Source organism: Aotus nancymaae, unplaced genomic scaffold (genome assembly GCF_030222135.1).
Source record: "Aotus nancymaae isolate 86718 unplaced genomic scaffold, 86718_ANA_hifiasm-v0.15.2.pri h1tg000016l, whole genome shotgun sequence".
In the NCBI taxonomy this organism is placed as follows: domain Eukaryota; kingdom Metazoa; phylum Chordata; class Mammalia; order Primates; family Aotidae; genus Aotus; species Aotus nancymaae.
In genome coordinates this window covers 7,151,711-7,273,606 of record NW_026988428.1, presented here as the reverse complement: position 1 = coordinate 7,273,606, position 121,896 = coordinate 7,151,711, and the positions used below count along the sequence as shown (strand labels likewise).

Here is a 121,896-nt window from a genome sequence, read left to right as displayed (position 1 = left end):
GGCATGGTGGTGCGCGCCTGTAACACTAGCTATTTAGGAGGCTGAGGTGGGAGGATCCCTCGAGCCCAGGAGGTAGAGGCTGCAGTGAGCCGTGATGACGCCACTGCACTCAAGCCTGGGCGGCAGAGTGATACTGTCTCAAAAAAAGAAAATGCTCGTCACTTTCTAAGGATGTGTTTGGGGCAGTGATTTTGTTTTCTGGGCACCTTGTTAACGTTGCAGCCACGCTGCCACAACTAAAGGCAAGAGTCCATGGCGACCATCCCCGCCTTCCCCAGCTGCTTTCCCGCAGAGACTACATTTCCCAGAATACGCAGCGGGCCGGGAGGGCGCGCGCGGCGCTGTCTCGTAGGACCCGGCTTGAAACAAGATGGCGGGCTCGTGGTGAGAAGCTGTGAAGGTAACTGCTGCTTTCTCCTCCTCCTGTCGAGGACTCCCTCGAAGCTGCGCAGGGCCACAGTGCTTGTTGGCAGGTGTCGAGGTCTTCCGCCTGTCGTTCCCGGCAGGGCTAGGCTGCCTGCATTCCCAGCCTTTGTCCTTTCTGTCCTTTCGGCAGAAGGGCCGGCATGTGGTTGCACGCTTCCTATAGCGCCCGCCTCATTCCCTGGCGGACGTCTACGGGGAGCTGATGCAGCTGTGGCTCTAGGGACTCCTCTAGGTCGAAGTCTTTTGGATCTCTCCCTGTGGTCCTGGTAGCCTGCTCCTCAAACTTCGGACCCTCAGAGGCTCTGTAGCTTTTGCTTTGGGGTTGAATTCCGGGCCAAGGGACTTGACCTCTGAAATGATCTTTCTGGGGTGAATAATCTGACTCCCAGCAGGGTGTGCTTGCCTCTGGGCTCCGGACAGAGGGGACCTAATTTCCCCCAAGGTGTTTTGTTCGTGGTCAAGGTCAAGGGTTTACGTCCCACGTATGTCATCTATTAAGCAGCGATATACTGGGCAAGTAATCAGTTGACCTCTCTGAGCCTTTGTTCTTAATTTGTGAAATGAAAATGCCTGCTTCACAGACATGTGAAAGTCAAAGCACACATAATGTATATGAAAGTGGGTTGTAAACTAAACACACCTATGAGCTCAGGGTTAGCGGTGTTAATGTGCTAGCAGTGCAAGGTATCAGTGTGCATGGTTTAGTCTAGCAAATAAGAGGGCCTGTGTCCTAATTCCCCTTTATCACCATTGGAGGAAGGGCAGGGCTAGTCATTGAGGACTTTTTTTTTTTTTTTTTGAGACGGAGTTTTACTCTTGTTTCCTAGGCTGGAGTGCAGTGGTGCGATGTGGGCTCACCGTAATCTCCGCCTCCTAGGTTCAAGCGATTCTCCTGCCTCAACCTCCTAAGTAGCTGGGGTTACAGGCATGCGCCACCACGTTCGGCTAATTTTTTAAGTTTTATTAGAGACGGGGGTTTCTCCATGTTGATCAGGCTAATCTCGAGCTCCCGATCTCAGATGATCCTCCTGCCTCGGTCTCCCAGAGTGCTGAGAATACAGGCGTGAGCCACCGCGCCCGGCCCATTGAGGACTATTAAAAACAAGGTTTAACAATGGTTATTTGTCATTTATTCACAACGGCCCATGAATACTGTGGTTGTTTTCTCCATCTTGCCATTGAGAAACTGAGGATCCTTTAGTTAATGATTTGTTCAGAGTTTCCCAGTTTGGCAGTGACTGACACTAAAGTCCTTGGAAGCAAGACGTTTAAGTTTTGTACTTTAGTTTCTTTACATATCAGAAGAAAGATACCTAACATGATTAATACTAGAGCAAAATGAAATGGTGGTGAAAGCACCTTGGAAAGTTAAAGACCTTATATACATATAAGATGGTGACATTTTATCTGGGATTTTAGGGCATTTATATGAGTTCCTCCAAATAAGTATTTAATATGCTAAGGATAGGGCTTCTTGTTTGATATTTATTTATTATTATTATTATTAATGGCTCATGTCAGAGAGAAATATTTTCATTTAATCGGAAACAGGATAGTACTCTAATAGATGTATTATCTTGTGTATGGAACCTGGGAGGTTGTACACAGACACACTAGCATTATGAGAATGAACACTCTGTACCATTTCTGAGTGACTGTTTCAAGAGTAATTACACATTTACTGAGCATTAAGTGGAAGGAGCTGCACTGGGTGCAGAGAAGTTTGCATCTAAGAGAAATAGTGATGGATATAGTTCCAGAGGTTCTGAGCTTATATTTTGACCATATTGCTCTTTGTCCTGTTATATGTGGAATTGCAAAGTTGTTTAAAAGCATTGCTTCAGTTGACTTCAAGGGAGTGATTCTTACCTTATTCTTGTGGTGTTTTAATATAACTTAAGTTTACCATAGTTAGCACTGATTTTTCTTTATCTCTTCAGCAGGAGTAGAAATTAGTATGCCTAGAAGCAGATTTTAAAAGCAGTTTCTCTTCAGAACATCTTTTTTCATAACACTTGATAAGCATCTTGAAACACCATGGCTGTAGCTGCAGTAAAATGGGTGATGTCAAAGAAAACTATCTTGAAACGTTTATTTCCAGTCCAAAGTAAGTGAAATTTTTTTAATGTTTAAGAAGTTTTAAACTTTTAAGAATATAGACAATTTAAAGTGTTTAGTCATTGTATATGCCTGTAATTTGCAACAGTATTTGCAATAATGGAAAATGGCAGAAAACCTAAATGTCAGTCAAAAGGGGAATGGATAGGCCAGATGTGGTGCTCATACCTGTAATCCCAGCACTTTGGGAGGCTGAGGTGGGAGGATTGCTTGAGGCCAGGAATTTGAGACCAGCCTAGGCAATATAGCAAGACCCTATCACTAAAAACAAAGTGTGGGTTGGGCAGGGGAATGGATAAGTTATGGTATATCTTAACTGTGACTATCATGCAGCTGTTACTGACATGGAAAGATCTCCAAATAAAAACAAAGCATGTCAGAACCATATCTATATATATATCTATCATATGATCTTGTTTGTATGTTTAAAAGATGATCTATCATATGCATATGTGCATATGCATAAATGCAGAGGTAAAAGGTCTGGAACAAACAGTTGTTATCTGTGTAGACCGCTCTTGGGATTTGGCTAAGGGCAGGAGTGAGGGACTGGTTAAGGGTAATTTTCTCTTGTTTGGTTGCATGTATTACTTTTTTAGTAGTTCTTAAAATGTGCAAATAAAGGGTAAATTCACAGTCCCATCTTCTAAAGATAATCATTGTCAATATTTTGGTGGATTCTCATTGTGTTTTCTTAACGTACCTAGCCATTTTTAAAAATAGCCTGGGACTGTAGAATCCTTTACAGTTTTTGAAAGCTTGTTAAACCATTTGATCCTTATAACAGCTTTGATGTTGGTGACCCAGGTAGCATTATCCTCTTGATGAAGGTAAAGAAAGGAGTTCTCTGGCCCTCATAAATTTACCCAAGGTCACATATTCGGTAAAAGAGAACTGTGACAAAAATCTGGATCTCCCCACCTTACTTGGTCCAGTATGCTTTGTACTGTACCTCCTTTTCTGTAGCAAGGTAAAATACTGAGCATTTGAAGATGGGACAACTTTTAGCTTTCATAGCTCTTATCAAAATGCAATTAAACATATATATGTAACAAGAATAACCCATAAATTACAGAAATGATTGTTAATTGAAATTCCTTTGGCACATTGAGTTGCTTTGGCTTGACTGGTGTTAACTTTGACATTGGTCCTAATTTAGAGCTTCTGCTACTTCTATATCTGGAATTACTTCTGTTGGTAAAATGTCAGGTAATGAGTTTTTCTTTTCTTTTCTTTTCTTTTTGAGATGAGGTCTCACTCTTTTGCCCAGGCTGGAGTGCAGTGGCACAGTCTTGGCTCACTGCGGTCTTGACCTCCTTGGGCTCAGGTGATCCTCCTATCCCAGTCTCCCTAGTAAGCGAGACAGATGTGCACCACCATGTATGTATTTACTTTTTTTTTTTTTTTGAGATGGAGTTTCACTCTTGTTTCCCAAGCTGGAGTGCAGTGGTGCACTTTTGGCTCACTGCAACCTCCACCTCCCAAGTTTAAGTGATCCTCCTGCCTCAGCCTCCCAAGTAGCTGGAATTACAAGCATGTACCACCATGCCCAGCTAATTTTTTTTTTTTTTGAGACGGAGTCTCACTCTGTTACCAGGCTGGAGTACAATGGCATGATCTTGGCTCACTGCAACCTCTGCCTCCCGGGTTCAAGCGATTCCCTGCTTCAGCCTCCCAAGTAGCTGGGACTACAGGTGCGCACCACCATGCCAGCTAATTTTTCTATTTTTAGTAGAGACAGGGTTTCACCATGTTGGTCAGGCTGGTCTTAATCTCCTGACCTCAGGTGATCCACCTGCCTTGGCTTCCCAAAATGCTGGGATTACAGGCATGAGCCACCACCCCTGGCCTATTTTTTGTATTTTTTTGTAGAGATGGGTTTTGCCATGTTACCTAGGCTGGTCTTGAACTTCTGGGCTCAAGTATCCACCTGCCTGAGCCTCCCAAAGTCCTGGTATTACAGGTGTGAGCCACTGTGCTCAGTCCTTATGAATTTTTCAAGTATCGTTTATGCAGAAACATTTGAAAGGCAGTTCGGCAATCACTTTTTAATGTGTAGGCACTATGGTGGACACAGTAGTGAACAAGGTACAGTTCCTGACCTTAAGGAATTTATTTAGACTTGTAAGTGAAACAGACATCTAGCAAAATTAGGAATGCCCAGAATGTCAGACAGAATGTGATAAGGGTGTCATGAGGGCACAAACAAATATCTGTGTAAACACAGAGCAGAAATTTTACTGAGTTTCTTGTTAACTAAAATATTGTCGTCTTGAGTTTTCTTTTCTGTATATTTCAGAACACTTAATTCTGCCTCCCAGTCATGTTTCTTGCAGTGAAAATGTGTATCATCTAGCTGGTTTATATTCAGAGATACAAACTTGTGTTTTCTTAATTTATATTTTTTATTATTAATTTTTTTTTAAATAGAGATGGGTTCTCACTATATGGCCCAACTATGTTGCCCAGGCTGGTCTTGAACTTCTGGGTCAAGCAATCCTTCTGCCTCAGCTATGCAAAGTGCTGAGAGATTACAGGAGTGAGCCACAGCCCCCCATCAATTTTAATTTTTTTTTAACTTTTAAAAATTTTTTAATTTTTTATTTTTATTATATATATATATATTTTTATTGCACTTTAGGTTCTGGGGTACATATGAAGAACATGCAGGATTGTACATACGTGGCAATGTGGTTTGCTGACTTCATCCCCATCACTATATCTGGCATTTCTCTCCATGTTATCCCTCCCCAACTCCCTACCCTCCACTGTCCCTCCCCTAGTCCCCCCTGACAGACCTCAGTGTGTGATGTTCCCCTCCCTGTGTCCATGTGTTCTCATTGTTCAACACCTGCCTATGAGTGAGAACATGCGGTGTTTGGTTTTCTGTTCTTGTGTCAGTTTGCTGAGAATGATGGTTTCCAGGTTCATCCATGTCCCAACAAAGGACACGAACTTACCATTTTTTATGGCTGCATAGTATTCCATGGTGTATATGTGTCACATTTTCCCTGTCCAGTCTATTATCGGTGGGCATTTGGGTTGGTTCCAAGTCTTTGCTATTGTAAATAGTGCTGCAGTGAACATACGTGTGCATGTGTCTTTATAAAAGAACGATTTATAATCCTTTGGATATATACCCAGTAATGAGATTACTGGGTCAAATGGGATTTCTATTTCTAGGTCCTTCAGGAATTGCCACACTGTCTTCCACAATGGTTGAACTAATTTACACTCCCACCAACAGTGTAAAAATGTTCCTATTTCTCCACATCCTGTCCAGCATCTGTTGTGTCCAGATTTTTTTAATGATTGCCATTCTAACTGACATGAGATTGGTATCTCAATATAGTTTTGATTTGCATTTCTCTAATGACCAGTGATGATGAGCATTTTTTCATATGTTTGTTGGCCTCATATATGTCTTTGAAAAGTGTCCATATCCTTCTCCCACTTTTGAATGGGTTTCTTTGTTTTTTTTCTTGTAAATCTGTTTTAGTTCTTTGTAGATTCTGGATATAAGTCTTCTGTCAGATGGGTAGATTTCAAAAATTTTTTCCCATTCTGTTGGTTGCCAGTTCACTCTAATAATTGTTTCAGTTGCTGTGCAGAAGCTCTGGAGTTTAATTAGATCCCATTTGTCTGTTTTGGCTTTTGTTGCCAATGCTTTTGGTGTTTTGGTCATGAAGTCCTTGCCTATGCCTATGTCCTGAATGGTTTTGCCTGGGTTTTTCTTCTAGGGTTTTTATGATGTTAGGTCTTATGTTTAAGTCTTTAATCCATCTGAAGTTAATTTTAGTGTAAGGTGTGAGGAAGGGGTCCATTCTCTGCTTTCTGCACATGGCTAGCCAGTTTTCCCAACACCATTTATTAAATAGGGAATCCTTTCCCCATTGCTTGTTTTTGTCAGGTTGGTCAAAGATCAGATGGTTGTAGATATGTGGCGTTGCCTCTGAGGCCTCTGTTCTCTTCCATTGGTCTATATCTCTGTTTTGGTACCAGTACCATGCTGTTTTGATTACTGTAGCCTTGTATAGTTTGAAGTCAGGTAGCATGATGCCTCCAGCTTTGTTCCTTTTGCTTAGAATTGACTTGGCTATGCGGGCTCTCTTTTGATTCCATATGAAGTTTAAGGTGGTTTTTTTCAGTTCTGTGAAGAGGGTCCTAGGTAGCTTGATGGGGATAGCATTGAATCTATAAATTACTTTGGGCAATATGGCCATTTTCACAATATTGATTCTTCATAACCATGAGCATGGAATGTTTTTCCGTCTGTTTGTGTCCTCTCTTATTTCCTTGAGAAGCGGTTTGTATTTCTTCTCGAAGAGGTCCTTTACATCCTTTGTTAGTTGTATTCCTAGGTATTTTATTCTCTTTGTAGCAATTGTGAATGGCAGTTCGTTCTTGATTTCACTCTCTTGTAGTCTGTTACTGATGTATAGGAATGCTTGTGATTGATTTTGTATCCTGAGACTTTGCTGAAGTTGCTTATCAGTTTGAGATTTTGCGCTGAGATGATGGGGTCTTGTAAATATACAGTCATGTCGTCTGCAGATAGAGACAATTTGACTTCCTCGTTTCCTAATTGAATACCCTTTATTTCTTTTTCTTGCCTGATTACTCTGGCTAGAACTTCCAATACTATATTGAATAGGAATGGTTAGAGAGGGCATCCTTTTCTAGTGCCAGATTTCAAAGGGAATGCTTCCAGTTTTTGCTCATTCCGTATGATATTGGCTGTGGGTTTGTCATAAATAGCTTTTATTATTTTGAGATACATTCCATCAATACCTAGTTTATGGAGAGTTTTTAGCATAAAGGGCTGTTGAATTTTATCGAAGGCCTTCTCTGCATCTATTATAGAGATAATCATGTGGTTTTTGTCTTTGGTTCTGTTTATGTGGTGAATTACATTTATAGACTTGCGTATGTTGAACCAGCCTTGCATCCCCAGGATGAAACCTACTTGATAATGGATAAGCTTTTTGATGTGCTGTTGCAATCAGTTTGCCAGTATTTTATTAAATATTTTTGCATCTGTATTTCTCATGGATATTGGCCTGAAGTTTTCTTTTCTTGTTGAGTCTCTGCCGGGTTTTAGTATCAGGATGATGTTGGTCTCATAAAATGATTTGGGAAGGATTCCCTCTTTTTCGATTGTTTGGAATAGTTTCAGAAGGAATGGTTCCAGCTCCTCTTTGTATGTCTGGTAGAATTCGGCTGTGAACCCATCTGGACCTGGGCTTTTTTGATTGGTAGGCTATTAATTGCTGCCTCAACTTCAGCCCTTGTTATTGGTCTATTCAGGGTTTCAACTTCTTCCTGGTTTAGGCTTGGGAGGGTGCAAGTGTCCAGGAATTTATCCATTTCTTCCAGGTTTACTGGTTTATGTGCAAAGAGTTGTTTGTAGTAATCTCTGATGGTGGTTTGTATTTCTGTGGAATCTGTGGTGATATCCCCTTTCTCGTTTTTTATTGCATCTATTTGATTATTCTCTTTTCTTTTTTATTAATCTGGCTAGTAGTCTATTTTGTTGATCTTTTCAAAAAAGTAGCTCCTGGATTTATTGATTTTTTTTTTTTTTTGAAGGGTTTTTTTGTGTCTCTGTCTCTTTCAGTTCTGCTCTGATTTTAGTTATTTCTTGTCTTCTGCTAGCTTTTGAGTTTCTTTGATCTTGCTCCTCTAGCTCTTTCAATTTTGATAATAGGGTGTTGATTTTAGATCTTTCCTTGCTTCTCATGTGGACATTTATTGCTATAAATTTTCCTCTAGAAACTACTTTACATGTGTCCTGGATATTCTGGTACATTGTGTCTTCATTCTTGTTGGTTTCGAAGAACATCTTAATTTCTGCCTTCATTTCATTGTTTATCCAGTCAACATTCAAGAGCCAGTTGTTCAGTTTCCACGAAGTTGTGTGGTTCTGAGTTAGTTTCTTAATTCTGAGTTCTAATTTGATTGCACTGTAGTCTGAGAGACTGTTTGTTATGATTTCTGTTCTTTTGCATTTGCTGAGGAGTGATTTACTTCCAATTATGTGGTCAATTTTAGAGTAGCTGTGATGTGGTGCTGAGGAGAATGTATATTCTGTGGATTTGGGGTGAAGAGTTCTGTAAATGTCTATTAGGTTTGCTTGGTCCAGGTCTGAGTTCAAGTCTTGGGTATCCTTGTTAATTTTCTGTCTTGTTGATCTAATATTGACAGTGGAGTGTTAAAGTCTCCATTATTATTGTGTGGGAGTCTAAGTCTCTTTGTAGGTCATTGAGAACTTGCTTTATGTATCTGGGTGCTCCTGTATTGGGTGCGTGTATATTTAGGATTGTTAGCTCTTCTTGTTGCATTGATCCTTTTACCATTATGTAATGCCCTTCTTTGTCTCTTTTGATCTTTGTTGGTTTAAAGTCTATTTTATCAGAGACTAGGGTTGCCACTCCTGCTTTTTTTTGCTCTCCATTTGCTTGGTAAATCTTCCATCCCTTTATTTTGAGTCTGTGTGTATCCTTGCATGTAGTTGGGTTTCCTGGATACAGCACACTGATGGGCTTTGACTTTTTATCCAATTTGCCAGTCTGTGTCTTTTGATTGGAGCATTTAGCCCATTTACATTTAAGGTTAATATTGTTATATGTGAATTTGATCCTGCCATTTTGATGCTAGCTGGTTGTTTTGCTCACTAGTTGATGCAGTTTCTTCATTGTGTCGATGCTCTTTACCATTGGATACGTTTTTGGAGTGGCTGGTACTGGTTGTTCCTTTCTATGTTTAGTGCTTCTTTCAGGAGCTCTTGTAAAGCAGGCCTGGTGGTGATGAATCTCTCAGCAATTGCTTGTTTGTAAAGGATTTTATTTCTCCTTTTCTTATGAAGCTTAGTTTAGCTGGATATGAAATTCTAGGTTGAAAGTTCTTTTCTTTAAGGATGTTGAATATTGGCCCTCACTCTCTTCTGGCTTGTAGGGTTTCTGCTGAGAGATCCGCTGTGAGTCTGATGGGCTTCCCTTTGTGGGTAACTCAACCTTTCTCTCTGGCTGCCCTTAACATTTTCTCCTTCATTTCAACCCTGGTGAATCTGACGATTATGTGCTTTGGGATTGCTCTTCTTGAGGAATATCTTTGTAGCGTTCTCTGTGTTTCCTGGACTTGAATATTGGCCTGCCTTGCTAGGTTGGGGAAGTTCTCCTGGATAACATCTTGAAGAGTGTTTTCCAACTTGGATTCATTCTCTCTGTCACATTCAGGTACGCCTATCAAACATACATTAGGTCTTTTCACATAATCTCATATTTCTTGGAGGCTTTGTTCATTTATTTTTACTCTTTTTTTTCTCTATCTTGCTTTCTTGTTTTATTTCATTGAGTTGATCTTCAATCTCTGATATCCTTTTTTCTGCTTGGTCGATTTGACTGTTGAAACTTGTGTATGCTTCGCAAAGTTCTCGTGTTGTGTTTTTCAGCTCCATCAATTCATTTGTATTCCTCTCTAAGCTGTTTATTCCCATTAGCATTTCATCAAACCTTTTATCAAGGTTCTTAGTTTCTTTGCATTGAGTTAGAACATGTTCTTTTAGCTCAGAGAAGTTTCTGGTTACCCAGCTTCTGAAGCCTGATTCTGTCAATTCATCAGACTCATTCTCCATCCAGCCTTGTTCCCTTGCTGGTGAGGAGTTGTGATCCCTTCGAGGAGGAGCATTGTTCTGGTTTTGGGTATTTTCATCCTTTTTGTGCTGGTTTCTTCCCATCTTTGTGGATTTATCTACCTGTGGTCTTTGTAGTTGGTGACTTTCAGATGGGGTCTCTGAGTGGACATCCTGTTTGTTGATGATGAAGTTATTTCTTTCTGTTTCTTAGTTTTCCTTCTAACACTCAGGCCCCTCTGCTCTAGGACTGCTGAGGTTCACTCCAGACCCTGCTTGCCTGGGGATCACCTGCAGTGGCTGCAGAACAGTAAGGGTTGTTGCCAGTTTCTTCTTCTGTTATCTTTGTCCCAGAAGGACACCCGCCAGATATCAGCCTGAGCTTTCCTTTATGAGGTGTCTCTTTGGATATATGGGGGTTGGGGGAACTGCTTGAGGAGACAGCCTGTCCCTTATAGGAGCTCAGGTGCTGAGCTATGAGCTCTGTTTTTCCACTCAGAGCTGCTGGGCAAGTACGTTTAAGTCTGCTGCGATGGAACTCATAACCATCTTTTTTTCCCCAGGTGCTCTGTCCCGGGAGGGTGGGGCTTTATTTATAAGTTCCTGATGAGCTGCTGCCTTTTTTCAGAGATGCCCTGCCCAGAGAGGAGGTAGCCTAGTCACAGTCTGCCAGCAGAGGCATTGCTGAGCTGCCGTGGGCTCTGCCCAGCTGCTGTGTGAACTTCCTTGCAGTTTTGTTTATAGAGGTATAGTTAGAATTGCCTCAGTAATGGCGGACTGTCTGTGTAATGGCAGACTGCCTCGGTAATGGCAGATGCCCTTTCTCCCACAGACCTGGACCATCCTGGGTCCAGCTGTGCTTGCTGTGAAACTCTCATTCCAGAGCATTTCAGATTGCTGGTCTTTGTGGGGTGGGACTGGCTGAGCCAGATCACCTGGCTCCTGTTTCAGCCCCCTTTTTTTCAGTTGAACAGGTGACTCTGTCTCCCAGGCATTCCAGTCACCAGTTGAAACGGTGCCTGGATTTGTGTGAGTTTTTGTGCGGAGACCTGCTGCGCTGGTTGAAACAGCCGTGCTGGAGACTCGTGGCGCTTTTCTGCCCAGGAATCTTCTGGTCTGTGGGCAGTAAAAATTCATTTGGAAATGCGGTGATCACTCACCCTCTGCGTTTTCGCTGGGAACTGCAATCCAGAGCTGTTCCTATTTGTCCATCTTGGATCCCCCTGACCAATTTTAATTTTTTTAGAAATAGGGTCTTGCTGTGTTGTCCAGGCTAGAATGCAGTGGCACAATCATAATTCACTGCACCCTCAATCTCCTAGGTTTAAGTGATCCTTCAGCTTCAGACCCTTGAAAAGCTGGGATTATAGGTGCATGCCACCATGCCCAGCTAATTTTTCAAAATGTTTTTTAAAGATAATATCTCACTGTGTTGCCCAGGCTGGTCTCAAACTCCTGGCCTCAAACAATGTTGGCCTCCCAAAATTTTGAGATTGCAGGCATGAGTCACTGTGCATAGCCTTGCAAACTTCTTTTAATATTAACCTAATCCAGGCATAATTAGGAAAGTCCTCAGTGATGTCAAACAAGAAAATAAAATATGGCTGGGCGAGGTAGCTCACACTGGTAATCCTAGCACTTTGGGAGGCCAAGGCAGGCTGATCACCTGAGGTCAGGAGTTCAAGACCAGCCTGGCCAATATGGTGAAACCCCATCTCTACTGAAAATACAAAAATTAGCTGGAAGTGGTGGTGGGCGCCTGTAATCTCAGCTACTCAAGGGGCTGAAGTAGGAGAATTGCTTGAACCTGGGAGGCAAAGATTGCAGTGATCTGAGATCGTGCCACTACACTCTAGCCTGGGTGACAGAGCGAGAGTGTCTCAAAAAATAAAAAAAAAAAAATAGTATACATGATTTGTCTCTAATTTGTCTTACTGAATGTCCCTGTGTATATGAGCACACATAATTGAGAATCTTTTCAGAGCTGAAATTAAGTTTTGAATTCTTTGTATTTTATATCAGAATTTTGAGCCTCTCATTTTGCCAAATAGTCTTTTTTTTAAATGATAATTATGGATTTAATAGCAGCTTAACCTCTTTAGGGTAAAAAAATGATGAATTTAGTTAAGGGACTTTTTATACCTCACGGTAAGAATTTATATTTAGAGCATATGTATATGCAATCCTTGGGGAGAGGAGTTGTGTACAAAGATGGAAAACACAGACACATGTAAATAACAAATGCAGAACAAAAAATAAGGACTACAAAGAAGGTATAGCAATGTCATATGAAGCACTGATTATGGGACATGTAAAATAGACAACTCTTTCTTCTGTGATGGAACTTGGGGGCAGGGATTTTATGGAAGAAGAGTGTTTGACTGTTTTTTTTTTTTTTTGGAGATGAAGTCTCACCCTGTCGCCCAGGCTGGGGTGCAGTGGCACGATCTTGGTTCACTTTGACTTCTGCCTCCTGGGTTCAAGCAATTCTCCTGTCTCAACCTCCCGAGTAGCTGGGATTACAGGTATGCACCACCATGCCCAGCTAATTTTTTGTATTTTTGGTAGAGGGGGGTTTCACCATGTTGGCCAGGCTGGTCTGAAATTCCTGGACCTCAGGTGATCCATCTGCCTTGACCTCCCAAAGTGCTGTTATTACAGGCGTGAGCCACTGCAGCCGGCAAGTATTTGACTTTTAAGGATGAAGGGTATTTGAACAAAATGAGGGTGGAATTCCATACTGAGGACATGATAAAGACATAGAGATGGGAAAGGCAGGATAGGTTGCAGTCCCATATCACAGGAACAAGAGGCTCTGTTGAGAGTTTAATTCTTAGTATTAACCAATATGCATTCAAAACTTGCTTTTAACTATATTGAACTTCTTTAAAATTTTTTTTTTATATTAAAAGAATATCCTTTTTTTGAACATAGGAGAACCTTTCACAAGCTTTTACAAAAGCAGTTATGGCTCTTGATTTTGGAGGTATTCTTGAAAAGTATGCTTTGAAATGTAAGCATTTTGATTAAGAAAAGTTAATTTTGAACAAATTATTTCATATTTAATCACTTCACCACCCCCTCCCTTATAAACTATGCACCTTGGAATACCCAAATACTTTATTTTTATTTATTTATTGTTTTGAGACAGAGTTTTACTCTTGTTGCTTAGGCTGGAGTGCAATGGCATGATCTTGACTCACTGCAACCTCCACCTCCCGGGTTCAAGCAATTCTTCTGCCTCAGCCTCCCGAGTAGCTGACCACACCTGGCTAATTTTGTATTTTTAGTATAGATGAGGTTTCACCATGTTGGTCAGGCTGGTCTCAAACTCCTGACCTCAGGTGATCCGCCTGCCTTGGCCTCCCAAAGTGTTGGGATTATAGGTGTGAGCCACTGTGCCTGGCCCCAAATAAATTCTTTTGGAAAGGCTGGAGTACCCAGACACTTCTATTTTTTATCTTACCTTGAGTCCTTGCATCTGTTATTCCATCTGCTAGAAACATTGTTTTCATTTTCTCATTCTTCAGAGCACCTTAGACATCATCTCTACTGAAAAGGCCTTCTTGAACCTGCATAGTTTGTTTGGTAGCCTTTCTGTGTGGCCCATCTTTGCCAATATTTGCTTATCCCAACAGTGCTTATCCTCTGTGTGTAATCGTTTATTTGTCTGTCTCTCTCATAAGCAGACGATACCCTCTTGAGGGTAGGGACTGAGTATTGTTTATTGCTGAATCCCTAGCCCCTAGCACAGTCCTGTTTCGTAGTAAACAGTAAATGTTGCTTGCATGAGTGAAATTAGCTTTAAATTTATGGAGAAAATATGTTCAAATTAACTAAATCTGTTTTTCTGTTTGGGATTTTTGCAGACGGAGCTTTATGTTGGGTTTGTCATAAATCTACATATTCTCCTCTACCAGATGACTATAATTGGTATGTATTGAAATTCAATTGAAAAAATAATAGTCTTAACTATTCTGAAATGATTTAATTTTATTTCTTGTTTTGATGTCTTCTGCTTTCTTTTCTCATTATTCTTTCCTTAATTTTGTTTTTAAAAATTATTTTAATGATTTTATTTACCCAGTATCTGGGCTTATAAACATTTTAAATAAAAATCATTATCATTGTGTTTCATTGAATACTTAATTTGTTGTAAGACAGACATGCTGTTTAGAACTGCTCTCTTTTCTTCCTGAAGCATGCTTTAGCTTTTTGGAAAAGTTAATTAGTTTTTATTTTTTTATTTTTATTTTTTTTTGAGCTGGAGTTTCGCTCTTGTTACCCAGGCTGGAGTGCAATGGCGCGATCTCGGCTCACCGCAACCTCCACCTCCTGGGTTCAGGCAATTCTCCTGCCTCAGCCTCCTGAGTAGCTGGGATTACAGGCACGCGCCACCATGCCCAGCTAATTTTTTGTATTTTTAGTAGAGACGGGGTTTCACCATGTTGACCAGGATGGTTTCGATCTCTTGACCTCATGATCCACCTGCCTCGGCCTCCCAAAGTGCTGGGATTACAGGCTTGAGCCACCGCGCCCGGCCAGTTAATTAGTTTTTATAGGGTTCATATCTATTAGCTTAAGCCATTATTTATCTTTTCTTTTGTTTGATATTGAATAATCATAAATTACACATACTTAATTTAACCACTGTTTATTTAGTACTCATTCAATTCAGTCACTGTAAGAACTAGGAATAACATATAACATTGTCTTTTTTTTCCTCTGCAGCAGAGTCTGATGTGCAGAAACTGCAGCATTTTATTAAGCTATGTTATTTTTATCACAAATTATAATAAAAACATTTTCTTCTCTCTTGACACTAGTTTTATTTTTATTTTGTTTTCGAGATGGAGTCTTGTTCTGTCACCCAGGCTGGAGTGCAGTGGTTTGATCTTGACTCACTGCAACCTCTGCCTCCCATGTTGAGGTTATTTTCCTGCCTCAGCCTCCTGAGTAGCTGGGACTACAGGCTCATGGCACCGTGCCTGGCTCATTTTTGTATTTTTAGTACAGATAGGGTTTTGACATGTTAGCCAGGCTGGTCTCAAACTCCTGACCTCAGATAATCTGCCCACCTGGGCCTCCCAAAATGCTGGAATTACAGGCATGATGTACCGCACTCAGCCTTTTATTTTTATTTTTGAGACAGGGTCTCACTTTGTCATCCAGGCTGAAGTGCAGTGGCGCAATCTCAGCTCACTGCAGCCTCAACTTCCAAGGTTAAAGTAATCCTTCTACCTCAGTCCCCCAAGTAACAGGGACTAAAGGCTTGTGCCACCATATCCGGCTAATTCTGTATTTTTTGTAGAGACGGGGTTTTGCTATGTTGCCCAGGCTGGTCTTAAACTCCTGAGCTCAAGCAATCTGCCTCCCTCGGCCTCCCAACGTGCAAGGATTACAGATGTGAGCCATCATGGTCGGCTTTTTATTTTTATTTTGGAGACAGGGTCTCACTTTGTTGCCCAGACTGGAGTGCAGTGGCACTATGTCAGCTCATTGCAGCCTCAACCTCCTGGATTCAAGCCATCCTCCTGCTTCAGCACCCCCCCCCCGCCCCTGCAAGTACTTGGGACTACAGGTATGTGCCACCACACCTGGCTAATTTTTTGTATTTTCGTAGAGACAGGATTTCACCATGTTGCCCGGATTGGTCTCAAACTCCTGAGCTCAAGTGATCCTCCTGCCTTGGCCTCCCAAAGTGTAGGGATTACAGGCGTGAGCTGTGATGCCTGGCCTTGACACTAGTTTTTTTTTTTTGAAAACATGGGGTTTCTCCATGTTTCAGGCTGGTCTCTATCTTCCGACCTCAGGTGATCCGCCCACCTTGGCCTCCCAAAGTGCTGAAATTACAGGTGTGAGCCACGGCACCCAGCCGACACTAGTGTTAATTGTACATCTAGTGAGTACTATGATAGTGATGAAATTGGAGTAGCTAACATTTTTTAACCTGGAAAGATTGAGTTGTATTAGTGTTTTGCATTAGATAAAACTATCTTTTCATGAAGAAATCATTTGACAGATTAAATGTTCATTGTAGCCATGTTATGGTATTCAGTCTTGAAACCATGGTGAAACAATCTAATGCCTATTCTCTGTTAGCTACAAATGTATTTTGTTGTGGTATTTAAGCTGACATATTCTGTGGGATGGTCTTCAGTTGTCTCCTATGTTATGGGTACCAGGTTTGCCAATCCAGTGATGTAGTATCTTCTCTTTAGCAATTTGTGATTAATTAATTTTAGCTTTTTTTTTTTTTGAGACGGAGTCTTGTTCTGTTGTCCAGGCTAGAGTGCAATGGTGTGATCTTGGCTCACTGCAGCCTATGCCTCCTGGGTTCAAGCAGTTCTCCTGCCTCGGACTCCTGAGTAGCTGGGACTACACGTGTGCATTACCACACCTGGCTATTTGTATTTTTAGTAGAGATGGGGTTTTGCCAAGCTGGTCTTGTACTCCTGACCTCAAGCAGTCTACCCGCCTTGGCCTTACAAAGTGCTGGGATTACAGGCCTGAGCCACCATGCCAGGCCCAGAATGATTATTCTTAAAGCTAAAATTAGATGGGGCACTAATTTTAGCTTTAAGCTGGAGTGCGCACTGCACTCCAGCCTGGGTGACATAGCGAGACTCCATCTCAAAAAATAAAAATAAAAATAAAAAAGAGTAATCATTTGCCTTGCATAAAGGATAACTTTATTCTAAAACATTCTTTTTTAGCAAAGTAGAGCTTGCTCTGACTTCTGATGGCAGGACAATAGTATGCTACCACCCTTCTGTGGACATTCCATATGAACACACAAAAGTATGTATGAGAAACTTTCTTGTAGTTTTTAATTTGCTGTTAGAAATGTTTACACTTTTTTATAGTATCCAAAGAGAAGCAAGTTGTCTGATTTTCTTTGGTTTAGATTTACTTTTGGCTTTTTAATTTTGCTATTTTGATTTTTCTCTTACTTATTTTTCATCTGCTTTCTTTACAGTCTTTTTTCCAGAATACAAAATGAACCATTTAAATACAATTATGGCATCAGTTTTCTGGTCTAAAAAATTTGGTAGATTTCTGGTTAAAGATTAAATACATCTAGTATAAAATTATAAAATGCATTGTCCTATACTACCTCATATCATAATCTAGACAATTGTGAAAAAGTTGTATTTTAGAGTGCTGTTTTGTAACTTTTTTACTGTTGATGGTTCTGAAAATCTTTTTAAGGTTTGGTGAATTTCTTTTTATTTATTTATTTATTTTTAATGGGCCAACAGGGGTATATATTCTGAATGGCATAGGTAGGTTTCTTTTCCCTTATTTTTTTCTTTATTTTCCCCCGAGACAGAGTCTCGCTCCGTCACCCAGGCTGGAGTACAGTGGCACGATCTCAGTTCACTGCATCCTCCGCCTTCCAGGTTCAAGCAGTTCTGCCTCACACTCCCTGAGTAGCTGGGATTACAGGCGCCCACCACCACACCCGGCTAATTTTTGTATTTTTAGTACGGACAATGTTTCATCATATTGGCCAAGCTGGTTTCGAACTCCTGACCTCGTGATCCACCTACCTTAACCTCCTAAAGTGCTCAGACAGGTGTAAGCCCTCGCACCCCGCCCCCTATTTTTTTTTTAAGCCAAGTACTAGATAGAAGAGGACTTTGTATTGTTTTTAATATAATTTATTTTTAGTTTAACCCAAATCTTTTTATTTTTTTATATTTGAAATGCTTTCTCCTATTTCTTTAAGCCTCCTTCTACTAGGAAATGTTTGATTTGCTCTATTTTTTTTTCCTGGTTTTGAGACAGGGTCTCACTCTATCGCCCAGGCAGGAGTGCAGTGGCACGATCGGGCTCACTGCAACCTCCTCCACCTCCTGGGATCAAGTGATTCTCCTCCCTCAGCCTCCTGAGTAGGTAGAACTATAGGCACCTGCCACCACGCCCAGCTGATTTTTGGATTTTTAGTAGAGACAAGGTTTCACTATGTTGCCCAGGCTGGTCTGGAACTCCTGAGCTTGGGTGATCTGCCCGCCTCAGCCTCCCAAAGTGCTGGGATTACAGCGGTGAACCACCGCACCTGGCATTGATTTGCTTTTTGAGGAGGAAATAATAAATAGATGGTTTAAGTCATCACAGTGTTGGTTGATTTGACAAATAATTTCTATATTCCTTTTTAAACTCACCATTTTGTCTCCCAGCTTTGTTAGGAAACAAAAGCCAGGTATCAGAGGCACTAATTAAGTGCCTCGTTTGTTTCATTTATTTGGGCAATGTTAGGGAAAATAGGCCTATATCACTGAGTTTTGACCTGTAAACCCTCCAGGTCACACTATGTTGTGCCTTTGTCCATTGTTATCTTGTTGCATATATTCAGTTTATTTACTCTGTTTTAGCAGTTATACTAGGAATGCCAGGTCGTTTTTCAGCATCCAGACTCATCCTTATATGGCTCTTTATATCTCCGAATCTGACCCTCCTCAACTTTCAAAACTTTTCCATTGTACTTGTAGAACTTACCACCCTTAGCAAAATCTCTTACAAGCTTAACCTATTACAGAATGTTGCCTTCACCTTCTGACTCTAATAAAAACCTGGCTGTACCCTGGAGACATTACTTCCCCAGCCATCCCTTTAAGTACATGCTGTTTTCTCTCCCATACCCTTTTATCACTGGGCTTAAAGATAACCCTGTAGCTCCTTATTGTCAATCTAGATCATTTCTCTTTCTTCCTAACAATTTCTAGCTTTGTAGTTTGTATCATCAAACTACATCATTTACTATCTTTCTTTATTGCTGTCACCTACCAACTGCCAGGTTATTTCTCCTCCCTCACCACTGTGCAGTTCCTTGACTATTGTAAGCTTGCTGTCACACTTTCTCCAGTACTGTTTTACGCTCATTCTTCATTACTTTAGTATCCATGTAGATGACCTAATACCGTGGTGTCTCACTTCATAATCTTCTCTCCCTACCTCAGCTACCCACTTCCATGGGTGGATTCCCTATGATTCCCTAGAGATATTCTAATTACCAATAATTGCTATTCCTCTTTCCCAATTTAAATTTTAAGAATTCCAGTAGTTTACTCCCAGTCCCTCTTGGGTCTCCCAGCTCCAAGAATTATTCATTCCTTCTTTGTAACCTGCATCCCTTGATCCATCCACTTTTTCACAGTCCCTCATGTATCTCCCACATTCTCACTCCCTCCTTACCCAGCACAGATTCATACCATGGTTTATCATTATCATCATTCCTCTGCATACCTGCCTACCTTCCCTGCATCTCTTTCCTTGTGTTTCCTTTGTTTTGACAATTATCTTCTCTCCCACATCATCAATATTCCTCTCTCTAGGTAATCACTCCTACAAGTTTTCAAGTAATCACTCCACTGCCACCATCCTGACCACAACCCCAACTGTTCTTCAACTATATTAGGCAAGCTTCTCCCTCAGAGATTTTTTTTTTTTTGAGACAGAATCTTTCTTCTCTCTCAGTTGCCAGGCTGGAGTGCAGTGGCGCAATCTCAGCTCATTGCAGCCTCCATCTTCCAGATTTAAGTGATTGTCCTGTCTCAGCCTCCTGAGTAGCTGGGATTACAGGCTCATGCCACCACTCCCAGCTAATTTTTGTATAATGGGGTTTCATCATGTTGGCCAGGATGGTCTTAATCTCCTGACCTCACCATGATCCGCCCACCTCAGCCTCCAAAAGTGCTGGGATTACAGGCATGAGCCACCACGCCCAGCCCAGAGCTTTTGTATTTCCTGCTTCCTTTGCCTGGAATGTCTTTACCTCATAGTTTACTCCCTATCCTTAAGGTCTTTTTCCTTATTTGTTATCTTGTGTGACCCTCTTCGGCTACTGTATTTAAAGTTGTACCTATGCTCCTGCACTTCTTGTTCTTTGATTGACTTTTCTCAGTAGCATTTATCATTCCTAGCATACTGGATGTTTTCTGGCTATCACCCACCACTAAAATGTAAGCTTCATGAGGATGGGGCCTTGTGTGTTTTTTCCCCTCCTCTGTCTTCAGCACCTGGAATAACACTTTGAACCTAGTAGGTGTACAATAAATATTTTTCTATTAAATGAATAAAGTTCTTTCTCCCTCTTCATGCTTAAGGGCTTTTTTTGTTTTAGGGCTAAGAGACATTCACATGAGACAGCATGACTTTTTTGTTTGTTTGTCAAGCAATAAATTGTAGATTAAGTTCCAAAGTAAGTAACATTCTTGAGAACATGTTGTTAGAGTAAGATAGGTTATTTTTGCAGAAGCACAGTGGCGAGTCTCAGCTACTTGGGAGAGTGAGGCAGGAGGATTGCTTGAGTCTAGAAGTTCTGGGCTGTAGGTGTTAAACTCCTGCATTCACTGAAAGGAAACAGGTAACAACCCAGAATAAATGACTGCGTAGAAATAATGGTGCTATATGCCAATTGGGAGTCCACACTAAGTTGAGCATCAATATGGTGACCTCCCAGGAGCGGGTACCACCAGATTGCCTAAGCAAGGGTGAACTGACAAGGTCAGAAACAGAGCAGGTCAAAACTTCTGGGCTGATCGGTAGTGGGATTTTACCTGTGAATAGGCCCTGCACTCCAGCCTGGGCAATGTGGTGAGACCCCATTTCTTAAAAAAAGAAAAGAAAAGAAAAGAAATGTTTTTTTGAATCCAGAATTACAAGTCTCATGTAGAGCATATATAACAGTACACAAATATTCTCAAACATGACTTAAAATTCAGACTTGATTTTCTTGTTTTCTCAAGAGATAGGGCTGCAGATCCAGTGGACCTGATGGTTCTTTGAGCCATGGAAAGATCCTTTGGTCATGTGTTGAAATATTAACTGAGATTGGCTTTAAGAAAGTTAAGATGATTGCATTTTGGATTTTCTGGTGATTCACTCATTGAATCTAAAACATGTTGCTTATTTTTCCTAGATACAAGTAAAAAGATTCTTTTTTCCCACTTCTGCCAGTTATATATTTTGTTAAAATATTAATATTCTGAAAATGTTTTTCTGGAACTTAAGATTTCTAGTTAGAGGAAATAAAGGTATAACCTCTTTATTATTTGTTCTTGCATATGTTCCTTATGATGTTTGTTATCCCTCATAGGAAACATTCTGCTTTTTTAAAAATTAAATTTAATATTTATTTATTTTTATTTTTTTTATTTTGAGATGGAGTTTTGCTCTTATTGCCCAGGCTGGAGTGTAGTGGCGCGATCACAGCTCACTGCAGCCTCGACCTCCTGGGCTCAAGCAATCCTCCCACTTTAGCCTCCTGGGTAGCTGAGACTACAGGCACACACAACCATGTCCAGCTAATTTTTAAAATTTTTGTAGAGACAGGGTCTCACTATGTTGCCCAGGTTGATCTCGAGCTCCTGGACTCAAGCAATCCTCTCACCTTGGCCTTCCAAAGTGCTGGGTTTATAGGCATGAGCCACTGTACCTTGCCCAATCTGTTTTTTTTTTTTTTTTTGAGACAGTCTCGCTCTGTCAACCAGGCTAGAGTGCAGGGGTGTGATCTTGTTTGCAACCTCCATCCCTCAGGTTCAAGCGATTCTCATGCCTCAGCTACCCAAATACCTGGGATTACAGGCACTCGTGACCATGCCTGGCTATTTTTTGTATTTGCAGTGGAGATGGGGTTTTGCCATGTTGGCCAGTCTGGTCTCTAACTCCTGGCCTCAAGTGATCTGCCTGCCTTGGCCACCCAAGGTGCTGGGATTACAAGCATGAGCCAGCACGCCCGGCCCCGTTCTGGTCTTTGTGACAAGGCTCTGACTTGGCTCCCTTTCTGCTTTTCACTGATACCTTTGTTACCTTTGCATTTCTGTAGTACAGTCATGCATTGCTTACCGATGGGGATATGTTCTGAGAAGTGCATCATTGGCAATTTCATTGTTATGTGAACATCATAGAGTGTTACTTATGCAAACCTAGATGGTGTAGCCTACACACCCAGACTTTATGGTATAGCCTATTGCTCCCAGTCTACAAATGTATACAACATATTACTGTAGTGAATAGGCAGTTGTAACACATTGGTAAATATTTATGTATCTAAACATTTAAACATGGAAAAGGTACAGTAAAAATGTGGTATAAAAGATAACATATAAATAGGGCACTTACCATAAATGGAGCTTACAGGACTGGAAGTTGCCCTGGGTGAGTCAGTGAGTGTGTGGTGAGTGAATGTAAAGGCCTAGGACATTACTGTACACTACTGTATACTTTATAAACAAACACTGTATACTTAGGCTACACTCAATTTTTTTTTTTTGAGATAGAGTTTTGCTCTTGTTGCTCAGGCTGGAGTGCAATGGCACAATCTATATAAAAATACATGCTATAATATTTAATACAGTGGTAGAATGTAGTTGTCACTAATAGTGTATGAATGTAAAGAAAACATCTATGTTTGAATTGTTTCTTATCTGGTTGTAAATTCAGATTTTGATCTTATTATAATACATAGATATTGTTATTTTAAAGCAAGGCAGTGTTACTATCTTGTTACATATTATTGAATATGTTACTTTCATCATAGCTTTATGTAGTATTGAATGTTACGATCTTTGTTACATACCTTAATATCATTTAATATTTAAAATATAAGTAACTTGACCCTCCAAGATAGTGATTCCTTTTGTTTTGATTTGAGACAGGGTCTAACTCTGTTGCCCAGGCTGGAGTGTACTGTGCAGTCATGCCTCACTGTAGCCTTGCACTCCTGGGCTCAAGGGATCATCCTGCCTCAGACTCCAAATAGCTGGGACTGCAGCCATGTGCTACCATGCCCAGTTAATTCATTTTTTGTTTTTTAATTTTTTGTAGACATTAGGTCTCACTACGTTTCCTAGGCTGGTCTCAAACTCCTGGGCTGAAGTGGTCCTCCCACTTCAGCCTCCGAAAGTGCTGCAATTACAAATGTGAGCCAACATGGCTGGCCATGACAGCGATTCTTAAAATCTTTAGTGAGCCACTACTACTGATGGAATATGTTGTATATCATTCATGTGTGTTGAGGAAATGAGATTTTTAGTAATTATTAACTTTGGGGAAAAGCTTTTTAAATTACAACAAAGCACTATTTAGTGGCAATTTAGTCACCTGAAATGAAAATGTTGAAAATTTTCTGCTTCCATTGGACATAAGAAATGTCATTTTCAATGAAAAGTTTTTCATTGTTTCTCACCTTAATGATATATAAAATAGATGGTAAACTTTCGAGTTAAATAATAGGCATAATTTATACCTTTGAGAAACAGAAACTAAAGTAATAAGTACTTTATTATTGGGGAAAACAAGAAAGTTAAATAAGACCTTCATTTAAAAAAAATTATTTTTTAGTAGAGACGAGGTCTAGCTGTGTTGCCCAGGCTGATCTTGAACTCTTGAACTGAAGTGACCTCCCACCTTGGCCTCCCAAAGTGTTGGGATTACAGGCATGAGCAACCACACCAGCCTGCCTTGCCTTTCTTTTCTTTCCTTCTTTCCCCCTCCCCTCCCCTCCCCTTTTCTTCCCTTTTCTTTCTTTCTTTTTTTTTGAGACAGGGTCTCATTCTGTCACTGAGGCTGGAGCACATAGTGTGATCACAGGTAGCTTCAACCTCCTGGTCTCAAGTGATCCTACCACTTCAGCGTCTTGAGTAACTTGGGACTACAGGTGCATGCCATCAGGCCTAGATTATTAAATTTTTTTTTTGTCTTACCATTTTGCCCAGGCTGATCTTGTGCTTTCGAACTCCTGGGCTCAAGCGATTCTCCTGCCTCGGTTTCCCAAAGTGCTGGAATTACGGGCGTGAGCCACTCACTGCATCTGGCTTAAATAAGAACTTTATTGTTAGAAAAGAAACCTAAAATTTGGTGTGAGAAGAAAAATATTTCTGACTAATGAATAATGCCATTAAATGAAACTTTGTTTTGATAACTTATTTGCCCACCCTGAAGTACTATAGTGAATTACTGAGTATTGTAATTGTTTTATTGTAACCTCAAATAAATGCTGGCTAACATTCCTACATCTTCATGGTGTTTGTTACTGATTATTTTGTAGCCTATCCCTCGGCCAGATCCTGTGCATAATAATGAAGAAACACATGATCAAATCCTGAAAACCAGATTGGAAGAAAAAGTTGAACCCCTTGAGCAAGGACCTATGGTAGAACAACTTAGCAAAATGTTCTTTACTACTAAGCACCGCTGGTATCCTTACGGACGGTAAGTTTTCTTTTCTTTTCTTCAATTCCTACTAGACACACTAAAGGAATACATAGATTTTCTTTCATAAACAAACTTCTGAAGTGATATTTTGCATGAGGAAATGAACCCCAAGTATAATCACCTACTATTTTTTACTTTTTTTTTTTTCTTTTCTGAGACAGGGTCTCATTCTGTCACCCAGGCTGGAGTGCAGTGGCACAATCTCAGCTCACTGTAGCCTCAACCTCTGGGGCTCAATTGATCCTCCTCCCCACCTTTTTTTTTTTTTGTCAGTACAGACATCCCAACAACAGCACATGGCAGGCCATTGCTGAGGGCATAGGGATATGCAAGGGGCTCTGCCCAGGCCACAATCCAAATGGGAAGAGACCAGTCAGTCACAGAATCATGCGAGCGCCACACAAGCCTGGCTGTAGGTCCAGGAACCTTAGCCTTCCGAGTAGCTAGGACTACAGGTGTGTGCCACCACACCCAGCTAATTTTGTTCATTCTTTTTTTTTTTGTGGAAGTAAGGTTTCACTCAGTGTGTTGCCCAGGCTGGTCTTAAACTCCTAGACTCAAGCGATCCTCCTGCCTCAGCTGGGATTATAAGCATGAGCCACTGCCACTGTACTTTTAAATTTACATATAATTTAACTAAAATGAAATAGTACTTCTTTTTTTTTCTTCATTTTAATGGGGGAATTTAACTAGAGTTTTCAGTGAAGTTGTAAGAGTTCTTGAAAATTTTTCCATTCTATGATGTAGTCTTTAATGTGTTATTTTTGTTCATCTTCCTGTTAAGTGATTGTGTCTTTAGCCCTTTATCAATTTCTTTATCAGATTTTGAGTTATTGCAAAAAACATTGGGGTACAGCAAAATACTGGGCAGTGTATGTTGTTCTCAGTTCCCTTAGAAACTATCATTGCTCTGTTGTTCACAAATACATTTTCCATTGATTCTTCCCTGCTATTTCCCTCTGGCATTAATTTGATTTTTGTTTGTTTTTGTTTTTGAGATAGAGTCTCACTCTGATACCAGGCTGGAGTGCAGTAGCTCAATCTCGGCTCACTGCAACCTCTGCCTCCTGGATTCAAGTGATTCTCCTGCCTCAGCCTCTTGAATAGCTGGGACTGCAGGCACACACCACCATGCCTGGCTAATTTTTTTCTTGTTGTTGCTTGTTTTGAGATAGAATCTCGCGCTGTTGCCTGGGCTAGAGTACAGTGGCACGATCTTGGCTCACTGCAGCCTCCGCCTCCCAGATTCCAGCGATTCTCCTGCCTCAGCCTCCTGAATAGCTGAGACTACAGGTGCCTGCCACCATGCCTGGCTAATTTTTTGTATTTTTAGTAGAGACAGGGTTTTGTTATGTTGGCCAGGCTGGTCTCAAACACCTGACCTCATGATCCACCCATCTTGGCCTCCCAAAGTGCTGGGTATTACAGGCGTGAGCCACCGCACCTGGCCCTGTTTTTGTATTTTTATTAGAGACAGGGTTTCACCATGTTGGCCTGGATGGTCTTGATTTCCTCACCTTGTGATCCGCCCACCTCAGCCTCCAAAAGTGCTGTTATTACAGGAGTGAGCCACTGCGCCCAGCCGATTTTTTTTCTTTTATATCTGTCTCCTTTCATACTAAACTATAAGATGTTTTTGTTGTTTATATTTTTCTTTTTGAGAAGGGGGTTCTCACTATGTTACCCAGGCTGATCTTGAACTCCTGGGCTCAAGCAATCCTCCTTCCTCAGCCTCCTGAGTAGCTGGGATTACAGGCACACTCCTCCACATCCAGCTTGTTTAAGCTTTGTTCTTACTTGTTTAACTCAGTAACCAGCACTGGGCTGGCATATTTATGGCAGGGTACATTTACAAAATTAATGAATATACATTCATCGAGCTGCTATAAGTGCTGGTTAATCCAAAACATAATCCCTGTTTACAAATTGCTTATAGTCAAGGAGGGAAGATAGTGGAGTAGATAAACAGTTAAATCAAGTGTGATTGAGCCTTTAAGGAGCATTAGGAATCAACCCATAGAGAATGAGAGGAAAACTTCACAGGCAGAAGAAAAAGCATTTTTAGATGAAGTATGTGGGGGAAATTACTAGTAGGTCAGATTTTGGCACCCAGAATATTAATTTACTATAACAAAACATAGCCCATGGTTTCCTGTCTTAAGAAGCCCCTTTCTTAATAATCTCTATAATGAAAGTGATATTTTTATATCATTTTCCCAAGAAAAAAAATTGATTTTTGTTTTTTACCAACATGGTCTTTCAATTCTTGCTTCTCTTTTTTATCTCCTCCTTTGAGTTTTCCTTCTTATTTGTTTGTTTTTTGAGACAGAGTCTTGCTCTGTTACCCAGGCTGGAATACAGTGGTATGATCTTGGCTCACTGCCTCCCCATCCTGGGTGCAAGTGATTCTCCTGCCTCAGCCTCCGGAGTAGCTTGGACTAAAATTAGCCAGGTATGGTGTCACATGCTACTCAGCTCCCGAGTAGCAGGTGCCACCATAGCTGGCTAATGTTTTGTACTTTTAGTAGAGATGGGGTTTCACCATGTTGGCCAGTCCGGTCTTGATTGAACTCCTCACCTCAGGTGATCTGCCCACCTTGGTCTCCCAAAGTGCTGGGACTACAGGTGTGAGCCACCACTCCCAGCCTTCCTTCTTATTTAATACCCGCTTTGTTTATGCATGCTATCTGGATTTTTCACTATATTTTTAATTTTAAGCTTAGGATATGGGCATACAAGGAAACTATCTCATAGCCCTGTGTCTTAAATCATTAAATTTCATTATATTCTGAGAATTCTTTTTATGATTCTTAATATCTCTCATGTTTATTTTTGATTTGTATCATGTTATCCAGGTATTTGAGTTCATACCTTGTTTGAACTTCTTCTGTAATGGCTTTCAGTAATTGTTTCTTTCCTGCATGTTCCATATTGCTACAATCTGTTGTAAGCATTCATAATCAGTTCATCACTCTAAAGGTATATAACTTCACAGAGACAAGACTGAAGACAGGGAGACTAATTAGGAGTCTTAAAACTGAGCATATTATTTTTAGACATTAGTGTTTAGTACCCTACCTATGTGTAATCTTATTTACTTAATCTTACTGCTAATCAGCTTTTGACTGCTAGTTAATCTCCTGGTATGTTTTTCCCATTGAAATTACTAGGCACTTTTGATTGTAAATTGATTTTAATTAGGTGGAATTGATTGTCCTAATAGCTATCCTAATAAAGAGCTTGGCAGAACAAACCCAGAGACTAGTTTATGTATATAAAGAGAAATTTTATCTATAGGCATTGTCCTTGTAGATGTGTCATTTTGCTGAATTTTAAATAAGCCTATGTATAATCACTTATTCAACACATATTTATTTGATATCTACATATATATATTTTAGATTAATGTGAGTCATTTTCAAATGTTGGTTTCTGGAATCTATCTATCTATCTCTGACCATTACTTTCTTTTTTTTCTATCTCTCCATCCATCCATTGATTCATTCATTCATTCTTGGCTTGTTTTCCCTAGTCAGACCATTTCTTTTTAAACCTCAGTTAATATATAGAAGGATAATTTACTAAATATTTCACAGTTCTTAAGTCACAGCAGTCAAAAGAATGGGACTCTATGAATTTAATAGCTGGGGCTATATAACCTCTTTTTAAAGATTTTATTGAAAGATATAAAACACACACATTTTATTTTTATTTTTATTTTTATTTTTTTGAGACGGAGTTTTGGTCTTTGCCCAGGCCGGAGTGCAATGATGCAGTCTTGGGTCACTGAAACCTCCATCTCCCAGGTTCAAGCGATTCTCATGCCTCGACCTCCCAGGTAGCTGGGACTACAGGCGCACACTACCACACCTGGCTAATTTTTGTTATTTTTGGTAGAGATGGGATTTCACTATGATGGCCAGGCTGGTCTCGAACTCTTGACCTCAAGTGATACACCTGCCTCAGCCTCCCAAAGTGCTGGGATTATAGGCTTGAGCCACTGTGCCTGCCAAAACACACATTTAAAGAAAAGTATTTTTAAACTATGCAGAAGTATTTAAAATAGAAAATAGAAATGTTCTCTATTTCTATGTTCTCCATAAGGAATTGGGTATAATATGAGGTAGGGCTATTCACAGAGGTAGAGGCTAACCTACCTGAGTGTCGAACATCTTTTCATGTTCTTATTGGCCATTCATATGTTGGGTTTTGGTTTTTGTTTGTTTTCAGTTAAGTATCTGTAGAAATATTTTGCCTATTTTTAAAAAGCAAATTGGTTGTCTTATTAAGGTATAAAACTTAAAGATAAAAGTGCTATATGAGCTATATACTCTGTAAATATTCTTCTATCTAAGCTTGCCTTTTCACTATGTATATATGTATGTACGTATTTATTTTTGAGACTGTGTCTGGCTCTGTCACTCAGGCTGGAGTGCAGTGGTATGATCTCGGCTCACTGCAACCTCCTCCTCCTGAATTCAAGTGATTCTCCTGCCTCAGCCTCCTGAGTAGCTGAGATTACAGGCGTGTACCACAATGCCCAGCTAATATTTGTATTTTTTGTAGAGACAGGGTTTCACCATGTTGGCCAGGCTGGTCTCAAACTCCTGACCTCAGGTGATCCACAGTGCTGGGATTACAGGTGTGACCCTTTCCACTTTTTAAATAGTGTCTTTTAAAGAGCAAAAGTTTTTAAATTTTGATAAAGTTTAACTTGTAAATTTTTCCTTTTGTGATTCAGGCATTTTGTGTTCTACATTTTCTTTGAGAAGTTTTTTGGTTTTTTCAGACAGGGTCTTACTTTATCACACAGGCTGGAGTGCAGTGGTACAATTAACACTCACTGCAGCCTCGACCTTCCAGGCTCAGGTGATTTTCCCACTTCAGCCTCCCTAGTAGCTGAGACTATAGGCACATGCTGCCATGCCCGGCTAATTTTTGTGTATTTCTTGTAGAGATGGGGTTTTGCCACACTGCTCAGGTCTTGAACTCCTGGCCTCAAGTAATCTGCCTGCCTCCACCTCTCAAAGTGTTGGGATTACAGGCATAAGCCACCATGCCTGGCCTCTAGAATTTTTATAATTTAAAAACTCTGATACTTAAAAATGCCACATTTAGGTCTGTAACCTACTTTGAGTTGATTTTTATATATGGTGTGAGGCATAGATTGAGATTTATTTTGCATTTGCATATACAGTTGTTTCAACACTACTAGTTGAAAATATTATCTTTTTTTCATTGAATTGATCTAGAACCTCTGTTGAAAATCAATTGATCATGTATGTGTATCCTTGGACCTGACTTTTTTTTCCATTAATATACGTTTCAATCTTTATAGTACCTCACTGTTTTGGCTACTCTCGCTTTAAATAAGCCTTAAAGTCAGGTAGAGTAAATCCTCTAACTTTGTTATTTTTTTCAGAGTTATCTTTTGCATTTTCATATACATTTTAGAATCAGCTCATTGATTTCTATAAAAATGCTACTGGGATTTTGAAAGGAATTGTATTTAGTTTATAGATCAGTTTTAGGATAATTTTTTTTTAACAAAATTGAATCTTTCACTCTTGAAAATGGTACATTTAACTATGTTTTATAGTTTATCGTATATGAACATTGTATTTTTTTGTTAAATTTATCACAAATATTTTATATTTTTATGCTGTTGTAAATGATACTGAGTTTTAATTAATTATTATTTTTTTGAGATGGAGTCTTGCTCTGTTGTCCAGGCTAGAGTGCAGTGGCACGGTTTCGGCTCACTGCAACCTCTGCCTCCAGGGTTCAAACAATTCTGCCTCAGTCCCCCGAGTAGCTGGGATTACAGGTGCCTGCCACCATGCCCAGCTAATTTTTGTAATTTTTTTTTTTTGGTAGAGACAGGGTTTCACCATCTTGGCCAGGCTAGTCTTGAACTCCGGACCTTGTGATCCACCTGCCTCAGCCTCCCAAAGTGCTGGGATTACAGACTTGAGCCACCCCGCCTGGCCTAATTTTTATTTTTTAAAAACAGGGACAGGGTTTTTCTCTGTTGCCCAGACTGGTCTCAAACTCCTGGCCTCAGGTGATCCTCCTTTCTCGTCCTCCCAAAGTGCTGGGATTGCAGGTGTAGCCACCATGCCCGGCAATGGTATTGGGTTTTCAATTTTAATTTTTAATTTTTTTTATTTGTATGTAGAAATACAGTTGATTTTTGTTTCTCGACCTTTTATACTGTGACCTTTAGACAGTTCTAGTAACTTTTTTATATATTAGGTTTCTCAAAATAGATGATCATAGCACCTATGAATAAAAACAAGTTTACTTCTTTTATAGTCTGTATGGTTGTTTTTCTTAGTCTTTTAATATGGTGAATTATATTACATGATTTTAAATGTTAAACCAACCTTTCACTAAACTCTACTTAGACTAAACTCTACTTAGTCATGATGTGTTGTTCTTTTATATATTGTTAGGTTCAATTTGCTAAACTTTAGTGTACAATTTTTACCTCTGTTTATTAGGGATATTGGTCTGTAGTTCTGTAATATCTGTCTGTTTTTGGTATCAGGGATAATGCTTGCATCATGGAATGGGTTTAGTAGTATTCTCTTCAGTTCTGTGGAAGGATATATATATGGAATAGGTATTCTGTCTTTCTTTTTTTTTAAATTTGGGATCTTTCCTGAGTCATAGTTACTTCTTTCTCAAATGTTTGGTAGAATTCACCAGTGAAGCCATCAGGTTCTGGAGTTTTCTTTGTGGAAAAGTTTTTATTTACACATTTGATTACTAGACATGTAGGACTCTATGGTTGTTCTGTTTTCTATTTCATTGGTTTTTACTCATTGTTATTTCCTTCCTTCTGCTTATTATGGGTTCAATTTGCCCTTTTTCCAGTTTCTTAAGGCTTATAATTTGGAAACCTATTTGCTTTTTTTAATTTAAGCATTCTAATGCTATAATTTTCCCTCTCAAAAACATACTTTGTATGATTTGAGTCTTTTTACGTTAATTGAGACTTGTTTTATGGCCCAGATTATGGTCTGTCTTGATAAATGTGTCATGTGCATTTCAAAAGAAAGTGTTTTTTCTGCCGTTGTTGGGTGTGGTGTTCTAAAAATATCCATTAGCTCTAGTGGTTGATAATGTTGTTTTCTTTAACCTTACTCATTTCATATTTATTTAACTAATTATTATGAGAGGAATATTAAAATCTACAACTATAATTTGGACTTTTTTGTTTCTCTCTTTTTTTTTTTTTTTTTGAAACAGAATCTTACTCTGTTGCCCAGGCTGGAGTACAGTGGCATGATCTCGGCTCACTGTAACCTCCAGCTTCCAGGTTCAAGTGATTCTCATACCTTAGCCTCCCAAGTAGCTCGGATTACAGGTGTGTGCCATCACACCCTGCTAATTTTTGTTATTTGTAGTGGAATCAGGGTTTCACATGTTGGCCAGGCTGGTCTTGAACTGGCCACAAGTGACCCACCCACCTTGGCCTCCCAAAGTGCTGGGATTACAGATGTGAGCCACCATGCCTAGCCCCAGCCTTCTTTTGATTAGCATTTGCATGACATATGTTTTTCTATTCTTTTACTTTTTTTTTTTTTGGCTGTAGCTGTTTTTAATAGATGCTGTCTTAGATTTTGTTTCCTAGAAGACCCTAAGATAAGAATTTGTTTTTTGTTTTATTTCAGTTTTTAGATTAGGGGGTACCCAAAGGGTATATTGTGTGATGCTGAGGTTTGGAGTATGATTGAACCCATCACCCAGGCAGTGATCATAGTGCCCAATAGCTAATTCTTCAACCTTCTCCCACCTCTTCCCCTCCTGCCTATTCTAGTGTTTTTTATTTTCCATCTTTATGTCCATGTGTATCCAGTTTTTGGCTCCCACTTGTAAGTGAGAACATGTGATATTTGGTTTTCCGTTTCTGCATCAATTTGCTTAGGATAATGGCTTCGAGCTGCATATGTGCTGCTGCAAAGGATGTGCTTTTGTTCTTTTTTATTTCTGTATAGTATTCTATGGTGTATATGCAGCACATTTTCTTTATCTAGTTCACCATTGACAGGCACCTAGGTTGATTCCATGTCTTTGCTGTTGTAAGTAGTGCGACAGTGAACATAGAATTACATGTGTCTTTTTGGTGGAACAGTTTCTCTTCCTTTGGGTATTTACCTCGTAACGGGATTGCTGGGTCGAATGGCAGTTCTCTTTTTAGTTCTTTCAGAAATTTCCAAATTGCTTTCCACAGTGGTTGAACTAATTTACATTCCCACCAACAGTATGTAAGCATTTGCTTTTCTTTGCAGCCTTGCCAACATTTGTTATTTTTTTCTGTTTTTAATAGCCATTCTGAATAGTGTCAGCTGGTATCACACTGATTTTTATTTGCATTTCTCTGATGATTAGTGATGTTGAGCATTTTTTCATGTTTGTTGGCTGCTCGTATGTCTTCTTTTGAGAAGTATCTGTTCATTTCCCTTGCTCACTTTTTAACGGAGTTGTTTTTTGCTTGTTGATTTAGGTTTCTTACAGATTCCACATAGTAGACCTTTGTTGGATGCATAGTTTGTGAATATCTTCTATTCTGTAGGTTGTCTGTTTACTCTGTTGATAGTTTCTTTTGCTGTGCAGAAGCTCTTTAATTAGGTCCCACTTGTCAAATTTTGTTTTTGTTGTAATCGCTTTTGAGTACTTGGTTATAAATTCTTTACCAAGGCCAATGTCCATAGTGGTATTTCTTTGGATGTAGCTTTTGTTTCTTTCTTTGAAAGAAAAAAATGTAAGCAGAATTATATTTCCTAGGTTTTTTTCTAGGATTTTTGTAGCTTGAGGTCTTATATTTAAGTCTTTAATCTGTCTTCAGTTTTTATATATGGTGGTAGGTCAGGGTTCAGTTTCATTCTTCTGCATACAGTTAGCCAGTTATCCTATACCATTTGTCAAGGATCACTTGGTTGTAGCTGTATGACTTAATTTTGGGGTTTATTATTTTGTTCCATTTGTCTCTGTGTCTCTCATTTTTTTTTTCCTTTTTTTTTTTTTGAGACAGAATTTTGCTCTTGTCTCCCAGGATGGAGTGCAATGGTACGGTCTCTGCTCACTGGAACCTCTGCCTCCCGGTTCAAGTGATTCTCCTGCCTCAGCCTCCCGAGTACCTGGGATTACAGGCATGCACCACCACACCCGGCTAATTTTGTATTTTTAGTAGAGACGGGGTTTCTCCATGTTGGTCAGGTTGGTCTCAAACTCCCAACTTCAGATGATCCGCCTACCTTGGCCTCCCAAAATGTTGGGATTACAGGAGTGAGCCACTGTGCCTGGCCATCTTTTTTTGTGTCACTACCATGCTGTTTCAATTATTGTGGCCTTGTAGTATAGTCTGAAGGTAATATGATGCCTCTGGCTGCTTTTTGCTTAGAATTGCTTTGGCTATTTGGACTCTTATTTGGTTTTATATGAATTTTACAATAGTTTTTTTCCCTTTTTTTGGAGATGGAATTTTGCTCTTGTCACCCAGGTTGGAGTGCAATGGCATGATCTCAGCTCATTGCAACCTCCACCTCCTGGGTTCAAGTAATTCTCCTGCCTCAGCCTCCTGAGTAGCTGGGATTACAGGTATGCACCATCATGCCCAGCTATTATTAGTAGAGACAGGGTTTCACCATGTTGGCTAGGCTGGTCTTGAACTCCTGACCTCAGGTGATCCACCCGTCTCAGCCTCCCAAAGTACTGGGATTACAGGTGTGAACCACAGTGCCCAGGCTAGAATAGTTTTTTCTAACTATGTGAAATGATGTTGGTAGTCTGATAGGAATAGCGTTGAATCTGTAGATGGCTTTGAGCAGTATAAACATTTTAACAGTATTGATTCTTCTAACCCATGAGCATGGAATATTTCTCCATTTGTTTGTGTCATCTGTGATTTCTTTCAGCAGTGCTTTGTAGTTGAGCCTTTCACCTCCTTCGTTGGATGTATTCCTAGGCATTTTACATTTTCTTGTGGTTATTGTAAATGGGATTGATAGCATTGTTTGTTTTCTTTATCCTTACTCATTTTCTATTTAATCAATTTTTATGAGAGGAATGTTGAAATCTGCAACTATAATTGTGGACTTCAGGCTCTCAGTTTGAACATTATTGGTATACAGAAAAGTTACTGATTTTTGTACATTGATTTTGTATCCTGAAACTTTACTGAAGTTGTTTATCAGGTCTGGGAGCTTTTTGGCTGAATCTTTAGGGTTTTCTAGTTGTAGAATCATATTGTCAGTGAAGAGAGATTATTGACGTTTTCTTTTCCTAATTAGATGCCTTTATTTTTTTCTCTTGCCTGATTGCTCTGGCTAGAACTTCCATGGGACTATATTGAATAGGAGTGGTGAGAGTGGGCATTCTTACTTCGTTCCAGTTCTTAAAGGAAATGCTCTCAGCTTTTGCTTGTTCAGCATGTTGGCTGTGGAAATGCTCTCAGCTTTTGCTCATTTAGTAGGTTGGCCATTTGTCATAATGGCTGTTACTATTTTGAAGTATGTTCCTTCAATCCCTAGTTTGTTGAGGATTTTTATCATGAAGGGATGTTGGATTTTATTGAAGATTTTTTTCCATGTTTATTGAAATAATCATGTATTTTTTGTTTTTAATTCTGTCTATATGATGAATCACATTTATTTATTTGCATATGTTGAGTCAGCCTCAAATCCCAGGCAGAAAGCCTGCTTGATCGTGGTGAGTTAATAATTTGACTTGCTGCTAGATTTGGTTTGCTTGTATTTTGTTGAGGATTTTAGGGTCCACATTTGTTGGGGATATTGGCCTACAGTTTTATTTTTTTTCTTATGTCTCTGCCAAATTTGGGTATCAGGATGATGTCGTTTTTGTAGAATGAGTTGGGGAGGAGTCCTTCGTCCTCCATTTTTTTTTTTTTTTGTGGGTGGGGGGGAATAGTTTCAGTAGGATTGGTACTGGCTCTTTGTACATCTGGTAGAATTCAGCTGTGAATCCATCTGGTCCAGGCATTTTTTTGGTTGGTAGGTTTTTTAATTACTGATTCTGTTTCAGAGCTCATTATTCTTCTGTTCAGGGTTTCAGTTTCTTCCCGATTGAATCATGGGAGGTTGTATGTTTTCAAGAATGTATCCATTGCCTCTAGATTTTCTAGTTTGTGTGTATGGAAGTGTTTGTAATAATAGTCTCTGAGGAGTTGCTTGAAGCCGGGAGGCCAAGGTTGCATTGAGCCTAGATCGATTCCATTGCACTCCAGCCTGGAGGACAAGAGCGAAACTCCATCCCCCCCAAAAAATAATCGTCTCTGAGCATCTGTTGTATTTCTCTGGGATTGGTTGTAATGTCACCTTTGTCATCTCTGCATTACTTTCAACCTGCTTATCTTTGTTTTTAAAGTGGATTTCTTTTTTTTCTATTTTCTTTTTTTCTTTTTTAAAGTGGATTTCTTATAGGCAGCATATAGTTGGAACTTGCCTTTTTTTTTTTTTTTTTTTTTTTTTTAACCTAATCTGACATCAGTGCCCCATCTCATTTCAACATCAAGCTATTTAAAATACTTTATCCCTCAGTTTTCAGGACTTTTACTCTTCCTCTGCTGTTTGTTCTTAGCCTGCTTACTTCATTTTATTTTTTTATATTCATTTTGAATGTCTACTGTCCCTGTTAGCACAACTATATATAATTATAGTTTATTAGGTATCTGTTAATATTATATTTATATTTTTAGGTGACTTTTTTGGTTAAATATTCTTCTCTGGATTATTTTCTCTTTGTCGAGGATGTGGCCAGGTGCAGTGGCTCATGCCCGTAACCTCAGCACTTTGGGAGGCTGAGGCTGGTGGATGACTTGAGGTCAGGAGTTTGAGACCAGCCTGGCCAACATGGCGAAACCCTGTCTCTACTACAAATACAAAAATTAGCTGGGCGTGGTGGTGGACACTTGTAATCCTAGCTACTCTGGAGGCTGAGGCAGGAGAATTGCTTGAATCCAGGAGGTAGAGGCTGCAGTGAGCTGAGGTTGTGCCACGGGACTCCAGCCTGGATGACAGAGCAAGACTCTGTGTCAAAAAAAAAAAAAAAGCATCTTCTGGCCGGGCGCGGTGGCGCACGCCTGTAATCCCAGCACTTTGGGAGGCCGAGGTGGGTGGATCACGAGGTCAAGAGATTGAGACCATCCTGGTCAACATGGTGAAAACCCGTCTCTACTGAAAATACAAAAAATTAGCTGGGCATGGTGGCGCGTGCCTGTAATCCCAGCTACTCAGGAGGCTGAGGCAGGAAGAATTGCCTGAACCCAGGAGGCGGAGGTTGCGGTGAGCCGAGATCGTGCCATTGCACTCCAGCCTGGGTAACAAGAGCGAAACTCTGTCTCAAAAAAAAAAAAAAAGCATCTTCTGTTTTGTAATTTTCCACAAGAATTCTAACACAGTATCCTTAATACAATGTATGGTTACTGAATTAGTGTCTGATGGAATACTATCTCACCTAATTGTCTTTACAGCTTCTTTAAGGTGTTCAGTTCCTCTTTGAAATGGTACTTTATGGTAGTTTTGAGGATGTTCCACTGGTAAATTTCCCAGTGATTCTTGGAAGTTTTATTTCCAGAGTACCAGGTTATATGGGTTTATCCAGTTCCAGTTTATCCAGGTAGATCACAAGTGGGTTAAGGTGTTTCTCATTATCAGATTCTTAATCAAGGTCAGCAAATCCTTAATGATCCAGAGGTGTTGCCCCACTTCATTCAGTCTTGAAATCACCTGTATCTAATTATTGGCCTCACCCAAGGTGGGTGAACTGGGTGTGTAGGTTGTACGTCTGTAAAGAATTGATGCTGAATAGGCCAGTGGCTAATAAGTATTGTTGATCAGATTATCTCATGTCTGAAAATCAGAAGTGTTTACTATTAAATCTGTGGACCAGGATTACATACTTGTAATCCCAGCACTTTGGGAGGCTGAGGTGGACAGATTGCTTGAGCTCAGGCATTGGAGACCACCATGGGCAACATGGCAAACCCCATCTCTCCGAAAAATACAAACAACAACAAAAAAATCAGTCAGGTATGGTAGTACGCTTCTGTAGTCCCAGCTACTTAGGAGGCTGAGTTGGGAGGATCACTTGGGCCTGGGAGGAGGAGGTTGCAGTAAACTGAGATTGTGCCACTACACTCCAGTCCAGACAACAGAGTGAAACCCTGCCTCAAAAAATAATAAATAAGCATACGTTTGTGAGCTGTATTTTGCCTTTTCTTATTCCGGTGATTCTGTTTATTTTAGGATGTGAATTCAAAGAGTCTTCTTAGATTTGGGCTTCATACCACAATTGAGTACTGGAACTGTGTGATTTCTTAGCGTGGGGGATGGGTGATGAGGAAACCCAAGATGTTGGGTTTGGGGTTAATTTGAGGTTTTAAGTTAAAACCTTTGCTTTTGTCTGGATGACTATTTTTATATTTAATTGTGCAAAGGTTAATTTTTTTCTAAAAATAGCATATATAACCACGAAGCTTCTGCTGCTTCCCGTGTAATATTACAGGTGATGAAAACAAATTAAACTAGCTTAGTCATTATATTTTGTTTACCTGAAGTCATGGGGCTTCAAACATATTCTTTGGAAGGTGCTTCTTCTGCAAACCCATTTATTCTGTATTCCCTAAAGGAATTTACACTCAGTAGTGGCTCTGTAAATAATTGTTGAGGCCACAGTTCTGAATTGTATTGTCTTCCAACAGCCACCCCTGAGGTATGCCCTTCTGGCCTTTTGTGTTGCCATTATTCAGGAAGCATGTCAGTGCCCTCAGTTGCCAGCATCTCTGTGCAAGCTCTTCTTCCTTTCTTTAGTCTTCCTTAGTTGGCACGAAAAACATCAAGTCATGAAGTATTCCTTCTAATCTTCCTAGAACACATCATTTGAGCAATATTATTGTTATAGGACTTTTTCCTTAGGTCAGCTAAAGACACACAACCACGAAGAATTAGGTTCCCAGACAATTTGAAGGTTAGGGAAGGGCAGAGTTTATTGGGTATAAAGGAAAACACTCAGCAAAGCAAGAGAGGTTCCTGTTAACAGGCCCCTGTCTCACAGATTGAATCCCCAGATTACCATACCAGATCATGAGAAGCCCAGTTCCATTTCCCTGCAAACAGCACAGACTTCCCGAGGCTCCACCCATTTTCCCAGTGAGCAGGCTGGTCGGAGTTTCTCTGGGGACCCCTTGGCTGTCTCATAGAGTTCCTGATGGTGTGTCTATTACTTTTCTCATTAATTCAACCTTAGTAACTATTGAAATTCTTTTTACATATCTAAAGTTAATATACTATCTTGATTTATCTTGGTGGTTCCTTTTCCTCTCCCTTGTCTCTAGATTTTGTAGTGCCCCAAGAATCAGTCCTTGGACCGCTCCACTTTTCTGTCCCATTCTCTAGGACAGGAATCTCATCCAGACCCATAGTATTAAATACCATCTGTGTGATGATGGCTTCCATATCCATCTGTGGTCAAGACCTGTCCCTTGACTTCTAGACTTACATATCCAACTGCCTACTTGACATGTGTAATAGGCATCCTTAACTTGGTATGTGTCTAACTGCACTTCTGATGGTCCTCCACAAACTAGCTTCTCCCGCAGCCTGCTCTCTCAGTTAATGACAGCTCTATTCTTCTAGCTGCTTGGGCCAAAAACCTTGGTACCACTGTTGACTCCCCTCTCTGTCCAATACCCAACATCTGGTCTATTAGCAAATCTTGTTACTTCTATCTCCAAAATATATCCAGATTTGATCACTTACACCATTCCCTCTGCCACTATCCTGGTCCAAATTATCATTCTTGCCTGTTTTGTTGAAATAACTTCCTAATTGGTCTCCCAGCTGCTTCCTTTGCTTCACTGCAGTCTGTTTGTAGCATAGCAGCCAGAGTTACCCTTTTAACAGTTCCCTTGGTTCTTGTAATTTTTCTGTTGAAAATTCTCAAACAGCTTCCTGTCTCACTCAGAAGAACTCAAGGCCTACAAGTAGCTGCATGATTTGGTCCTGCATTACTTCTCTGCTCTCATGCTCTACCATCTTTTCCTTGCTCATGCATTTTGGCTGCATAGCCTCTTTCCTGCTTTTGAACGTGCCCTTCCTTCCACCTCAGGGCCTTTATACTTGCTGTTTGTCTGCATAGAACACACTTCCTCTCAGTATTGGTAAAGCTAGCTCTCTTACTTCCTTCAGGTTTTTACTCAATGAAGCCTTCCCTGGCCAACTTGTATATCTTATTTTTCTGTCTCCTGCATTGGAATGTAAGATGAAAGTTGGGATTTTTGTCTTGTTTTGTGTACTACAGAATCATTAGGACCTATATGTAGTAGGTGCTTACACATTTTGAAATGGATAAATGATTCTGATTCTCATAATACATTTTTATTTTTATTTTTATTTTTTTTGAGACGGGTCTTGCTCTGTCACCCAGACTGGAATACAGTGGCCTGATCTCGGCTTACTACAACTTCCATCTCCCAGGTTCAAGAGATTCTCCTACCTCAGCCTCCTGAGTAGCTGGGACTATAGATGCATACCAACATGTCTGGCTACTTTTTAAAGTTTTTGTTGAGATGAGGTTTCACCATGTTGCCCAGGCTGGTCTCAAACTCCTGGGCTCAAGTGATCTACCCATCTTGGCCTCCCAGAGTGCTGGGATTACAAGCGTGAGCCACTGTGCCTGGCTCCCATAATTTTTTAAAATTAGCTGGGCATGGTGGCGCATGCCTGTAGTCCTACCTACTCAGAAGACTGAGGTGGAAGGATCACTTGAGTCAAGGAGTTTGAGGGTGCAATTAGCTATGATTGTGTCATTATACTCCATCTTGTGTGGTAGAGCAAGACCCTTCGAAAGAAAGAGAGTGAGAGCAGAAGGGAGGGAGGGAGGGAGGGAGGGAGGGAAGGAGGGATGGAGGGAGGGAGGGAGGGAGGGAGACAGGGAGACAGGCAGGCAGGAAGGAAGGAGAAAATAACCCTAAATTTCTGAAATACAGGGCAATCTTACAAATGCATGAATAATAGTACTACTTTAAGAAACTACTGTTTTCCCATGGAGACAACAAACATTAGCTACTTCCATCCGTAGGAAACAGATTTGATTACCTAGCTTAGTATAAACCAGGAGCTAAAGTTCTCTGGGTTAAGAGCTATGGACCAGTGTTCCAGATGTCACTGAGTCATTATGTAATTTAAGAAGAATAACAATATGACTTGGTTTGCCAGGAGCAATCTCAGTTTAGCTCTTGTGTTAATTATTAATAGTACTTGCAAGGTTCCCAATCTGGATGATAGAATAAAGTCATCCTAAAATGGTGCTTGCTTTTGACTAGTGATTGTAGTGTACATTGAAATTCATGCATGATAAGAAATCTGTAAATGCTATTTGACATTTATTGAGCATATTTTAGAACTCGACTTTGTTCAGTTTAGAGCTATCAGAGTCTCAAACATTTTCAGTCAGTCTTGAGTAGTAAATATAGTTGAAGGGTGTATGCTGAATGACCTTTTTTTTTTTTGAGACAGAGTCTCGCTCTGTTGCCAGGTTGGAGTGCAGTGGCGCAATCTCGGCTCACTGCAACCTCCACCTCCAGGTTCAAGCAATTCTCCTGCCTCAGCCTCCCAAGTAGCTGGGGTTACAGGCGTGCACCACCACGCCCAGCTAATTTTGTATATTTAGTAGAGAGGGGGTTTCACCATGTTGGCCAGAATGGTCTGTATCTCCTGACCTCGAGGTCTCAGACTTCATTGAGAGTCTGATGAAAGTTCTGAATCCACTGCCCAGAAAAACACATATTCAAAATTTTTACAAATAATTTCAAGAGATTAATGACTTCCCATACCCTTTCTAGAACCGCTATTCTGATGACCATTCTCCCTGCTTTGAGAGAATGCCTTTCAGAGACACTGTTGCACTAGTAAAACCTTGATTATCTGGTATGTTAATGGAACCTTTTAGAAAAAAAACAGTTTTCTCTACGCCAGTGTAAGCACATGTAGAAATGTTTATACAAATGGTGTTTTACTGTGTGTATTTTTTGACAACTTACTGTTCCATGGTATTATATACAGATGTACTTCATTGTTTTCAACTTAATTCCTATATTTTGCAGATTAAAAAAAAAAAACAACGTATCAGGAAGTTGCCTCTACAAAACCTGAAGCAAAAAAATGCTTAAGATACCTTTTTTTTTTTTTTTTCGTATTTTTAATAGAGATGGGGTTTCACCATGTTAACCAGGATGGTCTTGATCTCCTGACCTCATGATCTGCCTGCCTTGGCCTCCCAAATGTTGGGATTACATGTGTGAGCCTCTGCACGTGACCCAAAAAAATGCTTTAGATATCTTAACAACCAAAGATCATGGGGTGCACGTCTTACCATTTATAGTATAAAACTGAATTTCCACATTAGCAAAATTTGAAAACTGAAAATTAACTCATGATCAGCTTGCCAAAATCTGACCAGAAGGAAATTTTTGAAGATAACTCATCACAAAAACACATGTACTCTATGCAGAATTTTTTCTTAAGTCAGTAAAGAAAATAAGGAAGTGCAGAGAAGCAAAAAGAAATATTCTCTATGGTGAAATCACTCAAACTATCACTGCCAACAATGCATTTCATTTCTCTATATCTATATGTAAGTTTTGTTAGTTTGCTTATTTTTACATGTTATGATACTGTATATATAAATTTGCCTCCTGTATTCTTCCTTACTATTTCAGTTATTTTTTCTATATTCCTTTGATTTAGAGTGGTAGATGAAGAATTACTAGGTCAAAAGTTATGAATTTTTTTGATACATCTTATCATACTGCTTTTCAAAAGTATTGTACCAATTTATACTTTTAAGCAGTCAGGTCTGATACTGCTAATTTCACCACACCTATGCTTGGATTGGGCATTATGATTTTAACACGTTTGTGATCTCAAAAACAAGTGAAAGGTTCCTCACTGTTCTGATTTGCAATTCTTCCATTTTTCCATGATATTACACATTTTTCCACAAACACATTACTAGTTACATCTTATATTAAAACATGATTTTACATGTTGAAAGACCTCCAGTTGGAGAAAAATAGCCCCTTGTAAATAAAACTTTAACAGAACATGTTCATGATGTGATGTTTCTTTTTTTTTTTTATGTTTTAGAAGGCTAAATCTCACTAGATGTGATATTTCTTTACTACAAAGACAAACAACCATTAGTTTTTAATTCAAAGTCAGTCATCTAGGTTATCATGTTGAAATTATCCTCAAGATGTGAAAGAAAACTATTTTAAATGCTTAGTTTAATTAATTGTCAACAACTTAGCCACATGTGGTGATGTGCCTATCGTCCCAGCTACTAGGCTGGGTAAGGTAAGGTGAGGATCCCTTGTGCTGGGAGCTTGAGGCTGTAGTACGCTATTATAGAGCTTATGAATAACCTCTGCACTTCAGCCTGGGTAATAAAGTGAGACCCAGTCTCTAGGAAAAAAGAAAATGATTACAAAAGGAAAAGAAAACAAATTTTCACAATGGGAGAATGTGGCTTATTATTAAGAAATGCCTGATACATAGTTTCATTGATTTTTTAAAAAGTAGTTCCAATAGCAAAATAATCATAGAAATTTAAGATTTTATCAGGAATAATTAATTTTTATTAAGGTCATCTTATTCCAAGTTATTTTCTTCTTTTCAAGGTATCACAGATGTCGTAAGAATCCGAATCCTCCAAAAGACAGATGATGCTGAGGTTCCTGGGAGAATCAAAGAGAAATGTGCCTCATTTGCAGTTTGAAAAAATGCCATCTGGTGTATTCACTAATATATAGTAAAGTAATAATGATAAAATATCTTTTCATATATTAGAATGTGTACTTTTATATATGTTAAGTAATTCTGGATTTGACATTCTCATTTAGAGAAACCTATTACATTTTATTTTTATTTTTCAATTATAGTCTTTCATTTATGTATGGTCTCCAATTTAGGACTTTTCCATAGTGCCAAAGCCATACATATTCAGTAGAACATCAATAGGTTATATCAGAACACTTTATTATAAAATAGGCTTTGTGTTAGATGATTTTGCTCAACTGTAGGATAATGTAAGTGTTCTGAGCATATTTAAGGTAGGCTAGCATTTTGAATTTACAATATTTTCAATTTACAGTAGGTTTATTGGGATGTAATCCTACCATAAGTTGAGAAACATCTCTTTTTATGTGTCTAGTATGATTTAAGTATTTTTACAGCTGGGCGCTGTGGCTCACGCCTATAATCCCAGCACTTTGGGAGGCCGAGACGGGTGGATCACGAGGTCAAGAGATCGAGACCATCCTGGTCAACATGGTGAAACCCCGTCTCTGCTAAAAATACAAAAATTAGTTGGGCATGGTGGCGCACGCCTGTAGTCCCAGCTACTTGGGAGGCTGAGGCAGGAGAATTGCTTGAACCCAGGAGACAGGTTGCGATGAGCTGAGATCGCGCCACTGCACTCCAGCCTGGGTAACAAGAGCGACTCCGTCTCAAAAAAAAAAAGGGATTTTTACATCATTAGCCAAACATTGTTAGTAGTATAAATATGATTAATAAAAAGGTGCATGACTTTCCTGAGGGAGATTTTTAAATTGCCTTTGAGAATAAACTCATAAGGTCTACCAAGAAAATAAATGTTATAATGTTTCAATTTGCTTCTAGGAAATAATTAAATTACTGATATTTTGATCAGGTTTTACTATCTACTAGGCCCCTTCCATCCATTCTTATTAAATTCTCAAAATAATCCTTTGAAGAAGGGACGTAACCACATTTTACAGTGACTCGAACCCTACCAAACAAGTGAGAGAGCCTGGAGCCAAATTGTCAGACTCCAAAGCTTTTTTTCAGTGCGTCACAATGACAAAGGGGTGGTTTTCTTTCACCCAAGAATGTGCTTTCCTAGAGATTTTTCTAGATAGAATATTATGTAATTTGTTTTGAGGGTTTTTTTTCCTGGCTGTCTTAAAGATTATGCTAGCTTTAGAACACATGCAAACAGCTGCAGCTCTGTGATTAAAATGTTAATGCCACTAGACTAGTGTTATGAGAATGTTAATAGATAACTCTGCTGCTACTACTAGTTACATATGATCCTTATAGCATTGCTTCCCCTTCCATTTCTATTTAGGAGGTGAAGAATCTTTTAATAAGGTAGAAAGTTGCTTTATTTAAACTTGTGCTGTAAAATGTTTGTGATACAGTAAAATTGATATGAAAAATAATTTCTTATTCAAAGTCCATTGTTTGATCTAGTTCTTTTAATAAAGGAACTCTAGTTGAAGTTTCAAGTAGCCAGTGAAGTAGGAGAGAGTAAAGGAAATAATAATGGTGAACTTCTGTTACCCAAAGGAAATATTTTTAAGTGGTTTACTTTTTCCATTAATATAAATTTCATTTGGAAAGATTAAAAAAACAAGTTTGACTGAATTTAATAAATCAGAAATATTTACCAGGTTTGTCAATGATGTATTCTTGAAAAATGTTTGGTTTTCTTTCAGGTTGACTTATATCCAAAATTCTACAAATTTTTAGCTATGTTATAAATGTAGAAAGAAGTGAGAAACAAATAGAAATATAATGACAAAGATTTTTCTTCCAAGTACCAAGCTCTACTAAATAGGGATTATCCTAAGACACCCAAACCCACGTACTTATGTGTCAGTACTTTGGCGAATTAACCTTGACTTTACTGTACTGGTAGTATAGATGTACACTGTACTTCCTGAGATTCTGCTTTTCATGGGTTGCTGATTTTTAATTTTGCTAAATAAGCACATATTTCATCACCAGCATCACCTGCTCTCTGTTCCACCAGCCACTCTCCCCCGCCCCCAGGGATAAGAACCTGTTATCCACCATCACTACCATTTTATGAAAGATCTATTTATTTGTTTGTCTTGCAGACATTTTAAAATTCATAAAGTGGAATGTTTCTTTAAATTAAATACAGTTAGCTTCATGAAAAACGCACTACACAGTTCTTGTTCAAGCATTATTGGTGAAACCACCAGAGGGCACTCTCACCCAGGGTTTAGTTTGAATATCTCACCCAAATGTGACTTTAAAAGCACTTAATTAGCAGAGAATTTGGATGTTCCTTAGTAGAGAATGACTAAGAGAATAAATGGTAATAGTGAAATTAAGTGCTGGAATATTCTGAGTAGGCCAATAACAAAAATTGATTTTTTTTTTTTAAGACAAGGTCTCGCTCTGTCACCTAGGATGGATTGCAGTGGCACAATTACAGCACACTGCAACCTCAATATCCTGGGCTCAAGCAGTCCTCTCACCGCAGCCTCTTGAATTACTGGGACTACACACCTGTGCCACCACACCTGACTAATTGTTTTCATCTTTTTATAGAGATAGGGTTTTGCTATGTTGCCGAGGCTGGTCTTGAACTCGTGGGCTCAAAGCAATCCACCCGCCTCAGCCTCCCAAAGTGTGGGATTACAGGTGTGAGCCACTGGGTCCAGCCTTATTTTATTTTTTTTAAAGATAATATTGTTAACGTTGTATACCTTTTTCCTTTGTGTTTCTCTGCAAAATATATTTCAAAAATAAAAATGAGAGCTCATAACCTTTTCCCCTTTTTTTTTTTTTTTAAAATAGAGATGGGGTTTCCCATGTTAGTCAGGCTGGTCTCAAGCTCCTGACCTTGTGATCCACCTGCCTCAGCATCCCAAAGGGCTGGAATTACAGACGTGAGCTACCGTGCCCGGCCAACATATGCTATTTTGTAATACTTTTTTCACTTAATAGGAATTTTTTCCATATCAGTAAATACTCTGATTTAATCGGTGCATATTATTCTATAATCTGGATTGTCATAATTTACTCCCTACTATTAGACATACTCTTTGTTTCTGTTTGTTTCATCTTGTAAATAATGCTGTTATTAACATCCTGGTGGATTATTACCATTTTCTTTTTTTTCAAAATTTTTTAAATTTATTTTTTATTTTCTTATAATCTCATTAGAAGCTGGCAAGGTCACTACTGTTTTCTTAGATTTGTTTCTGTAAGTGTGGAATCAGAAGGCATCCATTTTTAAAGTCAGTGGTTTCAACTGCTTACTTTTTTTTTTTTGGAGATGGAGTTTTGCTCTGCCCAGGTGCCCAGGTTGGAGTGCAGTGGCGCAATCTTGGCTCACTGAAACCTCCACTTTCTGGGTTCAAGCAGTTATCCTGCCTCAGACTCCCAAGTAGCTAGGATTACAGGTGTGCAACACCATGCTTGGCTAATTTTGTATTTTTAGTAGAGATGGGTTTTCACCATGTTGGTCAGGCTAGTCTCGAACTTCTGACCTCAAGTGATTCAACCGCCTTGGCCTCTCAAAGTGTTGGGATTACAGGCATGAGCCACCGCGCCTGGCCTGAACTGCATACTTCTGACAGCAGTATATGGAAATATTTTATTTTACTTCTATTAGAATTTTAAAAAATCTTTTTCAATTTAGCAGGCAGGGAATGGAAAATGTTTTAATTTGATCAGCCACTTTAAATTTAGTATATGTCTCATTTCAAAGCATATGAAGTATACAAGTTTCAGGTCCTAGCTTAAACCTATAAGAACCCTTATTATTGCCGTATTTCCTTTGCAGCACTTTACCATACTGTGTTTCCTTTACCTTCCCTGCACAACATTATATGGACCCTCAAATGTAACTTCTTTAGAGGAACTGGATTAGATTCCATTGTTAACCTGCAATACTGTGTATCTCTCCATAGCACTTAATCAAAGTTTGTAATTAGGCATCTTTTTATGTGATTATTCGATAAATCTCCATCTCCCCTACTAGACTTTAAGCTCCATGACTTCTAGGGACCCTGTCTGACTAGGTGTATCGCTGTTCCTACCGCCTAACATTGCCTAACACATTCATTGCTTCACAGGCATCTGAATATGGTTTTGTAAAAGAAATTGCTCTAGTGCACAGGATTTTGAGCTAAGGATTTCATGAATGGGATTTGGGGTGGGGATATCTAGGAAATTCCTGAAATTATATAGAATTTTGAGAATGTGTGTTTGTGTGTTTTCCTAGGAATAGAGTATGTAGTTTCTCAGCAACTCATTAACATCTGCGTCACATCATGCCCTAATTCTACTTGCCTATAGCTAATTACCTAATAAGATTAGAACTGGAATGATAGTGATATGCAAAATACCATGTGTGGTTTCCACATATTCTAAGAAGCATCTTTAATTAGATTCCAAAAATGTTCAAGAAGAAAAAAAAGATATTCTGTGCCCTCATTTTGAATGGATCTGGGCACTTCAGGTAAACCCTTACTCAAAGAGTACTTTTTCAGTTTCAGTGTGTGTTTTTAAAATTTCCGGAAGATAAGTCAAGTTGAATATCAGCCCACAAACACTGGTAGTAAGCAAACTATTTTATTTGCTAAAGGCATAAATAAATGTCTCCTTTGCTTTTAAGCAAAGGGAATGCTCCCTCAGATTTTTTTTTCCCAGAAGTTCAAAATAACTTGCTCATAGTCTTCCCAAAATAATTTTCAAGCATTTTAGCACCAAAGAAAGATCTTCCCAATTGAGCTCAGCCATCAGCCCCCTATTTTTTAATGTGCTGTTTAACCTTCTGAATGTGAGAATATTTTGAATGCACTGGGAAGAAATGCTCAGGGACAATATGTAATGTGCTTTCTAGTTTTGCACAAAAGCATTCATTTTGATTTAGTAACAACCTCATACTTAAATAGCATCCTCCTGCAGAAATGCTTCACAATCATGACTGCTTAAATTCTTGCCATGTTGCTTGTAAATGAGCTCTTGTTTTTAAATGGAGCAATGGAGGCAGAGTCTCACAGTTCTTATTAGATATGAGAACAGAAAGTAGAAACCTTAGCATTACTTCTGAGTCTTTTTTTAATTTATTTATTTGAGACAAGGTCTCACTCTGTCGCCCAGGCTGGAGTGCAGTGACTCCATCTTGGCTCACTGCAAGCTCCACCTCACAGGCTCAAGCGAGTCTCCTGCCTCAGTCTCCTGAGTAGCTGGGATTACAAGTGTGCACCACCACACCCAGGTAATTTTTTGTATTTTCAGTAGAGACGGGGTTTCACCATGTTGGCCAGGCTGATCTCAAACTCCTGACCTCAGGTGATACACCCACCTTGGCCCCCCAAAGTGCTGGGATTACAAGGGTGAGCCACCACACCCAGCCTGTTCTGAGTCCTCAATTCAGCAAGAATGTCTTTTTTTTCTAAGTGTTTCGCTCTTGTTGCCCAGGCTGGAGTATAATGGCACGATCTCAGCTCACTGCAACCTCCGCCTACCGGGTTCAAGTGATTCTCCTGCCTCAGCTTCCCAAGCAGCTGGGACTACAGTAGAGATGGGGGTTCACCATGTTGGTCAGGTAATAATCTGATGGTTTTCATTTGCATTTCTCTGATGATCAATAACATTAAATTTGTATTCATATACTTGGGCACGCATATCTTTGGGGAACTATCCGTTCAAATCACTTGCTCTTTTTTTTTTCTTAGCACTTAAAAAAGACTTTATGCAGGCCAGGCACAGTGGCTCACGCCTGTAATCCCAACATTTTCAGAGGCCGAGGCGGGCAGATCACAGGGTCAAGAGATCGAGACCATTCTGGCCAACGTGGTGAAACCCTGTCTCTACTAAAAATACAGAATTAGCTGGGCATGGTGATGCATGCCTGTAATCCCAGCTACTCAGGAGGCTGAGTCAGAATAATCACTTGAAGCTGGGAGGCAGAGGTTGCAGTGAGCTCAAATTGCACCACTGCACTCCAGCCTGGTGACAGAGCGAGACTGTCTCAAAAATTAAAAAAAAAAAAAAAAAAAAGACTTTTTGCCAGGCACAGTGGTACGTACCTATAGACCCAGCTACTCAGGAAGCTAAGACAGGAGGCTCACTTGAGTCCAGGAATTCTGGGTTGTAGTGAGCTATGCCAATCAGGTGTTTGCACTAAGTTCAGCATAAATATGGTGACCTCCTGGGTCACTGGGACCTAGGGTTGCCTAAGGAGGGTTGAACTGGCCTAGATCAAAAATGAAGCAGATAAAAACTCCTGTGCTGTTCAGTAGTGGGACTGCACCTGTAAATAGCCACTGCACTCCAGCCTGGGCAACATAGTGAGACTCTCATCTCTTTAAAAAACAAAAAAAAACTTTGGTTTTTTTTTTTTTTTTTTGAGACGGAGTTTCGCTCTTGTTACCCAGGCTGGAGTGCAATGGCGCGATCTCGGCTCACCGCAACTTCCGTCTCCTGGGTTCAAGCAATTCTCCTGCCTCAGCCTCCTGAGTAGCTGGGACTACAGGCATGCGCCACCATGCCGAGCTAATTTTTGTATTTTTAGTAGACACGGGGTTTCACCATGTTGACCAGGATGGTCTCGATCTCTTGACCTCGTGATCCACCCGTCTCGGCCTCCCAAAGTGCTGGGATTATAGGCATGAGCCACCGCGCCTGGCCAAAACTTTGGTTTTTAAAAGCAGTTTTAGGTTCACAGCAAAATTGAGAGGAAGGTACAGAAATAACTTATAGATCCTCAGTGCTCCCCTCCCCCATGCTCAGCCTCCCTCATTATTACCATCCCCCAGCAGAATGGCACATTGGTTACAATTAATAAACCTACACTGACACATCATTCTCACCCAAAGCCTATAGTTGCCATTAGGGTTCACTCTTGGTGTTGTACAATCTATGGGTTTGAACAAATGTATAATGACATGCATCCACCTTTAGAGTGTCACACACAGTCTTTATACTATCCTAAACACCCTCAGCTCTGCGTGTTCATCCTGTCCTCCCCACTAACTCCTGGCTACCACTGGTCTTTTCACTGTCTCCATAAGTTTTTCCTTTTCCAGAATGTCATATAAACGGAATCATACAGTATATAGCCTTTTCACATTGGTTTCTTTTACTTGGTAATATGCATGTTTCCTCTATGTCTGTTCACAGCTTGATAGCTCATTTCTTTTAGCGTTGAGTAATACTCCATTGTTTGGGTGTACCACAGTTTATCCACTCCCCTGCTAAAGGACTTCTTAGTTGCTTCCAAGTTTTGGCAATTATGAATAAAATTGCTATAGACATCCATGTGTAGGTTTTTGTGTCCATTTAAGCTTTCAACTCCTTTGGGTAAATACCAAAGAGCACGACTATTGGATGAATGATAAGAGAATGTTGAGTTTTGTAAAAGACCACCAAACTGTCCTACAGAGAGGCTATACCATTTTGCATTCCCCCAGCAATGAATAAGTGTCAACATCCCTGTCAACACTTGAAATATCCAAAAAGACCAACCTGTAGAACAAAGAAAGCTAATAAATTACCTTCTCTTGCAACTTGTTTGATGTACCATTAATATATAGATACTGCTAATATGGCAATTATTTAATTTACATGCTATTTGAATATGATAGTAATATGAAGGAAGAATTCTCTTTTTTCTGCTTTGTTGCCAAAAAATAGCTAACTCTAAACAACAGAAAAATGTGAAATAAATTGTCAATAAATGCGGTTTGAAGCTTTGTGTAGGAATACAATTGGATGAATAGCTGCAGTGGTAAGAAAACATTCTGGAATAGTTCCCTAAATTAAGGAACTTGTCCTAGAATGTAAATCAACATACTCTATATTTGAAAAAGTCTTGGTAGAAAAAGCGTATCAACTGAACTGTACTGGTATTCTCAGTGACTTAGTAAAGACTGTAACTTGTGTAATGGCTAATGCAACAAGTTTGAGATTATTCTTTTTATTATGTAATAGTTTGGAAAACTTAAACAACTGATTACATTTAGAGATATGATGGTTATCTAGAAGGAAAGTTCTGTTGAACATATTTGAACTTTTATTGCTGCAAGAAGCCAGTTTGGTTTCAGCTTTATAAAAATATACATTGGGCCAGGTGCAGTGGCTCATGCCTATAATCCCAGCACTCTGGTAGGCCAATGCAGGCAGATCTGAGGTCAGGAGTTCCAGACCAACCTAGCCAACATGGTGAAACCCCACCTCTACTGAAAATACAAATATTAGCTAGGCATGGTAGCACACACCTGTAATCCTAGCTACTTGGGATACTGAGGCAGGAGAATCACCTGAATCCTGGAGGTGGAGGTTGCAGTGAGCCAAGATTGTGCCACTGCACACTAGGCTGAATGAAGAGTGAAACTCTTGTCTCAAAATAAAATAATAAAGATATAAATTGGCCAGCTAGAGTTACCATCAATTATCTGAAGACACTTCTGATAGCTTCAGATTTCTTTCATACAAGGCAGGAAAGCAACATGTTTTTCAATGGCAGATAAAATCAAAGAGCAAAAGCAAAAGGTAGAAACTTGAAAGATCAGAGTTTCTACAGATTGTTATTACATGTTCCATAATTTAACAATCATCATTGAAGTTGGTGATTATCTTGATACTGATACTGCATATCTGTAAGAAGTAATCAAACTATTGTGAATTTGATAGAATGCTTGAAGTTTTATTTTCTAACAAAAGAATGCCTACATATGGCAAATTCATAGATCTGGAATCCATTTATTTCATCGAAAGAGGATTTAAATTTAATTATAAATTTATATGCTACATTGTTCTAACAGGCAACTAATGAGGGATTAAAAATGAATTTTGAAGATACCACACCACTTGCTTCATTTTGGATAAAAGTTAAAAGTGAATATTCTGAGTATGCTGAAATTATTTAAAAAAATTTTTTCCCATTCCCACCATTATCACTATGTAAATCTGGTTTCATCTTATGAATAATATTAAAGCAAAATGTGGAAACAGTTTAGATATACATTGCTCCATGAGAGTAGCATTATTGTCTAACCTGGACTACGTATTTTAACGAGAAAGAAACAAGCTCATTTGTCACATGTATTTTTTTTTTTTTTTTTTTTTTAAGAGAGCGAGAGGGTCTCATTCATTTTATTGCCCAGGCTGGAGTGCAGTGGTGCAATCATACATCGCTCACTGTAACCTTGAACTTCTGGGCTCAAGCAATCCTCCCACCTCAGCCTGCAGTTAGAGCTTCAGGTGTCTGCCGCCACACCTGGTTAATTTATTTTTTGTAGACACTGGATCTCCCTATATTACCCAGGCTGGTATCAGACTCCTGGCCTCAAGTGATCCTCCCATGTTGGCCCCACCAAGTGTTGGGATTATGGGTGTGAGCTACCTCGCTTGCCCTAAAAACTTTTAATATGCATTGTGTTTATTCAAAGACCATATTAATGGTCTAATAAACAGAATCACTACTTCAATTGTAATCTTCAGTTATGATTGAAGAATGACAAGTTGAGTTATAGAAATTCTCTATATTAATCTTAAATTCACATTTTCAGTGAAAACCAGTTTTTCAATTAGCTTTTCTCTTTCACTTTTATGTATGTTCCAATTCTACTTACTGAAATTTAATTTTATATCCATTAAGATAATTAAAAATTAGAGCTTTTTTAAAAATGTTTTTTTCTTTTCATTCTACTAATTTCACTTTATTATAATTTATAAAAGTACTGGACCACAATGGATTAAGGAACTATCCCTTCATCACAGATAGTTCAGCGACTCCTGATTTTTTGCTTTGTTTTGTTTTTGAGACGGAGTCTTGCTCTGTCGCCCAGGCTGGAGTGCAAGTGGCTCAATCTTGGCTTACTGCAACCTTCACCTCCGGTTCAAGCGATTCTTCAGCCTCAGCCTTCCAAGTAGCTGGGACTGCAGGTGCACGCCACCACGCCCAGCTAATTTTTAATAGAGATGAGGTTTCATCATATTGGCCAGGCTGGTTTTGAACTCCAGAAATCATCACCTACCTGCCTCAGTCTCCCAAAGTGCTGGGATTACAGGTGTGAGCTACTGCACCCACCTGACTCCTGTTTTATAGTGTACTTTCTGGAAGATTATTCAGCTTTCTCTTGAATCCTTTTAGTAACTAGGAGTTCACTATGTTTCCAAGGATCTAACTCCATTATTGGACAGTTTTCTTTTTTTTTTCTTTTTTTGAGGCAGAGTCTCACTCTGTCACCAGATGAGTGCAGTGGCATGATCTTGGCTTACTGCAACCCCTGCCTCGCAGGTTCAAGTGATTCTTCTGCCTCAGCCTCCCAGGTAGCTGGGACTACAGGCACGTGTCACCACGCCCAGCTAATTTTTTTGTATTTTTAGTAGAGATGGGGTTTCACTGTGTTGGCCAGGATGGTCTTGATGTCTTGATCTTGTGATCCGCCTGCGTTGGCCTCCCAAAGTGCTGGGGTTACAGGCATGAGCCACTGCACCTGGCCTTTTTTTTTTTTTTTTTTTAAATGAGATGGCATCTTCTCTGTCACCCAGGCTGGAGTGCAGTATGAAATCTCGGCTCACTGCAACCTCCACCTCCTGAGCTTAAGTGATTCTTGTGCCTCAGCCTCCCGAGTAGCTGGCGTTACAGGCAACCACCACCACACCTGGCTAATTTTTTTTTTGGCAGAGACAGGGTTTCACCATGTTGACCAGACTGGTCTTAAACTCCCGACCTCAGGTGATCTGCCTGCCTTGACCTCCCAAAGTGCTGTGATTATAGGCGTGAGACACCACACCCAACCATTATTGAACAGTTTTAATGGAAAGTGTTTCCTTATATCGAGTTGAAATCAGTCTGCTTATGTTTTCTAATCCTCAGACTTGATTATGGCCCTGAATCTATATGAAATAAATTTACTCCTATTTGAAAATACTTGTTATATTCCTTCTTATTTTTCCTTCAGCTTTATTTTTTCTTATTATTCATATGACATGTTTCCAGAACCCTCCCTATCCTGGTTGTCCTCCTCTAGACACATTCTTTTAATAATACATTTCTTAAAATGTATTACCCAGAACAACATAATATTTTTACTGTAGATAATATACTTTTGTGAATGGTGCTAATAATGCATTACTTTTTTTAGCAGTTATGTCACCCTGTTGATTTGCACTGAGTCATCATTTCTTAAGAGGGAATCAGGATATTAAAATAGTCTCCAAACTCAGCTGATTCCTTCTCCAAATATACTCTCCACCCTTGATTCCTTTTTGAGAGAAAAGAAAAATGCTTATTTTCATTGCTGAACTCACTGATTTTTAATTTTACCATTTAAATGTTAGCAACACAGCTGGTAATGTAACCAAAGATTTTTTGGCAGGGGGTGATGCATTCAGAGCCTTCATTCTAGCTACAGTGGAGGATGGGCTGGAACAGGAGCATGACAGCATGCCGGGCACACTAAGTGACTGATGGAGTCATTCGGCTGACCGACAGTAATGGCCTGGATTAAGGAAGAAGAGGGGACTAAGAGGTGCCAGAGATACATAGGAAATAAAAATTAATAGGCCTTGGCAACTAATTTTTTTTTTTAAGACAGAATCTTGCTGTGTCACCCGGACTGGGGTGCAATGGTACGATCTCGGCTCACTGCTACCTCTGCCTCCTGGGTTCAAGCAATTCTCATGCCTCAGCCTCCTTCGTGAGTAGCTGGGACTACAGGCTTGCGTCACTATGCCCAGCTAAGTTTTGTATTTTTAGTAGAGATGGAGTTTTGCCATTTTGGCCAGGCTGGTCTCGAACTCCTGACCTCAAATGATTTGCCTGCCCTGGCCTCCCAAAGTGCTGGGATTACAGGCATGAGCCACTGCACTGGGGTTGGCAACTAATTTATATGGGAATGACAGTAATTAATGAAAAAGTGGGGAGAAAAGCTGCTCTTGACATCTGAAAGCTGACTTGGCATTCATAGTTAGGCCATGTTATTTTCCTGTTGGGCTTAAGTCTCACAGAATACCAACGTTAAACAAGATGACTTAGACCTTAATAAAGTGAGAAGAAACAATTACACTTCATAATTTTGTCTAAGCACAGGCAAAAAGAGGATCACCATGCCATCCAGAAAATACCAAACATCACCCTATTTCAGCTAAAATGAGCAACTGCTACTTCTTTACCAGTGACAGCTTTGTCCCAGCTCTAGTCTGCCTCCCCTGTAGAAAAGATGTTTTGAGATAATCATGAAATTCTCTTTCTTTCTGGTAGTATTCAATCTGGAGCAAACCCATTTCCTTAGACCCTCTTCCAATCCCAGATTCTATACTAGGTTCTTCCAAACACTGTCTTACTGAGACACCCCATGGTTCCCCATGTTGTGTGTTCTTTGCTGCAATGAGTAATAAACTCAGCTTGTTTAGCTCGAGTTGTGTTCCTGATGGTCTCTGGTTGAAGGGTGTTGACATTAAGAATAATGTCAGAGTTTTTTGCTTGGACAGTCAGGTGTGAGTAGTGCCAGTAATAGAAATAAAGAATACTGGAGGAGAAGAAGAATATGTCTTCAGTTAAAAATTACCTTTGAGATATTAGTGGATTATTCCAAGTGGAGATATCCAAGAAGTAATTGGATAAATTTATGGCTCTGGAGTGCAAGAGAGATTTCTGTGCTGAATATCTATCTATTTATCCATCCATCCATCCATCCATCCATCCACCCACCCACCTACCTACCTACCTATCTATCTGTACCTACACATAATACACTCAGAAATATGTATTTGAGAGCTTTTTTGTTGTTGAGGCAGGATCTCTGTTCCTCAGGCTGGAGTACAGTGGCACTATCTTGGCTCACTGCAGCCTTGACCTCCTGTGCCCAAGCAATCCTCCCACCTCAGACTCCCAAGTAGCTGGGACTACAGGCACATACCATCACACCTTGCTCATTTTTCTATTTTTATTAGAGATGGAGTTTCACCATGTTACCAAGGATGGTCTCGAAGCCCTGGGCTCAAGCAATCTGCCTTTCTCGGCCTCCTAAAGTGTTGGGATTACAGGTATGAGCCACTGCACCCAGCCCACTGTGTATATAATAGTTGAAGCTGTAAGATTGGCAGAGAGCACCCAGAGAAGGAAAACAATGAGAAAAGAAAAGGGCTGAGGACAGAGCAGCAAAGAACATCCCATATACTTATGGGATGGGCAGAAAATGAGATACCCAGAAAAGACTCTTAGAAGAAGTTATCATTGAGGAAAAATAATCAGAAGTTAGAGGAGAGAGTTTCAAGGAGGAGGATGAGATTAGTAGTTTTATAGGCTGCTAAAAAGTCAAGTAAGGTAGCCCTTCAAGCTATTTGATATATATCCTCATCATTTTTGGAGCACCTCTTTATTTCCTGTCACAATGTTCAGGCTTCTCTTACACTTTCCTTCCTTAGCCCTGGAATCAGCCATTTCTCTAAGGAGTCCTGTATCCTTTTAGTGGAAAGTGATATCTAGAAACCAAGATCTGGTGCACCATTCCTTTTAAGAAGCTTGTCTGTGAAGGGTTATGGCTGTGTGATCACCTGTGGGACTGGAAGGACGGGATATCTGGCTCAGGTAAAGATGAGCAAAACATCGTTAGGCATGGTGGCTCATGCCTGTAATCCTGGCACTTTGGGAGGCCAAGGTGGGAGGATTGTTTGAGCCCAGGAGTTTGAGACCAGCCTGGGCAACATAGAGAGACCTTTTCTCTACGAAAAATAAAAAATAAGCCAGGCATGGTGGCAGGTACCTATAGTCCCAGCTACTCAGGAGGGTGAGGTGGGAGGATCCCTTCAGCCTGGGAGCTTGAGGTTGCTGCACTGACCCAGGGCAACAAAGTAAAACCCTGTCTCAAAACCAAAAAACAAAAAACATGCAAAGCAGAGATGGTATGATCAGAACTGAAGCTTAAGGTCAGGCGTGGTGGCTCACACCTGTAATCTCAGCACTTTGGGAGGCCAAGGTGGGTAGATCAACTGAGGTCAGGAGTTTGAGACCAGCCTGGCCAACATGGTAAAACCCCTTCTCTACTAAAAATACAAAAATTAGCTGGGCATGGTGGCGCGTGCCTCTAATCCCAGCCACTCGGGATGCTGAGGAGCAAGAATCACTTGAGCCTGGGAGGCGGAGGTTGCAGCGAGCCAAGATTGTGCCACTGCACTCCAGCCTGGGCAACAGAGCGATAGACTGTCTCAAAAACAGCAGCAAACTGAAGCTTAATGTCAGAAGCAGGTTTAAAGATGATTTGACCTTAAGTCCCAGAGTAGCAAATAGAGCTCCTAAGGTTAGGATTCGTTTTTTAAGAAATGTGGAAGCTCTGCCTCCCAGTAGACACGAAGTGCTCACGCAGAGGAAAGAGGCCATCTGCTCAGGCTGGGCACCAAGCAAAACCTGAAGTCACCTTTGAAATGTTCGGGAAAGCTACCTGTGCTGAGAATTTTATCCTGGTGTATATATATACACCAGCTTTGTATAAACAAAGCAGTTATCACTTTGTTTATTAAAGTGAGAATTATTTTATTGACTTTAATATTTTTCATTATTAAGGAAATAATGGAATGTGTCGGTTCTATTAATTGAACTAAAATCTTCCAAAGAAGGCTGAAGCATCCGAAGCATGTTTGCTCTGGGAAATGCCCATTTTCCTTCCAGAAATGCCTCACAAGGGGATTCCCCCTCCTGGCCATAGCAGATTGGACTTGAGGTGAGTATATTAAGTAGGGCTGACCCATTTACGGTGTTTTGGTCCTTGGTAAGCACATGACTCACACCAGGCCAAGGAGGGTCCTTTCTCAGGATTTGAAAAACCAAAGCTGGCCCAAGAGGGTTATTCTCTTTCTAGGACCAACAGAGACAGAGGACATGAGGTTTGTTTGTGGCACAGTTCCTAGGAAGAAGCCAGCTCAAGAGAAACAGATGAAGAGAGAAGCTTCCAGGCAGTGTTGGAACCTCTGATCCTGGTCTGTGAGGCCCCAGTGTGCTCTTGCTGTCTCAGAATCATGTGAGCCTCTCTTCCAACACAGATTCCTTTCGGCCTCAGCTAGTTTGACTTTGGGTTTCAATCACATTTCACCAAAAAAAGAGAGACCACGCTCACAAAGTGACTTCAAATAAGCTTGGTTTTAATTTACATTGTCAAAAGCTAACTTCCTTTTGATAAGTGTCAAAAGCTAACTTCCTTTTGATAAGTATCTCATATATCCCACCCAAAATGCTAAGAAATAAAGTGGTCACAAATGGGTGATGAATTTTTCCTAATAAAAGCAGCAATTGTTCAAAATTATTTTTTCTATCTTTACCTAATATTAGAACATTTATCCAGGCAACCCCCCAAGGATCTCTTTCTTATGGATCGCCTTAGTCTAAATTATATTTCCACTTCTATCACATGATTGCACTGAATGTATATTATCACTTTACTCAAATACTTTCTTCTCTAAAGCAACAAGAAGTAAATCATTTGTAAGAAAAAGTACATACATCACTTTCTTATTTTCTTCCCTTAAGTTACATAAAATTTCCCAGATACCTACTGAAGCTCATAGTATCTCTAACCATGACTTATTTTAATAGGTTGGACTGTCCCTATTTGCTCTTTTATATTTCCAAGTTCCTAAGGCTAAGCAGAAACCCTAATCCTTGTGTTTGTCCAGACAAGTGCTAATTTCAAAGACAGCTATCTAAGCTGGTTAGCGGTTTTGTTCTTTGAAAAGAATCCTGAGTTTGCTTATAACAGCAGGGTTAATCGTTGCACCAGTAGTTTTTGTTTGTTTATTTTTGTTTTGTCCACACATTCGTAGAGCATCAGCCTCCTATTTCCTTCTGGGATTCACCATTTCTCCATTTGCAGTCTGAGATCTCAGTGGCACTCTGACCCCCTGCATTAGGAGCAGAGTCACGGCCCCAGGCCAAGACAACCTGCGTATGTGTTCCTGAAGTGGGCACATGACCTAAGCCAGTACAATTAGAGGACAGCTCAAGACTTTTATGAATGCCACCAACAGATAAGTTTTTCTCTCTGTTGGACATGACCTTGAGGGACTATGAGGCTGGCATTTCTGCAGCCATCTTATGACCATGAAAAGATTATCTGAGAATTAAGTCAGCCCAAAGGTCCTCTGAGAGATGGAGAAAGGGAAACCAGGTCCTAATTACTTGCTAATTACCTGAGCCAAAAAAGTAACTTTTCTGCTAAAGCCCATTCAAATGGATCTTTCTGTTACTTAAAACCAAAAGATTCCTTTTGTTTGTTTGTTTTGCCATCAACTCTTCTTTTGCTGCTAGCACAGTCCACCAAGCCTACCACCATAGCAGGGTCCAGGTCCAGCCCACCGCTCTGCAACTGGGTCTCCTGCAGGCTCCAGTCATCTGGAGGGGGCCCTGACAGCATCTGGAGACACCCAGGCCAGAGGTGAGGGGTGAAATGGGCTGAGCTCACGGTTAGGGTTCCCCTAGACCCCTCTGGAATTCCTACTTCCTGCTCCCTGCCAAGAGGGGCACCCCAAATCCTCCAGAGGGCTGGGATGGATTAGAGTTGAGAATGGGGCACCCTCAAAGCCCATGGGTCCCTGTGAACCCCTGGATTCAGAAGGCCCTGGCAGGCATCCCGGCCGCCCTCACCCGGATCCCCATCCCCAGGAGCTGGCGAGGATGGAGGGTGGAGGTTCAGAGAAGAGTGAGGGGCAGTGGGGGCTTCTCCCCGGGGGCCATCCTTGTGTGTCCACGCGGTTCCTTAGCACAGGTGCAGGAGGCCATCAGGAGTCAGGGCCAGGCGTCAGGGTCCCAGCGTCACAGGAGGACGGGCCACAGCAGGAGGCTGTAGAGACGCAGGGCAGTGGCCACGCCCACGCCTCCGTCACGGCCACCATCGCCCAGTGGTAGAAACTCACTCAGGCCGTGCAGCAGACTCCCAGGGGCAGGGGTGCAGGCTCTGGATGACCATGACTACCAGCCCGTTGGCCACTTTATCCGAGAAGCTCATGAGGTCGCCCGTCATGGCCAGCGAGGTGACAAGGATGGTGGCACAGCTGGAGTCCCGCGGCACAGCCGCTGCGTACACAGCCACGCCCAGCTCCTCCGCGAGCGCCACTCCGCGGCAAACGCCAGGATCACCAGTTGGCCCGAGAAGTAGGTCATGTTCCTCCCGATGCACTGGTTGTTGGGCTTCATGAGGAAGGAGAAGCCGCTGAGGTACATCACCAGGGGAATGGTCGTGATGAGCTTCTTGGGCAGATTGAGAGAATAGGCGAGGTACACACATGTAGGTCTGAGACAGGTTCACGATGCCCACCTGGTAGAAAACTGGCTCCCAGAAGCCCAGTGCTTCCAGAGCAGCGGGGCTGGGCGACGGCGGGGGCCAACAGGGGGCTGTGCTGGCCAGGCTCCTCTGCGCGCGGCCAGCGCCTCTCCTGGGTGCCTGGGTGGAACAGCAGCAAGAACACGTCGCCGACACCCACCACCAGCAGGGACAGGTTCCGGAACATGGGTACGTCCTGGCCCCCCAGCTAGTCGCTGATGCTGATGTCCTGGGTGGGCTCTGCCCGCGACGAGCCCTGCAGGTGCAGCAGGAGCCAGGCGGCGCCGTAGACGGTGATGTTGGCCACCAGGTGAACATATACCTGAGTGCACTGAGCTCCACCTTCTCATGACAACCAAAAGATTCTTAACTGCTTTTAAACTTTCAGCAAGTGCCTTTCAAACCTTGTCCACCCTTTAGGATCCTACATGTGATTCTGCAAACTAACCCTCCTGCCCTCAAATCGTCTTTCATTGCTTTAATTTTGCCCATGATCTTTTTGAGACATAAACTGACTCTGTTTTATCTCATTTTAATTCTGTTATTTCCAACTATGGATTAAAGATAATCTTTGCCTTCCTATTGCATTAGCCAGTTTCAGTCTGTTAAATTTCTTATTTATTTATTTATTTATTTATTTTGCTCTGTAGATCAGGCTGGAGTGCAGTGGCATGATCTCAGCTCACTGCAACCTCTGCCTCCTGGGCTCAAGCAATTCTCGTACCCTAGCCTCTGAATAGCTAGGATTAGAGGTATGTGCCACCACGCCTGGATGATTTTTTTGTATTTTTCGTAGAGATGGAGTTTCACCATGTTGGCCAGACTGGTCTCGAACTCCTAACCTCAAGTGATCTGCCTGCCTCGGCCTCCCAAAGCGCTGGGATTATAAGGGTGAGCCACTGCCTGGCCTGGTCTGCTAGATTTCTTAATTTCAGAAGGAAATTGTAGCTATGAGGAAGAGAACCCAAGGAGACATTCGACAGTTCTGAAATATTAAAAACAAATATGATTAACCCCGCCTTGAAAGATTCTATGTAATCGAAGTTTGGTTCAATCTGTCTTTTTTTCCTGTAGCTTCCTTAGGTGTCTTACCCCAGCTTCCCAGCCTTTTTTCTCCAGCTAAATTCTCCTTGCTGTCCTTTGACAGCTGTTTTGAACGGTTCCCAGGGGAGTCAGCCAGGGGAAGTCTGAAATCTATATTAAATTCAGGCGAGGGGCTGACATTCATTAATGCTCTAGGGTATCCTGGCCCCTAGGTCATTCACATCAAGGAGAGAATGGAAGTGGTCTATCCACTTCCATTCTGGCCCCTAATCCTTCTCTAGACCAAAGCCAGGGTGCTTGATTTGCAGTGCAAATCTGATGTCACTTCTGTGCTTTCAACGCTTTAGCATGTGTATTTCATTTTTTAAAACTTTTTATGCACAGATCTTCAGTACAGTTTGACGAGTTTTGATAATTGGATATACCTGTGAAACCACCACCCTAAACAAGATCATAGACTATCCCATCATCTCAGAAAGTTCCCTTGCTCCCCATTTCAACCTCTTCTTACCCCCAACCCCAGAGGCAACCATTTCTGATTTTTGTCTATTTTTTGATTTCATGCAAACATAGTCATACAAGATAGACTTTTTTGTGCCATGCTAATTTTACTGTACATAATCTTTCTGAGATTCTCCTGTGGTGGTGTGTGATCAGTAGGCTGTTCCTTTTCAATGTTGAGTGTGAATGCTGTATGAATATATGGCTTTTTTTTTTTTTTTTTTTTTTGAGACAGAGTCTCACTCTGTCACCCAGGTAACCAGGCTACAGTGCAGTGGCGCGTATCTGGGCTCATTGCAACCTCTGCCTCCTGGGTTCAAGCTATTCTCCTGCCTCAGCCTCCCAAGTAGCTGAGATTATAGGCATGTACTACCACAACCAGCTAATTTTTGTATTTTTAGTAGAGACAGGGTTTCACCACGTTGGCAGGCTGGTCTTGAACTCCTGACCTCAGGTGATGTGCCCACCTCAGCCTCCCAAAGTGCCGGGATTTCAGGCATGAGCCACTGTGCCTGGCCTATGGCAATTTATTTATCCACTATCCTGTTGATTGACATTTGGGTTGGTTCCAGCTTGGAGCTATTTTAAGCCTGCTATGAATATTTGTCTTCAAGTCCTTTGTGAATACAAGTTTTCATTTCTCTCAGGTAATTGCCTATGAGTAGACTCACCAGATCATAGAGCCTTTGAAAGTCTAAAGACCCATTGTTTTTAGGATGAAGACCCAAACCTAAGGTCCTGTATAGTCCTGACTGTCTCTCTGGAGACATCCTGCATGCTTGCCACTTCCCTTAACTCTGAACTTCACCCTCTATGTTCTTCCCTCTGCCCGAAACATGCTTCCTTGTTTCTCCTCCTGTTAACCTTGACTCACTCTTCAGATGTAAACACTGACATTAAGGTAAAGACCCATATTACAGGCATTCCCAACTCTGTGTTCTTGATGCCCTAGTACTTACCAAGACTGTGGCTCTATATTGACATGTATGAATATTTGTTTAATGTTTGCTTCTCGTGCAGCAGCAAGCGTCACTAGGGCAGATGTGTTTGTTTTATTCACACAGTGCCTAGCCTAGCTTCTGGCAGATAGTAAGCACTCAACAAACCACTGTTGGATGCATAAATGATGACTGCTCTATACCCCACTGCGGATTTTCTTCTCTACTTTGGTAAAGTCCCATTTGATCACCCAGAGAAGAAACCCTCTGTGTTCTCATCATGGATTTCTTCATGACCTGGACACAGCAAGAGGGGAAATGATCAGGCAATCAATGACGTTCAGGCTGCCTGGCTTCCAGGAAAGAGAAAAGCTTAAACTTCAATCTTGATCATTCTTGTCCTAAACAGACCATTATGTAAACCAAATTCCTGCTAAACAGGCTTCCGATCCAAATAAGACAACAAGGCAATGCAGTTAGCAAATATTTCACCTTGAAGGAGGCCAAGACATTTGTTCCTGGTGTTTCTTCCCCTTGGTTTATCTTCTGGAACACCGGGTACTGGGGGCATTCTCAAGACGGCATTGCGTTTCTTGGAAAGTGGGACTGTTTTTTTGGTAGAAAGTTGTTCCAGAGGCCAGATGTGGTGGCTCACTCCTGTAATCCTAGCACTTTGGGAGGCCGAGGCATGCGGATCACCTGAGGTTAGGAGTTGAAGACCAGCCTGGCTAACTTGGTAAAACCCGGTTTCTACTAAAAATACAAAAAAAATTAGCTGGGCGTTGTGGTGGGCACCTGTAATCCCAGCTACTTGGCTGGCTGAGGCAGGAGAATGGCTTGAACCCTGAGAAGTGGAGGTGGCAGTGAGCTGAGAATGTGCCATTGCACTCTAGCCTGGGTGACAAGAGTGAAACTCCATCTCAAAAAAAAAAAGTTGTTCCAGAAAAAAATTAGAGTCCATAATGCTCTTCCATCAATAAAATTTGTTTCCCACATGGAAATGCACAACTGTGGGGCATTTTTACTCTCTGAGTGGCCAGAGTGGAGGTGCTGAATTGAAAGACACATTTAACAACATGCTGTTACTGTAAGTAAGGCTATTGAAGTGTTTTGCTATGCATCCCCCCAAAATCCCAATATATGCAGTAAGGAAGATGATTAATATAATCTCACATACCTTCATATGACTCTGTCTTTCTCATGGATAATTTTCTCCCTAGGTGGGCTTTTTGTCTTTGCAAAAAGAGTGCAAATCAAAGTGATCCTAAGCAGATGAGCTGTAAGTGTTAAAGAAAACAACATTAGTTTGTATCACCACCAGACTACTTTTATTGCTATCAGAAAATGAAAGTGTTTTAGGAAACAGCAAATCCCTATAAAAGGAATAGAATGATGTCCCCCAGTCTTGAAATAGGGATTGGTGGTTCTTGGAGAGGATTTGAGGAAGTCAAAGGTGATAATATACGTTAGAAAGTTTGCTAAATTATTTGTCAATTAACCGTTCATACCCTTTGATGCAGTAATTCTTTTCCTATATGTCTGTCCCAAAGCATTCATCATAGATATAGACAAGGGTTTATAAACAAGGAAGGTAATTGCTGCATTATGTATAATATGGAGAAATTGGAAATGGTTTAAACATTTAACAAAAAGAGAATGGCTGAATATATTCTGAGGCCTGTTTATCCTATAATATTAAATTTAATATTTGCAAAGAGTACTTAACAACATAGAAAAATATTCTAGTGAAAGAAGTACCTACATAAGGGCCTGAAATATTGTAGGCACTCAGTAAATATTTGTTCATTAGTACATAAATGCATTGCTTTTTAAAAATTAAATTGGGCTGGGTATAGTGGCTCACACCTATAATCCCAGCACTTCGGGAGGCTGAGGCGGATGGATCACTTGAGGCCAGGAGTTCAAGACCACCCTGGCTAACAGGGTGAAACCAAGTCTCTACCAAAAATACAAAAATTAACAGGGTGCGGTGACAGGCACCTGTAATCCCACCTACTTGGGAGGCTGAGGCAGGAGAATCAGTTGAACCCGGGAGGCAGATTGCAGCAAGCCAAGATGGTGCCACTGTACTCCAGCCTGGGTGGCCAGGCAAGACTCTGTCTCAAAAAAAAAATTAAATTGAATTAAAAAAATTAACGCATAATAGATGTACATATTTTGGGGGTACAAGTGATGGATTACTTTTTATTTTAAAATATTTTGTTTATTTTTATTATTCTTTTGTACTTGATCTTAGCCAAAAGGCTGAGAAGCAATTATTATTATTATTATTTGAGACAGGGACTCACTCTGTCACTCAAGCTGGTGTGCAGTGGTGTTCACTGCAACCTCAACCTCCTGGGCTCAAAGGATCCTCCTGCTTCAGCCTCCTGAGTGCGTGTCACTGTGCCTGGCTAATTTTTTAATTTTTTGTAGAGATGGTGTCTCAGTGTTGCCCAGCTTGGCCTCAGACTTGGTTTCAGCTATCCTCCTGCCTCGGCCTCCCAAAGTGCTGGCATTATAGGTGTAAGCCACTGCACCCAGCCTGGATTACTTTTATAATTAAAGCAAAAAAATGATTTAAAAATCTGGCAGAGAAATGAAGGTTAACATAAAACAACAACAACAACAACATAGACAATGTTAACATTCCTGGAAAAGCATTGAATGGAAGAAGGAAAGAAGATGAAAACAACTCCTTCTGTCCCTCCCTCAGAATAAACAACCAAAAACTTGATCTTGAATATGGGCCCGTAGAAGAAATGCTCTTTCAGAACATTTTAGATGGAAATAGAGTCCATATGCAGTACTGGGCATGCTTTCATCTAAAATGAGCTTCGGTTAATAGTTCTAGAGCACTTTGTGTATGCTAACAATTTTTTCTGAGATCTTGGTTTGAGGATCCTTCCTAATTTAGAGAATTTTATTCATTCACTGTTTTGTTAGGTGAAGAGTTGGAAATATTTCTGTCTCATTAAACAGCCTCAGTTCAAAGACAGAACACCTGCCTGATTCTCTACTCTTGGTCATCTAAAATAAAGACTGGCAACTGTGGGCATTCCTGAAAAGTGTTTGCCTTGTCCATTTGAGCCTATTTTTAAAGAATGACTCATGGCCAATCTGCACTTCAGCTTTTGATACTTAAGAGTAAGAGAGAGAGAGAGAGAGAGAGAGAGAGAGAGAGAGAGAGAACGCGCGCGCGTGCGAGAGAGTGTGTGAATGTGTGTGTGTGTGTGTGTGTAGAGGAATGGTGGATAGAGGTACAAAAAGAAAATGAACAAAGAAATGTGGGTTGGAAGCCATACTCTAAGCTAAAGCCTGCACCTAATTGGAAATTAGGGGCCAACCTACACCTACAGTGGTATAAAACTAAGATCAGGACAAAGCCATCGAAGTCCAAGGTTACTCCAGGGGACAGATACATGGGTGTGAAGCAAATGACACCGTGACTCAGTGTATGGGCAGACCCAGCTTTGAGGAGTCTGGGGAAATGTTAAAATTTTGGAAACCCTCTTGAAGAAAAGAATACCATTTTAGGATACAAATACGGATGCTCCTCAACTTAGATGGAATTGCATCCTGATATAGCTACCATAAATTGAAATATTCTAAGTCAGAAATGTGGCCAGGTATGGTGGCTCATGCCTGTAATCCCAGCATTTTGAGAGGCCAAGGTGGGAGGATTGCTTGATCCCAGGAATTCTAGATCAGCCTGGGCAACATAATAGACCCTGTCTCTACAAAAAAATTTAAAAATTAGCTCAGCGTGGTGACACATCCCTATAGTCCTAGCTACTAGGGAGACTGAGGTGGGAGGATCATTTGAGCCTGGGAAGTAGAGACTGCAGTGAGCCATGATGGCACCACTGCACTCTAGCCTTGGTGACAGAATGAGATCGTATCTCAAAAAAAAAAAAGAAAAGAAAGAAAAAAGAACAAAAAGGAAATGTACCCCTAACCTACTGAATATCATAGCTCAGCCTGGTCTGCCTTAACTGTGCTCAGGACACTTACATGAGTCTACAGCTGGACAAAATCATTGAACACAAGTGTGTTTTATAATAAAGTGTTGAACATCTCATGTAATGTACTGAATACAGTACATTGTAGAGTACAGTATCGGTTGTTTACCCTCGTGATCTCGTGGCTGGCTGGGATCTGCGGTTGGTACCACTGCCCAGCATCTCAAGAGACTATCTATTGCATATTGCTAGCCCAGGAAAAGATCACGATTCAAAATGCAAAGTATGATTTCTACTGAGTGTGTATCACTTTTACACCATTGTAAAGTCAAAAAATCGTAAGTCGGGGACCATCTGTACAATAATAAGACAACGTGGCAGTGATTACTAAACACATAAATACATCCACTAAACCCGACTTTGTGTATCCTAAGTCAACTTTCCCCAAGCCAGATAATGTCCAGAGGCACTCCAGAGTTCTCTGACACAAGAGAGATTGTGATGGAAGAAAAGTCAGAGAGAAAGGACTTATTTGTTAGCATGCACAGCCAGGTGTGGTGGCTCATGTCTGTAATCCCAGCACTTTAGGAGACAGAGGCTGGTAGATCACCTGAGGTCAGGAGTCAGAGACCAGCCTGGCCAACATGGTGAAACCCTGTCTCTACTAAAAATACAAAAATTAGCTAGGTGTGGTAGCAGGTGCCTGTAATCCCAGCTACTTGGGAGGCTGAGGCAGGAGAGTCACTTGAACCTGGGAGGCAGAGGTTGCAGTGAGCCAAGAGCATCCCATTGCACTCCAGCCTAGGCAACAAGAGTGAAACTCCATCTCAAAAAATAAAATAAAGGCCGGGTATGGTAGCTCATGCTTGTAATCTTAGCACTTTGGGAGGCTGAGGCAAGCAGATTGCCTAAGCTCAGGAGTTCAAGACCGGCCTGGGCAACACAGTGAAATCCCATCTCTACTAAAATACAAAAAAAAAAAAAAAAAAGTAGCTGGGTGTGGTGGCACGAGCCTGTAGTCCCAACTACTCAGGTGGCTGAGGCAGGAGAATCACTTGAACCTGGGAGGTGGAGGTTGCAGTGAGCTGAGATCACACCACTGCAGTTCAGCCTGGGCAACAGACCAAGACTCCGTCTCAAAAAAAAAAAAAAAAGAATTTTATTTTAATTTCTTAAAAGGTATGCACACGTTCCATTTTGATACTGTCAAAATGCCCTCAGAAAAGTTGTTGTCTGTGGGCCCACAATAGTATACAAGCACTCTCTTATCCCTCAACAAAACTGAGTGAGATTCTTTCCTAATCCCTGCAAACCTGCTGGGTAAAAAATAGCTTATTGTCAATTATATTTGCTATTTTTATTATTAGCTTGATGATGACTAATTTTATGTGTAATTTGGCTAGGCTCCGGTACCCAGTTTTTGGTCAAACACCAGTCTAGATGTTGCTGTGATGGTGTTTTTTTTTTTTAGGTGAGACTAGTATTTAGGCTGGGTACGGTGGGTCATGCCTGTAATCCCAGCACTTTGGGAGGCCTAGGGGAGAGGATTGCTTGAGTCCAGAAGTTCAAGACCAGCCTGGGTGACATGACAAAACCTTGTCTCAAAAAAAAAAAAAAGAAAGAAAAGAAAAGAAAATTAGCCAGCATGGTGGTGTGTACCTGTAGTCCCAGCTACTTGGGAGGCTGAAGTGGGAGGATGGCTTGAGGCTGGGACATTGAATCAGTAGTGAGCCATAATCACACTACTGCACTCCAGTCTGGGCAACACAGTGAGACCCCATCTCAAACAAAACAAAACAGTATTTAAATCAGTAGACTTTGAGTAAAGCAGATTACCTCCATAATGTTGGTAGGTTTTGTGTTCCTTATGAGACTCTAATACCTAATGATCTGAGGTGGAACAGTTTCATCCCAAAACCATCCCCCGACCCCGGTCTGTGGAAAAATTGTGTTTCATGAAACTGGTCCCTGGCGCCCAAATTGTTGGGGACCCCTGTACTAGAAGAACTCATGTTGGGATTAAGAGTGAATCCACCCTCATCCGTGTGTCCTCCACATGAGGGATGCCCTCTTGCTCCTCCACTACCTTTTCTTCTACATCTCAGACTTCTTGGAGGGTCTCTGTTTCTTGAAGGAGGTGGTGGTCTCCACCTACCACCACTTTCAAAAGATGGTTCATTGGCTTGCTCTGCTTGAATTGCTTTTCCATCCAAAGACTTTCCAGTCATATCTTTGGCAGCATTTTTAGCATCTGCAGGGCTCTCAAAAGTAATCAGTGCAAAGCCTCTGGACACGTTTTCCCCATCCTTCATCAAAAGAACCTCCACTATGAGGCCATATTTCCCAAATACTGCTTCAAGAGCCTTTTCATTGGGTTTTGTATTAAGGCCACCTATGAACAGCTTGCCAGGTTGATCTACTTCCACAATTTTGCTCCTTTTCCAGATTTTCCTGAGATCTCACCTTTATGCTCCCCTGGGTGACCACTAGCTAAACTAATTTAAATGTCTCTTTATATATAAGTACACATACACACACACACACACACACACACACACACACATCCTATGGGTTCTGTTTCCCTGGAGAACCTTCTCTAATACAATTAGTGAGGTTACCTAGGTCAAATGTTTATTGGTCATCTGTATTTCATTTTATCTTATTCCCTTCCCCCTTCCCTTTCCTCTTTCCTCCTCCTCCTCCTTTCCCTCTCTTCTTTTTCCTTTTGTTCTTTGCCCAGATCTTTTTTAGATCCTCTGTGTGAACAGGGGTCCCTCAGAGTGAGGGGTACTAGCCTATATTCCCTAATTTGCTGAGAGTAAAGAGTCTCTTTGACTAGGGATTTGTACTACCAGTGAGATTGTGCAAATAAATACATTAAGTAAATAAAGCTAAGTAATGGAGAAGGCTGCTTAGTTATGGGAACTTACTTTCAAAACCAGTTCCTCCTTCATTTATCAGTTAACAGCCAAATGCAGAATTTCCTGTTTTTTCTTTTTTCTTCCTTTTCTTCTTAGCAAGTGATGTCATCACAGCTACCTAGAAGAATGATTTCCCACAGTGACGCAGGTTCTGTGATGTCATTGGCATCACAAAAGCCAGCAAGGAAATTTGCTATCGGTATGTGTTTACTGAAATTACTAAGCAAATTATTTTTAAGCTTTCTGGGAAAGAAACCCTTCAGTTAAAGTAAACATCTAAGAAATTGTTATTATACAAAGAAATTCTGTCCTTTATCTTCCAGGGAGAGAATGCCTGCAACCTCAAGGAACTAAACAGGCCTGGTATAAGAGAGAGTTCTACTCTGGGGATATTTAGTGGACTAAGTATCTGTGCCAGTGGTCCCCAACCTTTTTTGGCACCAGGGACCTGTTTCATGGAAGATAATTTTTCCATAGACTGGGGTGGGGGATGGTTTTGGGATGAAACTGCTTCACCTCAGATCATCACACATTAGTTAGATTCTCATCAGGAGCGGGCAACCTAGATCCCTCACATGTGCAGTTTGTGCTCCTCTGAGAATCTAGTGCTGCCACTGAGCTGATAGGAAGCCACGCTCAGGTGGTAATGATCACTCATCTGCTGCTCACTTCCTGCTGTGTGGTCTGGTTCCTACAGGACATGGATTGGTACTGGTCCGCAGCCCGGGGGTTAGGGACCCCTGATCTATGCCAAAATGGTAACTATCTTCAGATTGGCTAGGCTGGTAACTGGACTATTGTTCAAGCAACCAGACCTGTCCTGATAAAGCCTGGAAGTGTCTCGCTTTCTCTATCCAAAGTCAGATCTCCGGAACAGGATCTCCCTTCCCTTTAATGGAAGTAGAGGTGCTAGTTTTGACTGCTGTAACAAATTACTACAGACTGGGTGGCTCAAAACCCCAGAAATTTATTCTCTGACAGTTCTGAGGCCAAAAGTTCAAACACAAGGTGTCGGCAGGACTGGCTCCCTCTGCAGTATGAAGGGAGAGTCTGTTCCACGCCTGGCTCCTGTCTTCTGGAGGCTGCTGCCATCCTTGGCATTCCTTGGCTCGTAGGCGCATCTCTCTGATCTCTACCTCCATCTGCATGGCCCCTTTTCCATGTGTCTTCTCCCTTCTCTTCACATCTCTTCTTTTTTTTTTTGAGTCAATATCTTGCTCTGTTGCCCAGGCTGAAGTGCAATGGCACTATCATGGCTTATTGCAGCCTTGACCTTCCAGGCTCAGATGATCCTCCTGCCTCAGACCCCGAGTAGCTAGGACCACAGGCATGTGCCACAATGCCCAGCTGAGTTTTCAATTTTTAGTAGCGATGGGGGTCTCACTATGTTATCCAGTCTGGTCTTGAACTCCTGGGCTCAAGCAATCTTCCTGCCTCGGCCTTGCAAAGTGCTGGGATTATAGGTGTGAGCTACTATGCCTGGTCATGTCTTTTCTTTTTTGAGATGAAGTCTTGCTCTGTTGCCCAGGCTAGAGTGCAGTGGCATGATCTTGGCTCACTGCAACCTCCACTCCTGGGTTCCAGCAATCCTCCTGCCTCAGCCTCCCTAGTACTTGGGATTACAGGCATGTGCCACCATGCTCAGCTAATTTTTTTGTATTTTTAGTAGAGACAGGGTTTCACCATGTTGGTCAGGCTGGTCTCGAACTCCTGAACTCGTGATTTGCCCACCTCGGCCATGTCTTTTCTTTTATAGTGATACTTCTCATTGGATGTAGGGCCCACTCTAACCAAGTTGTTAGGTCATATTCTCAGGTGAAAGGGGTTAGGGTATGAACATATCTTTTTATGCCACAAGTTAACCCAATACAGTGGATAAGGGTTTATGACCATCTGGCCCCATCTTCTCCCAGAGGTGATGGTGACTCTTGAGAGCTGAGTCTTTCAAGTGGTGGCATGTGGAATCTTCACAAGTTCATTCATTCATTACTATAATGGGCTGAATTGTGTTCTCCCACTGCTCTCAGAGTCATACCTTGAAGTCCTAACTCAACACTCAGTGCCTCAAAATGTGACTGTATTTGGAGGTGGGGTCTGTATTAGTCCATTTCTATGCTGCTGATAAAGACATACCCAAGACTGCGTAATTTATAAAGAAAAAGAGTTTTAGTGGACTCACAGTTCCATGTGGCTGGGGAGGCCTCACAATCACAGAGGAAGGTGAAAGGCACACTTCACACGGCAGCAGACAAGAGAGAATGAGAACCAAGCGAAAGGCGTTTCCCCTTATAAAACCATCAGCTCTCGGGAGACTTACTCACTACCACGAGAACAGTATGGGGGAACTGCCCCCACGATTCAATTACCTCCCACCATGTCCCTCCCACAACAGGTAGGAATTATGGGAGCTCCAATTCAAGATGAGAGTCTGGTGGGGACACAGCTGAACCATATCAGGGTCTTTAAACTGGTATTAAGGTTAAACGAGGTCACTGAGGTGGGCCCTGATGCAACATGACAGGTGTCCTTATAAGAAGGGGAGATAAGGACATGGGAGAAGGCAGCCATCTCCAAACCAAGGAGAGAGAACTCAGAAGAAATCATCGCTGCCAACAACATGATCTCAGACTTCTAGCCTCCAGGACTATGACAAAGTATATTTCTGTTGTTGAAACCACTCAGTCTGTGGTACTTTGTTATGGCAGCCCTTGGAAACTAGTGCAGTTACTAAGAACCCACTCTCTGCCACATCTTCCACAAGGCAGAGGCACATCCTACCTGGGCACTGGCTGTCAGTCTGAAGAGAATTACTATTTTAGCATAGTGAGACCACGAAGTACCTTCAGAGCAGGACTATTTGTCTCTTACTAACATCTCAGTGATACGGCTTATTATTCTAAAGATTTTGGTGTAAACAAGAGTTGATCATGTCTTCAAGTATAAAAAGCTATAGTAAACAGCTGATTTCTGTAAGCATAATGAGGAAGATGCCATAGAAATCGTGAAAGGGTTCAGTGAAACTAGAGAAGTCTACCTGGTCTTAGACGATGTGATATTTAAGCTGGGATCAAACATGAATAAATCATGCTTGAATCAGGAGGAATGTTCCAGTCGGGGAAAAGTAAGTTAAAAGTCTGAAGAAAGCCTGGGCAACATGGCGAAACCCTGTCTCTAGGAAAAATACAACAAATTAGCCGGGTATGGTGGCATGCCTGTTGTTCCAGCCACTCAGGAGGCTGAAGTGGGAGGATTGTTTAAGACCGGGAGATGGGGAGTGCACTGAGCTGTGATTGCACCACCGCACTCCATCCTGGGTGACAGAGTGAGACCCTGTCTCAAAAAAAAAAAAAAGTCTAAAGCAGAAAAACATTCAAAAAACTATAGAAAGCTGGGGAGGTAGGCTGGGCCATATTGTGAAAGGACAGTGAGAAGACCTCAAAGGGTTTTGGGCAGGGGGGTTCTTATTTGGTTTTGGAAAGATCACTCTGACTGCAATGTGGAGCTGGAGTTAGATAGGAGAAGACTAGAACCAGAAGACTCAGTCAGGAGGCCGTCCCAGGGGTCTGTGAAGGGGGATGCTGGATGGGGTAAGAGATTGAGTGCAGATGGAGAGAAATAGGAGAATTAGAAAAATATTTAGGAAGTTGAAAAAAAACCACATTTCCTCATTGGTTCAGTGTAGAAGGGTTGAGGGAGAGGAAGGAGTTAAGTATGAATTGGATAATTTGCTGGGTAATGAAGTCATTTACTCTGGGAATATTGGGGATGCTTATGGGGGAAGGGATTATATTTAGCAGGACTTCCATGGTTGCAAGTGACAGAAAATGAATTCAAATAATTTAAGGATAAAGGACTGATGCAAAGAAACAGACCTACTCTACCCTCTTTATTTCTCTCTCTTTTTAAAATTTTCGCTTCTCTTGGTGTGTTGGCCTCATTCTTTCCTATTGCAGACTTGCTTCCTCCAGGCAAGTGGAGGGAAGGCGGTGGTGCTGCAACGTCACATTTACATCTTCCCAGCGCGGGGACTCCAGGAGACAGAGCTTTTTTCCCCCAGCATCTTAGTCTGAATTTCACTGTACAAAGTTTAGCCCCATCCACCCAATTTTAACATTTCTGAAATTGGAAGCATCTTACAATACATGGCATCTTCCTTTTTTGTTTTCCCAGTTGGCAGTATTATTTCTTAGTGATGTATAAAATAATAGTGTTTCTTACTGTAATGGAATCTTAGATATAATGAAATCCATATAAAATTATAGAGAAGGGCTCTGATCGGTTTGGTGTAGGTCATTGACTGTCCCTGGACCAATTATGGTGACCCAAGAGATAGGGGAATATGATGATCAGTACTTGGATACAGGCCCATCCCTGTGGCCAGTGCTATAGGGTGCTATGACTGAAATCCCGTCTGAACTACACTTAGTGGGGAGTGGCAGTTGCTGCAAATAACAGCAATACTGCTGGGAACACATGATACTGGTCAGTCCCAAACACATGATGAAGAGTGCCTGAGAAAACAGTGAGTTCAATGTAGACTGGTAACTAAACTGGCTGGTGAGATACTGTATTAGTCTGTTCTCATGCTGCTATAAATAATTACCTGAGACTGGGTTATTGATTGATTGACTGATAGATTTTGAGACAGAGTCTTGCTCTATCACCCAGGCTGGAGCGCAGTGGTATGATCTCGGCTCACTGAAGCCTCTGCCTCCTGGCTTCAAGAGATTCTTGGGCCTCAGCCTCCAGAGTAGCTGGGACTACAGGCGTGTACCACAATTCCCAGCTAATTTTTGTATTTTTATTAGAGACAGATTCTCACCATGTTGGCCAGGCTGGTCTTGAACACCTGACCTCAGGTGATCCACCTGCCGCAGCCTCCCAAAGTGCTGGGATTACAGGCGTGAGCCACTGTGCCCAGCCGAGACTAGGTAATTTATAAAGAAAAGAGGTTTAATTGACTCACAGTTCCACAGGATGTACAGGAAGTATGTCTGGGGAGGCCTCAGCAAACTTACAATCATGGCAGAAGGTGAAAAGGAAGCAGGCATGTCTGAGAAGGAGGAAGAGTCTAGAGAGAAGGGGGACATGCTGCACACTTTTATGAACAACCAGATCTTGTGAGAACTCACTCATGAGAACAGCAAGGGGGAAATCTGCCCTCATGATCCAATCACCTCCCATCAGGCCCCCCTCTTCCAACACTGGGTATTAAAATTTGCTATGATTTGGGTGGGGACACAGACCCAAATCATATCAGATATGCAAATGATGCTGTCCTCTGCCCATTAAACTTGGCAGCAAACTTATCACCTTCAACTTCACCGAGAACATTTTCAATAGAATGCAGGGCAGAAGGCCAGCTGAAGGGAGTTGAGGAATGAATAAGAATTCAGGAAAATGAGATAGGGTGGTCAGAAGCCAAAGAGAATTAAAGTTTGTTTGGTGACATGCTCTGCATTGAGAACAGAATTGTCCATGCAACCCTTCAGGACCCAAGGCAAAGCCCTAGAGCAGTAGTTCTCAAAGACTATCAGCAGCCGCTACCTGGGATTTGCTAGAAAAGCAAATTTTGGGGACCCTAAACCTACTGAGTCAGAAACTCTAAGGTAGAGTCCTGCCATCTGTCTTTTAACAAGCACTCCAGGTGATTTGGAGGCAGGCTAAAGTTTGAGAGCTAGGGCCTTAGGAGCCTAGAGCAACAGGCTTTTATGGAGCAGAACTATGGTATTATCTGTCTCAGGGAGGCAAATGTGTGTGTTGTTAACATGTTTACTTCAGCTGGGCTTGCTGGAAGCAAAGAGTCTAGTTCGGGTTGGGGGCAAGGGAGGTAAGGGCACAGATTTCTATAAAGTAATCAAATGAGAAAAAGGACTGTTTCCTTCCCAGGGCAGGATCCCTGCTGTTTGAGTATGAAATCCACCTCTTTGGATTTTTCAAGCAGGTTAGCAATTTTGACATCTTTCCACTTCTCTGAGCAACACAGTGTTAAGTGGATCTCTTGAAGGATGAGCCTGGTGCTTGGCTGAAACTGTCACAAAGTGGTATTTCTCACAGTATTTGCAGAGGCCCTGGGAAATGTTAACCAGTGACTCAGTTTGCTCTTTGATTTCAGTCTTTATGGTTGAAAACCTGTCTGAAATGCATCTGTCTTTTTGCCACTTTAGAGGCTAGAATAAAATCCAAAGGAGCAAAGTTTGTGAAAGATTTTTTATTTTTACAAATCAGAATGGGTTTAAGATGTAGCTCTCTAATGTCACTCTCACTCGCATTCTGATTTGCTTTCTTGAGAGAAAGAGATTGGGATGCTTGGAGTTCCTGCTGGCTGCTGGGATTTGCATGTGATCCCTGACATACAATATCTGTGACACACGCTGGTATGCGTGTCTGTAGCTGATGCCCTATTAATAGCTGATACATGAATATCATTTGTTGGGTGGGCAGATACAAGAAGTGTGGCACGATGTAAATTCTATGAAGACGGAGCTGGTTGATTCAATGTTTTATCCCTGATACCTAGAACAGCACTCAATAAACATGTTGAATGAAAAAAAAAAATTATAATTGAATCCTGGATCACTCAGAAATCTACAGATTCAGGGTCACCAGTCTGAGCATTAATTCTCACCATCTGGGGCCCTAAATATAGCACGTGTAGGCAGCACTGGCTGCATAATTTGTTGGGGCCAGTGCAAAATAAAAATGCAGAGCTTCTTGTTCAAACATTAATAACTGTGAGACAGCATTAGCAGAGTATTCAGCCAAGCATGCGGCTCTGCTGAGTGATGAGCCCTGTGCTCCTGCACAAGTCACACCCATGAAGCCAGCCCAGCAGGTGAGGAATGGGACAAAATTTTACCAATCCTGGTAATTTTTTGAAAATGGCTTTAAATTTTTTTTCAGAAATCCTTGAAATGACCATTTTATTTTGAGACAGAATCTCACCATCCCCCAGGCTGGAGTGCAGTGGTGTGATTTCGACTCATTGCAACCTCCACCTCCTGGGTTCAAGTGATTTTCCTGCCTCGGCCTGGAACTACAGGTGCCCACCATGATGCCCAGCTATTTTGTGTGTGTGTGTGTGTGTATTTTTAGTGGAGACAAGGTTTCTCCAAGTTGGTCAGGCTGGTCTGGAACTCCTGATCTCAGGTGATCCATCCACCTTTGCCTCCCAAAGTGCTGGGATTACAGGCGTGTGCCACTGTGCCCGGCCAGCCATGACCTTTTTATGTAGTTATTTTCTCCTTTTCCATGAAAAAGAAGGCAACTTTAAAAATGAAGGGTGTCTGTGATAGGATTGGATTATCCCAATTCTTCTCTAACTCTTTAGAATGTATCCTTTCTTTGCCATGTTGCTCTACAGTGCCTCCTATTGGAGAGACTGGAGTCTATTTCCCCACTTCCTCATGTCGGGCTGGGTCATGAGGCTTGCTTCGGCCAATGGAATGTCAGTGGGCATGATCAGAGGCTTTAAATGTGCTCATGTGGTTTGGCTTTGCTTCTCAGGCTCTGTTCTTTACCATGAGAACTGTCCTGGGTAGCTGTTGGCTCAAGCAAATGACAGAAATATGGGGTAGACTTGTTCCCAATCAGCTTCCCCAGCAACCTGCAAACCTACATATAAGGATGAAAAAGAAATGCTTTTGGTAAGCCAACAAGGTTTTGGAGTCATGTGTTACACAGTATTTACATAACAGAAACCTAAGAGGGTATCCTTCAGGAGGGTCCTAGTAAACAAATATCTACTGTGTTTTTTTTAAACTTTGAGGATGCTGAAAAAGGACAAAAGAGATTAGAAAAAGAATCAAAATTAATGCCGAATATTGGTATACAATCCTGCCAAAAGATTGTTTAGCCTGATGCTCAAATCAAGTCAATAAGCCATAAACAAACTCAGTGCTAAGCACTTTATAAGCTTTAAATTCAAGCAATTTAATTCATAGTAACACTATGAATGCAGTTGCTAATATTATTGTCATTTTCAGCTGTGGGAGCAAAGTATCAGAGAGGTGTAAGTAACTTAGCTAAGGTCACACAGCTTGGAAGTAGTGAAGCCAGGATGCTAACCCAGGTGGGATGGATCTGGAGCTGCACACTTAATCACCATGCCTTGCTACATTGCCATCAACAAAGCAAGGGCCGGTGGCTTCCACCTGTAATCCCAGCACTTTGGGAGGCCAAGGTGGGCAGATTACTTGAGGCCAGGAGTTTGACATCAGCCTGGGCAACATGTCAAAACCCTGTCTCTACAAAAAATACAAAAATTAACCAGGCCTGGTGGCTTGCACCTGTGGTCCCAGCTACTCGGGAGGCTGAGGCTGGAGAATCACTTAAGTCTGGGAAGCAGAGGTTGCAGCGAGCCAAGGTTGTATCACTGCACTCTGGCCTGAGCATGAGTGAGACTCTATCTCAAAAATGAAAAATAAGGGAAGGTCCTGGGGAAATTCAAGGTACTTTTATCTCTGTCCTGAACTTGACTTCAGACCACTTCTCCTTCTGTCTGCTCATTGATGATCAACTCAAATACCTGTTTCTTTGCTCTTGCCTTCAACCACACCTCGAGTTTGACGGTCAACTGGATAATGATCCCAGCTTCCAGCAGCCCAAACTTCACAGTCCTTACCTAGCATGATGTGTCTGAGGAAACTGAGCCAATGACCCACTTGTTTACATAGTCCAGGGCTCTTTCTCCCAGGATGTAGCTATCATTCCCAACCTTAAACTGGGCCCACAGGACTGTGAGATACAAAATCCTTCAAGGTATGTAGGAAGGGTTTGCAAAAGGGGAATCAGGTTTATGGCTAATGCCAATAAGACTGTATGCCCCTGCCTTTCTAGACTTCTCTGAATGCCCTTCAGCCAGGCTTCTTGGTGACTGTGTGGTGCGTGAGGTCACTCCTATAGCATGAATATATTAGAACATGGTATAATCCAGACATTTGTCATTCTCCCTCAAGGTCATTACATATGAACAGGTCTCTTTGACATTGCTGTAATATGCCCTCAAGGAGGCTTAATTTATTGAGAGCTGCACACAGATTTCAAAGAGAATGTATTTAAGACAAATAGAAAAAGGATATTTTTTCCTTATTACAGATGATGTAAACTCCTAGCCAGATTCTAATTTCCTTGCAGATCCCAAACTTACCAAGAGAGCTTTTTTTTGGACATCATTAAATAGATCTTATTCTAGATGTCTTTGTTTGTTTTTTTAGAGATTGCAAGTATCCCATAGAATCTCCCTAAAGGAGCAGCAGGAGGAAGAGGCCTCATTTTTAGGAAAGCTTGTTCTATGCTTGGGCAAAGGTGGACACATCAGCTCCTGGTGCACAGCGGAGAGGAAGGATATTCACAAGACTTAATAGCTGGTCCAGAAAGGGTTCTGATCAATCAGGGAGAGGACCTGTTCCTGACCCATCTGCTAAACAGATGGGCTGTGATCAGACTGGTTCATCAGAAGGGAGGCATCTCTTTCCCAAGAATCCCAGTCCAAGGTCCAAGCCAATCCTTGGAGGGAGCCATGGTTGTTGGGTTGAACTGATTCAGAATATATGATCTGAGAGTAGAAAGGGAAGGTTCCCTGCAGAATAATGTCCTCAAACCCACCCCAAAGAGCCCTATATGGGAATCCCCAGAATCTATGAACATGTTACATAGCAAAGGGGAATTAAGGTTGCCAATCAGTTGACTGTAACATAGGGAGATTACCCTGGGTTTTCCAGGTAGGTGCAATGTAATCCCAAGGATCTTTAAGAGGAGAAGAAGGAAGTGGAAGAGGAACCACCAAAGAGAAGGCAGCATAAGAGGGATCTGGCCTGTGGTTGCTGGCTTTGAGGTTGAAGGAAGGGACCACCAGCCAAGGAACACAGGCAGCCTTTAGCAGCTGAAAAAGTCAATGAGACAGAGTCTCCCTATGGCCCTCAGAAGGAACACAGCCCAGTCAACACTTTGATTTTAGCCCAGAGAGATCTATCTCCAGAACTGTAAGATAATATATTTGTGTTGTTTCAAGCCACTAAGTTTATGGTCATTTGTTGTAGCAACAATAGAAAATAAATATATTCCCCAACAGGAAATTAGGGTGCTCTTACCAAAATGAGGAGGAAGATGCTGGGCAAGCCAACGAAAAGATCAGAACAGATGTGTATTGCCGATGAGATCTCTGGGAGCACTTGTTCTACAGCTCTCTGGATGGATATTTTCCCAGGGAAGACAGAATACTTTCAAAGTACCAATAGTGGTATGGACCCATTCCACAAAGCAAAAGCTAAGCTCATAGCACCTGTCAGCAAGACCAGAAGAACTGGTGTTAGGAGTTGGCCTCTGAGGGCACTCCACACAGATTGGAAATTAGTTCCCTGATTCAACAGTTGGGCAACTGGGCAAGTTACTTAGACTCTCTGTGCTTCAGTAAAATGAAGATGATAAATATCTGATGGCATTTTCATGAGGATTGATGACATTTACACACATAAAGAAATAAGAATCGCTTCTTGCATATGGTTAAGGCTCAATAAATGTTAATGGTTGCCGTTATGGTTAATACTATAACCTAGCTCTGGAGCCAGACTACCTGAGTTCAAAGCCCAGCTTTGCCACTTAGAACTTCTATGCTTGGGTAAGTTACTTAACATCTCTGAGCCCCAGTTTTTTTCATGAGCCTCCTGAGAAGCTGAGACTAGAGGCATATGCCACCACAACTGGTTATTGTTTTTACTTTTTGTAGAGACGAGGCCTCACTATGTTGCCCAGGCTGGTCTTGAACTCCTAGGCTCAAGCCATCCTCTTACCTTGGCCTCCCAAAGTGCTAGGATTATAGGCATAAGCCAATGTGTCTGGCTTTCTGGTGCTATCTTGAAGAAGGGCTCTTGGGTGAAACCTTTTAGGATACAAGTAAAGTAGAATAGGGCAGGGGAGAAGCTGGGCAAAAAGGCGACTGCAGCCCCAGCCTGAAGCCATCTTAGGTCTAGAGGGTGATTGGTGTCTGTGGTGTAATACGAAATGCATATTTAATCTTGGTGTTCCCAGCATCGACCTCCTAACACCCTTGGAAATTACTCTTTGTTAATGAGATGACTCTTGTTGGGGAGAGGAGGCCTAGGTAGCTTTAGGATGGGACCTGGACACAAGAAAAACCAACCATGTACTGAGAGAGTTAGAACTTCCCGCCTTGCTCTCTCACCTCTGAGAGCAGGAGAGGGGCTGGAGACTGAGTTCAATCACCAATGGCCAATGATTTAATTAATCATGTTTACTTTCTGAAACTGCCATTAAAAAATCCCTACACAATGGGGCTTGAAGAGCTTCTCCGATTTTTTAAAATTTAACTTACCCAATAGAGTTGTGATGAGGATTAATACATTAAAATATGTAAAGTACTAGAACGATGCCTGATACATGTTATCTAGCATCATTACCATTAGTAGTAGTATGAGGTCATCATCACTCTGGAGGACTAGTAACAAAAGCACCATCACCATGATGATGCAGTGGCATCTTATGTATCATTAAGACCTTTAAGGTCAGGAAGAACCATGGTTCCCAAACTGTGGGGACCTCTGGGAGCAACATTATCTATCTTCCTATCGGAAACTCAAATCACGGAAGCACCCTGGCGAGATGGCTATACAATATATGAAAAGCAAAGAAAGTGGAAAAATTCATCATTAGAAACACTTGTAAGGCTCCTGAAACGATGTAGAGAGAACCCACCTACTATTTCTCTGTTCTGCAGTTCTACAGGGTTGCATTTGCCTGATGTTTTTGATTTAGTGTTTTTACACTATGTAGAACAGTGAGAACATTAGGTTAAGGAAGCTTGCCATTTTCCTTTTTAGAGCAGTTCTTTCAACAATACCAAGAATTCACACTTTAGTAGATAATACGACAGCCCGGTAGTAAACAAGCAAATCATTTAATGGCAAAGGCTGACTTAATCAAAACATTCTGGTTCTCCCTCATCTGAACCCACACAAGAAATGAACCAATCCAACTGGAAAAAAATATTTGTTTTATCTTTGCCACATTTATTTACTCTTAAGTACTGTTTAACTTGATCGGGCAGAGAAGTTGGAAAGAACAAAAATACTTAAGGCAGTGACCAGCCTCCTGTGTCGCTGGCAACAGGCAGGAATGCCATGGCCTGGAGGTATTTCCACAGGGGCCTGTTTGTGAGCAGTTTCTGAAGTTCTTTGCCCTCATCTTGAGGGGTGGAGAAATGACCTGCTTATGTGGCAGGTTTGCAGGGCAGGGTGTGCAGAATAAGAACTAGAGAAAATAAGTCAGGAATTTAACGCCTGCTCTGTAAATGATTCCAAAATATGAAATATTTATTCAAAAAAAATTTACTGAGAATTCTGTATGTGCAAGGCATTGAGACAGTTGTTACAGGAAGGCAAAGATAAAGTAGAGATTCGACCTCAAGAAACTCTGTCAAATAGGACACGAGAAAGACACACAGATACTATGGGATGTAGCAAGCTCCAGATGTGTTTCATTTTACTTTATTTTATTTTTGAGATGGAGTCTTGCTCTGTTGCCCAGGCTGGGGTGCAGTGGTGTGATCTCAGCTCGCTGCAACTTCTGCCTCCTGGGTTCAAGTGATTCTCTAGTCTCAGTCTCCCGAGTAGCTGGGATTATAGGTATGTGTCACCATACTTATCTAGTTTTTGCATTTTTAGTAAAGATGGGGTTTTGCCATGTTGGCCAGGCTGGTCTCGAACTCCTGACTTCAAGTGATCCACCCACCTCAGCCTCCCAAAGTGTTGAGATTACAGGTGTAAGTCACTGCATCTGGCCTCTAGGTGTGTTAAATAGGAATCCCTGGAAACAGGGCTGGAGATGGGGCTTGTGTACAGGTACTTTCTGTTGTAATTTTTTTAATTTATTTTTTTAGAGACAGGGTCTCACTCTGTTGCCCAAGATATGTTCAGTGGCATAATCTTAGGTCATGGCATCCTCGACCTCCTGGGCTCAAGCCATCTTCCTACCACAGGCCTTCTGAGTATCTGAGACTAGAGGCATGCACCACCACATCTGGTCAATTTTTTTTATTTTTTTAGGGACAGGGCCTCACTATGTTACCCAGGCTGGTCTTGAACTCCTGGGCTCAAGCCATCCTCTTACCTTGGCCTCCCAAAGTGCTAGGATTATAGGCATAAGCCAATGTGTCTGGCTTTCTGGTGCTATCTTGAAGAAGGGCTCTTGGGTGAAACCTTTTAGGATACAAGTAAAGTAGAATAGGGCAGGGGAGAAGCTGGGCAAAAAGGCGACTGCAGCCCCAGCCTGAAGCCATCTTAGGTCTAGAGGGTGATTGGTGTCTGTGGTGTAATACGAAATGCATATTTAATCTTGGTGTTCCCAGCATCGACCTCCTAACACCCTTGGAAATTACTCTTTGTTAATGAGATGACTCTTGTTGGGGAGAGGAGGCCTAGGTAGCTTTAGGATGGGCCCTGGACACAAGAAAAACCAACCATGTACTGAGAGAGTTAGAACTTCCAGCCTTGCTCTCTCACCTCTGAGAGCAGGAGAGGGGCTGGAGACTGAGTTCAATCACCAATGGCCAATGATTTAATTAATCATGTTTACTTTCTGAAACTGCCATAAAAATCCCTACATGATGGGGCTTGGAGAGCGTCTCCAATTTTTTTTAATTTAATTTTTCTCCCAATTTTTTAAAAAATTTTAAAATGAACCTTCCCCTCCCGGGTTCCAGAAATTCTCCTACCTCAGCCTCCCAAGCAGCTGGGACAATAGGCACGTGCCACTACGCCTGGCTAATTTTTGTATTTTTAGTAGAGATAGGGTTTCACCATGTTGGTCAGGCTGGTCTCAAACTCCTGACCTCAGGTGATCTGCCCACCTCGGCCTCCTAGAGTGCTAGGATTAGAAACAGCCACTGCACCCGGCCACCAGCTTATTTATTAAAGAACTTGAATTTACTTACTGTGACTTATGTAAATATTTAATAATTTATGCTTGAATTATATAAGTTTATTTTGGATGGAGTTTCGCTCTCATTGCCCAGGCTGGAGTGCATGGTGCCATCTCACTCACCACAACCTCTGCCTCCTGGGTTCAAGTGATTCTCCTGCCTCAGCCTCCTAAGTAGCTGGGATTACAGGCATGCACCACCACGCCCGGCTAATTTTGTATTGTTGTGTTGTTCGTATGTCAGGCTGACTCTCAACCTCAGGTGATTGGCTCGCCTTGGCCTCCCAAATGTTGGGATTACGGGCGTGAGCCACCACGCCCGGCCAATTTTTCTTTTTCTTTTATTTGAGACAGAGTCTCACTCTGTTGCTGAGACTGGAGTGCAGTGGCGCAATTTTGGCACACTGCAGCCTCTGCCTCCTGAGTTCAAGTGATTCTCCCGAGTAGCTATGATTATAGGCATGCGCCATCACACCTGGCTGATTTTTGTAGTTTCAGTAAAGACAGGGTTTCACCATATTGGCCAGGCTGTCTCGAACTCCTGGTCTCAAGTGATCCACCCACCTCAGCCTCCCAAAGTGCTGGGATTACAGGCATGAGCCACTGCAACCGGCCCACAACATTTCTTCTAAGGGTGAATTATCCTTGTTTTAGAAATGGGGATCCCGAGTTGAGTAACTTGCATATGGTCACTCAGCAAGCAGTAGGATCTGAGCCTTGGTCTGTTGGACCTACAAGCTGCTGCTCTCCATGGCCACATGGTCTGGTCACCTTCAGGCTTTCTCCTTTGCTTCCCTGTTACTTAGTGGTTCTCAAACTCTAGCATGCAGCAGAATCACTGGAGTGCCTCTTTAAGTAGATTTCTGGGTCCCACCATGACAGTTTTGATTCAGTTGGTCTGTGCCAGCCATAGCTATGCCTGGCTACATCATTTGCAGGGCCTAGTGCAAAAGGAAAATGCAGGCGGGGCATGGTGGCTAATGCCCAGTAATCCCAACACTTTGGGAGGCCAAGGTGGGTGGATCACCTGAGGTCAGGAGGCTGAGACTAGCCTGGCCAACCTGGCAAAACCCCATCTCTACTAAAAATACAAAAATTAGCTGGGTATGGTGGTACATGCCTGTAATCCCAGCTACTCAGGAGGCTGAAACAGGGGGTGGAGGTTGCAGTGAGCTGAGATCAAGCCACTGTACTCCAGCCTGGGCAACAGAGCAAGATTCCATCTCAAAAAAAAAAAAAAGCAAAAGAAAAGAATATGAAGAGGCCTCATACTAGGATGGGGAAGTCAATTTCCCCTTCCCACTGGCTCAGTGCCCCAGTCCATAGCAGACAGGCCGCCATGCCCACCAACACTAATTTGCAGCCTCACACCAGGACATGCTCAGCTCCTGGATCAGGGTTGGGAAGAAGCCCCTGCTAAGTAGTCCACAGATTGAGCTAGTGCTGCCACCCTAGAGTGGGGCAGCTGCTGCCTGGCCCTGGCCTAAGCACCATGCACACAACCCTGATCCTCTCTGTGTTTGTGTCCAGACCCCCAGCAGGGGCAGAGGGCAATGGCAAACACAAGCCTCTCTCATCAACACAAGCTGGTTGCCTCCTCGAGTGGAGGTGAGAGAGGAGATGCCCTCCCCTCGTCTAACTTCCCGGCCTCCACCTCCTCCTCCCCTCCAGATGGGAAGGAGGGTGAAAAAAAAGAAATAAAATACCAAAGAGCTGAGATGATGACTCCCCTTTCAGTTCCCAGCATCTCTACTATCTGTTAGCCTTCAAAGAGCTGCAAATGAATGTTTCTCTACTGGCTGGAGCCTGGCACTGGGTCACACCCCCACATCTGCACAGCCCAAGCTCCTTCCTGGAAACACCTCTGCCAACAAATAGCTTACTGCCTTTGACTTGTCTCTGTAAGCCCCCTCCCCTGCCGATCCTGTTCATGCTGCATATGAATTAGCAAATCAATGAAGCCAAAAGATTGTAAGGTTGGACATCCAGCAAATGGACAATGAACAGTTTCACCTCAGTTTCCCCTTCAGCATTGTAAGCCTATATAAGGTGAAAGAAGCTGCTTATTAGGGAGGTTGGTGAATAAGGCTGTAGCCTCTCCATAGCTCCTGGCCAAATAAAAAGCCACTTCCTTTCTCAGTTCGGTGTTCGAGAGGTTTGCTTCTCGCTGCTCCTGCTTCAGAGGGTGGCAGTGATCATGAGGCAGGGTGGGGAAACCAAGTGAGGTGTGGAGGATGGGGTGCAGGTGCTGAGAACCCAGGGTGGAAAGGGGAGGCAGGACCCTGTGTGAGCCAATCTCCAAAAACCCATGCTTGCTCCATTGTCCAATTGGACTTAGGAAACGTGACTTCAAAGGTAAAATTAAACTTCAGCTTCAAGGCTTTGTGTGGCTACACTGGTTGCACACCCATGAATTCAACTCTGGCTAGAGAATATTTGCATTTCTAGCAAGTTCCCAGGTGACCTGAGAATCACTTGATCTCTCCTTCCTTTTCTTTTTCTTTTTTTTTTTCGAGACTGCCCAGGCTGGAACTATAAGTCCTTTCTTTTTCTTTTTTTTTTTTTTTTTCCTTTGAGACGGAGTTTCATTCTTGTTGCCCAGGCTGGAGTGCAGTGGCACGATCTTGGCTCACTGCAACCTCCACCTCCTGGATTCAAGCAATTCTCCTGCCTCAGCCTCTCAAATAGCTAGGATTACAGTTGCCCTGCCACCACACCTGGCTGATTTTTGTATTTTTAGTAGAGATGGGGTTTCACCATGTTGGCTAGGCTGGTCTCCTGACCTCAGGTGATCCACGCACCTCTGCCTCTCAAAGTGCTGGGATTACAGGCATGAGCCACCACGCCCCGCCAGTCCTTTCTTTTAAAAAGGCCCAAAGCATTGCTCCACAGTGTGACTTTCCTCCTTTCCTTGGTAAAATGGTGATGCTATTTCCTGCCTCATAGGCTTTGGTGAGAGGACAAAGGGAAGAATTCCTGAAAGTGCCCAGCACAGGGTTTAGAACAGAGCTCATACTGAGGAAATGCTAGCCACAGCACTAACAGTAATGGTCCTAATTATTCTTGCTACCACCACCTCCACTTTTGTTTGGGCTGTTGTGTCTGATGCCTTCTTCTATTTCTCCCTATTTTCCCTCTGCTGTCTTCAGAAAAGGAACTAGAGAAGTATAGGGGCGGGGTAGGGCTAGGGAGGGACACCTCAGGTCAGAGCCAGTTATTGCCAAAAGCCAAATCAAGAGGAGATATGTAAGGATGCTGAGGTTTGCCAGAACAAACTGAAAACTCAGATCCTCTGAAATAGGCCCCGGAAGGAGAAATCAGAGAGTGAGGAGAATGCAGGTAGACCATTGCACCCCATAATTCCCTGGAGATTGAGTGTCCAGTCTGTAACAGACACATAAATATCTCTAAGGGGTAGAAAGCTCCAGGTGTTCTTCAGAGAAGGACAGATCAAGTCCTGGAGATTGAGATCCAACTCCCACGGCCACCCCTACCCCACACCCCATCCTTTCAAGAGTGAGTGGGGAGGCACCACTTTTCCTTCAACGTTTAGACCATGTTATGACATTCAGAGCACAAGAGCCCTGCACAGCCAGCCACAGAGACTGGCTTCTCCCCACAGGGCTTTACCACATTCGGGATTACGTGGTCTTGCTTGCTCTCCAGGGCTCATCCATCCCATCTCACATGGCGGACATCCACTGTTCTCAAACTCTAGGCCAGGGAACCAAGGCCAGAGAGAGAGAACAAGCTTGAGTACCTCTGCAGTGGGTCTTGACCATGGAATCTTCCAGGAAGCTTAAAAAATACTGATGCCTGGGTCGTACCCCCAGGAATTCTGATTTAATTAATTTAGGGTGCATTCTATGCATTGGTGTTTTGAAAACTCAGCAGGGGTTACTACTGTGCACTTGAGGCTGGGAGCCACTGCTGTTCTGCCCACCCAGTTCTGGGATATTCTCTGAGGATCCTTCTCTGAATGGCTGCCAGGCAGGGTGAGCGACCCCCTCAGAGGCACCTCCATTATTCAGATGCATGAACTTGCCTTAGTAGCTTTCCAGGAAGGTCTTCAGGAACCCCACTGCATGACCACAAGAGAGAGCCAGCCACTGCAGGTGAGGTGAGAATGGCATGTGGAATCATTTGGGGAAGAAATAGGAAGATCACCAGGTCAGCACAGGGTTGACTGTAGGGCTGTGTCTAGGGCATGTCCCCTGGAAATAAAATAGCTTCTTGGAGCTGTACTGAGCAGCATTCGATCATACTAAATTCCTATTAGCATTTTTTAAATGAACTAATTTGCTATTACTGTATATTCTTTGGTGAAACTGTCTGTTCAAATATTTTGACCATCTTTTAGTTCTTTTTATTTTTATTTTTTTGACATGGAATCTTGCTCTGTCTCCCAGGCTGGAGTGCAGTGGCGTGCTCTCAGCCCCTTCAGCCTTGGCCTCCCAGGTTCAAGTAATTCTCCTGCCTCAGCCTCCGGAGTAGCTGGGATTACAGGCGCCCACCACTACGCCCAGCTAATTTTTGTATTTTTAGTAGACATGGGCTTTCACCATGTTGGCTAGGATGGTGTCGAACTCCTGACCTCAGGTAATTTGCACCCCTTGGCCTCCCAGAGTGCTGGGATTATAGGCATGAGCCACCTTGCCCAGCCACTTTGATTTTTAGAAAGTATTTTTTATTTGCTGGGCACAGTGGCTCACACCTGTAATCCTCACATCAGATCAATTCCACAAACATTTACTGAACATCTATTCCCTGACAGGATTATGCTAGGAACCAGGGAGAATGAAATAAACAGCTGTTGTTTGTGAATATTCTTTGGAGAATGTTGGGTTCAAAGACCTCGAGCAAGTTACTTGCTTCTCGATATTTCAGTTTCCTCATCTGTAAAATGTGACTGCGAAAGGGCCCACCCTGAAGGGTTGTGGCAAAGTCTAAGTGAGTTAATACATCAAAATACTCAGTAGGATGTCTGGCATATGTTAAGTACCTAGTACCTAATAAATGTTAGTCAATATTGTTATTATTTTTTAAATTCTCATTCTTTGTTATAGCCTAAATGTTTGTATCATGCCAAATTTATATATATATATATATTTTGAGACACAGTTTCAGTTTCACTCTGTTACCCAGGCTGGAATTCAGTGGCATGATCTCAGCTCACTGCAACCTCTGCCTCCCGGGTTCAAGCAATTCTCGTGCCTCAGTGTCCTGAATAGCTGGGATTACAAGTGTGTGCCACCACGCCTGGCTTATTTTTTTTCGTGTTATTAGTAAAGATGGGGTTTCGCTATGTTGGCCAGGCTGGTCTTGAACTCCTGACCTCAGGTGATCTGCCCGCCTTGGCCTCCTGAAATGCTGGGATTACAGGTGTGCACCACCGTGCCTGGCCTCTAATGCAATATTATTAAGAGGTGGAAGATTTTGGAAGTTATTAGGTCATGAGGCAGAGACCTCATCTATGGGATTCATGCTTTTATGAAAAGGCCTGAAGGAACTTTTTTGCCCCCACTGTCATATGAGTATACAGCCAGAAGGCACCATCTTTGAAGCAGAATGTGGCCCTTACCAGCCACTGACTCTGCTGGCACTTTGATATTGGACTTCCCAGCCTCCAGAACAATAAGGAATACATTTCTGTTATTTATAAATTGCCCAGTCTAAGGTATTTTGTTATAGCAGCCTGAATGCACTAAGACATTATTATGACAACTGCTACCATGGTGAGATGGAACTTAGAGAGTAATGGGGAAAATAAGCAATTAGAATAGAGTAGTAGGTACTAATATACCTGGAAGCCAAGGTGCTATGGGAATATTCTGAAAGGGGGCCCCTGTGCAGGATTGGGGTTACTGAGGGTTTCCTAAAGAAAACAATGGCTTAGCTGAGAACAAGAAATGATTAAGACATTTCCAGGTATGGGAGGGACTGTGTATTGGTCTGTTTTCATGCTGCTGTTAAAGATATACCCGAGACTGGCTGGGTGTGGTGGCTCACGCCTGTAATCCCAGCACTTTGGGAGGCTGAGGTGGGCAGCAGCATGATGGAGTCCTCCATATACACTGACCTCTTAGCCTGGATAATGTAAGATTTCAGCATTTCCCCTCTTCTTTGTTCTTCTCTAAGGTGGTTCCTTTCTACTTTTTCTTTTCCTTTTAAGCGTCAGGTTTATTAGGGGCTAATGTAAATAAAATTTACCCCCGTACAGTACATAATTCATTAAATATTGTTGATTGTCTACAGTCATGTAACTGCTGTCTTTGTCAAGATATAGAATACTTCTATCAACTCTAAACATCCTCTCATGAATCTTTGCAGTCATGAGAGTCTCCTCACCCACCTTCATTTTCTGGCAATAGCTGATCTGTTTTCCAGAATGTAATATTAATGGCATCATATAAAATATAGCCTTTTGTTTCTGGTTGCTAATAATATATTGGTTTTTAGAATAATTCATATTGTTGTATGTATCGGCAGTTTGTTCTTTTTCATTGCTGACTATTATTCCATGGTCTGAATGTAGTGGAATTTGTTTATCCATTTTCTTGTTGATGGACAGTTGGGCTGTTTCTAGTGTTTAGCTATCATGAATAAAACTGTAATTGCAATGTGAATATAGGTCTTTGTGTAGACATATTAATTAATTTCTCTTGTATAACTCCGTGAGAGTGGTATTGCTGGATCATATGGTAAATGTGTATTTAATTTTATAAAAACTGCCAAACTGTTTTAAAGTCGTTTTATCATTTTTCATTCCCACCATCAATGTAAGAGTTTCAGTTGCTCCACATGCTTGTCAATGTTTGATAATGTCACTTCTTATAATTTTACATATTCTGGTGGGTGTGCAATGGTACTTTGTCATATCCTAATTTACATTCCCCTAAATTCAAATTAGCATCTTTTAATTAACAAAATTTTCATTAATATGTATTTGTTGGTGAAACTCTGTTTAAATGTTTTGATTGTTTTTAGTTCAATTTAAAAAATATTTTTATTATTGAGCTGTCAAAGTTCTTTATATATTCTGGATACAAGTTATCAGATATAGAATTTTCTAAAATTTTTCTGTCTGTGGCTTTAAATTTTTTTCTTAATATTATCTTTTTATCCAGGCATGGTAATGCCAGCACTTTGGGAGGCCAAGGTGAGTGGATCACTTGAAGTCAGGAGTTTCAGACAAGCCTGGCCAACATGATGAAACCCCTTTTCTACTAAAACTACAAAAATTAGCGCATGCCTGTAATCCCAGATACTCTGGAGGCTGAAGCAGGAGAATCACTTGAACTCAGGAGATGGAGGTTGCAGTGAGCGGAGATCATGCCATTATACTCCAGCCTGGCCAACAGAGTGAGACCCTATCTTAAAGAAAAAAGAAAGAAATGAAAAAAAGTTTATCTTTTTATAGCAGCTTTATTGAGATATATTTATGTGACATCTTTTGAAGAGCTAAATATTTTAATTTTGATGAGATCCAATGTATCAGATTTTTCTTATATGGTTTGAGATGTTTGTGTCCTTTCTGAGAAAGCTTTGCCTAACTCAAGCTAATATAATTTTATCCTATGCTTTCTCAGAAGTTTTATAATTTTGGCTTACATGTAGGTCTATAATCCATTTCAAATTAATTTTCTTATATGGTATGAAGTAATGGTCAAGGTTCATTTGTTTTGATATATGAATGTCCAATTGTTATAACACCATTTGTTGAAGAGCTATCCTTTCTCCATTGAATACCTTGGCACTTTCGTTGAAAATCAATTGACTCTATATTTGTGGGTCTATTTCTGCACTCCTTTGTCTTTTCCTTTGGTCTATATGTCTATTCTTACAACAGTATTGCACTGTCTTGATTCCTGTAGCTTTAGAATAAATCTTAAAATTAAATAGTGTGACTCTTCCAACTTTGTTATTCTTTTTCAAAATCATCTTTAGGTCCTTTGCATTTTTATATAACTTATTAATTTTTACTCCCAAAAAAGGCTATTGAGGTTTTGTTTAGGTTATGTTCAATCTACAGACTAATCTGGGGATAACTGACATTTTAGCAATATTGACTCTTTCCAGCCATGAGAATAGTCTGTCTCTTTATTTATTCTACCATAATTTCTCTCAGTATTTAATAACATTATTTCAACATACAGGCCTTACATCACTAAGTATTTCATGTTTTAAAAACCATTATAAATTGTATTTTTAACATTTTAAATTTCCTATTATATCTTGCTAGTAAATAGAAAAACTACTTTTCATATTGACCTCGTATCTTGAAACCTAGCTAAATTTACATATTTTATTTTTCTAGCACTGGCTAGAACCTTAGGGGGGAAGCATTTGATTTTTTACCATTAAAAATGATGCTAACTGTAGGTTGTTTATAAATAAGATTTATCATATTGAGGATGTTTCTTTCTATTCCTAGTTTGCTGGAATTTTTTATGATGGATATATATTGAATTTTATAAACACTTTTTTGCATGTATTGAGATAATTATATAATTGCACTATTTTAGTCCATTGAGATCAAGAGTTTTACTGATTGATTTTGAATGTTGAACTAGCCTTGCCTTCCTAGAATGTGCCCAAGTGTATCCTTTTTATATATTTCTGGATTCAGCTTGCTAATATTTTGTGACTATGTTCATCAGAGATCTGGCTGCTAGCAACATGATGACAAGATCAAATTCACACATAACAATATTAACCTTAAATGTAAATTGGCTAAATGTCCCAATTAAAAGAAATAGAATGGCAAGCTGGATAAAGAGTCAAGACCCATCAGTGTGCTATATTCAAGAGACACATCTCACGTGCAAAGACACTCTTAGACTCAAAATAAAGGAATGGAGGAAAATTTACCAAGCAAATGGAAAGCAGAAAAAAGCAGGGTTGCAATCCTAGTTTCTGACAAAACAGAATTTAAACCAACAAAGATCACAAAAGACAAAGAAGGGCATTACATAATGGTAAAGGGCTCAATTCAATAAGAAGAGCTAACTATCCTAAATATATATACATCCAATACAGGAGCAACTAGATTCATAAAACAAATTCTTAGAGACCTACAAAGAGACTTAGACTACCAACAATAATAGTGGGAGACTTGAACACCCCACTGTCAATATTAGACAGATCATTGAGACAGAAAATTTAAAAAGGTATTCAGGACTTGAATTCAGCTCTGTACCAAGTGGACCTGATAGATATCTATAGAACTCTTCACTCAAAAACAACTAATATATATTCTTCTCAGTGCTGCATGGCACTTACTCTAAAATTGATCACAAATTGGAAGTAAAACACTTTTCAGTAAATGCAAAATAATTGAAATCATAACAAACAGTCTCTCAGACCATAACGCAATCAAATTAGAACTCAAGATTAAGAAATCCACTCAAAACCACACAATTATGTGGAAATTGAACAACCTGCTCCTTAATGACTCCTGCGTAAATAATGAAATTAAGGCAGAAATGAAGAAGTTCTTTGAAATCGATGTGAACAAAGAGACAAGATACACCCAGAATCTCTGGAATGCAGCTAAAGCAGTGTCAAGGAGGGACATTCATAGCACTAAATGCCCAAGTCAAAAAGCTAGAAGGATCTCAAATCTACATCCTAACATCACAACTAAAAGAACCAGAGAACCAAGAACTAACAAAGTCCAAAGCTAGCAGAAGACAAGAAATAACCAAAATTGGAGCAGAACTGAAGGAGAGAGAGACATAAAAAAAAACCTCCAAAACTCAAGGAATGCAGAAGCTGGGTTTTTGAAAAACTTGATAAATAGACTACCAGCTAGACTAATATAAGAAGAAAAGAGAGTAAAGTCAAATAAACACAATAAAAAATGATAAAGGGGATATTACCACTGACCTCACAAAAATATAAACAGCCATCAGAGAATACTGTAAACACCTCTATGCAAATAAACTGGAAATCTAGAAGAAATTGACAAATTCCTGGATACATACACCCTCCCAAGACTGAACCAGGAAGAAGTTGAATACCTGAATAGACTGACAAGTTCTGAAATTGAGGCAGTAATAAATAGCCTACCAAAAAAAAAAAAAAAAAAGCCCAGAACCAGATGGATTTACACTGAATTCTATCAGAAGTACAAAGAGGAGGTGGTAGCATTTCTTCTGAAACTATTCCAGAAAATCAAAAAGGAGGGAGTTCTCCCTAACTCATTTTTATGAGGCCAGCATCATCCTGATACCAAAACTTGGCAAAGATACAACAAATAAAGAAAACTTCTGGCCAATATCCCTGATGAACACTGATGCAAAAATCCTCAAAAAAAATATTGGCAAACCAAATCCAGCAGCACATCAAAAAGCTTATCCACCACGATGAAGTTGGTTTCATCCCAAGATGCAAGGCTGGTTCAACATATGCAAATCAATAAACATAATTCTTCATATAAACAGAACTAAAGGCAAAAACCACATGATTATCTCAATAGATACAGGAAAAGATTTTGATAAAATTCAACATCCCTTTATGTTAAAAACTCTCAATAAACTAGGTATTGATGGAATATACCTCAAAATAATAAGAGCCATTTATGACAAACTCAAAGCCAATATCATACTGAATATACAAAAGCTGGAAGCATTCCCCTTGACAACTGGCACAAGAAAAAGACGCCCTCTCTCACAATTCCTATTCAACATAGTATTGGAAATTCTGGTCAGGACAATCAGGCAAGAGAAAGAAATAAAAGGTGTTCAAATTGAAAAAGAGGAAGTCAAACTATCTCTTTTTGCAGATGACATGAGTCTATATCTAGATAACCCCATCATCTCAGACCAAAAGCTTCCTAAGCTGATAAGCAACTTCAGCACTCTCAGGATACAAAATCAACGTGCAAAAATCACTAGCATTCCTATACACCAACAATAGACAAGCAGAGAGCCAAATGATGAATGAACTCCCATTCACAATTGCTACAAAGAGAATAAAACACCTGGTAATACAGCTAACAAGTAAAGTGAAGGACCTCTTCAAGGAGAACTACAAACCACTGCTCAAGGAAATCAGAGAGGACACAAACAAATGTAAAAACACTCCATACTCATGGAGAGGAAGAATCAACATCGTAAAAATGGCCATAACGCCCAAAGTAATTTATAGATTCAATGCTATTCCCATTAAACTACCATTGACATTGTTCACAAAGTTAGAAAAAACTACTTTAAAATTCATATGGAACCAAAAAAGAAGCGTGTATAGCCGAGAGAATCTTAAGCAAAAAGAGCAAAGCTGGAAGCATAATGCTACTCAACTTCAAACTATACTACAAGACTACAGTAACCAAAATAGCATGGTACTGGTGCAAAAACAGACACATAAACCAATAGAACGGAAGAAAGAACTCAGAAATAAGACTGCACATCTACAAGCACCCAATCTTCACCAAGCCTGACAAAAACAAGCAATGGGGAAAGGATTCCCTATTTAATAAATGGTTCTGGGAGAACTGGCTAGCCATATGCAGAAAACCAAAACTGAATCCCTTCCTTACACCTTATACAAAATTAACTCAAGATGGATGAAAGGTTTAAATGTAAGACCCAAAACTATAAAAACTCTAGAAGAAAATCTCGGCAATACCATTTAGGACATAGCCATGGGCAACGATTTTATGACAAAAACATCAAGAGCAATTGCAACAAAAGCAAAAATTGACAAACAGTATCTAATTAAACTAAAGAGCTTCTGCACAGCAAAAGAAACTATCATCAGAGTGAACAGAAAACCTACAGAATGGGAGAAAAATTTTTGCAATCTATCCATCTGACAAAGACCTAATATCCAGAATCTACAAGGAACTTAAACAAATTTACAAGAAAAAAACCCAAACAACTCCATTAAAAAGTGGGCAAAGAACATGAACAGACACTTCTCAAAAGAAGACACTTATGCAACCAACAAACATATGGAAAAAAGCTCAACATCACTGATCATTAGAGAAATGAAAATCAAAACCACAATGAGATACCATCTCATGCCAGTTATAATGGTGATTATTAAAAAGTCAAGAAACAACAGATGCTACCAAGGCTGTGGAGAAACAGGAATGCTTTTACACTGTTGGTGAGAATGTAAATTAGTTCAACCATTGTGGAAGATAGTGTAGCAATTCCTCAAAGACCTAGAACCAGAAATACCATTTGACCCAGCAATTCTGTTATTGGGTATATACCCAAGGGAATATAAATATTCTGTTATAAAGACACATGCATGCATGTGTTCACTGCAGCATTATTCACAATAGCAAAAACATGGAACCAACCCAAATGCCCATAAACAATAGACTGGATAAAGAAATTGTGGTATATAGGCTGGGCACAGTGGCTCACACTTGTAATTCCAGCACTTTGGGAGGCTGAGGTGGACAGATCGCAAGGTTAAGAGATTGAGACCATCCTGGCCAACACAGTGAAACCCCATCTCTACTAAGAATACCAAACTTAGCTGGGCGTGGTGGCATGCACCTGTAGTCCCAGCCACTCAGGAGGCTGAGACAGGAGAATTGCTTGAACCCGGGAGATGGAGGTTACAGTAAGCCAAGATCGCAACAGAGCGGGGCAACAGAGTGAGACTCTGTCTTAAAAAAAAAAAAGAGGGGGCCAGATGCTGTGGCTCACGCCTGTAATCCCAGCACTTTGGGAGGCTGAGGCAGGCAGATCACAAGGTCAGGAGTTCAAGACTAGCCTGGGTAACATGGTAAAACCCTGTCTCTACTAAAATACAAAAATTAGCTGGGAGTCGTGGCGGACACCTGTAATCTCAGCTATTCAGGAGGCTGAGGCAAGAGAATCACTTCAACCCTGGAGGAGGAGGTTGCAGTGAGCCGAGATTGTGCCACTGCACTTAGGCCTGGGCGACAGAGCGATACTCCGTCTCCAAACAACTACAACAACAACAACAACAAAACAAAAGAAAATGTGGTACATATACACCATGGAATACTATGTAGCCAAATAAAGGAAAGAGATCATGTCTTTTGCAGGGACAAGGATGAAGCCAGAAGCCATTATCCTTAGCAAACTAATGCAGAAACAGAAAAACAAACACTACATGTTCTCAAGTACTTACAAGTGGAAGGTGAACAATGAGAACACATGAACACAGGGAGGGGGACAACACACACTGGGGCCTGTAGGGGTGGTGGAGGCAGGGGGAGTGAGAGCATCAGGAAAAATAGCTAATGCATGCCAGGCTTAATACCTAGGTGATGGGTAGATAGGTGCAGCAAACCACCATGGCATGCTTTTATAACCTGCACATCCTGCACGTGTACCCCAGAACTTAAAATTAAAAAACAATTTTAAAATGAGAGATGTTGGTCTATACTTATCTTTTCTCTTGCCTGTCTTTGGTATGACAGGGCAAGACAGATGTTGGCCTCCTAATACAAGTTGTTAAATGTTCTCACTTCTGTGATTATTTTCTGTTAAAGTTTATGTAGGGTGGATATTATTTTTCCATTAAGAATTCACCAATGAAAGCTTCTGAACCTGGAGAGTTCCTTTCCTAAATAGAAATAGGGCTATAAAGTTATCCACTTATTTTTTTATTGTTTGTTTGTTTGTTTATTTATTCTGAAGGTACATCACCAATCTACTTCTTCTTGAATAAGCTTTGGTACTTTGTGTTTTATTTTGTGGTGGTTTTTGTGTGGGATGTTGGCACAGAACTAGCTTCTGACTTCCCAATTGCTACAGTGATCATCTATGTATTTATTCATATCATCTTATGCTATTACTATTTTTGTCCATTCAGTGGCTGGAATCAATAGATCACAGTATGATCTTTTGACAATGAACATGTGGCAGGGGGATCTTTGTGGTTGTGGCAAAGTAGAAGGCACTATAGACCTTGGGCTAAAAATAGAAGGAAGACAAGGATTTATCTGATGACTTCATCAGACAAATTTACCTCTTTTAATTAGCATGGGTTTTAAAAATGGGAGAAAAATTTAGAAAAGAGTAACTGACTCAGGGAAACTTGTAATTAAAAAAGAAAAAAAAAAAGAAAAAAACGAAACCTCCTTCTCAGCAAGCATTGGAAAAGCCAGATAAATTACCAGCATGCTGCTTTCTGTCTCTTGCTCTCTCTCTGGTTTTTATTTTTTATTTTTTTGGCTTTCATAAGAAACAAGACTTGACTTTAGTATTTATTTTAGGATTGTTGGCACATACTGAAATGTAACCATTTTTTGGATTGGGAGTTTTTGATAACAAAACAGGAAAAAGAAAACAATTTTCCTCAATTCTTTATCCCTGTCCTATGTTTAAATATTGTAAATTACATTTGAGAATATTATAGTTACACTTGTTGGAATAGTACTCAGTGATTTGAATTGCCTATTTTAAAAGCAACTTACTTGCCAAGCTACTTTTTCACTTAAAATGTTACTTTTATTTATACTAAACCATATACTATTTTCCTAAGGACAATTTGTTTACAAGTACAGAATAATCTATTTAATGTGCTTTGGTTTAATTTACTTATATGTGAGGTAAGTACTTTTTCTACCATCATCAAAGGGTTGCTGCAAGAATAAAATCAGGCATGTGCTATAAGATGTCGGTGAAGAGAGATTAAAATCATAAATAAATGCAAACTGATAAAGGCAAACTGATATTATTATATCATTTTCCTTTATGGTAGGACATGATTACTATGATTGTAAATTTAATGTGATAGGATAGTAGAAAAGGCCTATATGTGTGATCAGCTGGCCTTTCCACGTGGAATGTATATAGAAGTTGTCCTGTGGTTTGAGGAAGTAGCTGCTGTTTACAGAGCCTCCCTCATGTGGCTCTGCCACACGCCTTGGCTAAAGGTAGTCTCACCCGTGATTGCCAGCCTGCAGGTTGGTTCACTGGGTGCTGCTGCTTCTCAGAATTCCATGACTAAGCCAGGGGTGATGTTTGTTCTTTACTGATCGGTATTTCTTCTGCCTGCTCTGCTTACCACATCGTCACACCAGGCCTTGACCTTTGTGAACTTCTCTGGAAAGTCAAACATACCTAGAGGCTGACCAGGCTTAGGTCTAATAACACCATCAACTGCTCTTAGCAAGGTCATGGAAAAGAGGTTGGAGGTGATTCAAAGGAGAAGGAAACTTAATAGCTCATCCAGTTTAAATTTGTCGTGACACAGATGGAAAAACAAAAATCCAGAGACGTTAGGGGACTCCGTCCAGGATCCCTCTACTGTGATGTCTTTCTGGACATTCCAAGGTGATTGCAATGGTGCTTTTCTGGCTGCTTGCAAAACCATTCTGTGTACTCCCCCATGACTTCTCACCCTTTGTTAGAATAATCTGTGGATGGTTTCTCTCTCACTAGACCTAGACCTCTTTAAGAGGAAGGCTGAGTCCCCCTAGTGGGGTCTATAAGGCCTGGAACACCGTTAAGTACTCATGCATGTTTGTTGATTTCGTGAATCTCTCTCATGCTGTCTGCTAGGTACTGTTGTTGTGGGGTCAGTCTCATGGAGGTTAAGCAGAAACTTCAAGAAAGCCAAGCTCCACTTGGTAGCAGACCAGAGTCTGAGGGGTAAGCCAAAGAGTAACCTGGGAAGCACATCTAAGTAAGGGAAGATTAAAAAAAAAAATGGATACCGAGCAGAAAGAAGGTGGCGAAGTGTTTTGGTTCCCTCACTTGCAGATGCATTAGATTCATTCATTCATTCATTCAATAACTTTATATTGGGCCAGAAGCTGTTGTAGGCACTGAGGCTATAGTGGTGAATATAATAAAGTCCTTGCTTATATCTCAGTGGGAAGAAAGACAATAAACAAATAAATGAATAACCATTATAAGGGCAGAGAGTAGTAAAGTGTTAGGATAAAAAAATTAAGCAGGGGGAAGAAATGGTCACTGATGGGGCTGCTATTTTACATAAAGTGAGGAGGGAAAGCCACTCAGAGCAAAGATATGAATGAAGTGAGGGAGTAGTGACATGGGACTATTAGGGAAAGAGCATTTCAAAGAGAACAACAGGTACAAAGGCCCTGAGGCAGGATTGTGGTATTTGGGAAATAAGGAAACCAGAAGGTTAGAGTATCATGGGGGAGAAGAAAAGAGATAAAGAGGGCGGAGGGATGTCACTCCTGTAATCCCAGCACTTTGGGAGGCTGAGACAGGTGGATCACCTGAGGTCAGGATTTGAGACCAGCCTGATCAACATGGTGAAACACTGACTTTCTTAAAAAAAATACAAAAATTAGTTGGGCATGGTCATGGGCGCCTGTAATCCCAGCTACTCAGGAGGCTGAGGCAGGAGAATTGCTTGAACCTGGGAGGCAGAGGTTGCAGTGAGCTGAGATCAGCCACTGCACTCCAGCCTGGGCAACAAAGCAAGACTCTGTCTCAAAAAAAAAAAAAAAAAAAGTAAGAAAGAAATTCATTCTGCACTAGTAAAATAGTATCCTTCCCAGCATCAAAGTCTTATTGATTGATTATCCTCTGACTATACAAACCAGTTCTAATAAAGAGAGTCCCAGCCAGGTGCAGTGGCTCACACTTGTAATCCTAACACTTTGGGAAGCCGAGGTGGGAGGATCACTTGAGCCTGGGAGTTTGAGACCAGCCTGAGCAATAAAGGGAGACCCTGTCTCTACAAAAAGTACAAAAATTAGCCAGGTGTTGTGGTGCATACCTGTGGTCCCAGCAACTAGGGAGGCTGAGGTGGGAAAATTGCTTGAGCCTAGGAGTTTGAGGTTGGAATGAGCCTAGATTGTGCCACTGTATTCCAGCCTGGGTGACAGAGACAGTGTCTTAAAAAAAAAAAAGTGTCATACAATGCTGCTGAAGGCTGACTTTTATCTCTCAGGAGTACCTTAATAAAGACCTTCCACCACCCCTTAGAACAAGTGCTCTCACCTGAGGTCAACAGACCCCTGGGGATTTATAGTCAAGAGTTGTGGTGCACACCTGTGGTCTCAGCAACTAGGGAGGCTGAGGTGGCATCTGCTCTGCTCCTCTCCCTCTTCCTTTGTCCACCAGTGAGTGTCCTCCATTATGGGGATGGAGCAAGTAGTACAATGTAAAAGGGACTTGTGCTGAGAAGCACCAGAGGAAAAGTAGGAGATGCTCATTAAAATGGAAGGCAGCTCTCTTCTTCCCCTTCTCAATTCTGCATTCTGCTCTTTCCCTTAAATGCCCCCACACCCAACCCCTGAACTCTTGAGAAGGCCCAAATCCAACCAGATCAGGAAAAAATAAACTCACTGGCTCCTGTATTGAGAAGCCCAAGTGCGGTGCATCTTCAGGCATGTGGGATTCAAGCACTCAGGAATTTCTCCCTCTCACTCAGCCTCAGCTCTACTTTCTTCTCTGTTGCCTTTGTTCTTTGCCAGGCTCCCTCTAAGTGGTGGAAAAGTTAACCTGCATGGTCATTACTGCCCATCATTTCAGAAGGGGAGAGCCTGCTTCTCTTGTAGCATTTCCATCAAATCCTGAAAAGAAAAATAATCATGTTGGTTCTACTGGACTTGTGATACTGGACAAACCTCTATATCCAAGAGCTCGAGGCACTCCCATTGGCTCACCTGGGTCACACACTCTTCAATGAGTGCATCCCACGATCACAGGGAGTCTCTAGGGCGCTGTGTGTGTGGTGGAGGTAGGGAAATGGCAAGCTCAAAAAGGAAGAGATGGTGGACATTTAAAGCTTACCCTCTGCCCACAGGTGAGTCAGACACAATTGCCAAAGGCCATCCTATTGTCCTATTGTTCCCCTCTCCCCCAAACAAACACTGAAAAACCCTCCTGACAATTTGGCAGTAGCTCAGTGTGGAGCATTTGTCAATTCCAGTATTAGAATGTCTGCATTGCAAAACCAGAAATGTCCAGTTCTGGTTTGGCACACAGAGAAGATTTTCAAGCCTTGGCAACTCCTCAGTGCAGGCAGTGGAGGAAATGCTCCAGCTTTGTGAAAATCTTCTCCTTTTCCTCCTCATGGAGAATAACTGTTCATCACTGCAGCCATGAACCTGCCTACTAAACAGATATGGTCTGAAAATCCAGGGACAAATGGAATCACTTTGGATACCCATAAATTTTAAAGCCAAAGGGGTGCTCCAGGGAACCAACTACATGAAGTTCTCTGGAAGCCACAGGACAGGAGGTTTAGTGGGGATGGAGTTGACCATTGAATTTTACATAGGCAAATGTAGGACAATGTTATCCATAGAGAGAAAAATCCAAACTTACTCAGATTAAGAGGATGATAGTTGAAATAACAGTTAATTGTTATTAATTGCTAAGTTCCAAAGCACTTTTCATAGATTATCTCACTTAATTCTCACAACAGCCCTGTAAGGGAGGTACCACGATCATCTCCATAAAAGGCTAAATAATTTGCCAAAAATCACATATATAGCAAATAGTGGCAGAGTAAGGATTCATACCTGGGCAGCTTAACTTTAAAGCCATGGTGCCAATGAACTCATTCATTCATCCATCCATTCATTCAATGATTATATTGGATCCCTACTGCATGGTAGGAACTATTCGAGGTGCTAAAGTACAGCTGTGAACAATGCAAGTACAAATCCATGAAGCAGAGCTAGGGAGAAAGATAGTAAGTTGGAGAAAGAAGACATAAACTAGGTTAGATGGTGATCACGATTAAGGAAAAAACTAGAGCAGAGAGGAGAGAAAAATGTGCAGGGGGTCAATTCTGAGTCAGGGAACAGGCAAAGTCTCACTAAGAAAGTGGCATTAAATAAATATTTGAGGAAGTGAGGGAGCAAACCTTGCAGCTATCTAAAAGAAGAACATGAACGGTAGAGAAGACAGTAAATACAAAGACCCTGAAGCAGGGGCAAGGCTAATAAGTTCTAGAATTAGCAAGGAGTCCATTGTAACTTGAACAGAGTGATCAAGGAGCAGAGCAGGAGGAAATGAGGTCAGAGAGGTAAATAGAACCTCGTCTTGTAGGACCTTGCAAGTGGCTACTAGGATTCTTTTTTTTTTTTTTTGAGACAGAGTCTCCCTCTGCCACTCACTCTCTGAGCTGGAGAGTGTAGTGGCTCAGTCTGGGCTCACTGCAACTTCCACCTCCAGGGTTCAAGTGATTCTCCTGCCTCAACCTCCCAAGTAGCTGGGATTACAGGCTCATGCCACCACGCCTGGCTATTTTTTGTATTTTTAGTAGACACAGGGTTTCACCATGTTGGCTAGGCTAGTCTCGAACTCCTGACCTCAAATGAATCACCTGCCTTGGCCTCCCAAAGTGCTGGGGGATTACAGGTGTGAGCCACTGCGCCTGGCCAAGATTTTTTTTTCTTTTTTTGAGATGGCCTGGCTCTGTTCCCTAGGATGGAGTACAGAGGCACGATCTTGGCTCACTGCAACCTCCACCTCCCAGGTTCAAGCCATTCTCCTGCCTCAGCCTCCTGTGTAGCTGGGATTTCAGGCATACATCACCACACCCCACTAATTTTTGTATTTTTAGTAGAGACGGGGTCTCACTATGTTGGCCAGGCTGGTCTCAAACTCTCGACCTCAAATAATCCATCCACCTTGACCTCCCAAAGAGCTGGGATTACAGGCATGAGCCACCATGCCCAGCCTCCAGCCAGGATTCTTTTAATCAAGTGTGATGCAGCCATCAGGATTGGAGCATTCTAGAAAGAGGGAACAGCATGTGCCGAGGCAACAGGAGCACATAAGATAGGAGTTGCTGGAAGATTCGTTTCAACCCACAACCAGGTAGATATTAAATTTACTTTATACGAATGTTAGGGCCAGAGCACTTTGAGAGGCTGAGGCAGGAGTATCTGTTGAGCCCAGGAGTTCAAGACCAGCCTGGCCAATAGGGTGAAAACCCATCTTTACTAAAAATACAAAAATTAGCCAGCCGTGATGGCTGGCACCTGTAATCCCAGCTACTCCGGAGGCTGAGGCAGGAGAATCACTCGAGCCCGGGAGGCCAAGGCTGCAGTGAGCTGAGATCGCCCCACTGAACTCCAGCCTGGGTGATAGAGCAAGACTTGGTCCAGTCCCCTCCTTCTCCCCGCAACCCAATTTTAGGAATAAATACCTTTTTATTTAAGCTAAAGTGTGGGTACACCCTTCCTCTAGGATTCTTCACCAAGGAAGAAGAAGCCATGTTAGGATAATTTAGAGGGCAGTTAATCCTAGTAGACATAGTGTTTCTTAAAGGCTTGGGGCCTTAGACTGTACACAGGCTTCACATGGAATCTGATCTGTTCATTTATCCCAGTCCCTCATCCAGAACCGGAGTCTAGCTCTTCATGTTATAAAAAGGGCCAGAGGTCCAAAGAGGGTAAGTGCCTTGTGCAAAATTCTTCAACTACTTCGTAGAGGACTTTAGGGTTCAGTTAGCTCCGCCCATACTATCAAAGGCTCTTTCTAAATAACGAAACATGATTACGTGCACACGGCCCCAGATTTAACAAAGCTCTTTGTTAGCTGGGAAATGACCCCCTCCCCGACTCACCAGCTTATCATGTGCATAGAGTTATCTACTGAATAGAAGGAAAATTATTGAGAAAACCATTGGTCCCCGGCTCCAGACCCCAAGGTTGGGAGCTGGTTCACGTTTCCTCCCAGAGCCGGCAGGGGGGGCACCAGGCAAGGTTTGGAAGCCGCGCCTCCCTCCTACCCCTCCCCCTTCCTCGCCCAACTTCCCACAGCCACGGCTTCAACTAAAAGTGGCCATTGACCTTTCAAGCTTTTGAGCAGTGATGCAATAGAATAGTATTTCAAAGAAAAATGTTTATCGAAATTTTGGATCCGGTTTTCCTGTGATTGCTAATTTTTTTTTTTTTTTTTTTTTTTTAAAGTAGGTCACATTTCAAGTAGGTCACATTTCGGGGGCGGGTGCGCAGACAAGGAGATGAGTTTCCACTAAGGCCAGGTGGCCTCCAACGAGGTGGGAGGTGAGAATCCCAGGTAGGGTAGAGGTGCCGAGATCCTTCCGAATTCCCGGCCCTGGGGCGCCAGCCCTGCAGGGAATGACAGAAACGCTCTCCGGACTGCGGGAACCGAGGCCCGTCACCCAGCCCCTTACCGGCGCGCAGGTAAGGGTGCCCCTTAGCAGTCGGCATAGGTGAGCGGGGCGGGCCGCCGGGTATACCGGAGACGTTGTAGCGGAGGAAAGGAGGAAGGGAGGCGCTGGGTGGGTGCGGGTGACAGCCAGCCGGAGCGCCAGGGGGAGGGGACTAAGGACGGCCGGCGCCACTTAAGGAGGCGCTGCTCTCCTGCTCGCTGCCCTCCAGGACCGGATCAAGGGGCCCGCCGCCGGTTCCCAGCCGTGAGCACCGGGCGGAGCAAGGGGTCCCGGTGCCATCAATGTGTCTTAGAGACAGAGAGGCCGGTTTCCGAGGACCCACAGTCGCTCCTGCACCCACCCACCAAATGAGCGGCCAGGAGGGTCACGTCAAGGGGGCACCGCCGGACTGTTTAGAGGAGCCCATCCCCCGTGGCAGGCCGGACGGCTATACTTCCCCGAACCCAGGCACTCAGCTGGCCCGGGTAGGGGGCAGGCTCCGGCCGCCGAAATGGGGTTGGCTGTGGCCGGGGACTTTTCCAGCTTGCCCCGGAGCACCCCGGGGTGTGGGGCCAGAGGCCGGCAGACCCCCCGTGCACACTGCCCACCCTGCAGCGGAGCGCTCTCAGCCGGTCTTTCTTGAAGCCTCTGTATTGCGCCCGCGCCTCTTTAAAGCGGTAGCGGGGCCCGCGGTCACGTGAGGCCGATTCCTGGAAAGTTCCTGGAAAGCGGCCTCCGCAGCAGCCGGGAGGGGCGTGAGGAGAACGCCGGCTGGGGAGGGAGGTGTGGAGCGAGTGAGGCGCGTCGAGCTGGGAAGTCGCGCGCACTGGCGGCTCCTGGGACCGACGTTTAACTCTTGCCAAGTCTTGTCGCCGCCGTTGCGGCTGGCGGGCCTTGGACTTCCCCTGAAGCATGAGCCCTCTCGCCCGCAGCCACCCTCACCGCGTGGGCCGCGGACAGTGCGCGCCGGTGCCCCGGGCGCACCGACTTAGGATCTCCCGCGCCCGCAGCTCGGGAGCCCGCGGCAGGTACCGGTGGAGGGGGGGCCTGAAGGCTCCGCCCCGAGGAGAATTGCCGGGAAGGGCGGCGGGGCGCGGCCGCGTGCGCTGGGGAGCAGCGGGCCGCCTAAGCGGCGGTCGGCCTGGGCTTCTGCAGCTCGGATCGCGGGGGAGAGAGTCTGAGCCGCGGCTCTGCCCGGCGGTCTGGCGATGCTGCCTGCTTTCTCCGATCCCTTCTCGGCGTCTGGAAGTGTCTGGAGTTTCTTTTTTTTAAAATTTTCCCTAAACTGCCATTCAAATTAATAATCCTCCTAATAACCTGATCTCCCGCTCCTCCCCACCGGCCTGCCTCCCGCCCTCGCTCCTTCCTCCCCCCTCCTCCTTCCCACCTCCCGGGTCGCAGCCGGAGGGAAACCCGGCTGCAGTCCCAGGGTGGGGGTGTCCCAGCCCGGAGGGGGCGTCGCCATGCGGTGGGGGAGGGGGTCGAGGCAATGATCCTCCGGGCTTTTGTGTGCCCTCTGCGCACAGAACTCGGGCCGCCGCCGCCGAGCGCGGGGCTGGTCGCATCCCCAGGCATCTCGTTCCCAAATTAAACGTTAACGGGAGAAACAAGGGCAGACGCCCCTCCTCTCCCGGCTCCCCCCGCCCCATGTCCACTGAGGAAGCTGCCTGGCGCAGAGGCGGCGGTGGCGGCGGCGGCAGCCGCAGCGGAGGTCGAGGTAAGAGCGCGGCGTTGGTAGTTTGCACTTCCCGCAGCGCTCGCGACCGCCCGTTCGGCCCCGGCCTCGGCTCGGAGCCCCGCGAGGGCTGCGCGCTCTGGCCGATTCCTCGACAGCGCCGGCGGCTGCGAGAGCTGCCGCTGCCATCCTACTCCGGGAACGACCGCCGCGGCGCCCCCAACTCCGCCCAAGCGGGCACCGGGAAGTGGGGGGAGGGGAACGAGGCGCCTCCCGGGCGGGGATGCGGCAGCTCTCACACCTCCGCACGCGGGGTTGGTGCCTCGGTGTCCCCCGGCACTTTAGGGCGGAGAACCAAGTTTGTGTGGGTGCTTCTTCCCGGAGGCCTTCGGGCTGCCCAGGTGTGAGACGGGATTGCCAATTTGGGGAATGTCTTCTGCTCTTTCCTTTAAAATTTTTTCGACTTGTCCTTGACAAGGGCCTATTCCCAGTATATCTGCAGGTGACTATTTGCTCTTTCTAGGCCACCAGTCTTTGATTTCAGGGAGTGGCCCTGGGCGGGAAGACATCCTGTTCACCCTCATCCTGACCTCCGTCCCCCACCTCTCTGGCCAACTTTGTGTCTTGGATCCCTGCTCTCTATCCTTTCTCTAGAGCTGGGCCAGGGCGCTAACTGGATGCTTGGGGTTAAATGGTGCAGGAGCGTAGAGGCGGAGGAGTCCCTGGGATTTTCCACGTCTATTTCCCCACCCCCACCCAGCCGCAGGGGTCCAGTTTGGACTGACCCAACCTCCCACGTTCTCTTTGTAGGCAATCAGTGGGTGACCCTGTCTGCGAGGGACTTTGTCATCCGTCCTCCGGGACCTGGGGAGAAAGAACCCCATCCCTTCCCTCTCTGCCACCATTTCGGACACCCCGCAGGGACTCGTTTTGGGATTCGCACTGACTTCCAGGAAGGACGCGAACCCTTCTCTGACGCCAGCTCGGGCGACCACCTGTCTTTGCCGCGGTGACCCTTCTCCCATGACCCTGCGGTGCCTTGAGCCCTCCGGGAATGGCGGAGAAGGGACGCGGAGTCAGTGGGGGACCGCGGGGTCGGCGGAGGAGCCATCCCCGGAGGCGGCGCGTCTGGCGAAGGCCCTGCGAGAGCTCAGTCAGACAGGTAGGGAGCCGACCGGCCGCGACACGTGCGGGAGGGGGCGCCTCCCCAAAGACGCAGCTAGGAAGTGGGGCCGAGGTGGGAAGCCAAGAGTAAGATGGAAATACGTTTCCTTGCTTCCAGTCTTCGCTCCAGGGTGGGGGACCGCTTAGAGCACGCTTGCAGGGTCCTGGGTCCTTGGGAATGCGTAAGGAAAGTGGTTCTCCAGGGGCTCAGGCCTGGCGGAGTGCAGAGCTCGGAAGGGGCTTCTTGGAAATAGCTTCTTAGCACGCTGGAAGCTTTACTATTTTCCGCAGCGGCTCAGGGTTAGGCAGCTCGGGCTCGAACCCCAGCCAGGGAAAGCGTCCGGCGCCTCCCTTTGCGCGGGGTGCAATCAGCAAGTGGGCGCCACGGGCCCCGCAGGCCCAGCCGCATCCGGCTCCCGGGCGGAGCTGCCGCTGTAGCCCAGGATCTTGGCGGCCAAGTTCAGGGACTGACACTGCCGCAAGGGCGGCTGCCTGGGTGTGGAGAGCAGGCTGCAAAGTCCTCGCCGAGCGCGGCTTTCAGGGTCGGCGCGCCCAGGGGACTGCAGGTTTCAAGTGCAGTCAGGCAATTTGCGCGGCACGATATCCTCTCTCAGCATCTGTAAAAAGAAAAAAAAAAAAAAGGTAAAGTATCTGGCAAATCATTCTGGCTTTTCAGATCCGTATCCTAAAAGCTTACAGTTGTGGCACAGTTGAAATTTTGGTAGCTACATGGGAAGGGAGAGGGAAAAGCTCCCTCGCTTGCGATTCCGGTCCTTCCGTGTGGGCCACGGGCTTTCCCTCCGGGGGAGGCACCGGCGGATTGCAAGTATCCTGGTAATGGTGGGGGTGAATGTTCAGATTTCTTAAATATAGACGATCTTTGAGCCTCCTTAGAAAGCAGCATGGGCCGGGGAGATGGTGCAGACAAATGAAATCGAGAATGCAGGGGAGACCAATGGTTGTGATTAGATTTGGATTAGGGCAAAGTCCAAAAGAGTTTAGGGAAGATTGTACACTTGAAGTAGTAATTATCACTTGGGACTTCCCATTTCTCAGTGACTGATGAGGTAGTCATAAAGCAGCGAACAGAAGCTATTGTACTAGAGCTGTGCTTTTACAACAAGTACATAGCAGTGCTTTCTACAGAGCAGGCTGTTCACAGCAGACTCTGCAGATTCTTTTTGGGGATAGCACCAACCAGCCCAAAAAGTTGCTTCTGTTTTTACTCCAGTTGAATTACAGGAGTTGGGGTTTTCACTTTTTAAAGGGCATGGCTTTTATTTCTAACTTCTGATGTATTTCTAATTTACTTAAATCTTTATTTTACTGAAATAGAGTTAAAAGTATCATGCTTCATCAGCCAGTGTGGCATGCTGCAAATGTTCTTTTGATTCATTAGAAGAAAATTTTAAGAAGAACTTCAGAAAGTTATTTTTTACAAAAGAAAGAAAGAAAACTGGCTTGCCGTTTGTGTTCGTAAAATGGACCAAAATTTTTATTAAATTCCTACCGAAAGTATTTGTGGTGGCCCCTGGTAAACTATCACTCACACATCTTTGTTTTTTAGAGCTAAAAAATTATTGCCAATTACTTGCTCTGTTCTAAAAATTATTATAATAACTGTTTTACCCTCTTTTCTTTTTCTTTTTGAACAAAAACCCCAGGATGGTACTGGGGAAGTATGACTGTTAATGAAGCCAAAGAGAAATTAAAAGAGGCACCAGAAGGAACTTTCTTGATTAGAGATAGCTCGCATTCAGACTATCTACTAACAATATCTGTTAAAACATCAGCTGGACCAACTAATCTTCGAATCGAATACCAAGACGGGAAATTCAGATTGGACTCTATCGTATGTGTCAAGTCCAAGCTTAAACAGTTTGACAGTGTGGTTCATCTGATCGACTACTATGTTCAGATGTGCAAGGATAAACGAACAGGTCCAGAAGCCCCCAGGAACGGCACTGTTCACCTTTATCTGACCAAACCTCTCTACACGTCAGCACCATCTCTGCAGCATCTCTGTAGGCTCACCATTAACAAATGTACTGGTGCCATCTGGGGATTGCCTTTACCAACAAGACTAAAAGATTACTTGGAAGAATATAAATTCCAGGTATAAGTGTTTCTCTTTTTTTAAACATGTCTCACACAGAGTATCTCCGAATGCAGCTATGTAAAAGAGAACCAAAACTTGAGTGCTCTGGATAACTATATGGAATGCTTTCTAAGAACAGGTGAAGCTAATCTAATTTAAATGCGTGAAGAGGTAGCTAGGTGTTTAAAGTTCCTCCAGATACTTTACCTGAGTGATGCTTCCCTTCCTAAGGCTGACCAAGACCAGTGGATCTTTTTAGATTAAAAATAAAATGTCCCATGTAAAGGCCGCAGGCGCGTTTTATCAGAATTCCTTGCCTTCTTGGGTTCCTTTCTGTTAGGTCAAAGGTCCAGGCTCCAGTAGGAGACAAAGAGCTCCTCATAGGAATACTGAAGAAGTAGGAGGAACCAAGCTGATACAGGCCTCACTGCAATTTGATGTGCCTGCTGATCAGAGTCTCTTTTGGGCATTTTATATTTTGCATTCTGATGTACCTAGGAGTTTTGTTAAACAGATTATGTGTGTATTTATCCCACTTTATGCAATTAACCAAATCAACCAAAAATAGTGACCATGAAGTCCTGTATTTGTCTTTTTACTACATGTATGAACTCTCCTGTGAATGAGTACTGTAGTAATCCATTTTAAGGGAGCCTTATTTGAAATATTTCAAACTGGTGCAAATGGAAAAGACTTTCTCTTTTCCTTTAAGGCTAAAGACAAGAATGTCATGTTATACAGGTGCAACTCAATCGCTGTTAATAAAAACCAATGTAGGTATAGGCATTTTACCCTTTGAAATAGCTGTGTCCCAACCTGTTGCCATTGATTTTTTGGAAATGGCTTTAGAAATTTCCAGGTTGTCCTTGACTTGTCTAACCATGGACATAAACAGTTGTCTCCCTTCTACTATGTAGAATATTTTGACTTAATTTTCTTCCAGATACAGGGGGATACCTGCCTGTTTTTCAAAGTGTTTATTTACTGCTGTTACTATTTGATTAGAATGTATTAAATAAAAAAAAACCTGATTTCTACAAGTTGCACTTAATTACTTTGAGTTCTAGAGAACGTACACTTTCATGGTAATAGAGGATTGCCATCAAAACTTATGTCAAGTGAAATAAGCCAAATATTCCACAAGAGGTAGAACATTACTTTCCCTTCTCTAAAGTTATGGACTGTGCTTGCCCCGTTGGCAATTTAGAAAGCACGGTTTAGAAACTGCAGGAATTGCCAAGTGGCCTGGTCTTTTATAATTTGAATAGGCGTAACACTGATGTCCTCTGTGTTCCCAAAAACATGGTTTAGAAATTAGAAACATTATGACACGGCCAGTTGAGCAGGCATAATACTAAAGAAAAATACAGTTTTATGGCCACTTATTTTTTGCTTTGTAGTCTGCATAACTGTTATAAATGTACCATCTTTTCTGGAGTCCAGACATTATTCATTTCACTGCCTTTAAAAATTTCCTGCATAGCTACAATACCATGGTGTGTCACCAGAAAGGTGGACCCTGTGTGAATGAGAAAATTCGGTTATAAATTACAATAAAACCTGCTTACTGCATATCTTACCTTATTTTCATGAAGAAGTTGAAAAATGGTTTTGTACCTGGCAGGAAACGTACTATGGATATCCAAACAGCAGAGCCAAACACAAAAGATTGCTAGGTGTGCCTTAGGAAGAGTTTATCTGTGGCCTAAAACTTAAAGAAAAGCTAGACTTTCAGGGTCAGATCTATGAAGGGGCCACGACGGTTTCATTAGGATGTTCAGGATCGGGGCTTCATTCACCCTTTTTCTCCCACTGACAACATCTGTTTAGTGTTCGATGTTTGATTTTTCTGGCAAAACTTCTACATGATCAGTACCAAGGGGCTTTGTGGAATTTCTTAAAGGTCTTTTGCATTTCTATTGTCACTGTTTTGAACACTCTATTTCTCAGTTACCAGGACCTGGGGAGGCAGTTGTGGGGCATGAGTACCCGTGAAATTGGAAAGAGTTCCGAGTTATTGCTTGCAAGTGACTAATTATGAGAAAGCTGGAGGATGACACAAACACCTCTGGAGTGTGCCATGAAACCTATTGCCTTATGTTTCAATCCTCTCTATTCCAAATAAGTTGCTAAACATCAGGAGACAATTATTTTTGGTTTTGTTTTTTATGATGACTGACATCATTTATTTAGTGAGTTTATTGTGAGCCAGGTTCTTACTCAGCACTTGTATTATCTCATTTAATTTTCCCAAGAATGGAATGAGCAAAGTACAATGATAATGGGAGGTTCACCTCCTGATTTGTGAGTCAAGAGGCATTCCAGGAATATCCTAGCTTTTTTTTTTTTTTTTTCCTTGGAAAGGAATTGGGAAGAGCAAATTGCTGCTGAAAATTTCTACATTGATCCAGACAAACAAGTTAGAGCAGGCTGTAAAAGAACCCTTGGTCTTTTTATTGCTGCTTCAACCAGATCAACTGGAAAAAGTATAGATACCTTAATTAGCACTAAGCTCTGGAGGATTCTAGTCAGCCTGGCCCAGCGGGGTTTTTTCCCTGAACACGCCTGAAAGGGGAGCTCATAATGACAGCTATGCAGGTGGGTGGGGAGGAGGTTTCCCATTTTACTTAGTGGATGGTCATGCCAGTTACCAATTATTGGTAGCCCCATTTTATACATGGTGGAACAAAAAGTACGCTTGTCTAAATTATCCTCAGCAAAGCCTGGAAAAATATCCAGTGTTTTCTCCCAATGCAGAGCACTTTAGGGCATTAGTGAGGATATTTAATATTGTTGTTGTTGAAGAATACAGTATACAGCACATATATCCCCAGACTCTGAAAGTATTTTGACCTAAGTTTCTGTTCTGGGCAGAGATGAGGCAATGCAGTTTTTCATGACCATCAACAGTGAGCAGTGGTGATTGCTTTTTAGGGACTTGGAAATTTTCTGGAACTTTGGATAGTGGAGAAAAAGGCAGTTCAGCTTATGAGCTGAGAGGTCTTTTTTGTGTGTCAGTAAGAAGGTCTTGACTTCATAATAATTATGTAATCCGAATAGGTAACAGAATGAGACAGTTGTTTGAGAGTGTTTATTTTCTTGGGAAGGACTTTCTCTGCTTTTAGAAAATTGTACCCTGTTAGGAGAGTAAGAGACAGAGACATCATCGTCATCAAATAATCCAAGGGATGGAATGTCCTGAGATTGGGCTGTGCCCTTCTCGGTTGTGAGTTTAGGCACAGGGTAGGCAGGGTTTGAGCGGCTGTGGTTAGGTCTAACAGCTGGGCTGCAGTCTCTGTCTCTAAGTGGCCCTTCCTACCCTTTAGAGCAAAACAATGTTGTTGTACGCCTTTCATTTACTTTAGAGTCTTCTGTATTCTCCTTTCCCAGTTTTTTAAATTTCCTAGAATTTTAAAGCTTGAGGCCACTTTTCAGATCACGTATTTCATGGACTTTATAGAAGACTTTTGGATCCAGAGGGGCTGGGAGATTTGCACACACACACCCCAGCCAATCAATGACAGAGTCAGGATTCAAATGCAGATATTTTAGTCTTATAATTACTATTTGTAAAAGTTGCACACACCTACCCTTTGTTAAAATTGCCCAAACTCTTTGCTCTCCTGCAAGCCCTACAGTTCTCTTAACATCATATTTTTCTTCTGCTGGGATTCAGAAGCCAGGCCTGTGGAATATCCTGTGGGCTAATTCTAGTTCTTGGCCTCCTCTACCCGATTTTGAAAAGTCTACCTTTGCTGGGTTTCATGATGTCTTGATCCACGTTCATTTTTTTGTTAATTTTAACTCCTTAACATTTCTAACCTATTTGCTGTTTTAAAATCCAAAACCTCCCATCCATGTTGTTTGATGATCTCATTTCTACCTCCACCAGATGTGACTCACACCCAGCCACAATGCCCAGTCGACTGCCCCCCCTCCTGTCCTTACCAGCAGGGTATTTTTGCTTTTGCCCGCTCATGGGCATAGTGGCATAGTTAATTCCTGCCTTACTTTCTCTCGTTTCTATCATAAAGTTGCCCTCGACTCATCTAACACAGCCCTTCCGGCATGATACTCTAGTGAAACAGGATAATTATACTCTCCTTGAGTTGGGTAATTGAATGATTTAGAATACCTTAAGATTAAATCTCTTTGTATCTCTCTGTGGTTTCATTCAGGTTGTGAAGCAAGTAGCCAGCCCCAAATGCCACACTTTTGTTATGGGCGTTTTTTAAAATCGACTTATTTTTTAAGTGTGGCGGGTTCCTTTTTCAGTGTAAGTTGACCTTCATTTGCACGGAATGAAAATGCCCTTCATTCCTTTGCTTCTGCTGTACGTCTGTATGTCTATACGTAAGAATGATTCTGTGAGACTTTTGTTTCATTTTTTCATATGCATGGTTCTGATAGTCTCGTCTTCACATATTTTTGATTTTCCTGACTTTTCCTCTGCTTGGCTTGAGTTCAGATAACTTATTACTAAGGTAATAAAGGTAACAGCTATTGTTAGAGTGGCCTCTAAAAGTCCTGGAGTCTCCAGTGTCTGAAGTCATGGAGCAGAGCTGGCATTCTATCTACCTCTTCCTGAGCTTTGTCAGCAAGGGAGGCTGGATCAGCTAAATGTGCCACAGAAAATAGGGCTTACGTCAATAAACATGTATTTATAAAGATAAAACTTAACTGCTTTCATAGACAACTCTCACTTTGACTCACATCCTTAACTTATAGGCATTTTGACTTGCCCTAAATCAGGAGTGTATTTTGTGATATATTATTCATGTGGCTTTGCCTCTCTTAGAGAAAGGCTTGCCAGAGTCATAGTGAGAGAGAAGGAAATATCGCCAGCTACTTTCTTCTCCTTTCTCAGCATAAATGCCACCCAAGGAGGCCCCTTGCCATGGCGGGGTGAGACTTTTTCACCACTTAAACCATCATAGAACTTCATAAAATTTTTCTACATCGCTCCAGTTTCCTACAGTGTTAAAGATAAAAATTTCTTTTTTTTTTGCTAAGCATTTTTTCTCTTCCCTTCCTTTTTCCCATTTAGTGTTTGGTCCAGAATGCTGCTGTGATCTTTAACATTCAGAAAAATCCATGTTAGCTGGGTGCGGTGGCTCACAGCTGTAATCCCAGCACTTTGGGAGGCTGAGGTGGGTGGATCACCTGAGGTCGGGAGTTCAAGATCAGCCTGGCCAAAGTGGTGAAACCACGTTTTAGTAGAAACCATGTTTCTACTAAAAACATAAAAATTAGCCAGGCATGGTGGTGTGTGCCTGTAGTCCCAGCTACTTGGGAGGCTGAGGCAGGAGAATTGCTTTAACCTGGGATGTGGAGGTTGCTGTGAGTGGTGATCTCGCCGCTGCACTCCAGCCTGGGCAACGGAGTGAGACTATGTCTCAAAAAAAGAAAGAAAAGACAAGAAAAAAGTCCATGTTTTTTCTACCCAGAGGAAGTTGTTTGACCTCCCATGTTAACATCCCTCCTGCCATCTTGATGAACTTGACCCATCTTAGGTTTCCAGCATAGCTTATTTCTCTTCATTTTTATTTCTAGGTTGTGGCCATCAATTCTATATTTGGTCAGAAAGTGTCTTTGTATTTTGCATATTTGATTAGAGCATCTGCTGTTAATTATGTGTAGGAATAAGAGACAGAGAGAATGGGGAATAATAGAAGCCCATAAACACATCTGACCAATAGTTTCGACTTCCTCCCCATTCTTTCTCCTTTGCTAGAACCACTGACAGAAAAGTCAGCTGCTTCTCTGTTCTCTCATTTTATTTTCCTTGTCCATCACGTGATAGGGATGTTAATATGCAACAAACTGGCTAAAAAAAAATATCAAGAGAGAAAAGTAAGGGAGGTGGAGCATCAGTAGTGTGCCGAGCCTCCTGATAGCCAATTATTAAATACTTAGAGATTTTGTGAGCTAAATCATTATGTATAAATTATTAATAGATTGAAATCAGCCATGCTGGGATTATTACAACACAGAAATTGGCAAATGCTATAAATTAAGACACCCTCCTCCCCTTACCACCACCAGATAGCTGATTTAACAACATAGCACTGATCTAGGTATTATGTCTTCCTCAATAATTGATACCTCATTAGGGTAAGATCAATTTATTTGTCGCCTCTTTTATAGCAAGCCCAGTGCTTAAAGCAGAGTAGGAGTGAACAATTCGAGAAAGTATTTTTTCTTTTTAATGTACATCAATCCTATCTTGGGCTACATTGCCTTCTACTGTGGATCAGGCGTCTCTTGATTCTGTGTCTTTTTCTAGTTACTCTGTGGTTTCTGTAGCTACCTTTTCAGTTTCTTGGTAGGAAGGTTCTGGGCAATCTAAAATTCATGCGATCACTGTGTACAACAACTCTTAGCTCTGATAGATCAGGGCCTCTTTTTTCCTTCTAGCTTCATTCATTCATCTCATTAGTTTTCTCACTTGTTTCTTCCTCCTTCCTTTCTCACCTGCTTTCCTCCCTCCTCTCCTTTCTGCCAGCTTTTATTGAATGTCTACTGTATTACTCAACAAGAATACAAAGACAAGTAGAAAGTGTTCTTTCATTGAGGGAGCTCTTAGAGACTAAGAAGGGATGGAGAGGAGGGGGACTAATATTTATTAAACAGTCTACTATATCCCATACCCTGCTTAGTCATTGCATTTAATCCTCATAACAACCTGATGAGGTATGTATGACCCTCATTTATTCCAAACGAAACAGAAACTTAGGTAAAATATCCTGCCCAGTAAGCAGGGAAGTCATGAATCAAATCCAGATTCTGCATCTTAGGATGCCATATTGTACAGGAGCTGTAACTACATTAATAACTTACTGTAAAAAGTATTGCTAAAGGCTGTGTAGTTACCTTGCGGACAGGGTGCCATCGACCTGCTTTGAGGGTTTACAGAAAACAGACCCCCAGAAGAAGGTATCTTGTGTCTGAATGTTGATAGGTTAGAAGGAGTCCTCAGACCTGCTGAGTGAGGAAGATCTTTTGGCTAAAAGGTTGAAGAAGAGGTAGAGGTGAAGCTTGTGGGAGATGCTGTCTGAGGGTGACTTGGGGCAGATCTTGCAAGCCTTGCTGAAAACCTTGGAGTTTTTTCTGAGGACAGTAGAAAGCAGATGTCAGCTTTTTAAAATGGGGTAGGGGGAACAACAGGAACAACAGAACTAGGTTTGTGTTTTATTCATCCCTCTGGAGGTCCTTTGGAAAAATGGCTTGGAACAAAGCAAGGGCAGAGTGAGGGAGACTGGTGAGGTGTGAGGTGGGTAGGAGGGAGGTAGTCACTTGTGAGAAGATTGGGGAGGAGTCAGACATTGACTCTCCTTCCTTGGCTGCAGGCTCAGATTTGCCCTGGAGTTTGGGGCTTTGAGTCACACAGATTGCTCGCTTCCCTTTGAAGACCAGCTTCCACTTTGGGCAAGTTGGGGTAATGCACAGATTCCGTTCTCAGGAAAGCAAGAAGTCGTGGTGCAGTGGGCACAACCCTGAACTAGGAATTGGAAAACTTAGGGTCCATTTCTGGTTCTCTGACCTTGGGCCAAACATTGAATCTCTGTTATCTGTAAATTGAAGAGCTTGGAGCCTTCATAATTTTTGGTTCCTTCCAAGTAGCTCCCTATCTGCCCAGATGTGATAGCACACTGGGGTGGGAGTGCTCAGAGGAGAGGTGGGCTCTACATTTTTGTAAAGTCTCAGTTTCTACTTAGATTGTAGTATAGATTTTACCTCTATGCCATAATATATTCTCATTTATTTTGAAAATATACTTCCTTCTGAAGTCTGGATTTTTTTCACAGCTGGCTGTTTTTTATCCTGGTTAGAAGAATTGTGTGTTTTCTTTTAGCTATGGATCTTTGAGCACTACCTTATAATCAAAGAGTTTGGACTTGGGTTTTCAGATCTTGGTTGTGATGGAGAAACAGGAATCTGGTGTGTGCCAACCATCATCATCATCATAACCCTTCGGATGAATTTTCATTATCAAAGGACCTGGAGGGCTGGCTTTGCTCTGCTCCCTGGCTAGTGTAGAGATGTGTTGCCAGAAGATGACAGGCATAGGATGTGTTTTTGCAAGTCATTTTTCCCATTTACATAGATTATTCTTATTTCCAACTGATCCTCAGTAGATTAGTGCCATTGAGCTTTATTTTCATCTGTCAAGCAATTAAGAAAAAAAGTAAAGGAGACAAAAAGCTGTAATATACTAAGGAAATTCTTAGATTCTTTGGTAACATTAAAAGAATCTTGGTGCATGAATGATCCTGCCCCAGTCTATCCATCTTGCATATTTGTTTTTTTCTGGATCTGTCTTAAAGTGGGGCACATTTCTGGTCTTGGTAGGCAAGAAGGAGGGTTGGGGTAATCAGCTGTCTCAAGCAGACGTACATCATTAAACCTGGTAATGGCTGAAAGCCCCCCAGAGATCCAGTTTGTAGCTGCATTGGGTAGGCCATGGGATTTATTATGTCCAAGGCATGACAGTGAGGCAACCATTCTATAACAAACCAACTCTAGGCTTCCAGAGACTGGAAAAAGCTAGAACATTTACTAATGCCAGGCATTGCATTTGACACTTTGCAAGTATGACCTCATTGAAAGCTCCCAACAAACCTCTGAAGTAGATTCTGCTTTTATCTCCACTTGAGAGACAAGGAGATTGACACTTAGATAGATTAAATGATTTAATAGTGTCAAAAGACAAAATCACAACAATTTCTCTTAAAGATTTTAATTACCTTTATTTGCAATTCTAGAATTGGGTAACTCTTGATTCTGTAAAATAGAGTAAGTGTTCCAAAGAGCTGAGCAGAAGAGGTTGGTTTTACAATCAGAGAAGAGCTAAAGAAAGCAAAAAACAGAACACAGAGCAGATTGGTCCTTTCAAAGTTAAGTTCCTTGTAAGATGGGGACAGGGAGACAGAACAATAGAAAAGTAACTGATTGGTTAACATCAGGTTACTCCAGGTCATTTTTTGGTAAGGATTACAGTAGAGGGAACTTCATTATCATGTTGATTGAAACTAGCCTGCGTGGGAAATTAGGCTGTTATCTCTCTCTGGATTTCTCAGGAGGTCAGATAACAACTTAGTTTCAGTTTGGTAAAAACTCAGTTTGAGTGACTCCATTTTGATTAGATTAGATTTTGGGGTCTAGTGCAGGACCTTAGTCCAAAACAGTGACCTTCTATAATTTTTATTTAACAGGAGGGAAACCTGAGATTTGAATTCAAGCCACTCTGACTCAAAAGCCACAGTTTTCCCACTCTTCTGTTCATTTTCTCAATAAGCTTATTAAGCTCTGATGCCTGCAGCCAGCATGTATCTCAATGTTGTCCGCTAGTCACATGTAGTTAATATTTCATCATGTGGTTAATATTAAAAGGGCTATAACCCTGTCTGCCCAATTTGTAATGATGCTATTATTGGGACTTTGATTTCAGAAGTAATACAAGATCTGCCCAAATCCTGATCATCCAGCTTGGAAGAAAGAGTCCCTGACATCTGAATTTACACCTTTTCCTCCCTTCTTCTTCTTTTTTTTTTTGAGACAGAATTTTGCTTTTGTTGCCCAGGCTGGTGTCCAATGGCGCGATCTCAGCTCACTGCAACCTCCACCTCCCGGGTTCAAGTGAGTCTCTTGCCTCAGCCTCCCGAGTAGCTGGGACTACAGGTGCCCGCCACCATGCCCAACTAATTTTTGTATTTTTGTAGAGATGGAGTTTCACCATGTTGGCCAGGCTGGTCTCTAACTCCTGACCTCAGGTGATCCCCCACCTCATTTTCCCAAAGTGCTGGGATTACAGGTGTGAGCCATCGCGCCCGGCCATTCGCCCTTCTTTTATTCCCTTCAGGTGTCTATCTGGTGCAACCATAACCATAAGCTCTTTTCTATCATTCCTTTCCTTTCTCTGGAGGTAAATTTTATAAATAATGTGTCTATCATAATAGCCAGTTTATGTTGGAGAACAAACAACCCTAAACTCTCAGTGGCTTAAAACAACAAAGGTTTCTCTTGGGAGGCAGAGGTGGGCGGATGACCTGAGGTCAGGAGTTTGAAACCAGCCTGGCCAACATGGCGAAACTGCGTCTCTACTAAAAATACAAAAATTAGCCAGGCATGGCGGTGGGCGCCTGTAATCCCAGCTACTCAGGGAGGCTGAGGCACAAGAATCGCTTGAACCCAGGAGGCAGAGGTTGCAGTGAGGCAAGATCATGCCACTGCACTCCAGCCTGGGCGACAGTACAAGACTCCATCTAAAAACAAACAAACAAAAAGGTTTCCACATCTATACACATCTGTCATGTTCACCAGGGAGGCTCTTTTAGCCACTCAGAACCAGGCTGATGAACCAGCTGCAGCACCTCCTCAAACAGCTGGTCTGAGGTGCTGAGCCAATGGGCAAGGAGAATCAGAGGATCTCTTATTTGTGTTTAAATGCCCTGTCACCTGCTCCTGGCTGATGGGCCAGAACTCTGTAAAATAGTGTCACCTAACCATAAGGGGGCCAGGAAGCACAGTTCTCCCCTGTGCCAAGGAGGAGAGAAATAGTAATGTGTGGTGAGTGGCATGGTGTAACCACCACATATACCATGCCACATACATCCTGCTTCCTTCTTTTTTTCTGCCTAGCTTGGCAAATCTGACCTCAGGTAAACTTTATACGACACACATAGCCTCTTTAATTCCATTTCTCCTTTGCCTTTGTCTTCCAGAAGTTTTTCAGGTACTGTAAAACAGTGTCTCTCCTTTGTGCAAACCAAAAGGAAAGATCTCAATTCTTGAAATGAAATTATACATAATTTGTCCCCCAGTATCTTTGGGGATTGGTCCTAGGACTCCCACCCCCACCCTCCCCCCAGCCCACCGAGGGTACTAAAATCTGAAGATGCTCAAGTCTCATATAAAATGGTGTAGTATTTGCATATAACCTGCATACATCCTCCCATATACCTTAAATCATTTCTAAATTACTTATAATACCTAATGGAATGTAAATGCCATGTAAATAATTGTTATACTGTATTTTAAAGATTTGTATTATTTATTATTGTATTGTTACTTTTTATTGCTTTTTTTCCCCCAAAATATTTTTGTCCTGTGGCTGGTTGGATCTATGGATGGGAAACCCTCAGATACAGAGGACTGACCATATTAAAGAGCTAGGACTACTAACCTCAAAAAGTCTCTGAATGCCTGGAAGTTCCTTCTGATTTTCACAAACAACTCTTGGGCTTCCTCACTTGCTAAAATTAAACCTGTCATTTCTCCAGTGTCAATATTCAAGATAAATAAATGATGTTCACATTCACTTCTGTTGTTTACTGTTTTGCTTAACTGACTATATTGCAATAATATTAAATAGTATTATTTTCTACCAGTTTTCAATCAGACATGAAGCTTTTCAGGCACATTACAGAGTAAATGGACTTTGTGTGATAAATTTGGTACCTAATCACCAATTTTAGTTTGCTTCTGAGGGGAATTATATTGTAAATTCCAGACAACTGGTTTGCAAATGCTGTTTTAGAATGCAACCTCTTTCTAGGATGAGGTCTTTCTCTGTGGCACATTTCTGTATAACAAAAATTCCAGAATAAATGCTGTGTTTTAATAGATAATTATGCTCTACTACATTCAGGGGTCACTATCTCTGAAAAAAATAGAATATGAAAAATGTACTTAATTTACAGCTTTACTGAACACAATTCAATTTTTCTTCATTTCAGTTTTTCTACACTAACCCAGATTGAAATTTTTCATCATCTTTAACTTCTCCCTCTTTGTATTTATTTCCTTCATTTATTTAGTTATTTATTTATTCAGTCATTCATTCACTCACTCATTTAATAAATATTTACTGAGCATCTACTTGTGACAGTCATAAGGCAAGATTCTGGGGAAAGTTAAAAAACACAGTTCCTGGCTGGGCACAATGGCTCACGCCTGTAATCCCAGCACTTTGGGAGGCCGAGATGGGCAGATGATTTGAGACCAGGAGTTCAAGACCAGCCTGGCCAACATGGCAAAACCCCGTTTCTACTAAAATTACAAAAATTCACCAG

General features: G+C 41.9%; 2 protein-coding genes and 1 pseudogene across 6 annotated transcripts; 2 read left to right on the top strand and 1 right to left on the bottom strand.

Annotated features, from left to right (window-relative positions):
- The first annotated feature begins 336 nt into the window (after positions 1 to 336).
- On the top strand, positions 337 to 49,018 carry MRPL42 (mitochondrial ribosomal protein L42). Of its 3 annotated transcripts, XR_010342944.1 has the most exons (7): positions 337 to 400; positions 2,367 to 2,533; positions 14,044 to 14,107; positions 16,891 to 16,975; positions 24,228 to 24,391; positions 43,098 to 43,233; positions 48,685 to 49,018. XR_010342944.1 is itself a non-coding variant. In XM_012469334.2 (6 exons), exons 2-6 carry the CDS (start codon positions 2,464 to 2,466, stop codon positions 43,141 to 43,143), a joined length of 429 nt encoding a protein of 142 aa, XP_012324757.1. In that variant the 5' UTR covers positions 337 to 400; positions 2,367 to 2,463; the 3' UTR covers positions 43,144 to 44,892. The 3 variants fall into 3 exon arrangements, 2 of the variants coding, with proteins under 2 accessions (XP_012324757.1, XP_012324756.1); XM_012469334.2 differs by lacking the exon at positions 48,685 to 49,018 and having other exon boundaries at positions 43,098 to 44,892; XM_012469333.2 differs by lacking the exon at positions 48,685 to 49,018 and having other exon boundaries at positions 346 to 400; positions 2,370 to 2,533; positions 43,098 to 44,892.
- Positions 49,019 to 59,992: 10,974 nt separating this feature from the next.
- LOC105728887 (major facilitator superfamily domain-containing protein 12-like) lies at positions 59,993 to 62,842 on the bottom strand (annotated as a pseudogene).
- Positions 62,843 to 104,685: 41,843 nt separating this feature from the next.
- On the top strand, positions 104,686 to 114,912 carry SOCS2 (suppressor of cytokine signaling 2). Of its 3 annotated transcripts, none has more exons than XM_012469331.2 (3): positions 104,686 to 104,916; positions 107,371 to 107,722; positions 109,389 to 114,912. In XM_012469331.2, exons 2-3 carry the CDS (start codon positions 107,584 to 107,586, stop codon positions 109,844 to 109,846), a joined length of 597 nt encoding a protein of 198 aa, XP_012324754.1. In that variant the 5' UTR covers positions 104,686 to 104,916; positions 107,371 to 107,583; the 3' UTR covers positions 109,847 to 114,912. The 3 variants fall into 3 exon arrangements, with proteins under 3 accessions (XP_012324754.1, XP_064232956.1, XP_012324755.1); XM_064376886.1 differs by lacking the exon at positions 104,686 to 104,916 and adding an exon at positions 105,709 to 105,913; XM_012469332.2 differs by lacking the exon at positions 104,686 to 104,916 and adding an exon at positions 106,913 to 106,961.
- Positions 114,913 to 121,896: the final 6,984 nt, after the last annotated feature.

What these genes read in the sequence shown, in the direction of transcription:
- MRPL42 (XM_012469334.2), top strand. Translation starts at nt 2,464, where the DNA reads ATGGCTGTAGCTGCAGTAAAATGGGTGATGTCAAAGAAAACTATCTTG. An exon ending in CTACCAGATGACTATAATTG is followed by an intron (nt 14,108 to 16,890) that starts GTATGTATTGAA and finishes ATTCTTTTTTAG; the next exon opens with CAAAGTAGAGCTTGCTCTGA. An exon ending in TTCCATATGAACACACAAAA is followed by an intron (nt 16,976 to 24,227) that starts GTATGTATGAGA and finishes ATTATTTTGTAG; the next exon opens with CCTATCCCTCGGCCAGATCC.
- SOCS2 (XM_012469331.2), top strand. Translation starts at nt 107,584, where the DNA reads ATGACCCTGCGGTGCCTTGAGCCCTCCGGGAATGGCGGAGAAGGGACG. An exon ending in GCGAGAGCTCAGTCAGACAG is followed by an intron (nt 107,723 to 109,388) that starts GTAGGGAGCCGA and finishes CAAAAACCCCAG; the next exon opens with GATGGTACTGGGGAAGTATG.